General features: G+C 33.3%; 1 protein-coding gene and 3 pseudogenes across 2 annotated transcripts; 3 read left to right on the top strand and 1 right to left on the bottom strand.

The window, feature by feature from the left end:
• The first annotated feature begins 24,248 nt into the window (after nt 1-24,248).
• On the top strand, nt 24,249-43,804 carry LOC128187024 (uncharacterized; annotated as a pseudogene).
• A 10,232-nt stretch (nt 43,805-54,036) lies between these two features.
• Nucleotides 54,037-107,468, top strand: LOC128173431 (muscle M-line assembly protein unc-89-like). Of its 2 annotated transcripts, XM_052839130.1 has the most exons (18): nt 54,037-54,938; nt 71,455-71,661; nt 71,767-72,006; nt 72,151-72,267; nt 89,217-89,519; nt 93,256-93,546; nt 93,792-94,085; nt 94,194-94,544; nt 96,812-97,120; nt 97,260-97,571; nt 97,774-98,085; nt 98,327-98,638; nt 98,880-99,191; nt 99,434-99,739; nt 103,973-104,284; nt 104,488-104,796; nt 105,267-105,441; nt 106,082-107,468. In XM_052839130.1, exons 1-18 carry the CDS (start codon nt 54,851-54,853, stop codon nt 106,320-106,322), a joined length of 4,791 nt encoding a protein of 1,596 aa, XP_052695090.1. In that variant the 5' UTR covers nt 54,037-54,850; the 3' UTR covers nt 106,323-107,468. The 2 variants fall into 2 exon arrangements, with proteins under 2 accessions (XP_052695090.1, XP_052695081.1); XM_052839121.1 differs by having other exon boundaries at nt 71,455-72,006.
• A 106-nt stretch (nt 107,469-107,574) lies between these two features.
• LOC128177031 (E3 ubiquitin-protein ligase TRIM71-like) lies at nt 107,575-128,384 on the bottom strand (annotated as a pseudogene).
• A 2,397-nt stretch (nt 128,385-130,781) lies between these two features.
• On the top strand, nt 130,782-132,512 carry LOC128177023 (uncharacterized; annotated as a pseudogene).
• Nucleotides 132,513-144,179: the final 11,667 nt, after the last annotated feature.

Below are 144,179 nucleotides of genomic sequence, written 5' to 3'. Positions count from 1 at the left end.
CCCCTCACTCCCACCCCTTCTCTTAATCTGTGCACACGATGATGTTCATGTAGGCACACAGAAGCAAATCTAAAACCGGCAACCGCCACGGGGAGGGGGCATAATTTAATTTTTAATTTTGTTTGTAATAATTATGTAGACCATTATACTTTCTATGACATAAAATGTGAAGATTATTGATTCACTGAAAATTCACTGCAAACAGTTCTACCCCAAATTGCACATAAAGTGCTGCTCATGTCACGATGTGTATTATCATATGGGAAGGGATCTCATCCTTCAGTTATGAAAATTATAAATTTTAATTGTACTACCGGAGCTTGCATATAGCCTTCATTTTTAATTAAACTGGTACAAAACAGTGTTATTTAGGGGCAAACACATGGTGCGGGTATTACTGTCTAATGACAGCATCTAGTTATTATTATTTTTTTCCAAATTTTGTGCACGCGATTTCTCGAAAACTTTTCGGCCGATTTCAATCATTTTTTCACAGATGATGAGGCATGATCTGAATTTTATATGTTTTTGAAATTTTTGTTGTCGTCACTACCGGTACTGATTTATCGGCCAATTTGTAATTTTTTACGACCTTTTTTGTGCAGAGCTGATCTCAGACACTATCAGAGATATGATTATAAAATTTTCAGGATAGGTAGAGTAAAGTTTGAAGTTGTGCCCTATTAATTTGTTTTACGCCAGCGCCCCCATTTCTTGGAGCTCGCCTAGGCACGAAACTTGGGTAGAAATTTTTTTTCAAAATTTTCATACGTTTTGATCTGTATCTTTTTATCAGTTGATATTTTGTTAAAACATATATAACAAAAGTGGTAGGGAATAACAAGTTCTTTCCAACAAAATCAAGAAAAAGGGGCTGGCCCTTAAAATTAAGGGCCAAGACACTCGTAAACTCTATTCCACATATCTTAAAAACGATAAAGATTTTGTAATGAATTATAGAAGCAAAGTTGTTGATCGTAACACTATCTATCAGAAAAAATTATTGCCATGCCCATTTATTACGTAATGAGGGATTTTTAGGGGCCAAAGTACTGAAACTTTGTTGCAAAATATCTAGAGAAAAAAACATATTTTGTTAGGCAATGTAGAATAGAAAATATTTGCATTAATTATTCTTATTGATTCCACCAATCAAAACACCAATGTCTGTCCCCATTAAGGATCTAGAGGGCTGGCCCCTAAAATAATCAATCATTTGTATCTCAAAAATGAACAACAATTTCTGATAAGTACAAGAACAAAATGTGTTAGTATGCTTAAGACCTTTTCAGCAAAATCAAGAATAAGGGGCTGGCCCCTTTAATTAGGGGCCAAGACACTCGTAAACTTTTTTTTACAAATAACTTAAAAACGATAAAGATTTTGTAATGAATTATAGAAGCAAAGTTGTTGATCGTAACACTATCTATCAGAAAAAATTATTGCCATGCCCATTTATTACGTAATGAGGGATTTTTAGGGGCCAAAGTACTGAAACTTTGTTGCAAAATATCTAGAGAAAAAAACATATTTTGTTAGGCAATGTAGAATAGAAAATATTTGCATTAATTATTCTTATTGATTCCACCAATCAAAACACCAATGTCTGTCCCCATTAAGGATCTAGAGGGCTGGCCCCTAAAATAATCAATCATTTGTATCTCAAAAATGAACAACAATTTCTGATAAGTACAAGAACAAAATGTGTTAGTATGCTTAAGACCTTTTCAGCAAAATCAAGAATAAGGGGCTGGCCCCTTTAATTAGGGGCCAAGACACTCGTAAACTTTTTTTTACAAATAACTTAAAAACGATAAAGATTTTGTAATGCATTATAGAAGCAAAGTTGTTGATCGTAACAATATCGATCAGAAAAATCATTGCCACGCCCATGTATTACGTAATTAGGGATTTTTAGGGGCCAAAGTACTAAAACTTTGACGCAATATATCTAAGAAGGAAACATTTTTTGTTAGACATTGTAGAAGAGAAAATGCTTGCATTGATAATTCTAATCGATTCCACTAATCAAAAAACCAATGTCTGTCCCCAAATAAGGATCTAGAGGGCTGGCCCCTAAAAAATTCAATCATTTGTATCTCAAAAATGAACAACAATTTAAGATAGGTGTTAAAACAAAAAATGTTAGTATTCATGGGATCTTTTGTATTAAATTAAGAAAAAGGGACTGGCCCTTTAAATTAGGAGCCAATAGACTCGTAAACTATATTACACATAACTTAAAAACGATCAAGATTTTGTAATGCATTATATAAACAAAGTTGTTGATCGCAGCAATATCAGTTTGTAAAACTCATTTCCAAACCAATTGATAACGTAATTAGAGATTCTAGGGGACTAAAATCTTAAATCTTTAATTTGCTGTATGTGATAAAGCAAAACTCTTTGTTAAGCATTTTAAAGGATATTGACAATCGTGTACATTATTTAAAAGGAAGTGGTTGAGGGAGAATTCTGAAATTTAATTGATATTTTAATCGAATCGTTTAAAAAAAGTGAACGGAAGACCTACTCGTTACTCGTAACGAGATCGTATCTAGTATTAATTATTATCATACTTTAAATATCAATCAATATTTGGACTATTTTGAATGTTAAATGGTATTTACTTATAGATATGATTGTAGATGTAAACTATTGGATATTGTTATTTGTAGACTTTTCATTCATTTTTTATTTATAATATATAATATTTCGTCAAAATAATTCCTAAGCCTCTTTTTTAAAAGAAAACTATCGGGTTTGATACATGTAACCAGTGCGAGCTACAATAAATAACATTAAACTCGGAATCTCGAAAAAGCTGCTTACTCACAAGTACCAATAATAAAATCTGTTCTTCCGTTATTGGATAAATTCATACTGTTTAACGATAGAATTAGTTATGATTGTAAATATACATATTTTCCTTAAAAAATGTAAACCAATTTTGAAACAAGTTCTTGAACATTTGAGCTACGTGTAACACGCAGATTAATTATTCAAAATCGTATGAAATACATTATGAAATGCTTGCAACATAAACAAGAAGGTATAGGAACAAAAAAACGAAATGAAGAATTTGAGGAAGGTGAAGCTACATGTATTTAGATTGTTGTTCTTTTTAGATCATTGTTCTTCTAAATGTAACCTTGTCTGTGATATTAATTCTGATATTGGCTGTGATTTTATTCATTGTGATAGTAAAGAATACATGCACAACAAAAGTTTTTTTCCCATTTTCCTGTGTTTCCAACTATTTCTTAGAACTACAAAGAAGAATGCAACTTTTCTAAAAAATAATGAAATGTATGTGTTGATATTTTGATTCATTGGTTTCCGCTTTTAACAATTAGTATATTCAACAATTGCAAGTCCCACATTTAAACTACACTCATTAAAGTGCCATTAAAATGAACTATTAACTGTTTCTAAAAACTATTTAATAAAATATATCTAGGTAAGTTAATATACTCTGGTTTCATCAATATTCTTTGAATACTAATTTTCGTGGATTTCGTTGTTAAGTTAATCCATGAAATAAAATGTTCATTGAAGTGCATTTTCCATTAACATTTTGTATTGATAGGGTCTATAGCCACGAATTAACATATCCTTGAAACTGTGATTTTTAATTTATCCACGAAAATTGATACTCTTGAATATTAATGAAACCACAGCATTAGATATAAAATTAATGTAAGTGAACACTGAAAAAATTTGTTAATATTTATTTGGTGATGAATAGCACCTCTGATATTTTACACTGATCTAATTTTTTTTTCAAAGCAATCCGATGTAGACTTAATTCAAACAGCAAGACAAAAAAGTACAACGGTATCATCATACACTATATAGTGATTTTGATCGTAATGTAGGAGCTACAATGTACAAGATTCAAGGTCAAAATGCTTTCCTAAAATGCATAAGTGACTTAATCCAGGGAGGTGCAAGACTCAAGGTCAAAGTTCATTATATCAAATCATCAAACATCAAATCTTTAATCAATGACCTTGACTCCGGGAAATGCCAAGGTTAAGGGTTCAAATGTCTTTCAATGTCCAAGAAAAGCCGTTCAATACGCCATAAGAATACATCCGGGAGTGGTTTACCAAGAGCACTTTTGTTTGGGTTCTCCGCCACTACGACAGTGGATGGGGGCTTAGAGCAGCATCCGTCTTGCCGTGCCCCGCCATATGCAATTTAGGGGTAATGTGGTTGGAGGGGAGAGGCGAGAGGTCAAGCCCACCTTGAACAGTGTTAGGAAATATTTCGATTATTGCTTTAACAATTCTAAATTTTTTAATAGCGTTGAGAAATTACACCATAACCTTGCAACAATTAAATGACGCTTAACCCCTGAGACTGAGATTGGACTTACCGGGTCGGAGCAATCAACAAATTATCTTTAAAATTAATGACCAAACCATCCAAAGTTGTTTAAATTTAAGGTTTCTCATTCCTCAAATTTCTTACATCACCGATTTCATGAAATGCTTTTTTATTTATTTTAGAGCAATAACTCCATACATTGTCATAAAAAAAATATAGGTCAGTGGCCTTAATTAATTTAGAGCTCGGGCCTACAGAAGGGGGGCGTATCAACCGTCTGAAAAAAAACCCGCAATTTGTTGCTAAAAAGAAACAATTCTAAAGATAATGATAATATTTTCTTTTAAAATACATTTCAGATAATCCAGTTTACTAAAACCAAAGAATCAGATAATTTGCACTAATATTCCGTGTTTTAAACGGTATGTTTCCATGGAAACCTATAATGGCCACCTTCTAGATTTTGAGAAATAATTACAACAAATACTATAAACATATGCAAATTAAGTAAACATATCTAAATCTGAATATCAAGATTTTTCATAGCTTACAATACAGAGTAAAAACATACGTAGACCTTTGATAACTAACCAAAAATATAGGTCAGTGATCATCCAAGAGAAATAAAGTCAAAGGTCACGAAAAATGCTATTTCGCGAGTATTTCAATTAATTAAAAAAATAAAAATACCCACAACAGAGTTTTTGGGCTTGTTTCAAAAAATTAACAAAAAGGTTTTAATTATCTTGTATACATTGGAAATGATGATCTGTTGCCATGGTTACCATTCATGGCCAATGTCTTAGTTTTATAAAACGTGATATTTACTTTTTGACGTACTAGTAACTATAAGCCCGGTGAAAAATCTTTAAAATCAATATAAAAAGTTTACAAGTACTTGATTAAGGTTAGTGTTAGACCATACCCTCTCTTATAATAAAAAAGAAAAAAATAATAGTAAATCATTGATCATCTTATCAATATAAATATGGTCACAGGTTACATAAAATCAAATTTCGTTTGAATGTGAATAAAAATACATGTACATATCTTGAATAAATGTATCATGTTTAAAGACTTTATTTTATAATACCAATATGAACCACTTGTAAACATTTGCTATGTCAATTGGAACGATGCTTTGTTGTCATGGTTACCATTTATGTCCAAATTATAGAAAACATGTACATAATTAATCAAAAGGAAATAACAAAGAATGAAATTTTAAAAAAAATTATAAGTAATTTAAAATGTAACATTTTTGACACAATAACATAAGAAATTGAATTCATTTATACTTATATTCTGGAAATGCATACTCAAAATGTCATGAACAGTACTGTCAAGAAGTTGAATAACACCACAATTACAAAAGAGAGGAATATTCAAACAATACTGTATTACATCATGACATCCATAGCAAAATTCAAACACTATAAAGCTTAACAATATGAATGGCTATTCAGTGCACATTCTAATACATTATTGTATAAAAGTTAACGAACATGCCACAAACAAGATATCTGTGAACCAATGCTCACTACAGATACCCCCGCTCTGATGTGAATGTGATGTGAATATGCAAAATAAGCAAAGTCAACGTTTAACTAGAAGTTGACATCCGATTGGTACAAAAATATATCACACGATATGACACGCCTAAACAAATAGTGTGTTAAAATTTCAAGCACCTAAAATATATAAGTGCTGAGAAAAAAATGCGGCAGAAATTTTTGTTAAAGACGGACAGACACACAAGGGTAAAACAGTATATCCCCTTCTCCTTCGTATTGGGGTTGTAAATACAGAGTGGTTTAAAAGTTTAATAACATGTCACAACAAGACTGCTGTGAAGCCAATGCTCAATTGGGAGGTCATTTAACAGGACGTTGATTTATGACTGGTACAAAATTGAATCCCACCATATGGTACACCTAAACAAAGAGCGTCATGCAGTTTAAATTCAAAATTGCCAAGAAAAATATTACAAAAATGTGTTACAGACAGACTGACAAGCAAGGGTAATACAGTATATCTCACCTCCAAAGAAGCCAATCAAACAATACTGTGTTACATCATGATATTTCACGTGAATTAAAACACTAGATGTCATTACAATATGACATTGCTATATCAGTGCACATTCGAAAACAGTAGTGTCATTAACAAAGAACAATCAAACAATACTTTTTTTTCATTATAACTTTCATTTATTAGAATTGCAACACTATATATGACATTACAATATGAATAGCATGTAGCTATATATTTAATGCACAGTCTAATACAGTACTACTGTCTAACATTTAGTTAACATTAAAAGCATGCTGTGTGCACATGCATGCAATGAGAAAGCAAATTCAATGGGAAATCGAGAAAAATATAAAATAGTAATGCAGTGTAGATGAAAAAATAATAATTTAATAAAAGAATTGCTGGATTACATATCTGTTTGAAGATTACACATCTCTCTCTCTCTCTCTCACCCTCATGCAGGGAACAAAATTCTACATATGCTTACTTAAAGAAATAGTCACAAAGAGATGTAATAACTTTTTGCAAACTCGACACTTTGACCCTTCCTGATTCAGATTCAGCAAGCAATGCTGACAGTCCGTCTTCGCCGTCTCTTTTAAATAAAATCTCGTTATTATGAAACGAAAGATTACGTCAAGCAATTTTTCTGGCAATTCCTGCAGTAATTACTTTTCTGTTGATAGGCACTTGGGGACTTTCTTTGTTGTCTGAAGGCCGTTTCACACCAAGCTGCATCAACTCGGCGTTGTAAAATTCATGGAATCGCCGTAGGATCGCAAGGAAAATTCAGCAAAAAATGTACAGTTTTATCTGAAAGTTTTACAAGTGCAGATGTCACGGCGTCCTGACGGCGACCGAGGCGTTCTTACGGAGCCCCCTCCCACGGCGTGTACCTGCGTTTCCACGGAGTTCTACTGGGCGATTAACTGCGCTCTCGCTGAGTTTCTGCCGAGCGCTCATGACGTGCTAGGAGTTTTTACTGCGCGTCTACGGCGTGCTATGCGCGCTGACTGCGTGCACAAGACGTTCTTTACTTCTTGGTAGGTTAATATTAATTTGTACAATTGCATGGGAAACAAACAAGAATTAACAACTCGTAAATAAATGATTAAAAAATTGTTTTGATTTTCTGAAAAGGTGCATTGTAATTGAAACATAACTACTTCTAAACAATTTGTGAAAAACTAGGACAAAACTCTTAGTAGTCAGGTCTACAAAAAGATCCGTTATTAGTTGTTAGAAAACATAGAAATGATGCGGAAACATCAGAACTAAATGGCATGAATTCCATCCACGTCCATAGTTATTGGAATATAAGCAAATGCTAATTTTTACATAGTCATCTACATTCAGTTTGATAATTATTACATCGCTTGCTATTTTACAACAGCCATTAATTTTATCGAGTTTTCGTGGTCTTATTGACAACGCACTAGAAACGCCGTGTGAGAGCGGTATAAACGCTGAAGAAACGTCACGAGAGCGCGATGAACGAAGCAACAGCTCTTTGGGGTCGCTGTGTGAACGCAGCCAAATAAAAAACAACTTGTTAAAACGCTGTGGATGTGCAGTGAGAGCGCGATAGAGATGCAGTGAGATCCCAAAGGACTCCGTGGGGTCTCCGTGCAAGCGCAAATGACTTATCACTGCGTCTACACTTCGTTCCTTGAGCGCGCCGACGGAGCTCTCGTGGCGCTGTTGGAGACCTTACGGCGCTGTCACGGCGACCTCACAACGCTTCTACGGCGTGCTTACATGTATCATATTCCTATGTTAAAATTTGCCCCCCCCATGGTGGCCCCACCCTACCCCCGGGGGTTTTAATTATCAGAATCTACACTACCTGATGATGCTTCCACACAAGTTTCAGCTTTCCTGGCTGATTAGTTTCTGAGAAGAAGATTTTTAAAGATTTACTCTATATATTGCTATGTAAAACTTCGACCCCCCTTAGTGGCCCCACCCTACCAGCGGGGGTCATGATTTTCACAACTTTGAATCTACACTACCTGATGATGCTTCCACACAAGTGTCAGCTTTGCTGGCTGATTAGTTTCTGAGAAAACGATTTTTTAAGATTTACTCTATTTATTCCTATGTAAAATTTCGATCCCCCCAATTGTAGCCCCACCTTACCCCCGGGGGTCAAGATTTACACAACTTTGTATCTACACTACCTGAGGATGCCTTCACACAAGTTTCAGCTTTTTTAGCTGATGAGTTTCTGAGAAGAAGATTTTTAAAGATTTACTCTATATATTCATATGTTAAATTTTGACCCCCCATTATGGCCCCACCCTACCCCAAGGGGTCAAGATTTTCACAACTTTGAATCTACACTACCTGATAATGCTTCCACACAAGTGTCAGTTTTCCTGGCTGATTAGTTTCTGAGAAGAAGATTTTTAAAGATTTACTCTATATATTCCTATGTAAAAGTTAGATCCCTCATTGTGGCCCCACCTTACCCTCGGGGGTCATGATTTTCACAACTTTGAATCTACACTACCTGATGATGCTTCCACACAAGTTTTAGCTTTCCTGGCTGATTAGTTTCTTAGAAGAAGATTTTTAAAGATTTACTCTATATATTGCTATGTAAAACTTCGACCCCCCCTTAGTGGCCCCACCCTACCAGTGGGGGTCATGATTTTCACAACTTTGAATCTACACTACCTGATGATGCTTTCACAGAGGTTTTAGCTTTCCTGGCTGATTAGTTTCTGAGGAGAAGATTTTTAAAGATTTACTCTATATATTCCTATGTAGAATTTCGACCCCCCATTGTGGCCCAACCCTACCCCCGGGGGTCATGATTAACAACTTTGAATCTACACTACCTGGTGATGCTTTCACACAAGTGTCAGCTTTCCTGGCTAATTAGTTTCTGAGAAGAAGATTTTTAAAGATTTATTCTATATATTTCTATGTAAAACTTCGACCCCCCATTGTGGCCCCACCTTACTCTCGGGGGTTATGACTTTCACAACTTTGAATCTACACTACCTGAGGATGCTTCTACACAAGTGTCAGCTTTCCTGGCTAATTAGTTTCTCAGAAGAAGATTTTTTAAGATTTACTCTATGTATTCCTATGTAAAATTTCGACCCCCCCCATTGTGGCCCCACCCTACCCCAGGGGTCATGATTTTCACAACTTTGAATCTACACTACCAAAGGATGCTTTTACACAAGTGTCAGCTTTCCTGCCTGATTAGTTTCTGAGAAGAAAATTTTTAAAGATTTACTCTATATATTGCTATGTAAAACTTCGACCCCCCATTGTGGCCCCACCCTACCCGCGGGGGTCATGATTTTCACAACTTTGAATCTACACTACCTGAGGATGCTTCCACACAAGTTTCAGCTTTCCTGGTTTTATGGTTCATGAGAAGAAGAATTTTGAAAATTTCGCAAAATTTTTCATAAATTCATAATTATCTTCCTTTGCAAAAGGGCGTGGTCCTTATTTTTCACAAAAGCTTTCAGCTCAGGTGAGCTAAAAATCGGGCTCGGTTCACCAAAAATACAAAACATTTAATAGCTTTATGACAAGTGGTTTATCGTTTTTGATTCCAGTCATGTTTGTTATATCACAAGGATACAAATGTCTTCATGCATAGACAGTAAAGTTGAAATAAAATAGAATTTAAAGAATAGAAATTTGTTGGTGTACTCATGTTAGCATTATTAAGCAATTAAAAAAAGAGCGGTTGTTATTGATAGAAAATGGACGATTAAATAGATATCATCCATCATTTTCTACATTGGCACACTACTTGAGTTATGATTTTTTCTTCACGGGGGATATCAATTGAGAACTTGTTCACAGTACCTCAAGTTTCTCCTGCACGTAACAAGCTAGTTTCAGCCAAACTTGACCTGACCTTGTTTCATGTTTATGCCAAATTCCTACCTAGGGAGTTCATAAAGAAACAAGAGATGTTTGTGAAACATTTATGCCCCCCTCTCTTGGAAACATCCACAACGAAAATGAACGTAAACTGCAAATAACTGGTATTTTTCTAAGTCCAAGGGCCATAACTCTGTCAAAAAATTGCTTTATCATACCCAAAATCAAACTTGACCTAAATATTATTTAGATTAATCTGTATATCAAATTTCAAATCCATATATGCACCCTCTGCGAAGAAAATAAGCGGAAACTGCAAATGACTGGAATGTTTCTACGTCCAAGGACCATAACTCTGTCGAAAATTGCTCGATTGTACCAAATAACTAACTTGACTTAGATATTATCATGATAAACCTGTATACCTAATTTCCTTTCAATATGTTCATCCTCTGTGAAGAAAATGAGCGGAAACTGCAAAAAACTAGAATTTTTCTACGTCCAAGGACCATAACTCTGTCGAAAATTGCTCGATTGTACCCAATATCGAACTTGACCTAGATATTATCATGATAAACCTATATACCAAATTTCATTTCAATATGTTCATCCTCTGCGAAGAAAATGAACGGAAACTGTTGTTGGACCGACAGACCGACCGACAGACAGCGGCAAATCAATATGCCCTCCCTTCTTTGAAGGATGCATAATAATGAAAAAAGATGTGATGTTTTAAAGAACACCCAACATGCATTGATAAAAGATGTTTATTATAACTATATATAAGACTTAAAATGAACCTAGACATGATTTGAGCTCAATCTTTTCAAATTTAATTTTTTCTTTTTAATATACTAGATTGGTTAACATGCAAATGTATTATAATTGATTATTGGGAGTTGATTTTAATCAACTCTCCTATGCAATTACTCAGGCAAACCAAAAGTGAAACAGTGTTTGGACCTAAGCACAAATCAACACCGCTGAAAGCTTTTAGTTCTAATCAATAAATTCGATGTAATGATTTCTTAAGCATTGTTTTTCAAGGAAACTAATTTATAGATACCTTGTAAATAGTCAGATTTAAAATGGTACGAACAATTTAGATATTTTTTGAAGTCGTACATTTTATGTATTCCTACGAGTTCAATATAGTCTCGTTCAACCGGACGCTCGGCTGTCTCCGTAAATCTCCGACAAGCAGAGAATCTCTCTTGCTTGTCGGAGATTAACGGAAACAGCTGAGAGTCTGGTTGAATGAGACCGGGCTTCAATTTTGCTAGGATCCATACAATTTCTCATAACTATTTCGATTACTGATACGCAGTTTGATGGAGTAATTCTTTGAATATTAAAACATGACTGATATTTGGTGTTCACGAATTTCCTGTAGGAGAATTCATATTATAAAAAATGTGCGTAATTCAAATACTTATAGGAATTTACTTGCCATGCATGCAAAATTACATATCGTTGATTTTAAAATAAATAATAATCGATAAAATCAACTCCCGTCAGTACTTTGATTTTTAACTAGACATCATGAAGATAATGCCCATCTCAAAGAGCCTCGCTTCAATATTGAAACAAGAGGCCCATGGGCCACATCTCTCACCTGAGGAACAATAGGTATGATAAAATCAGCTTAATGGAGTCATACTACAAACTATCTGGACAATGTACAATAATACATGTAGATCCTGTATAAATAAAATCCATTTCCCCCCTGGATATTCTTATGTTTATAATCATTAGTCCCTTTTCTAACAAGATGATTTTATAGTCATATCACATGTTGAGTATTGAAGTTCTCAAGAAGACTGCTCTGAACCTTCTTGTGATGCCGAAGAATTGTCCTGGAGTCAAAGTCTTAAGAATAATAAAGAATCATCTGGCTGATTAGTTTCTGAGAAGAAGATTTTTAAAGATTTACTCTATATATTCCTATGTAAAACTTTGACCCCCCCTCCCCATTGTGCCCCCCCCCCCTACCCCCGGGGGTCATAATTTTCACAACTTTGAATCTACACTACCTGAGGATGCTTCCATACAAGTTTCAGCTTTCCTGGCTGATTAGTTTCTGAGAAGATTTTTAAAGATTTACTCTATATATTCCTATGCAAAACTTCGACTCCCATTTTGGCCCCACCCTACCCCTGGGGGTCATGATTTTCACAATTTTGAATCTACACTACCTGAGGATGCTTCCACACAAGTTTTAGCTTTCCTGGCTCTATGGTTCTTGAGAAGAAAATTTTTGAAAATTTCTCAAAAGTTTTCATTTATTTCTAATTATCTCCCCTTGAGAAAGGGTTTGGCCCTTAATTTTCACAACTTTGAATCCCCTTTGCCTAAGAATGATTTGTGCAAAGTTTAGTTAAAATTGGCCCAGTAGTTCTTGAGAAGATGTTGAAATTTGTGAAAAGTTTACGGACAGACGGACGACAGACATAATGTGATCAGATAAGCTCACTTGAGCTTTAAGCTCAGGTGAGCTAAAAAGTATGCCCAAAGATGGAACAAGGGCACAAAAACATCATCTGTAAAATAGCCAGCGGTTTGACCTTATGAGTAATTCAGAACTTTCACTTAATGATATAAATATCGACCACTATACTAGAAATCAGTTTCCGAAACGTTTGTCGGGTTTTTGCAATACTCGACCCAAGGAACGGGATGACCCTAAAAAAATTCTATCTTTATTTCTTTGAACAAGATATGTAAGATTTTTTAAGGGCATGCAGGCCGGTCCTGAAGGATATCTAGGCCAAACACCATGCAGAAATACAACAGTTTACTTCGAAAATGCTATTTTAGACAACTTTGAATATTGATAATAAAATTGCAAGAGGAATATTTCAAAAATTAGAAAATAAAAAAAATAAATTGATTTTCAAAAGTGATAAGAATCAATTTAAGGAAAATGAGCCGTATATGATTTTAGAATACTTATAGTATTCTTTTGAAAAACAGAGCTATACATCATAAAAATAGAATTATGGGATACTAGTTTAAACATTTAGATATATTTATTTTTTCACAAAAAATTACAATCCTGGCACAAAGCATCTAAAAAGAAACCTGGCCTCTTAATTACTGATAAATGTATTACAAAGTATAAGGGTGCAAAAAATACCCAACCCAAGCCCCTCTTACTGGGCCATAATGTGCTTAAAATCATTTTGGATGAAGTGAAAATTACGGTTTTCAGAGTTCGTTCAGGTTTCATTAATTCATTGCCAATGATTCTTACACACGAGTACATTTTGAGATTATATATTGCACTTCAATGAACATTTAATTTCGTGAACATACTTTACATTGAAAAAATCCACCAAACTTTGCATTTGGCATTTTAATCAAATCGTTCAATATATATCTTTACAGAAACAGCCGAAATAATATGATACTGTATAAAATAAGTATGTAGGTTATAAGTTAATTTGTAAAATGTATTGACAGGATGCTCTGGGATATCTCCAGTATGCCAACAAAAATAAAACCCTAAAAAATAAAACAAAATATTTTGCCGTTCCCACCTCACAAATCCACTTCTTTCTCCATCCCCCATCTCTTGTTTGCAATTGGTTTTTTGTGTGTATTTTGAAAATTTGATTTTATGCAATACTGGATAAAATTAATCTTTCTTTGTGTATTAAAGCCTAAAGTTCCAACGTTAAAATCAAACGTAATACATATCTTGAAAAAAAAAACTACAGGTTTCCCTTTTCAATCAGAAGAAGCGTGTGAACAAATGGAAGGTTGAAGAAAAGACGCCAATCAGATATTGAACAAAAAGCACAAGAAGTTCTTAAGAGAGGAGAAGCAAGGAAGACGTCCATGTTACATCAGAGCATTCTGGAGAGGATTTAGTTCCGTTATTATCAAAAATACAGACAAAAGAGCCTTTTCATGTTTCGAAGACATTAAATCGGTTGACACGGATGAGTTTTGTGAAATTTAGATCAACACAAAATTAAAAGGGTTCATAAACAAGATACCATTCTTAAGATTTTTTTAAAGAAATTGCACATAAAGATGATCGAATCTTCTATGTTTGTCATTTCATCAGTCATTATCCTAAGAAACTTGATATTCAAGAATCAATGTACGCCAGTGCGAAGTGCATGTTTAAAATGGCAGGGGGTCTTGGGGCCACCAGGAGGCCCCCAGTGGGTCCAGGGCGAAACCTGGTGGGGGCCCAGGGGGCGAAGGCCTCGGAAGCTCATGGATTCTGACGATTTTTAACACTAAAAATCATCGCAGAAATTGAAAGGAATGCTCACTATTTAAGCATATTTTTAAGCAGTTCCAATTGTTTTGGGTATAGTTTAGGCATAAAATAAAATCACAATACTTTTGACGTTTGTTTTTGACCCACTTAAAGGTTTTATTCCTAAGTTCATTTTCACCTAGTTTCACCTATTTTATGGTAAATTAAATAAATATCCTATTGGGCCAGTCTCCTTCTAACAACCAGGAAAGTTTTAGCGTTGTTGAAGTTTCCCAAAACCATGTTTCAGGAGGAAATAATTGTGTCAAATCATGTACGTCGATTTGTCAGAGAGCAAGACTTTTTACCTTGAAAAAATTCATGAGATTCTGCACTGGGTCTGACTTGCTGCTAAAGGACAAAATTAAAGAGTCCTTTGTGAACGTTTAAGGTCTGACGTCCCGGCCTGTTGCCCATACTTGCTCGCGTTTGCATGAAATTCCAAAATCATACGAAAATTTCCCATGTTTTAGAACGAACCTTTTATCTCGTAATAAAGACTTTAATTTATTTTAATAACATTCATGTAGAAAATACATGAAGTGAAAATTTACATTTATTTCATTGGCTGATATACTGTTCGGTGCGAGGGAGATAATTTTCTGATGATCGTTTTTACGTACAACTTAACAATTTTCATTACCGTCTTCCTTGGAAGACGGTATAAAGAGTTGAAATAATTTACAGTCTTCGGGTTATGCACTTCCTTTCCTTTGTGATTAGTAGAAAATACATGATGTGAAAATTTACATTTATTTCATTGGTTGAAATACTGTTCGGCGCAAGGGAGATAATTTTCTGATGATCTTTTTCATGTACAACTTAACAAATTTCGTAGATTTCAAATCTTAAAAAGAGAGAAAACGAAAAAGCAATACAAATTGCTATGAATGAAATTCAGCCTTTGGTTTTCAGGTCCAACTAGTGAAAGTAACATTCTATAATATCTATTGAAATTATCTGGTTTTCTTTTAGCATTGTTTATTCAAATATTTATACAAAATAAAAGAAATTAATGCGGTATGCCTAATATCGGTAAAGTTATTTGCACCTTAGATAGATAAATGCAGTGGTATAACTTTGATTTTATAAAAATAATACGAGTCTACGACCCTACCTAAGATCTCTTTTACCCTATAGTGGATCTTAACTTACAAGCTCGGGTAAGCAGTTCTCAATTTTAGACACGCAGGCTTAAACGACACATGACATAAAATGTTCCACTCACCATGCTATGTAGAGGAAGGTGACATTTATATAAAAAGAATTAAACTGTCTTTGATAACTAATTGCTGTTTAGGGTTTGTTCTAAAGACGGTAAGCTTTTTAAAAAAAGCTAAACTTGTAGATTTTAAATCTTAAAAGGTGAGAAAACGAAAGAATAATAAAAAGTGAAATCCAGGCTTTAAGTTAAGTAGTTGAAGCAATATTCTGGAACATCTCTTGAAATAATTTCTTTTCATTTTGTTTCGATGATATAAATACCAAAACAAACTGATACGGTATAGCTTATATCAGTAAACAAGTTTGTATATTTAATATGGTAAAACTAATATCAGTAAAACTGAATTATACTGAATGCAGTTGTATTACCTTTGATTTAGTATCGCTCACCCCATAATCTCCCTCTGTGACTTGACTCGCACGAGTCAAATCTCGAGAGCGAGAGTCTGCGGTAAGCGGACTTATCTCGCACGAGTCAAATCTCGAGAGCGAGAGTCTGGTGTAAGCGAGACTACCTTTAATTTATTATAGTGATACAACCCTATCAAAGATCTCTTTTTACCTACTTAAGTCGATCTCAAATCAATACCACGCTGAAAACAACTTTAAATTTTAAGCACGCACGCTTAAAAAAAGTTCATGACGCCATTGCATTAAGAAGGCGACATTTATTAAAAAAAATTATCCTTTGATATCTTATTGCTGTTAAGAGATTGCTCTAAAGACGGTAAGCTTTTTCAAAAAGCTTAACTTGTTTGTACAAAAGTTAATTCGGTATATTGCTCATATTTTTGGACAGCGAATGACCTTTAAAAGAAAATGGGGTGTCCTCTGCAGCGGCACCAAGAAGAAAATTTAACAAAAAAAAAAAAAAAAAAAACAAAAACAAAAACCGAGAAGAAAGAAAAACTGGTGGCGGTATTTTGCCGGCTGATTGTTTTGTGACACCTTAAGAGGACAAGATCCAGTCAAGGAGAAACTGCAGCATCCGGAAAAGACGGGGCATTGGCACTCTGGTTGTAGACAATGAGCAAAGTTGGTTTCATATAATTTACATTAAGATTATTAAAAAAATGAAATAATTGATCGTCAAATGAACATAATGCTATATATTTCAGAGTGCATTCATTTTAGGAATACATAATTTCATACAGACTGTAATACAGTGAATTTGATTTCATTGTAACAAACATGTATTCTATTAAATAAACAAAAGCCTTAGGATTAAACCAAAAGCAAATCGTAGGTTGAATATCTCCACATCATCTACAAAACTCAAGTGTCCTTATATATATTAACGAAGGATGTGATGATGAAATTATATATACACGTACTTTTCTGAATCTAAATTAGTATGTGGTTTAAACCAAAATGAATCTTGTTTTCAAAAAGTTGTCAAAGTATATAATTGTTCCATACAAATAAATCATGGGAGGATCACGGCCATTTAGCTACCAAATGAATAAACTTTAATTTGGCATCACAGACGGCCATAATGTTAACTTAATGATAGTTCTTCCTTTGAACAAATACATTTTCCTCAAAAGACGGGGACTTAATTCCAACATGTGTCCCGTCTATTGCGCTTATAACATTTCGAAACCCACATATTCTTTTATATGATTGAATGGAATTTCATTCTAAATGATTTCAATATTGACGTTACCAGAAGAGCCTACTATAATCAGGGATGATTATATTAAATAGATCCATTTCGTTACTGCCCATTCGTGCTCTCAAATATGATGAGAATAAATGATGAATTTCATTGGAATTTGTTTTTCTGTATATATCTCACCATGTATTTATCGGCAACTGAAAAGCAATGGGACAGATCGGGATCTCATGTGGCGTGCATGGCATTTGGAAAAACAGAAAAGAATGAACAATGCGTCAGAAAAGAACGGACGAGAAAACACACCCAAAAACAAAGACAAAAAGAGAGCAGAAAACAGTTTAAATGTCTCCAATAAGTTCTAAAAGCAAAAATGTTACAACGTTCCTCGTGTGAAATTAAGAGAGATAGCAAAATGTTACAGATATATTGCTCTTCTGTTGTTAGAATTGGAAACACAGAAACATTTAATAATAAGCGATCTGTAAAGAAAATCGAGAAAGAGGTTAATGTCACTGTCACTAAAAGAAAAAAAACTCGGTGACTTTGGAATTACTGGATTTAAAGTTCATGAATTGAAAATCAACTGACACATTTTAGGCTCTTAAAAGAAAATGCCAAGGTAGAGTTATCTGAGAATAATGAATGCAATGACCGGAGAAATTCAAAGCAGGTATATTGAAGCATCGAGGACGTTCATCTTAAACATTTCGCGCCGTGTCTAACTTCCTGATGAAAAAATGACAATAACAAACCGTGAACCATCTCAAAAATCCATTAAATGAAATACAAATTCAAAACAGAGCAACACGAACCTCCAAATAGAGGTAGGATCAGGTGCCTAAGACGAGTGAGCATCCTCTGCTGACTGGTGTCGTATAATTAAAGGTCCGCCCTGTAAAATGGTCCGGCCGGACCCTTAATGTTAACATTTAAGGTCCGGCTTTCCCCTATAAGAAAAGGGCCTACCCGTAGTCATTTATTAAAGTTAAATAAATAATTATTCTCTTTTGCTAATGTACTTGTATTTTAAAGATGTCTTTGTTTACATAATCCAGTCGGCCATTTGCGTATAGTTTATGTATGACCGTATTATTGTAATAAATTACTTTGTGGAATATCAAATATTGATAGCGGGTTAGATTTTGACCAATTGAAAAAAGAATCTGAAAAAAGAAAACCAGGAGTATTTTGTCGATAATTTGCAGAGGATGCTCACTCCTCCTAGGTACCTGATCCTGCCTCTGAGGTTTTCCAGAGGTCCGTGATTGCTCTGCTATATATTATTGATTGAATACCGAATTGTCCAAGAATTTTTCTCCGTTATTCCCGATCAAAATATATTCCCAAAATTACGATATTTTTCCCGATAATGACATTTTTACCCATATGACATTGGGCGCACGGCGGGTGTGACCGGTCAGCAGAGGATGCTCTCTCCTCCTAGGCACCTGTCCCAGGGGCCATAAAACTTAGACGAGCTCACTTTTGATCTCAGTCTCACTTTTCCACTATATATTCCTTTTGTAAAAGTGAGACTGAGATCAAAAGTGAGCTTGTCTAACTTTTATGGCCCCAGGGGCTGATCCTACCTCTATCTTTTTTGGAGGACTGTGTTGGTCTGCTTTGAATTTGTATTTCGTTTTTATGGATTTTTGAGATGGTTGACGGTTTGTTATTGTCATTTCTTCATACAGGTAAGAAATCCGCATCCAAATTACCTATTTATGAATACAAAAAGGATTTACGTGTCAAAGTCAACGATGATTCGACGGAACAAAAAGAACGAAATTGACCAAACTGGTGTTTGACCGAAAGACGGTTTGGAATATGCAGGAAAACTAAAATCAAACTGTCATTATTTGGTATTTATGCCGTCTATGAAAAAATGAGTTTACTACCGTATGAAATAGGAGTGTAGAGAAAATAACATTTGCGAGTTTGTACAATGTAATTGTATGGTTTGTATCAGGGTGAACTTAAGTTTTAAAATGCAAACATGTTTAAATTGAATAAAAATTTGGTACCGATATTTTTTTGAAACATTTAAATTATCATCAGAGCTTTAAATCCGGGGATATATAGACTAAAAAATTACTGAACTGACAGTCTTCACTAAAAATGGTTTATGGTAAGGACAATTAATGCGACTTACTCAAACCCAGTGTATAAAGGCCATTCACGATAAAGAAGACCAAAGGATAGTTGATGAATAGGTCACTGTATTACGTCTGTATGACTTTTCAGCGTTCAAATAAAATAAAAACATTTTGCGCACTTCAAGACTCCAATGACGGTTCTTGACTTTTGAAATAAAATTATTTTGTTTGAAATACTATCTATATTGCAAACGGTATTTTAAACTTAGTTGACGGGAGGCGTTAGAGCAATGGCCGCTTTTATTTTTACTATCCATTGAAAGCCATAGCAACAGTGTGACAATTCAAAGTTGATTGTCAAAATATTGATGTCTGCTTCATGTGTTAAAACTCGGTATTAAGTGGTTAGTGATGAATACTTAACTTAATGAAACTATGTTGCTAACTCTATTTTGGCAGGGTTTGAGGGAATTGCTAGAATGACCGGTCAGCTGACCGAGTGTTTACTTCTCTGATCTGCAAGTATACTATAATTGTTTCAGTGACTCTTCGCTTAAACATCGAATCACTTTTATGACTATTTGCCAGTATATGTTATAACATGAAATATTAAGAAATTCTTATTTAAGAAAATAAAATCAAACATAACAACATAATTGTTCAGCTTTAATTGTTAGTGATAATTAAACTATTAGAGTTTTAAAACCAAGAACTAGCGTGGATAATATATCTATTTATCTATAGATCGATTACATGGTCGTGGGGGAAACATTAAGATTTATTCTCACAGAAAAAATTGTATTTCCCGAGCACAAAGCCCTATTATTTTTTTATTCAAAGATAACCTTGAGACACACATTTTTTGTCCATTAAATACTAATGTGCCCTAAAGGTTTTGCATCATAAATACAATGTAAAGAACAATTATGTTATGTGTTCAAACTTAACTTATCAATACTTTGCTTATAACAGAATAACAATAAATCATATTGACGCAAACGTCAAATGGGCCGCACAAAATATAATTGTTGTATGAATCATTATTAATTTTACATAAAAACACACCACAAAGAAGAATTTAACAAGTTGGTTGTACTAATTTTAAGAGTAAATTTTAAAATATTTTTAGCAACACGTTTTGAAATTTCAAGGAACCACATAATAAAATAGAAAAGGAGTATTTTAAAGGTACATGTAAGACCATGCTCATCCAGTAAAAAAAGATAAGCCGGATAATTTTTTTTCCTCAATGGAATTATGAATTTTATCTACACTTCATCTTATGAAGATAACCATGGTCATTTATTTGCATAAGGTTCTCAAAAAAAAAAAAATCAAAAAAAAAAAAAAAATCAGGTTAGCTAAAAGTTTCAGGTCAATTCAGATTTTCAGTTCTTTCATATCTTTGCGTAAAAAATTGATATAGATGTCATTCCATGATATTTTATTACTACATTTCAAATGAAAATATAATAGATAAACACAATCATTCAATTATATCAATGATATAAAATTTCATATCATTCAGGTGTTTAGTATTTCAAGTCTTTAGTATGTCCCAGATACCGATCCCGATACATTGTTTTGATATGAATGGAAAACTCCGAAATTTTCCGAATAGTGTATAGTCTCGATAAAAACATGCCTAACACGACAGTTTATGACCTACTTTACATTTACGAGTAAAGCAAAAAATATGTAATATATTTTAAAAGGCATAAAACATCTTTCTTCATGCTAATTTACTTCTGATCATAAAAATAAGCACAATATGAATTCTATAAAAAAAGCTGTCCCGCAGAAACGCAGTTACAATTTCTAAATGTATATCAAAGAATGAACCGCCTTATGGCGGCCCGTAATAAGGTAAGGTAAGTGTAATGAGCGAAAAATAATAAACCCCCACAAAACATTAAAAAAGAACCCAGATCTACTTTCTGATAACTTACAAAGTCATCCCCATCCAAACACCTCATTCCCCATCAACTCTGTATGACTCAGCATCTTAGGGCTCTCCATAATAGAACGTTAACTCAATTTGTAGAGATGAGGTTTATTTTAACACTAGAAATAAGAAACAATATTAAAAAATATACATGTACATGATATTATCAAGGTAAAGGCACCACGTTACTTAGGGTTTCTTTTTTTAAATTAAAAAAGCAGCAGTTTTACTTCAAATTATGTAACTTTTGGCAATTCTTACACGAATTTGAAAACAAACATCATTTATAATAAAATTCGACAGTTTTGGTAATCTGGATGATTTGGTGCATTCTGAGTGACAAACTGACATACTAATTTCTAAATACAAACTACACCATATCAGTTATTAAAAAGAAAATAAATGTGTGAAAAAAGTGTTCTTTAACAAAATCCACTGTCTACTAGCAACAAAGTAAATGAAGTTCTGAGATAAAGAATACCAAATGTTGACAATTTCCTTGAAAATATGGCCATTTAAGTGAACCTTTAATTTCTAATTTACTCTCTATTACAATGCCTCATATAGTTCCCTTTAAGTTAAACATATTTACCAACCCTTTAATAGAGTATTGTTATTACTTAACGGGAAATTAATATGAAACATTATTAACCAAAGTACTGAAACACTGACAGGTATTGTGTTTATTGATGATTATTTTTTTTAAATCAACGATATGTAATTTCGCATGGCAAGTAGTGTATCTGTAGCTGTATTTAAATAAGTACGCACCTTTTTTAAAATATGAATTACGGGCTTTTCCGACAAGAATTCAGAGCTATAGACGGAAAACCCCTAATGAATCATGTGTAATATTTAAAGATAGAACTAACGCAGTCAACCTTAACATTGCTCTTATTTTGTATCGGTAATCAAAATAAATCTGAAAAATTGTATACCCAAGCAATTTTAAAGGGCGCTTTGATAATCAATGTCAGCGAACGAGTCTTATTGAACTTTAGCGCTGAAATGCGTACAACTACATACATAATTCTTCTCCCTACCATGCATTTATAGATAAATTTTCTTGATATTTATTGCTTCAAAATATTCTGGGTGACAAACTGACATACTAATTTCTAAATACAAACTAAACCAAATCAGTTATTTAAAAGAAAGTGAATGTGTGAAAAAGTGTTCTTTAACAAAATCCACTGTCTTCTAGCTACAAAGTAAATGAAGTTCTGAGATAAAGAATAACAAATGTTAACAATTTCCTTGAGTGTTCAGAAAAATATGGCCATTTAAGTGAACCTTCAATTTCTAATTTACTCTCTATTACAATGCCTCATATAGTTCCCTTTAAGTTAAACATATTTTCCAACCCTTTGATAGAGTATTGTTATTACTTTACGGAAATTAATATGAAACATTATTAACCAAAATACTGAAGCACTGACAGGAATTGATTTTACTGATTATTATTTTTTTTAAATCAACAATGTATTTATAAATAAATTTTCTTGAAATTTAGTGCTTCTGAATATATTTCATCGAATTTATCGATTATTTTCAACTTTTAAGTCTTTTCATAAGTGATAATTTTTGCGTTAGTCAAAACACCGTTTCATTTCCGTTTTGCCAGAGTAACTGAAAAGGAGAGTTGATTAAAATCAACTACCAAAAACTACAAACATCAACTTGAATGTATCATAATAAACACATCTAAATATTTACATGTGTAACCTCCATCCCAAACAGCTATTTCGTTACTTAGTTGCACAAAAGAAGATATACATGTAAACATGTTTTTATCTTATACTGTTTCATGAAATTGTTGGAATTCGAACCATTCATCACACATATATTTCAACAAAATATGTAACATTCAGACTTAGAATTTTCTTTCTTATTAATTTGTTACATTTTATAATTAACGACACTTTTAATGGCAAATATGTATTGAATGTATCCCAGATTTGTGGGAGCGTTTGACATTCCTTGACAAATCTCCTTGACAAAATAAATATCTTGCATGTCTTTCCATATATTTTATGAACATCGATAAAATGTGTTACATGTTATTCATTTTATCTTGTTAATCAAAGGAAGCATTCATTTCACTCCACAAGGTTTTTTAAAATTAGATGTTCGACATTTATTATGCATTTTAAAGAACTCGATGACACTAAGCATAACGTTTTCAACAATGAATGAACTTTGTTTTTCATAAAGGAAACACTTTAATTTTTTCACAATTAGTTGTTTAAATTTTTCTATAAAACCAGACAAGGTAAAAGATGCATGTCTTCAAATTAAAAATAAAAAGAGTGATATTATCAATTTAAGAAAGATGTAAAAGTATATGTCTTCTTATTGTAATTAAATTATCTTTGTGGTTATTGTGAAAAAAAATCAATCATGAATTTGAGCATCACACACATGCCTTCAAATATAGTACCTCAAAAGTATAAAGTACGTTTAAATACCATATATATTATCATTACCCTTATGCACAAAAATACGTCTTATGCCGTTCATCTATAAAATAAATGTCTAAAGGAACACTTTTTAATGTGAAAAGATGAATTTTTCACTTTCACGTTATACATTAAAATAATTGCCAAAAGTATATCAATATACTTATTATAAGTAGTTATTTACAATTACAGAAAATTTACTTAATAAATGGATGGCATAAGACGTGTAATTATTATGTATTAGATTGTTTTTGTACTGGTCCCATTGTGGTGATGACGTTTATTTGGTCGCCAACGAGTGATCTTTGAAAAGAAACACCCCTCTTTAAATATATTGGCCAACTTGTATTTAAATCGACAGTTCTTCGCAAAAGGTGCACATTTAGCCCGAAGGCCAAAGACCAACATAAACATGATTTCCTGCAATGATAGGCGACGAATGAAAGTATTCAATATTGTGGTAATGATTATATGGTCCAGTCTTTTGTCCTATGTAGATGGTGAGTATAGTATGTTCTCTTATTTCTTTATCATAATGATTATTAATACAATATAGTGACACTGTCGTTTATCTAATTTATGGCTAAAATATTCGTTTTCGATGCTAAAAATCAAAATTATTTCAATGATTTTTTAAAATATGAAGTAATGAAACAATCAACAAGAACCGTAATGCGAAGAGGGGATAGCCTTTTACTTACCATGATTTATAATTACATAATTCATAAGAAGGCCAGGAATCCTCTCCTATTTTTTATTCATAATTAAGCAGCTGATACATGTATTAATACCAAAATCAATGTTATTGTTAATATATTGTCCCGATGCATTGGTAACGGAGAAAAAAAAAATTAAATTCTTAAGTCAAGAAAGAAAAAAAAGAAAAGAAAATATTTGTATAAACATCCTTGTGTAATAAAAACCATTAAGTGAAGAGTTTGGCTCATGTAGACAGAAGTCCTCCGAAAGGAAGAATCACCATTACTTAAAACCTTGATTTATTTCTTAATAATAATTTTCACTTAGACTTTTTTAAAATCATCGTAAAAATCGAAGATCTTTTTTAAAAAAAAGTTTGCTGTAAAATTTATTTATGATAACCGGAAATGCAAACAGATTGATGTATAGACAAACGAAGGAACAGAACTATATAAAGTATTCTCCATTTACAGTAAAAGTGGGGGGGGGGGAATATATAACACTGAAACAAAATCCTTAATAATTTACATTAACTCTAGTCGAAAAAATATATTAAAAAAAAAAATTAAGTAAATGAAACAAACGAATAAAAATTTTGAAAGTGAAAATATAAATTATGTCCCGCAAGCACGGGTGATACTCCTAAGTTCTCGATTTCTGACATCAAGTTTCAATATTAATGTTGCTACGCTATCATATTTCGTATATTTTATTGCCTGACGTCATTACGTCAGGCATATCTAAGGTTTTAAAGTTGCATTCTTCGAAACAGTGCAGACAATGGGAGCAAGCAATATCATGATATTCACAAAAAAGATTAACTGATGCATGTTTAAGGCGCAGCATTTACATTCAGAATTGATGAAAATGATATATGGGATGTAATAAAAACAGCGAGCAAGAGTTTACAGGTAAAAAGGGATGTTCACCATACAATGCACGTATGTAATCCTGATTTAAAAATAGATCAGCATTCCACCATTTTTAACGGTGGTAAAGGGGGGGGGGGGGGTCATCGCATCAAGTTGTAACATATTGTCTATTACAATGTCAGTAAGAATTGTTGTTAAATTATCATTATTTAAGAAAGTTATCTGTTTGGATTAAAACAAATAAAAATTTATACAGCTGGAGTTTTTACTGGAGGAACTAAATCGCCAAAGCGGGGTGTGACCGGATTTTCGTTTAGTTGGGCGATTTCATAAATCCTGAAAAGGGGTCATAATTCCCGTGCCTTACTAAATGTACATTACTACATTTAACAATTACGAATCAAGTGTGTTTGTTAATTCGATAGATTATATTACTCGTATACATGAATGTAGCTGTTACTAAACAAATGTCAAAAAAAATCATCTGACCCCCTCCCCATGGATCTCTGCCAATGGATGGGTTAATTTAAACAGTTGGATCAAGATCTCAGCCGTTGCATGAATGGTAAAGCAGGGCTTCGCGCGATAATGTCTCATTCTAAGTTTTGGCGTGCCGATTAGTGGACGAGTCCGTTGGGATCATGCGAATACCCCAAAGCGCACCTTGTGTTTACATCACAGGCATGTAGCATCGGGGGTTGGGGTAAGGGGGACTGCTTCCCGCTCCCACTTATTTTGCAACAGACACTTTTCGTAACTTTATATAATAAATGAAACTGGTTGGAGATTTTTAAAAATGCCCTTCAGTTGATTTTGCATCTTAATATAACAAATACAAATTTTAAAAAAAATGACTATTTAATCTCCAGCTTTTAAGCTTACATGCACTGATATGATATGTGTACATTCCTAAAAAATTGAATTGATAAAGTAATTGATTTTTGAGTGATATATATGTACATGTTCAGCAGCGAAAATTAAAATTCATTTCTGATAAGATAGCCTAATTGATACATGCATGCATCTATTAAATAAATTTGTTTAGTCAGGCAAGGTTTTTGGAAAGCAATTGTACAAAAGTATGCTCAAATCTAAACTACATTTAATCAAGTAGGTACAAAGACAGAACACCGAGCCCGATATACACTGTACATAAAATCGTAGCATGTGCTAACTCAGTAATGCAATTCACAGGCAAGTTGGACACAGATTAACTCGTTTGCATGTTAACTCATAAAATGTCAACATGTTACAATACGTGAAATTCAAGGTTGACTCGATTATTAAATAACAGGTTATTTTTTCCTTAACCTCCTGTAGCTATAGTTTTATCCTGACGTGTCAATCTTCAACACGTTAAAAAGATTAAAAACATGAATAACGATACATTTTCTTCTCAGAAATAATACCATCACAAAATATTTTTGCACCGTTTAGTCTATACCATTAGATTTTATAAACTTTTATACTTTGAATCTGATTCAAAAACTGCATTTGTAAACTGGCGGTCATTGCTTTTAAAAAAAGCATAGGAAAATACACCTCACCTAACAGCCAGGTTAGAGAATTATTTCTTTTGATCATGGCAAGCCCTCGACTTTACATACATTTCGTTAATTGGGCTTAAGACACCCCCCCTCCAAAAAAACCCAGCAGGTAAGCTGCATAAATCTCAAGACAGTATGCGAACGAAGATGTAGTCATCATAAAAAATGACATGAGAAGTATCGGAACCATATCATGACAAATGAAATTATTTAACTTTTTTTAGGATCGTGTGCCTCAAAAGGGGACATCGTTTTTCTTCTTGATGACGAACCTAGCAGCATTGGCCAACACAATTTCGAGCGGATCAAATCTTTTGTAAGCACCATTGTCGGCCAATTCAGTGTTGGAAGCGATACAAATCAGTTTAGCGTGGTCAATTTTGAATCGTCTGCAAGAGAAATCTTTCCCTTGAACCGATATCAAACTGTGTCAAGTATTCAGTCAGCTATTGCTAGCATCAGTTTCTTCGATCAATATTTTAGTGGAACAAGCATAGGTAGTGCTCTTGACTATGCCCGAATGTACTCTTTTACAACAACTAGAGGTGCAAGATCGGATGCAGTAAAGATAGCAGTTTTAATCACAGATGGCCAAAGCCCTCTTACTGACGAGGCCGAACGTCTAAAAGCAATGGGAGTCACCATCTTCTGCGTCGGTGTTGGGACAGGTGTAGATTTCCAGGTGCTTCGCTCAGTGGCTACACACAACGACTACACATATTTGACCACATTTCACGTGCTCAATCTCATAGCGGAGGAATTATCCAATAGGACGTGTGCAGATGGTATCAATTTGTTTTTCTTAAGTTGAATTTTGAAAACCAAATTAAAAAGGAAAACAAAATATTATATACAGTAAAAAAATATATATTTTATTTACAATTTATTTTGTAGATATCAATGATTGTCTTGGGGAACCTTGTCTAAATGGGGGAACTTGTGAAGACCAGTTTGGAAAATACGTGTGTCATTGTCCAGGAGGGATTACAGACCCCATCTGTTACGTGCCAGGTAAAAAAGTTCATTAACTGATCACGTTCCCTTTTTAAAAAGGCAAAGCCAAGTGTTTTTCGTCTACTTTATGAATTCATACTTTATAATAATTACAGGTATTATTCTATTTATTGTGTTACAACGCACTTTGAACAAGATATGTTTGTGAAAAACTTATGCCCCCCTCCCTTGAAAACATCCACAAATAAAATGAACGTAAACTGCAAATCTTTGGAATTTTTTCAGTCCAAGGGGCATAACTGTCGGAGATTGCTCTATCATACCCAAAATCAAACTTGACCTAGATATTATTTAGATAAACCTGCATACCAAATTTCATATAATATGTGCACCCTCTGCGAAAAAAATGAGCAGACACTGCAAATAACTCGAATTTGCTACGTCAAAACGCCATAACTCTGTCGAAAATTGCTCGATCGAACCCAATATCAAACTTGACCAAGAACAATGTTTGAATTTATGCACACGTACCTCTGGTATATGTTCAACTGATCTGCAAAAGAACAATTTCCTATCTTGAAAACTGTAAGAGGAGTTATCCATACAATGAGGATACCCTTTTGGCAGCCGCCCCGACATTTTCACCATTTTAATAACCGTATTTTTCCGTTTGAAAACCCGGTTAATAAAATCAACTCCCGCCAGCTCTTCACTACTTTGATTAAAATTATCAGTAAAACATTTCTCGAGATACCCAACGTAATCTAAAGTATATAACATTGAGGATTTTCTTCTGGAACTCGAGTTTGGTATCTAGTCGCGAGTTTTTGAGATAAACAGCGAGAGTTTACTTTATCTAAGGAGGGTAAGGACTCTCCAACATGGCGGACACGGATGCACCAGACGACTTCAAGATTTTAAATTTACGTATCATATCGTTGAGTACGTAAGTAATTATAAAAAAAACCCACATATGTTGTACATAGTTAAAGAAAAATTGAAACAAATAATTATTTTATATTTTACTATTTGTTTGTTTTACAACGAATTCTATCTAAACGTCTTTCAAAAACAGTGTACAGATACCGAGTAAGGTATGATGTTTCTATTTTCGATTTATATAAAAGTTATTGATTCTTATAAAAATTGTAAGAACTCTTTATAACAAAATTAATTTTAATTTAAACTTATTATTTTTTTATTTTAATGATTAAAGTTAAGTTCATTACCGACACCTGATGTTCCTTTTTTAAAATGTACAAATGGGGAACACAACTTTCAAATGCTAGTGTAAACACAACAATATGAAGTATTATATAATTTTATTTGATGTTTTTAAGGAAAAATTAATGAAAAAGTACATACACATCTCATTTTTATTCGAAATTTAAATATTCAAATTTACGTTGCATAATGTTATTGACAACCTCCATTTTGGAGAGTACATAGAGTTGATTTTTCCGTTCGTCCTGATTTGTGCATGAACATCAAGAGGTGGGTATATAGAGTGAAAACTCGAGTTCCAAAAGAAAACGCTCTTAATGAACTTGTACACAACAAACAAAATGTGGTAATTATGGATGCCTGCTTAGCAGTGATCTTGTTTTGCAATGTATTGTACCCGCTTTTCAAAATTTCCAATTTTAGTAGTCAATGTGTAATGTATTTCTTCATACAACATACTAAGATATATAGATATACCCATGTTAAAAAATCAACTTTAAGACGACATATTCGAAGTCGCATATCTTTATGTAACTTCAGATGTAAGCCGTTCGTCTTCTTGATCTCCTTGAGGTTCAACTCAACTTAGGAATCACCAAGTCCAATTGTTGTTTATCAAGCAGTTACAACATCAATTAAAAGCAGTCCAAATCAAAGATCTCTTATTCAAAATCTAAATCAAAATCCCCAATTTCACATCCAAATTGATACTAAAAAAATTCTGAGCCTTTTTTAAATAATTAAGTTCTATCAAAAAATCCCAAATAGAATTATAAACCCCAAAATAAGAAATTCTATCAAACATCATTTTACAGGGGACTATATCATTTCACTTATGACAGTTCGGCCCATCTACGATGACCATAAGTGAAAATTTAGTGTTCAAATTCCAGAGTTATATTTTTTTTTCTAAATATTAAAGAAACAAAACTGTCAGAACTGTTTATCTAAGAGTATGAATGCAGGTTTTGAGTCTCTGAGTCCCGGGTCTCTGAGTCCCCCACCAGGGTATGAGACATCGCTTACGCATAATACTTTCGTTCTTACGTGGCTTTAAGTGCAAAGGTTAAATAGATGGAAAAAGCAACACATTGCTATCTTGCTTTATGGGCCTTCATTGCAGACACAGGATCGCCAATAATGACAATTTGTTGATAACTTGTATTTTTAATTTGGGTTTTACTGTGCCCGAATTGTGTACTTGATTTAATAACAACATTTAAGACTAAGATTGTTGAGATGCAGGCTTTGAGTCTCCTGAGTATGGCGCATTGCTTAAGTACAATATTAAAAGGTCATATATAAAAGTTTACATGAGTTCATGGTTCAAAAGGTTACAAAGAATATATAAAACATGCGAAACATAACTCAGTATAGAGTACAAGACCTATCTATGCAGACACAGACTCTTCAAACTTATTTATAAACTCCCAATTTGGACATTATTGTACCTGGTTGTACAACATCATTCAGGAATACTACGCAGTGCTACATAGGTCAACAATTTCATTCTGTTATTTATCCTTACCACTTTTCATTGCGCAGAATCTTACCAAATATAAGTATCATAGTGACCAATTTGTAATAACTATACCAACAAATCAAGGTCAAAGCATGGCTATCTGGTTACACAGACACAAACCAAGAGTTCAAAATCATTGTGTGGTGATTTAATATCGTTTTAACCGGGCTCTGCTGAAAGTCCTGGCCGTAGGCAGACAAATTGCCAATGTAACTATAAATAGCTTCAAAAAAGTAACTTTAAAAGTAAACATAAAACCAAACAGCGTCAAAGTAAAAGCTTCCGCAATACCAGATAGTTACACAAAGAGCCACGTTTTGTCAAAAGTGTTGGCATTTCATTCTTTTTAAAAAAAATTGACAGAATTATCCATCTTTTAAAATTTTCTTATTAATAACGTGTTTTAAAAACAAGACTATGCATTTTTGACACATACAATGCGAATGAATTTTCCACAATACTACACAATATGCATAAAGACACACCAAAAAGAGCCCGGCTTTCAATACTTTGATTCGTATCAGCTCCCCTTAGCTGAAAACTTATTTGTCTGTCTCTCTGGCCGTCTAAATTTTTCATGTTTTCTAAATTGTTTTACCAGAATTGGTAGGCCAATTTTAATTATTAAACTAGACACAAAGTAATCGTAGAAGAAGCGTATTCAATTTTTTTTTTAAATGAAAGGACATACCCTCTTTCGAGGGGAGATAATTATGAATCATTGAGGACTTGTTGGCATTTTTGAAAAGTCTTCTTCTAGAAGTGTCAAATCATTAATCTCAAAAGTAGGATTAAGTGGAATTTGACGTTGAATTTTAAAATAGAATTTTAGAGAGAATTTTAAGAAATCTTTCATTAAACGTAAATAATGAAGGGGCTTGACGTTTATATGTGTAGAAATTCGAAAAAAAATTCAAGGTTTACTGTACTACCTTTCCAATGTGTTTTTATTTAATGGCATAAAACAGAAGTGCTTACTTTTGCATATTACTGCTTAGGCGATGTGGAATTAAGGCCGCTTGTACCTCAGATGGAATTATCTAACTTAAAAGGGGACAAAACTATGTTGTACAATAAATCAAATAATCATCAACTGCTACATTGTTTATTTGTAAAGCATATTTGTTTTCCCTGGAACAATGAATAAATAAAACAAATCGATCGATTAATTTAAATTTCCGCCATTATGGGAGCTGCCATTGAAAATTAATCTATGACGTCATACCATCTATTCCGGTTTGTTTAATCAACATAGCGTCAGTATTAGCAAGTCATGATATTTGATCTAAACGGCAAACTATGGAAATTTTGAAACCGCATCAATTTGAGACCGTTCTTTTGTATTTGACATTCCTCTAAATTGCAAACCAACCTCAAACGGAGCATGAACGTTGAAATCTCAAATCGGAGATTAGTGTTCGAGGAATCTCCGTGTAGTTTTGGCAATTGTCAACGGATGCAAAGTTTCGTAACAATCAAAGAAAATGTCTCGACATAATTAGTACAGTCATTTCAAGCATATCTTTTACAACATACACCATAGCATAGTACTGAAACCTCATAGCATAGCATACAATCTCATAGATTCTTATTCGTCATATCATACCATAGCATAACATAGAACATGGTTTTAACTCGGTTTAAAATGTTTTTATTAAAAAAGAATAAATGTTCACATTGCAGATTAGTGGGTAACTTTTGCTTCTAATAGTTTTACTTTTAAATGTTTAAAACTCTTCCGTGTAAGGAGGCGTTTTTGTTGGAATGTCATACCATACCATACCATATCATTGAACCCTTCAATATAATTCCTCATAGGATAGCATACAAATCTCATTACACGGCATTGAAATCTCATAGTATATCACTTAAATCGCATACCATAGCATAGCATAATATTGTAAAAGTAGAGAATGTATTTTAAACACCCCAATTACAATTATAACCTTCTTATTTAGTTAGCGGAGAGCTTGACTAAAAATAAAAGTATTTCTCGAGATCTTTTACAACATTGAATAACAGCAGATTAATAGATGTTAATTATTTAACAAAAATGCATATATTTATGAATACATATATATTTATTCTTTAGATTGACTTGTGAGCCTAAACATTGTCAATTTTGGTTCGTCGGATATTTGAATAGCAGAAAAAGGCATAACTCGGTGTTTTTTTATTGTATATATTCAGCGGGTTTAAGTGCACTGTGTACATTGTACATGTAAACCAAACTGGAATAGATGGAGTAAAGTTAAAAAGGTTATTGTTTTAGTTTAAATACAAAAGAGTTCTACATCTTGTCAACCTCGAGTAAATGCGATTTCTCTAACTTCAGTCGTGCATTAAAGCTAAATTATGTAGTTAATCTTCAAAACAGCATTTAAACCATACATTTGTAATTTAAACCACTTCATTGTATAATTATGACCCTCTTCGAAGACGGGAGAGCATATTGCTTTGCTGTTGTCTGTCGGTCGGTCCACCAACAGTTTCCGTTCATTTTCTTCGCAAAGGATGCCTATATTGAAATGAAATTTCGTATACAGGTTTATCATAATAATATCTAGGTCAAGTTCAATTTTGGGAACGATCGCATCAGAGTTGTGCCCCTTGGACGTAGAAAAATTCCATTCCTTGCAGTTTCCGTTCATTTTCTTCGCACAGAATGCACATAATTAAAAAATGAAATTTGGTATACAGGTATATCATAATATCTTAGACAAATATAATTTTGGGTACGATTAAGAATTTTTTGACAAAGTTGTGCCCCTTGGACGTAGAAAAATTCCAATTATTTGCAGTTTCCGTTCATTTTCTTCGCAAAGAATGCACATATTGAAATGAAATTGAATATACAGGTTTATTATAATAATATCTAGGTCAGGTTCCATTTTGGATAAGATGGAGCAATTTTCAACAGAGTTGTGCCCCTTGGGCGTAGAAATATTTCAATTATTTGCTGTTTCCGTTCATTTTCTTCGCATAGGATGCACATTATGAAATGAAATTTGGTATACAGGTATATCATAATAATATCTAGGTCAAATTTAATTTTCGGTGCAATCAAACATTCTTTGACAGAGTTATTTGCCTTGGAATTTTATTTATATGTAGTTTCCGTTCATTTTTTTCGCAGATGTTTCTAAGGGAGGGGGGCATACGTGTTTTACAAACATCTCTTTTTAAAATATGTTTTTTTTTTACTTTCCTTTTCCTTTGAATCGGCATTTGCAGATCAAAAACGTATTTCAACGCTTGATAAAGACGTTATGATATTTTGTCATCGAATCAGTCTATATATAGTCTCATACATGTAACTGCAACAGTATTCATGTGCATATACATATCTCGCAAAGCGCGTTACTCAATATGTGTGTGTGTACCGCTGCAGTAATGATGCTACATACTTCGTAAAATGATGATTTAATGCTTAAATGACTTTTTTTCAGACTCTTTTTAGTATGGTTTGGAGAGTTATTTGCTGTATGTAGCTTCACATTTTAAAATCACAGATAAAGTTTTAGTTTTCTAAATTTGAAGATGGGGGAATAAGATGGCACAAATGTCCATTCGGTTTAGTAGTGAAATACAATTTTAAATTTATTTTTCCCCAATTAAATCTATTCAAATATATTATAATACAACTTTGCAGAAGCAAATTTCTAACTATAGTCAGTTTTTAATATATTTAACAAAAAATAAGAAAAACTAGATTGTTCTCGTTGCGAGCAACGAGTGGGTCTTCCGTCCGATTTTTGAGTAGAAAAGACGACTTTTAACACGAAGTTGTTAATCTATGCAAAACATTAAGAAAAAAAAATGTCGGCACTCGGGGCTTGAACCCGGGTCGCCTGAGCCATGTCCACAACTCTATGGACTGAGCTACAAATGTACTCGGGCTCTCGCTTCAGGACTTTGACGCTTAATTTCTCGAGAACGCCTAGATCGATTTTAAAACAAATTACATATTTTGAATCAGTAAGAGGGTCACTACCAACTGTTAAAATATAAAAAAGAAATATTAAAAAATAAAAAAGTCGAAAAATTAAATTTTTAAAATTTTCTTCCTATGACGAAAGGAAGTGACGGCAGACATTTTCTTGAGTGTGTCGCACCAGAAATACAGTAGGTCTATCATCTCTGAAAATTTCAGCCTTATATCTTTACTCATTTTTGAAAAACCTGTCATCAAATCTCACTTTTAAAAATCGTAAAATGACGATAACTTCCGAACGGAAGTGAATCTAAAAAGAATTCCGGCGGTACAAACTTTAGACGGCGGGGCATCTTTACTGAAAATTTAAAGGAAATCGAACGAGTAATCGCCGAGAAATCTTCTGCACGAAATGTGTAAGGAAAAAAAACCGAATAATAATAATAACTAGAGCAAAGCTCGTTGCAAAGCAACGAGTGGATCTTCCGTTAATGTCGGAAGTAAAGCTGGAAGTTCCTGTAAGAAGCAGAGCTCTTTAACCAATAACAAGAGTAACTAAGATAAAAGGATGAAAATATCGAATTATTCCTGGTACGACTTAACAAAATCCGAATGATTTTAAGTACGAATTAACAAAACCCTTTCTGATTTCAAGATCGACTTAACAAAAAGATCCGAATGCGTTCAAGGACGACTTAACATTTATTTTTGGTACGAGTTAATTTTACTTTGAACATTACACAATTTTTTAAACCAAGGACGCGGAATCAAAATTTCCGGAAAAATCAATTTTTAAACTCCGTTTGAAACGGAAGACCCTAATAATAATAGAATTGAAAAAGAAACCGAAGAATAATAGAAGGGTCTTCCGCTGAAGACGGAAGACAATATTGTCGGAAAATTTGGTGGTATCGAACCTGTAACATAAAAACCCTATATATATACGGTTAGCTTATGCCAGGTACTCTAACCACTGAGCCATTTCAGACACAATAAAGGCGGCTTTTTTAATATTATGTGTGGCTAAGGTCACGAATTACCGGACTTGTATTATTTTTCAATACGTTCAGTTGTTGGGATACAAAATGATATTTTTAATGTATAGTGGGTCATCTCTCCACGTTTTTGTTGATTGAAATCTGTTTGTTTTCCATTAGACCTTAATTGGACTATGAGAAAAATATGGAGCATAGACCCAACCTATAAAAGAAAATGCCTTGAAGTTCTAAAAAAATGACAATATTTGCAGGTTTTGATACGTATACGCCTGTTTGAGTCAACATATTCCGAGTATTGAACATACTTACAGGTTACAAATCAATGATTCGTTAAATATATATTGTTTTAAATTATTTAAAAAAAAACCCATTAGATTTGTTGATACTTTAATTTTTTGGTCGCCTGTCCGACCGTGTATGGGCATTTTACACGCCTTATCCACCCATCTTCAAATTTGTTTTCTAATGATTAATGATAAGATCATGAAATAAGTTACTATGATTTTAATACAGAATTGTAGTGTTTGATATCTCTATTGATTACGGGGTAGGTTATGAGTCATATATTCGTTTAACAAACTGCTACACTTTTGTAACTGCAGGTTTGCCCGATGTAAGGCTAGGGCCTCATAGTAGTGTTCAACATTCGCCAGGGTCTACAGCTAAACTTGATTGTCACGTCTCAAGTCCAACGAGCTACTCCATCACCTGGTTATACCAGAAAAATGGTGTCACATCAGTGGTAAACACTGGAGATACTTCGAATTACAGCGCTAGCGGTACCACCTATCTGACCATAAAGAACTTTCAAGTAACGGATGTAGGAAACTACAGATGTCAGGCGCAAAATACGGCAGGAATTGGCCAGAGTGCAACTATGATACATCTGGATCTGAGGCCAGGTTTAAAGAACAGAGATTTTTTTTAAAATGTTAACACATAGAATGTAGAAGTCTGAATAGCAACAAATAATTTCCATATAAAGATTTAGGTGCAGTTTCAGTCATATTTTGCTATATATGAAAGTGTTTTTAAAAATATCACAAAAATTGAAATGAAACATTTTTTTTCATAAGAGAACCTAGAAATAAAGAATATATAACAGATATAAGAGTTACCTAATTAGACAATGTGAAAATAAGTTAACGTCATTATCCTTTCTTTTGAAAACATGATAAAAGTGTATAACTTGGTACTATATATGCACGCATATTCAAGATGGTGTATTTCATAGAAAAAAAATGATATTTTAAACAACTTTGGAATTTATGGCTGATATTAAAAGACAATATATCTTCTTCTTTGATCGCGGCTTCACTTGGAAAGATGTTCCAATATATTATATAAATTTCTTAACTTTGTTGAACAGGTTATCCAAATTTGGTACCGATATGATCTTACACATATTCTGTAAATGCGAGCAACAACGTGACATTGCCATGCAATTTTTCGGCATCATACCCACCAGTAGTAATGGTGAAATGGTATTCATATACATATCACATCTTCATATCAACCAGTATGTCTGGGAAATATATAGGGGGGACTCCACAGAACCCCTCCCTTACTATCAAAGACGTCCAGGCAGCCGATATGGGAAGGTACCAGTGCTACGTCTCCAATTCGCACGGAACAAGGATGACAGCATCTATACATTTAGTTGTGTATTATGAAGGTATCGTTGTACAAATGTAACAACAAGGCCCAGAGCAGCTATACATTTAGTTGTGTATGCTAATGAAGGTATCGTTGTACAAATGTAAAATGTAGGGCCTCCGTGCTGAAAAATACGAAAAGTATACTTAAGGTCACACTTATTTCATTTTTTGATCGCTGGATCCGTGCGGACGTACGTAAGGGCTTTTAAAACAATAATATTAATTAAAAAAAATTCCTCACCCAGAATTTTAGTACCGTTTTCGCTTCATTTTGGTTCTCTTTTTTTTGGTCATGAGTGTGCTTTTTTATTTTGGTCATACCAATAAATTCCTGGTAGATTGTAAGCAAGGTTTACAAGTAAATAATGCCCGATGTGTGAATAAAATTGACGATCAGGAGGGTCTGATACAAGGGCGAATACAGTCACCGTTTTACATGTATACCAACGGAAAAAATGACATTTTAAAAATAAAATGTAATCGCTTGCCCTTTTTTTACGTCGCCCAAAAATTTTCAAATTTCCTTTTTTAAACTCTAAAATTAAATAATCACCCGCTCGCCCAAATATTTTTTTGGCATAGAATCCGAAGACCAAGAAATCAACTTTGTGTGGCCTAAGAGTATTAAAGTTGAAACGTAACAAAAGTTGCTTATTGTAATATATACATTTATGCATATTACCTTTTAGATCAGTAAATTGATGGGAAAAAATTAGAATTAAATATTACATATCTAAAATAGATATAATTTGGTTGTTTGGAGATATCATGTGGAGAAGTGTCAGGAAGTTGCATTTATAATTTAAACCAGCGCATCTTTGTGTGCGCCTCAATTTATTATATTTTCAATGTCATAAAACGTACCTCTAAGAACTGTCAATCGAATTTACGGTCTAGGATTTATCAAACTGAAATAATTTATTCTTTGGCATTAGATTGTGACAAGCTGAGCTGTGGAGTTCTCAGAGAATGCCTTTTAATGAACAACAAACCTACCTGTTCTGTGTCGACCTGGAAAGCGGCAGCTGTGGCGGTAGCAGGCATTGTGGGCGCCGCTGCAGGAGTTGCCGCCTTTAAATTACTGACTAGAAAGTAAGTCCCCTAAAAATTTTTTTTAAGTTTTGGTTTTCTATTTTCACTGACTTATTAGTAACTGATGCCTTGTTATTGCATGTCGGTTAAAAACCAGACTTTATTCACAACAGAAAATTTCTTGACGAAAATAAAAAAAATCTGATGAAATCCCTTGTAAAAATGTTAATTTGTAAATGTCTTATAAACCGTTTAATAATTTTGATTAAATCGATGCAGTGAAAAAACGGTTATATGCATGAAAAAAATCTTATTAGCATTTTACTATGGCCAACACATGTAAAAGGTTCTAGACTTAGATGATATTAAAAAGCTTTTTGACTCAATTTTTAAACGACTTGAAACACTTAGTTTACCTATTAGTCTTCGTCTGTCATCGTGCGTCCTCTGTCATCAGCCTCCCGTTAACAATTTTACAATGGGCGCGCTTTATTTTCCAAAAAGGTGTACAGCGTGTACACTTTTGTAAATCAAGTGCAGTGGAGTAGCGGTTTGGTTTGCACTTTTCTACATCGAGTCAGGGGCATGTGTTGTTAGGTGAAACCAATATGGCGGACAAATGTTTTGATTAGAAACTTGAGAAATGATTTAAAGTAATATTACGGATTGGAAGTTGCAATTAAGTTGTCTTTTGTATGAAAGCAATTAAATTTAAATGCCTTTATTTTATTGCATATATATGAGAAAAAAGCCTTGCATTGTCGCTGAACAACAGATTGTCTGTTAAAGCTATACACGCTATAATTTACGTCAATTTTGAATGACAGTGAAAACGCATGTGTTTGTCTACTTATAAAAGTTATCCTTAGTCTGTAAATTACAAGGGTGAATTCCATCTCGTTTCAAAGATATAGATTTTTAATTGTTAATATTCCTGCCAGGAAAATAGGCTTTTCAGGAATATTGATGAAGGAAGAGCAAACCGACCTCATTGCGCATGTCCGCGGAGAACTAGGTGGTCGTTATTGTTTGCCTAATTAAATATCCAACTTGATTTTTAATATGCTTAACAGTTGTTAATTTGAAATACATACATGTGTAATGAGTAAAATACGTTTGTCATTCACGATACCCTTACTTCTGCATTAACACCTATATAATCTATAAATAGCACATAGGGGAAAACACAGGTCTACGTCATTTTTTTAAAGGAAGTATTCGATATCTACTCACAGGCTTGTATTTTTTTCTTTTGTTTGTACTCGTATATCGGATAAATTTATGCTGTTCTAAAAAAATCCTTTCCTTTGTGAAACTATTACAATTATGAAGATGTTGACCCTTCACCAGTTTTGGTATGATAGGCTAAATTTAGCTGTCGATATCACGTGATAGATTGATATTCACGAGGAGGCATTACTTTCCTGGCAGGAAAATAAATATTTTTTATTGTTTAATATTTGATATATTTGTTACGTGATCAGATTGAGCATTATAATTAACAGAATAAAAGTAACTTTAATTAGTAATCAAACACATACATTTTCCCCTTTATTCAAAATTGACGCAAATTATAGCGTGTATAGTTTTAAAACAGCACCCCTTTCCGCCATATTTATTTATAACTTCTCTAGTACAAGTACACTACACCATTTAAGTGCACTTGATATACAAAACAAAATGTTTACACCAATGTACATCCAGTTAAGCTAAATCAAGGGCGCCCAGTGTTAACGTTTTCTTCAAACCTACAAGGTCAGTTGTGAATCCTGAAATTTATGACATTACAAAGCCTGGTTTCTCATGGGCGGGGCCTAATATGCAAAGAGGGCCAAATTTTTAAAAATATATTTCTTCTCCTTCCACCTGTGCTTTAAAAACTAATTGCATTGTTATGACGACAATGACACCTCCTACTGAAATTGTAAAAATATATGGCTCTTGGGTCAGGGGTTAAGGGTTTTGGTCCGAGCCAATTTGGCCATATAGTATCTCTACTTTCACAGGCGTTGAAGGTAACCTTAAGGTTTCTCCACCTTTGATATTTGTATGGTTAAATCTGTGAAATATTTGTTTAAATTTGACGAATAATATGTAAACATTCAAATTGAACTTAGATATTGGTATGTTGCAAATATTTTATTCATGCTGTAGGAACTAACATGCAGGTACACTATCAAGGCAGTTATGGCGACGACTGCTCTCCAATCAAACATAATTTTTTTTTACTGATTTCTATATAATAAAGCAATTTTATAAAGAAATTAATCGCAATCCTTTATTTGTGTATTTTAACATTTAAAGGCCATCTAAACTGGCCAGTTTGAAAACCATCACATTTAGAGTGAATTTTGATAAAATGTTTCAACCATGAATAAGTACAAAACGTCTCTAACTTTTAAAATTATGGTGCAAACTCACTGAAAACTGTCATCTTTTCCTATGTACGGTTTTATCTTTTTTTCATTGAATTCAGCGATTTCAACTCAAACTACCCTCTATAAATTGTTAAACATTAGTGTCATTTCACTTTTCATAGCTTAAAATGTATAAAACACATGTCAAGTTAAATTAAAAAATTTTGGCGAAATCAAGCATCACATAACACTAATATTATAACCGATAACGGTAATATATTCCGTAATGCTCCCATAGACGACAATCGAAAGATCTTAATGCGATGTTATATGTTCATCATGTCCTCTTTTAAGGTCACCTGAGTCACTCTGGTGACCTATTGTCATTGATCTTCGTCCGTCGTTGTGCATCGTCCATTAAACTCCTTTTTGAAAAGATGTCAATTGTTACCATTTTTGGTGTAAAGCATCTCTATGGTAAGAAAAATGTAAATTGTGATATTCATTTATTTACATGTACCACCCGGGGATTTTGTAAGGTGGTGCCAGATATGCAATTTTTTAAAAACTCTTCTTTACTCCTGCACAGGTAGGAGAAAAACCAAAAACCGAGATTTTACTGTACCTGAATGTGGTGTAGCATAAATAGTGCTTTCTGTGTAGCAATTAGTGTAATAATAGAAATCGACAACTGATATGGCGGTAGTCAGAGTTAAAAGAAAAACAATTGTATTAATGAATAAAATGCAGACATATGATACTCCCTGGACATGACAATCTAAGAGCTATGGTACTCGGGTGGCCGTCAAATCCTGTTGACCTCTTGTTTAGCAAATAACGATTAGGTATCTCCCCCTCCCCTGAAATTGCATGTATACTATGCAAACTCATTAGAATAAAACCATTATAATAATTTATTCTAAGCAACTGATTCAAACACAGGAATTTGACGACCTATCTATCTTCCAAGGACTGGGCTAATAAATACATTTGTACACAACTTCTGACTATTGTATCAAAATACAAGTATCCAATCTTTTATCCATCATCGATTTATTTTGAAATAGATTCTGGCCGACGTTAGTCTGCTAAATTTTTGACACCATTTATTCTTAATTTTAAAGTGCATGACATGATTTATAAAAGTTTTATCCGCAAAAAGTTGTCTTATAAAACTTTAAAGCACTCTTTGCTTCTTATTTATAAACAACAGTATTTGTGTTGGTAGGGCAAGTAACACACAAAGTGTAAATGTGTGTAAAATATTAAAACGACCGACTGGGTGATTAAAGTCGAATTCTCTAACTAGAATTTGATAATTTGTATTGCCACTAAACCTGTTGTTTATGTATGAGGAACACGATCAGAAAACAACATCATCTTTGTTAGTTCCATTTTTGATAGTTATCTACAGGGATGTATACGAGTACTCGACCAATCATTCGATCAAGAGAATCTTCGACTATAATTTTCTACATCGATTTTCCATTATATTTATGCTATGAATGATATTTGAAATATTTGAAAAAATCTTATTATGACTATGAAAATATTTGAAAACGCTTTTTCTCTCTCGGTCTTTTGGCTCCTACGATGAAGTTTAATCCATTGCGTTTTTTGGCAGCAGATATAAATTATTTGTGTCCAAGATCTCTTAATTTTTCAATCAAATTATTGCTTTGAATAATAGTACTTGAGCATATTTGTACTTAGGGAAATTGGCACCTATCGATCATGTAAATCATACGAAAACTACCGTACTTAGATAATAAGGTGGGGACTAAAATGTTTTTTTTTTGTATTATTTAAGACCCATGTCATTTGAAGTATAAGGTGCCAAACAGAAATAATAACTTTTCAGAAATTATTGTTAAAATTTGAGATGGAAATTCTACAAGCCCCATATGGATCCGAAACCATGACCTAGAGATATGTTGTTTACACTCTAACCCTAGAAGTTCAATGTCATTGGAATAAAAAGTACATAATTGGTTTATATCTTCCTTAAGTAAGAAACCTTGGAAGTTCCTTATAAAGGATATTACACTATTTTTTCTTCGTTAAAGATTGATTATAATTATAATGGCCTTAGGGCGTGTCACGACCCACGGTCATTTCTTGAAACTTAAGGTCATGGTTAAAAATGTATTATCTTCTTGCCGTTTTTTGTAATAGAAAATGAATAGAAAAACTGCCTAATTCCTTCTAGTAAAATTGACATATTTGCTATGAAATTGTTTATACCAATCTCTTTTCTACATGACAGGGCAATACAGCCACAAAATGGCACCGGTAATTCCCAAGGATCCGATTCAAACTCAAATAACAGAAACAATGATAACAACGATCATAACAGTGACGTCAACAACAGTGATGACGCCAGAGAGAGTAACCATGACGACGACATGCCGGACCCTAACTACATCGGGGGATACCAGGGGTTCATTAACTCCATGCCTCCTCCCAGCATGTAGTTTAGTCGTGTCTGATTCGGCCAAGGTCTAACTGGTCTTAAAACTCAAATAGCCCACTTTTTACACTTGTACTTTATTAGGTGCGTGATTTAGATATCATTTATCTATTATTAATTATTATTATACTTTATATATCAATCAATATTTGGACTATTTTGAATGTTAAATGGTATTTACTTATAGATATGATTGTAGATGTAAACTATTGGATATTGTTATTTGTAGACTTTTCATTCACTTTTCATGTACAATATATGATATTTCGTCAAAATAATTCGTAAGCCTCTTTTTTAAAAGATGTACAATTAATAACATTTAACTCGGAATCTCGAAAAAGCTGCTTACTCACAAGTACCAATAATAAAATCTGTTCTTCCGTTATTGGATAAATTCATACTGTTTAACGTTAGAATTAGTTATGATTGTAAATATACATATTTTCCTTAAAAAATGTAAACCAATTTTGAAACAAGTTCTTGAACATTTGAGCTACGTGTAACAAGCAGATTAATTATTCAAAATCGTATGAAATACATTATGAAATGCTTGCAACATAAACAAGAAGGTATAGGAACTATAAAACGAAATGAAGAAATTGAGGAAGGTGAAGCTACATGTATTTAGATCGTTGTTCTCTTTAGATCATTGTTCTTCTAAATGTAACCTTGTCTGTGATATTAATTCTGATATTGGCTGTGATTTTATTCATTGTGATAGTAAAGAATACATGCACAACAAAAGTTTTTTTTCCATTTTCATGTGTTTCCAACTATTTCTTAGGACTACAAAGAAGAATGCAACTTTTCTAAAAAATAATGAAATGTATGTGTTGATATTTTGATTCATTGGTTTCCGCTTATAACAATTAGTATATTCAACAATTGCAAGTCCTACACTCATTAAAGTGCCATTAAAATGAACTATTAACTGTTTCTTAAAACTATTTAATAAAAAAATATTTAGGTAAGTTAATATACTCTGGTTTCATCAATATTCTTTGAATACAAATTTTCGTGGATTTCGTTGTTAAGTTAATCCATCAAATAAAATGTTCATTGAAGTGCATTTTCCATTAACATTTTGTATTGATAGGGTCTATAGCCACGAATTTACATATCCTTGAAACTGTGATTTTTAATTTATCCACGAAAATTGATACTCTTGAATATTAATGAAACCACAATATTAGATATAAAATTAATGTAAGTGAACACTGAAAAAATTTGTTAATATTTATTTGGTGATGAATAGCACCTCTGGTATTTTACACTGATCTTATTTTTTTTCAAAGCAATCCGATGTAGACTTAATTCAAACAGCAAGACAAAAAAGTACAACTGTATCATCATCCACTCTATAGTGATTTTGGTCGTAATGTAGGAGCTACAATGTACAAGATTCAAGGTCAAAATGCTTTCCTAAAATGCATAAGTGACTTAATCCAGGGAGGTGCAAGACTCAAGGTCAAAGTTCATTATATCAAATCATCAAACACATCAAATCTTTAATCAATGACCTTGACTCCGGGAAATGCCAAGGTTAAGGGTTCAAATGTCTTTCAATGTCCCAGAAAAGCCGTTCAATACGCCATAAGACTACATCCGGGAGTGGTTTACTAAGATCTAGAGCACTTTTGTTTGGGTTCTCCGCCACCACGACAGTGGATGGGGGCTTAGAGCAGCATCCGTCTTGCCGTGCCCCGCCATATGCAATTTAGGGGTAATGTGGTTGGAGGGGAGATGCGAGAGGTCAAGCCCACCTTGAACAGTGATAGGAAATATTTCGATTATTGCTTTAACAATTCTAAATTTTTTAATAGCGTTGAGAAATTACACCATAACTTTGCAATAATTAAATGACGCTTAACCCCTGAGACTGAGATTGGACTCATCGGAGCAATCAACAAATTATCTTAATAATTAATGACAAACCATCCAAAGTTGTTTATATTTAAGGTTTCTTATTCCTCAAATTTCTTTCATCCCCGATTTCATGAAATGCTTTTTTATTTATTTTAGAGCACTGACTTCATACATTGTCATAAAAAAAATATAGGTCAGTGCCCTAAATTTAGACCTCGGGCGTACAGAAAGGGGCGTATCAACCGTCTGAAAAAACGCAATTTGTTGCTAAAAAGAAACAATTCTAAAGATAATGATAATATTTTCTTTTAAAATACATTTCAGATAAACCAGTTAACTAAAACCAAAGAATCAGATAATTTGCACTAATATTCCGTGTTTTAAACGGTATGTTGCTATGGAAACCAATAATGGCCACCTTCTAGATTTTGAGAATTTTTACAACAAATACTATGACAACAGGTGCAAATTAAGTAAACATATCTAAATCTGAATATCAAGATATTTCATAGCTTACCAAACAGAATAAGAACAAACCTAGACCTTTTGATAACAAACAAAAAAATATAGGTCAGTGATCATCCAAGATAAATAAATAAGGTCAAAGGTCACGAAAAATGCTATTTTGCGAGTATTTCAATTAATTAAAAAAAAAAATACCCACAACAGAGTTTTTGGGCTTGTTTCAACAAATTAACAAAAAAAGTTTTAATTATCTTGTATTCATTGAAAATAATGATCTGTTGCCATGGTTACCATTCATGGCCAATGTCTTCGTTTTATAAAAACGTGATATTTATTTTTTGATGTACTGCAACTGTAAGTCCGGTGAAAAATCTTTAAAATCAATATAAAAAGTTTAAAAGTACCTAACTAAGGTTAGTGTTTGACCATTCCCCCTATTATAATAAAAAAGAAAGAAAAAAACTAAATCATTGATCATCTTATTAATATATATAAATAGGGTCACAGGTTACATAAAATTCCTATTTCGTTTGAATGTGAATAAAATTACATGTACATATCTTGAATAAATGTATCATGTTTAAAGACTTTATTTTATAGTACTAATATGAACCACTTGTAAACATTTGCTATGTCAATTGGAACGATGCTTTGTTGTCATGGTTACCATTTATGTCCAAATTAAGGAAAACATGTACATAATTAATTAAAGGGAAAAAAAGAATGAAATTAAAAAAATATATAAGTAATTTAAAATGTAACATTTTTGACACAATAACATAAGAAATTGAATTCATTAATACTTATATTCCGGAAATGCATACTCAAAAATTCATGAACAGTACTGTCAAGAAGTTGAATAGCACCACAATTTCAAAAGAAAGGAATATTCAAACAATACTGTATTACATCAAGACATCCATAGCAGAATTCAAACACTTTATACATATGTAGCATAACAATATGAAATGGCTATTCAGTGCTCATTCTAATACATTATTGTATAAAAGTTAACAAACATGCCACAAACAAGATATCTGTGAGCCAATGCTCACTACTGATACCCCCGCTCTGATGTGAATGTGACGTGAACATGCAAAATAAGCAAAGTCAACGTTTAACAGGAAGTTGACATCCGATTGGTACAAAAATATATCACACGATATGACACGCCTAAACAAAAAGTGTGTTAAAATTTCAAGCACCTGAAATAAATAAGTGCTGAGAAAAAATGCGACAGAAATTTTTGTTACAGACGGACAGACACACAAGGGTAAATCAGTATACCCCCTTTTCCTTCGTATTGGGGTTGTAAATACAGAGTGGTTTAAAAGTTTAATAACATGTCACAACAAGATTGCTGTGAGCCAATGCTCAATAGTGAAGTCATTTAACATGACGTTGATTAATGATTGGTACAAAATTGAATCCCACCATATGGTATACCTAAACAAAGAGCGTCATGCAGTTTAAATTCAAAATTGCCAAGAAAATATTACAAAAATTTGTTACAGACAGACTGACAAACAAGGGTAATACAGTATATCTCAGCTCCAAAGAAGCCAGAGCTCTGAACAGACCAATCAAACAATACTGTGTTACATCATGATCTTTTTTTGCTGAATTAAAATACTACATGTCATTACAATATGACATTGCTCTATTCAGTGCACATTCGAAAACAGTATTGTCACTAACAAAGAACAATCAAACAATACTGTTTTCATTATAACTTTCATTTATTAGAATTGCAACACTATTTATGACATTACAATATGAATAGCATGTAGCTATATATTTAATGCACAGTCTAATACAGTACTACTTTCTAAAATTTAGTTAACATTAAAAGCATGCTGTGTGCACATGCATGCAATGAGAAAGCAACTACAATGGGAAATCGAGAAAATATTTAGCATTAAAATATAAAATAGTAATGCAGTGTACATGAAAAAATTTAATAATTTAATAAAAGAATTGCTGGATTACATATCTGTTTGAAGATTACACAAATTTCTTTTAGGTTAAATGTAAAAACATAATTGTTGTCTGCTGGGTTCGAGCCTGCGATGTTTTAGTTGTTGAGCCATTGTATGTTCCACACGGCCACTCACGCTGTATAATTCTGGGTATTTAAATGTTTCAGTCGTGTGTGTTATATTATAAGTACTATATCGTGTATCGTAGCGATTTATGGGTACTGAGTGCTCGGCGGAGACTCAGCGAGAGCGCAGATAATCGCCAAGTAGAACTCCGTGGAAACGCAGGTACACGCCGTGGGAGGAGGCTCCGTAAGAACGCCTCGGTCGCCGTCAGGACGCCGTGACATCTCCACTTGTAAAACTTTCAAATAAAACTGTACACTTTTTTTCTGAATTTACTATATATCAATTAATCTATTGGTCACCCAAAATGTATAATTTATATAGATTTTGCTTACAATGTATTGTTCAAAATCTAAATTCAGTTGAATTAACTAAAGAGTCAATGAACGAGAAGGCAAATTCAGACTTGTTTTTATTTTCTATGTACAAATTGTTTTTAGAGATGCACAGCAGTCATAACGCGTGTTAATGTCAACATATTTATCTTGCATGTCAACATAACTAAATTGCATGTTGACATAAATAAGTTGCATGTCGACATAAAGAAGTTGCATGTTAACATAAATAAGTAGCATGTTGACATCAATAGGTAGCGTATCTAGCATCTTGGATGTCACATGTTGGCGATATTTGAGATTTTTTATAACTCTTATTTGATTGCAGTTTTCTTGCATGTCAACATAGTCATGTTGCATGTTGACATAACTATCTTGCATGTCACCATATTTATCTTGCATGTCAACATAATTAAGAGAAAAATAACATGCACACAGGGGGCAGAGATATGCCACCATATACTTGGAATAATCTTATTGTAAAAATGAAATATTTCTAACGTTAGATGCCTGTGCTTGTTATCGGTATACAAATGTTAACTTTGTTCGGTAATTCAACAGTTTGAGAGTTTTCGGAGTTTCCATTAACATTGTATAACAGATACCGTCCGACTTATAGATTTTCCTTTTGATCACAAAATAAATAAATATAACGATTTAACTTATATTCCTAAATATAGTTGTTTTGATTTTCCCGGTTAGTTTTTTTTTTTTAATTTCTCTTGGGGTCTTATTTTACATAATATACCGTTGTGTCAATTTTCTACAATTATGAAGAACAGTCCCGGTCGGGATTTAGCAAAATTATGACAAAGTATCAGGCAATTGCAAAAAGCCGAACTTTAGCATACTACATGTAGATTGAAACAACTAATTCAAACTCATAATTTTTGGAACATAATGGAGGAAAACGTGAACAATTACAAATTCAAACTTGCAAGACCCCGCCTTTCAGTACTCTCAGTACTTTGATTTACCCAGAGAGACTGTCGCCGATCACGGTCTTTTTATTGTACTGCCTTTCATGTGATTTGGAATAAGAGTTTAACAACACAGTCAGTTGAATAGTTTCATTTTTATGGCCACGAATGCTAGTACACACTTATCCTAGTTTATCCTTATAAAGTCATAGATGGATCTGCTCTCGTGATAATATTGCCTGTACTAGCTGTCGTGGTCAATAAAGCTGACTTTAATCTGCGTTGGAAATTCTTATACCAAAATTAAAACATAAAGAAGGCAGTGCGTTCCTTTACTTATACATGTTTACATAAAATTCCTCTCATGTTAAGGTTTTTTAATGTTAAGATTTCCTGAACGGGTGTTAAGTTCAGTTATAAAAGTTCAGAATCAACTCTAAAATACCATGTTTTACAACATACATGTATAATACAAGGCACAAAGTAATATAAAATTCATTCTAGATTCTAACAACAAAGTCTTCTATTCATTCAACTAAACCAGTTTTTCAAAATACTAAGCTCTGCAATTGATATTTAATGTCAAGTTTCAGAAATAATTAATAAAACTAATAAATTAGATTGTATCCATAACTGCCTAAAAAGCTCCCATTAAAACATGCGCGCGCATCAGGAAGCCAGGTTTTATCTGGCGGCCGCCAAATAATTATGTGGCGGCCGCCAGATAATTATATGGCGGCCGCCAGAAAATTATGTGGCGGCCGCCAAATAATTATCTGGCGGCCGCCAGATAAAATATTTTTCCTACGTGGCACCAACGGGCTTCCGTATCTTCTGAATGAAATCCATTAAAAAATATTGTGTGGATATTCAAATAAAAAGTTGAAAAAAAAATACTTTAAAATTTGAGTACCAGGAAGTTTTCTTAATTTCACAAATTATAAGAGTTTTCCTAGCGCGATTGTTTGACTTTGAAAGAATGGATATAAATTATTGATTTAGTTTTAATCCCGATGCATACTAGAATTTGACAAATCATTGTTTTTATGAATAGATCAACAGCAATATATAAACATTCATCTGCATTACAAAACAGGTATATTATTTCTATCTTCAATAATCTCGATCACTTGATTATACATTTTATTTCCGCTGTCAGAGATAATCGTAGTGCCGAATTTAGAATGTGTTCATTGAACTCAACGAAACAACGGTCACTCTGGACAACAAATTTTAGGGTCGATTTTATGAATTAATCCATATCAATATGCCAAATATCAGGTCTCTGAACATTACATTCGCGTCTTTTTCAGACAACCTCTTTGTCGCTCCCTCACACACTTACCTTCAACACGATCCAAGTTCGATCTTTCTTAGTCTGCATCTTTGTATGTGAACATCTTTTGTCTCTTAATATGACTTTCAGAGCAAAAAGGAAATTCAAACTTTTAATGCGAAGGTCAAGTTCATAATCGGTGCATTCTGAGAATTTTAAGATGTAAAAAAAATATCATTTTTTTTTATTTACAAATTCGTCACCGCCTTGTTATAATCAGTAGCCTAAATATAAACTTATGAGTAATGGAATGTCACAAAAAGATAACTTCAGAACTTTAAAAGTAAAATTAATATACTTTTAAGATGCCCCACTACACCTTGAAATATTCTCTCAAATCAGCAGAAAATTACTCGATTATGATAGATAGCATGATGGATAAGAAGTATAAGTGTCATATAGGCGAGAAAAGTGTAATTCTAAATAAAAAAAGCTATTTTCAAAATTTTCATTGAGTAAACAATAACAAAAGCCCCAAGCGGATTCGAACTCATGACCTGCGGTTCACAAGCCTGAAACTTTAACCACTGAGTTATTACGATATACATCTGAATCGATTGATACAAACAGTTAAACAAAACATTTAAATCGCCATATTGTGACTCAGTGTCTTAAAAAGTATAAGTCTCAGTGTAGTGAAGTAGCTTAATTTCTAAAAGAATATTTCCAAAAAATCATAATAAAGTAAGTATTTATATCTCGAATAGAAAACTTGGTATGACTAGATATAGAGTATTATGTTCTACGTTCATTAAGCAAGCGAGATAAATAATTTTTTCAGCTTTTAAAAAGTTGCAATATTCACGCCCTTAAAACTCCTATAAGAAGTCAAAAAGTGGCCCCACGGACCATAGTTTACTCAAAACTAAAAACTTAAAAGATTTAAAACATCGGATGAAAAATAATAAAGATACAGCTAAAGGACTGTTTAAACCTTGGACCCCTCTAGATCCCTTATCTTTTAAAATTTTAATCCTAATTTTTTATTCCGGTCTGTTATAGGTTCCTCATTATAAATATTAGATATGAAAATATTTACTTGAAAACTGTTTGAGAAAACGTGCCACGCGTGAATTCAGTTTAACATTTAAACACCAATAAACAATTTTTTATTAAATTATAATCAGGAATAAATAAAGTATCAAAGTCATGATGTATAGAAAAAAAATTACGGAAAAATTGCATAATATTTTGTAAGATTTAAATTACACTAATTTATTCTCAATAACCGTATTTATCTATAAGGGATAAATTTGATTACCCACCATCGTTATGTACTTTTCACCATATAACAAAGGCTGGTGACCATTTAACAAACGGCCCTTAATTCAATGATTCTCACCATGTATTACGGTAGAATGTAAGTAATAATTGATGTTAGAAAATCGTTATTAACAAACAATCATCGGTTACAATCAAAATATATATTCATTTACTTGAAGATTGATTCGCCGAAGCGGGGCGTGCCCCGATTTTTCGATCACTATATATGCGATTCTATTTATCTTGAAAAGTGTGTTGTTAGGTCGAGGTGGTATTTTTTTATACATAATTTTCGTTTCTTTTGCATCTTAATATAACAAATACAATTTAAAATGTGACTGTTTTATCTTCCGCTTTCAATTATTTGATAGATGCATGATGAAATAATTTAAATGCAAGCGATGTATGTGCACTGGAGAAGAAATTAAAATTATATTTAAATTGCTTCTTTAATCTGTACGTTCCGTTTATGAATTTAAAACACCAGCAAAAAAAATATTATTCTAACACGTATAAGATAGTCTTATTGATACAGCTTCCTATGGAATAATTTTATTTTATGCTGTTGTAAGCTTTTTGGAAAGTTATTATTTGTTGCCTTCATAGACTGGTGGTCTGTCTCTAATTAATCTATATATTTCTCACGCGCATTTTACAGCGGTAGCGTTTGGAATTAAGGACAGATCTATCTAATCTATAGAAAAAACCAGTACTAGCGTAAGACTAAACTTATTATTTGTTTGTTTAAAAATTGTTCGGATTCCACCTCCAATATCGATTACTGTTTTATAACGTTGAGTTTGATGACATTAATTCTATTTTTAAATATTACACATGATTCGTATTGGGTTTTCCGTCTTTAGCTCGGAATTCGTTTAGAACATAAAAGTGGCCAAACCTAGTGTACATGTAAAAAGAATACCAAGGCATAGTTGATGAATAGGTCACTGTATTACCTTAGTACGACTTTATAGCGTTCAAATAAATAATCATAATCTGCACATTTAAATACGCCAATGATAAATTGATTTTTAAAAAAATCATTTCTTTTGATGTTGTTAAATTACTATCGATAGTTCAAACGGTTTTTCATACTAAGGTGAGGAGATGCGTTAGAACTGTAGGTTAATCAAAAGTCCCGCTTTGGACGCGTTGAACTCGGTATTAAGTGGTTATTAATGAATGTTTAAATATGTTGCGAACTCTGTTTTGTTAGGATATGAGTTGAACGGCCAGCTGACCAAATGTTCGTTTTTTGATATACATGTCCTATTGTTAACAGTGATTCCTCGCTGAGATATTGTGTCATTAATACGACGCTTTGTCAATAATTGTTATAGCATGAAAAATGAATGAAAAAAAATATTCAACGGGGTTAAAACGGGAATATTATGTACGACTTGACGAAAGACATTTCCGGTAACTTTATGTTCGCCTTGAAGTAAATCGCCACAGTATGCAGTTCAAATCAACAACTTGACATTTTTTGGGGGATTTAAATCTGGTAAAAGTTAAAAAAAAAACCAAAAACAAACAATGTGTTGTATTGGAGGTTTAGATGTTTGCCCATAGTTAAAAGTTCAAGCGGGCACGAGATTAAAGTCATCCGATTTCATTCTGGTTGTTTCTATAGAGCTATTAAGAACTATAAGTTTCCGTAAGAAATTAAGGAAATAATACTTGATAAATGTAAATATATTAAAATGAATGTCACTAAATGAATCTAAATATTAAACTTTAAAGCATATGTATTGAGTTACTGCTAGGAATAGAAAAACTGTACAACCACGTAAATGTACCCCCTCCCCCCAATTTACACACCACAACGCTTGGGAATTTGGATAAAAATTAAAATATATAGATATTATGAATTCAAAGTGGATACTACAAGAAATACTTGTGTCATATTTATTTTGATCTAATAAATTTACATGTTTTTTTCCCTAAATAATGCATTTCTCCCTACAATAAGTCATGTCGTGAGGAAATGCTTCGCTTAGCAGTGCCCTTGTTGGTTAGTTTTTTCGTTTTTATATAAAAACTAGTATATACATGTATAAAATACCTGTCGAAAAAGACTTTTAAAACAGATTTGAATGGACGTCTGCAAAATACCAGGCTGATCGCCATTTCCAGTGGGAATGCAAAACTGTCCTCAAGGCATAAGCAGTTATATCTGAATCAATTATTCATACTTACACAATATTCTGCCCTTGCAGTTGATAATTTAGACAAAATAAAAAGTGTCGTTCTTTTAGCTGTCGGACATTGTTTTTAATTACAGGTTTTAGAGATCAAGTTTGCAATTGCGTCAAAGTAAATGATACATTATGGTCCCCTTAGCATAACTTTCAGTGGTGAATTCAATTTGGCGTGTCGTTGATACCTAATATAAAGTTAGACCGATTGTGAATGATTTTAATTGAAAAAAAAGAAACTCCTTTTTTTATCAATTGACTTCAATGTCTTCGGTATTGAAAGATCCGAAATGCAAAATTTAAATATATGCTGAGTAAGAGATAACATAGACATAGTTACTTATACGTTGACTTTGAAAACAAACACTCCTGCTTTCATTGCGTGGACCCTGAGGTCCACGCAGAAAATATATAAGCGAGGTTAAACCGGATGCTATGGGGAAAATTCAGCCTGCGCATGAGCTAGCCTGGTTCCTGTGCGTTATGGGTAGCTCAGGGAACCAGGGTAACACACGTTTATCTGAATCGGGATCGGGACACATATGCACACATAAGTTCAAAGGCGTTGTAAAGTTGTCGGTAAACAGTACAGAAACAAAGTATTCCTTTTAAAGAAATGATTGGCATGTGATATGAACTATCAGAATTACGAATAAGCCGAAACTACAACATGCATCAAATAGCATAATTAGCAATGTTTTGTTGTTTTTCCGAATACAGAAGGCGAAGCTAGGGTACTTCCCGATTAAATTTTTTTAAGCATTAAAGTATGATTGAATAATTATGTCCCTGTATAAATGTTAAATTCTCAAGAAAAATGCATCAAAATATGAAATTTTTGATTTACAAAAAGCTGTCTCTGCATAGTTAACAAAGTAGTGCGAATCATAATGTGTGCGCAAATACTAAAATTCACCGAATGCCTGATACTATACATGCAAACTTCATTCATAGATAGATCATAATTATTTTTAGTAGTATGAACACTTTAAATTCTGAGATAAAAAGTCAGGGCTATAAATATATGTATACGTAATACAACGTACAAATTTAGTGATTAAAAGCAGAGGGCTAGAGTCGGTGGAATCTCTGATAGTCTTAAGGCTTTTACGTTTTCGTTGGAAACACATGCAAATGGTCCACGTATTGTAGTCCTTTTTTAAAGGACAGCAACTTGTATGTATTCATCAACTTGTATTTAAATCGACAATCGCCCGCAAAAGGTGGGCCAAGAGCAAGACCAAGGACCAACATTAAATATGATTTCCTGCAATGATAGGCGACGAATGAAAGTATTCAATATTGTAGTAATGATTATATGGTCAGGTCTGATGTCCTATGTAGATGGTGAGTATAGTATGTTATCTTATTTCTTTATCAAAATTATTACTGGATAGTGATAATGTAGTTATTTAAGTATATTGATCGCCAAAATACTTCGATATCCATGTTAAAATGATTTTTTTAAAAATATATCTTTTATTAAAATTTAAAATAATGAAGTAAAGGAAAACAATCAAAAGCAAGGAACACAATGGGTAAATTGTATTCCATATATTGTTGTTGTAAACACAGAAATATAAGTTTGCAGGATCATTCTTCCCTATAAAAAATGTAAAACAAACGACATTATTTTTAACAGTAATATTCAGCACTCTAAACAAGTAACAACTGGGCTGACACAGAAAGAATAGAAAAAAGAATGCATGGTTACTTTATGATAACAGTCAGATAATAACCTATAATGGTTCGTAACACGAATTGTTAATAACAAACTAAGAAGGCCAAGAATCATCAGCTTTTTTTTATTCATAATTTAGAAGTTGATATATCTAAATAAAAATGTTATTGTTGTTATATGTTATTATATGGTCCTGATAGCTTGGTAACAGAGAACAAATTTATTTTCAAAGTTGAGAAAGTGACTGTTACTTTTTGGTAAAAACGCGATAAATGGTATATGTGTTATGTACATGTAAAAGAGTCAAAATATAAGAGATGTTCAAATTAAAAGGACTTGAGTATTAAAGTATAATAATCTGAAAGCTAGCTACATCATGCTATTGATTCAAATAGATATTTCTTTTTAGTTAAATCCAATTTTTTTAAATCACGAATAATTCAATAAATTGTGATTTTTTTGACTGTACGATCTTGAACAAAATTTTTAAAAAACCCCTCAAACAATAGCTATGGTAAAATGTTAGAATACAATGAAAGTTTTGATAATTTGAGCTATTTTGGAAAACTAACGTTTTAATAATAAGGACGATAAATCATGTCCATGAACTTTTTCATGTTAATATATGTTCATATATTGTATTTTGTGAATATTTGTTCTACCTTTGTTAACCAATCTTTACAAACAAAAGAAAAAAAATCATATAGCTAGCGAGGGTTCTCGCGATTTTGTGCGTGTATTAATAAGGTTCTAGGCGCCGAAGTGTTTAATTACTGTAACAACATTTTTATACGGCGTTAAAGTAGAAAAAAATGTGGGGTTTTTTTGCATTTAGGTCAAACGAACAGATACATTAAGTAAGCAATTTATAGAGTGCAATGCTTTTTATAATGATATGTTTTAGTATTAATACAAGAATAATTCGTGGCTATAATTCAAAATTTGGCTTTTGCAAAGAAAAAATGTTTTTAAATATTCAGATCATTACTAAATTGCTTTCTCAAACCACTTGTTGATAACATGTAGTATTTATTACTGACTACTCGAAGGTGGTCAATTATTTGAGATTTATGACGCAAGTATGACCAGTGTTCAGCAAGACATTTTGTATTCAAAACACAGTTTTGCTCAGAAAGAGAGAGCCTGTATTGTTTACAGACGAGACCAATAATAAAGAAAGTTGTTTTAAATAATAATAGAAATGTAAAAGTTTTAGTGAATAATTATTTCAAAAAGAAAATGATTTAACTAAAGGGGAGTGTCATTTTGTTTGCCTTACGTCATTTTTTCTATCATGAATTCTCGGCCTTTTCGTACACGATTTCTGAGCTATAGACGGAAAACCCAGTATGAATCGTGTAATATTTAAAAATAGAATAAACGCGATCAGACTCAACGTAGCATTATGAAACAGTAATCGATATTTGTGTAAAGTTGTATCCAAGCAATTTTTAACAAACAAAAAATAAATCTAGTCTTCGGCCAGTACTGGTTCTACCTTAAGATGATATAGTCTGCCCTAAATTCCAAACACTGCTGCTGTAAAATGCGCGAGCGATATGTAGACTAATTATTAATAGACAGAGGACCAGTCGTTAAAGGTAACTCAAACATGAAATGTCGGATTAACAGATCAATATAGATATACAATTATTTTCGGGCGTTCTTTTGATGCTTGTGTCAGTTTTTATTAATAATCAAATGAATTAGATAAAAACCCCGATCTTTAAGTACTTCGGTAATAACATACAATGCAGTGACAGATAAATAAAATAACCGTTTTTTAAAAGATTAATGATTGGTTGCTTCTAGATATTTTACTTAGCTACAGCGATAGACATTGTTTTTTTTAAAATATATTTTAATGAACGGTTAGGCAACCTGTTGCCTTTAAAGCCGAGGAATCCAAAATTTATATTGATTTTTCTCTGTGTTTAAACAATTAAAATCTTTACTTTTTATGGAATTAAAGTAAAAGTTAAAATAAAGTGGAAACTGTAGAAAGTAATGTTTTCAAGTGTGTAGTGTATCACTATGCAAGCTCAAACTGGTCGTACTAACCTTGCATTACGGCCTCCGTGCATTTATGATGGTACAAGGTAGCATATAAATTGAATTCAGAATTGTTGATTCTTGCGAACATTGGCCCCACATAAAAAGGTTCCACGGTGTACTCTTTGTTTATTTTTGGTTATTTGTAAACTATTTCACCGACATACAAGTAGATACAATTTTTTTAATGAGACTTATTAATTATGTGTATTTTAAGGCCTTCAAAATATCGAAAATTTACTTGGACTGTATACGCAGTTGTGTCTGAAATGTTTTTGTCTTGATGAATATTTTTGTTTTACTGATCTTGATTCTAATATCTAAAAGAATTTCAGAATTTAACGAACGATATGCATTAAAATAAAAGTGGTTTTTCATGGGAAGCCCGTCAATATATTGCACATCACCCATACTGATGTCATGTATTTGATTTTCACCACTGCTTGTGCCAAATTTCCCGGTAGCATATCGGTAAAACGACTGATTGATTTCTTCCACATCGGACAGCATCGTCTTTCGGAACTGAAATTGAAAATAAGTTAAAACTGAATTTTATGTTTCATCAAACCATTCCATGATTTAAGGTAGTGAATGTTCACATGTTTACCACCTTTCTGGACAGAAACCATCTACTCAATTATTCTTCTCACGCGATTTTAGTTTTTTTTTTAACCATGCAATTCGCCTTAAATGGTAACAAACATTATTATAATAGCTTATGTTGATCCTCAAGAGTTTCAGCATCAAAATCTGCACTACAGTTTGCGTAACAGTTTGCGTAAACTGTTAAAAAAAGCTTTGTCCTTTTGTTGATGGTTTGTTGTCCAGTCAATCAGCTAAAAGGATTGAGCAATGATATTGCAGCAACAAGTCTCTTGGTATAATTTGATCTATCAACATATCCTATTGATTACATAAAATATCGACATATTGCACAAAACCGCTAAAAATTGGAAAATATCTTATATTATTATAAAAAGAATTGAAATTAGATGTACGATAACTGTCGTTTGGATTTATTATAAAAGAGACAATATGAATAAAAACCTTTTCTTCGACAAACTTGATAAAAACAGAAATAGTCTGATCAATATTGGTGGTAAAAATCAAAGCGAATCGATCTTTAATACTCTTTAATACAGTACTACATCGTAATGTGATTATAAAATTAACTTTTGTGTCATTTGGGGTTAAATATTTACTTTTTAATGAAAAATTGAGGAAAACTGTCATATTTTTAAGCGGCTAGTTTATACGCTAAATGCATTATATCATGTTACCAAAACCCGGAGGCTTCGCAATGGCGCTACTTCTTATGAATCAAAGGACCGAGAGTGCTAATTGCTGGACTAGTTTGATATGGGCCTCTCTTATAACTACAATGAAACACTTTCTCTATTTTAAACAAATTTAGTGATGATACTGTTAAATGAAGCAAGCTTTTTAATTATGTTTTGAGTTGAGTAATGAAGCGACACATTAAATATCAACAATTAAATCGTATAAAATTATAATAAAAATCTTGAAGGGGACGGAAAGCCAAAATCATGTTTTATTTATATTTATAGAGTGCTATAAATTATCGCATGTGGTCATGCTGTATTGAAAATAAATTATATAATTAAGCTTTAATGGGCGTTTGAAGTTAGAAAAATCGTATTTATTGGAGGCTGACATGTTGTAGAACTCTTTAGTAATAAAAAATGATTATTTTGACGTCACGCCATCTATTCCGGTTTGGTTCACAACTTCACATATACAATGTACACAGTGCTTTAAAAAACGCTGGTTTTTGCCTTCCTGTTACTCAAGTAATCGACTGAACAAAATTGATGTTTAGTTTCAAACGTCAATTTAAACAATACATACATGTATGCATAAATATGTGCATTTTTATTAAAAAGTTGAGAGTTGGTAATCTGAGATCATTCAAAGTCAAAAAAAGCAGAGTAAATTATTATTCGAAGTCAAGTTCTTCGCTAACTAAATAAGAATGTTATAAATTGTAATCGGGTAGTTTGAAATACATTCTTTAAATTTGAATTACCATGTTGAAATAAAGACGGCACACAATTTCTACGATTATTGACAATTTCACAACTATATTTTTACGCGGAGATTTCTCTGACTGACCGACACTATCCTCCGCTTTGAGATTTAAACGAACATACTCCGTTTGACGATGGTTTCAATCAATGAAAGGTCAAAGGTGAAAGAACGCTCTCAAATCGCTATTGTTTAAAAAATTTTTTAGAACCTAGAGCGATATCATGATTTACTAACTGATGCTATGTTGATAAAAAAAACTGGAAAAGATGGTGTGACGTCATAGATTAAAATTCAATTGCAGCTCCCATAGCGGCGGGAATTTAAATTAAGCGATCGATTTTCTTAATTTTTTCATTGTTCCGGGATTTTTAATGAAAATTAATACGATTTACAATTATAGTAGACAATCATTAATTGATTTCGTGCATAACATATTTTAAGTTTCCTTCCACTTTAAAAAGAATTCCAAAATCCCTCATAACGTCTTTCATTACTAAAACACTTTATTCCTACAACGCCCCGCTTCGATTTTTCAGAATCAAAAGGAACCACCATCTCAACATCTCATGTACATGTAAACAAAACAAGCACATTCCGATGCCGAGTGTTGTAAATGACAAAACCAAATGAGAAAAAAAGATTTCTGAAATACTAGTTTTTTTTTAAATTGTGATTTTTCTCATTTCCTTCTATATATTCTATTGTACTACAAATCACCATCGTGATAACAATATGGCCGCTATGCAAATTAGTTAAATACACACCATTTCTCCATATGCTATACCCTAGTGTAAGCAAGCTTTTTACGAAGACAAGAATCATTTATTTTGTGTAACTCGAGACAGGTGCCACGTATAAAAAAATCATGCCGAGAAAAAATTTATAGAAAATAATAAAATGTGGGAGGAGAACTGCAAAGTAGATGCAGTTCGTTCTTTTCAAAGAAGTGACATTTTTAGCCAAAACTGCAGAAGGAAAGTTTAGAAAAAAATGGGTGTGTGTCAGATTTTCCCGTCCCTTTACCATTCCGGCATCAGATACGTCCCTTTATACAAAGAATGCACATTAAATGGTGATAATGCCCGAACAGCTCCTAAAAATTTTTTCACATTTACAAACATCACTTTTCCTGTTATTCCTGTTGGAAAAACTAACACGACGTGCATATTTTTTTGCAAAGATCAAAATGTTTGTGACTTTTGAAATTGTGTCAGGCGAGACTTTAGATAATACATGTAAATGTATGTCTTTGGTTGTCAATAAACGCATAATATAAAGAACACCTATCGTATCATAGAATGTAAACCGAAAACAAATTTTAAAAACAAAAAAACCGTTTATAAATCATTCTGCTCTGACAACGACTGTGAAACTTTTTTTCAATCACTTTATACATTATAAGAACTAAAACATAAGAGTTTACTGTGCGTAGCCTAAAATTAAAAAAAAAAAACCACTTTGTCTCTTAAACAATAATTGCTCAGGAAAGGTTGGGTAACGGAAGTTCTAACATGGAGCAATGATATATAAACACAGTATTGACAAGGACAGTGTTCATTCTAAATTGAAAGAATACTGCGGAATCATTTTTATCTGTTGGGGTCAATGTTCGTGGGTAGCCAAAATTTTTCTAGTTCGTGGAGACGAAATTTCGTTGGTAGCATACTCGGGATAATTTTAATAAATATAAAACATATGATTTCATACAAGTTTGTAAAGATGTAAATTCATGGGCAAGGGTTACCTACGAAAGCCACGAACATTGCCCCCCACGAACAATGATGATTATACAGTAATCAATGTGACTTGCTCATACCTAGTATACGTGCAAAAAGGTCATTCGCTATAAAGAAGACCAAGGCACAGTTGACGAATGGGTCACTTTATTACCTTAGTACGACTTTATAGCGTTAATATAAAATAAACATACTCTGGGCATTTAAACACGTCAATGACGATTATAAGTAATTTTTAAAATGATTTTTTTATTTTGAAGATGTTAAATTACTATCGATAATTCAAACAGTATAATTTCATATTAAGTTGAAATGAGGCGTTAGAGCTGCAGGCTAATCAAAAACCCCAATTTATTTTCAAGATACGATAGGAAGCCATAGAAACAGTTGGATAATCATGACTTACATGTAATTGTCAAAATATTAATGTCTTCTGGACGCGTTGAAACTCGGTATTAAGTGGTTATTTATAAATACTTACTATGTTGCGAACTCTAATTTGTCAGGATTTAAAAAAATAAAAATACTAGAGTTGGCCGTCCAGCTGACCAAATGTTCGTTTCTTTGATATACATGTACTATTGTTAACAGTGGTTCCTCGATAAAATATCGAGTCATTAATACGAAGTTTTGTCAATATTTGTTATTGCATGAAAAATGAATGAAAAAAAAATTATTAAACAAAATAAAACAAATATTATATAGAAGAGTTTTAGCAGATTAACACAGCTTTAATTAGGGCCCCGCAAGGATTTGCGGGTGCCCTATAGTAATCACTCTGTCCGTCCGTCCTTCTGTCCGTCCGTCCGTCTGTCACTCTTCCGTCCACAAATTTCCTGTTTTTTTCTAATAACTTTTTTTATGGTTGCCCAATCAAGTTCAAATTTGGTATGGTAGTTCAGTAGGCAGAAATACATATTTTGATGCTAAGTTTGGTTCTCTATGTCTTCTGGTTTGGAGCTGGGGTGGTGGGGTAGATTCCTAACTATGCATAAGAAGAATGGGCAAAGAGAGATAACTGCTGAGAATGAATGGGCAAAGAGAGATAACTGCTGAGAATGTTACCATTGTATACATGGAAGGCTGTGCAATATTTGTCCTTTGGGATTAATTAACCTTCCACAGGAAGAAAATCCTAAGCTTTATCTTTATCTGTCACATTGAGATTAATAACTGCACTGCCTGTGTCTGCAAATGAACTTTGTTTTGAAGTTAAGGTCAATTTTGAATGATGTGTAGTATTGTGTACATTCTTTGAAATATGGATTTGAAATATAATATTCATATTTTTTTTGGTTAAAATACCGTACACAATGATTTATGATAGTTTTATTGAATAGAGGCAAAGCCTAGGTATCATTGCATTGGTATCAATTCTTTGTTTTTTTAACAAATTTTATTTCATCCCATGTTAACCCACTTTATCCCGTGGATATGACTCATTGGATATTTTTTTGATATTCCACAGTTGTGACTTTCCAATGGGATTTGCCTAGGCATAATGAAGTAAAAATAATGTAGAGTTTTATAAACAGTGTAAACATTGATTGCGGTGTATAAAATATGGGATAAATAGAATCTCATGATTTGTAGTATAATATGATTTTTATCCAACTTGTGTGTTTTATCCCCTCACTAAGGCTCAAGAAAAAAAACACTTTAATTGTTGGATGAAAATCATATCCAACTACAAATCACGAGATCCTATATATTCCAGTTCTTTACATCTTCTGCCGGGCATTTATTTTTCATCATTGTTAATATAAAGAGGATGGAATTCAAAGTTTTTTTCACTTCTCTATATTAATTGTCATAACGGGGCCCTTCCTGACTGGTCAGTTTTCTAGTTATTGGTGGTGATCAAACCTTTGGAGTTTTTAGCGAATATTAAGAACTGTTGTGCGCAATCTCTGACTATTAAGACTGCATGGGAATGTTTCTATGAACTTAGTTTGATTTACAATTTACAAAATGTAAGGGTGATGATCGATTTGTCTGCATAGATTGATGTGCTATAGGGGCGACCTCATCCAGAAATAAGAAGTCAATGCTTAATGCCAAGATCTAGCCCAAGGATCATGAAGCAATCTTAGACTTAAGTCAAAAGTTGTAAATGGTCCTAATGTGTCTTGATAGGAAATACTGAGAAAAGTAAAATACTATTGAAAGTGTCGTAATGTAATGTTGTTATTCACAAATTTCAATCGTCATATTATGGTAAACAAACATTTAATAACTGACTGAAATTTTGACTTGAGTTTGAAATTGCTTCCTGATCCTGAGGCCTGGTAAATAATTATAAAGGGTCTTTTAGGTGTTAGAACCAGTATGACGTCATAATTGATTCAATAATTTTTCCCCCGTACTTTACGACCTATAGAAATTATGTAGAAAATAAAACAGTTTCTTTACACTCTTTATTAAATCATAGGAAAAGTAATCTCGATACCTATATTCAATTTTTCAATTTGACATTATTTCAAAGAGGAGGCAAAGAGATTGTTTGATGTCGTTTTGGAGAGATTGTAGGCATTCTAAATATATTTCATTAGTCAAACATGGACAAACTCAAAGACTTTTTTTACTCATTTTTTTCATATCTGATTGAGAATGACAATTGAAAACATGATTTTTTTCATTCTTTTTACCTAACTTTAAAGCACAGGTACACCTTAATAAACAAAGCTGTTGTTATGAAGCATCACTAATAGAATTTATAACTCAAATTTCATAAACCTAAATGCACCTTTCTTTACTAGATCCTGACTTTAATTCAGATTTGCTATTTACCGTTAGACTCAGACTTTTCTGCTTTATAGTTGACCTAAGAGGGTTGAAAAGTGGCTGTAGAACACCTGAAGAAGCTTCACGTATGATATGTTAATAAAGGGATTACCCACAGTTTTCCTTTGTTGCTTTCGTTTGTTTCTTAAAACGAAAGTTAGTGTTTAGAACCCCAACAACAGATTATTGAAGTTGAGGAAAACCGAAACAGTGCCTGCCTAATAAAGGTTTCATTTTTAAGACGTGTTTGGCGGGCCTCAGTAGCCCGTTAAGTGAATATTAATGAAAGATGATTAGGTGTGAATTTAAACATTGATGTATGAATAGATTAAGCTCAATCGCAATCCCGGACCTTTCCAGCAGAGCTTTGAAGCTCGAGAGAAAGGCCCGAGAAGTAGCGATTGACCTAAGATTGCACGGGCACCTGTCGATATTGATGTAGATAAAAGTAAAAGTTTCGGTTAAGAATATCTCAATTTTATAATATTGCGCATTACTTACAGAATTCTTCTTAACCCATTGCGCTACGCTGTTTAGTAACAATTTTGCGAAAAAAAATATAATTATACTTGATTTTATTGTTTTATTAGATACATGTACGAAATGCATGTACATGTACGTCACAATATGCAGGTATCCCACACCACCTTAAACTTCAATAAATACATCTATAATTCGTACACAGATTATTCGCATAGCCGACGTCGCAAACCTTAGGCAGACTGTACATCTTTTTGTCTGTAATTAAAGCTGCTTGGTCCGATTTTTTTGTTATTACAGTATCACATTTTTTCCCATACTAACAACTTATCTTGGAAAGTTATGGACTTTCTCCTATTTACACGAGCAGAATCAGAATCCTTTCAAAGTTAGAAATATTCAAAGTAAATAAAAATAATTTCTTTTTGGGCAAAGGAAAAAACCAACCAAAGTGCATTACGGGAATATTTAGAAAAGGGAACCGTTTAGTTTCGTCCCCCGAATGATTGGGGTTATTCAACCCGCATGCTATGCATCGATTGTAAAGTAAGCAAACTTCAGAAATATTAGCAAACAAAACGTACACTTGTTTATTTGAAATTTTTCTGATCATTTCGACCTTTATTTAATGCGATTATCGGATGTTCATGTCGTAATACAACCATCGTCGTCAGGGGTGAAATTTAACATAAGGCGAAATAACGCAATACCCTTTTATGTCGTTTGTTTGTAAGCAAATTTTGTACGTATTTTCCTTCATTGAAAAGCTAAATTGACTAGAAAAAACTGCTGCAATGTCTATTATGGTACATGTACTAAGCATAACCATCGTTTAAAAGCGTGCATAAAATTTCATATAAAATCGGACCAAGCAGCTTTATGAAACGATTTTTAACACTATGATTTTCTTTCATAAATACAAAGCTTTGTATAAGCGAATGTTAAAATACAGGTAGTAAGATTTTTCTGCCTTTGCATTACTGAGAAATAACCGTGAAAACTCAGCACCTGTAAAAAATTGTTCCCCGCTTATCGTTCTTGATTTTGTGGATTTATGACGTCACACAGATTCTCCGATGTAAACGATGCATTAGAACTAGTGTAATTTTACAGTAGTTTATCGATTTAATTTTAGCTATGTTTGCATACATGTATATATGAGCGTGTGTTTCTTTTCAGATGAGATCATCTGATTTCGTAGTACAGATGGTTTTGTTTTAATTGGTCGTTAATAAATAAAACTATCAGATTTTCAATATCATGATGAATATCCCGTACTGCAGCAAAAAATTAACAAAAGAAAATGCTCCACCATTGATAAATTGTCCTAAAAATTTTAAAACAGAAACACACTTTTCTTCTTTGATACATATAATAAATAATACTTAAAGAGAATTAAAGCATTTTACATGTTATTTATTTCGTCACAAAGAAAGTATAAAGCAGGCAAATGAAATTGTTTGAGCCAGAGGCGTTGTGTATTGTTTTTATTTAAAAGCGACTGTAAAATACCGCTATGATATTCTTAATTTTTATTTGAAAATTAGATCTATTTATAAATTCTAATTTATCTAGCCTTTAAATTTCAGACATACAGATATGTAGCAATATCTTTAGACAATACTTTGTGTACACGTGTTTTAACGTTTTATAAAATCAGATCGCGGAAATATGGCATAAGGGTTAGAAATATACCGGTAGAATAAATCGGTTGCTTGATTGAAATAAATGAATTTGAATGAACGTGCAAATGGGTAAAAACGATGGGTTTATCCTTGAATGTGACAATTTCGTTAAAACTAAATGAAACAAACACAGGCACTTGTTTCTGAGAAAAAAATTTACCCTAAAGTATAATAATAACACAAGGTATCTAACTCCGAATGAGGTAAACCATCCCCTCCCGTGTGTTGCAGCCGTTTTCGCTTTTATACGAAATGCAATGCAAAAGTGTTTAGTACCATTTTCTTCTACAATAAATTATCTAAACAACCATACATAGCATGCTTACTTTTGTTGTATTCTAATGTGCATAATCTGCGTCAAAACATGATAGACTCCAATTGAACCGTAGGCACTGACATGATAATATCGCAGAGAATAGTAATTCGGATTCTGATTGGCTAGGAGTCTGTTTCCAAAATTACACAGGAAAACTGAACGAGTTATTTATAACCTCGAAGGAAAAACATGGATGCCAAACATGCACTCGGATTAAAAAAAAAACCATCCTTGGTATTATACAGAATTATAAGCATTGTATGCTGTAGGTTTTTTTTTTTTAGTAAAATCAGAACCGAGTGACTGTGATTTTTAAATTGCAAAATACACACAGCCCATTGTAAACTATGTAACGTTAACTATATTGAAAAAAATGTTTTTGTATTTTTCTTTATATGTGTAAGCTGTCTATTATATAGTTATTCATTTAATTCATAGTTAAATGTTGTTTTTAATTCATACCATGAACAAAATCCTTCTTTATGCCCCATTGCAAAATTCACTGTGTTTTCAAATTCTACCGCCTGAAATGTTTTCAAAATCCACTATCCGGTGATTATCTTCTTCTTTCTTTTAACGCAATGAAAATTCCCGAGGTATACCGAAACCTTGGAATTCGTCAGTAGCTAAAAAAAGCAGCTAGCAGTGGCTGATCATCAATTCACGTTTAATTTACGAAACGTTTATTTTGCAATATTTTATTTTATTTAAACATCATTAGTTTTTTGCAAATTTTAGACACTGAAAATGTTTTTTAAATCACGTTATTTTATTTTTTTATTCTCTGCGATATTATCATGTCAGTGCCTACGGTTCAATTGGAGTCTATCATGTTTTGACGCAGATTATGCACATTAGAATACAACAAAAGTAAGCATGCTATATATGGTTGTTTAGATAATTTATTGTAGAAGAAAATGGTACTAAACACTTTTGCATTGCATTTCGTATAAAAGCGAAAACGACTGCAACACACGGGAGGGGGTGGTTTACCTCATTTGGAGTTAGATACCTTGTGTTATTTTTATACTATAGGGTAAATTTTTTTCTCAGAAAGAAGTGCCTGTGGAAACAAAGCATACATAGATGCATTAAACTTGTATTTGCATGTAGGTCCATAACGAAAATCACTTAATCTTGAGTCTCCGAACTGAATAAGCACACACTCGCCCGTCAAATAAAAAAAACTGCATACGATTTAATTTCTTGAGAGAAAATATACTGCCGTTGTTGATTACTGTATGCTTATATTAGTTTTAATATAAAATAATACATTTTTTCTTCTAATCTACCGCAAAATGATATGGACATTTGTATTCACTACAGAGCTCTATAAGGCAATTGGGTCTTATTGACGTCATAAGTACGGGAGGGAAGCCGCATAGGTCGATGATCCTTTTCCCGATTGAGAAATTTTGATCGACCGTGGCGCTAATATTTTGCATAAAATATCCAAAAACATTGTCAGTCTTATTTTAAAATTAAGTTATGAACTCATTCCCGTGTATAAATCAATATGGTCAGAATATCGTGACCTTTAAAGCTAACATATATATTTTTAGAGAATTTGGTCGTCATAGTAATTTTGATCATGCTACAAGGGTATACGAGGGTTGTAATGTAATGTGTAATAGTATCCCAAAAGCATTCAACTCAAAAAGTGAAATGAACAAAGTTATTCTCCGCGGTTTTCCATTGGGACTTGATTTAGAGGGTATGGTGGCTCCGGCAAGACAGTAACATTCTCCGACTTCGAAAATTACTTCACAAGCTCAGCTGTATCTGATGGAGCATTATCATGAAGTAGGCGATCATGCCTAAAACATGACACATGGCGCGTGTCGTTTAAGATAAAATATTTTTTTAGGTTTTTTTTTTAGTTGAATAACACCTCGGTAATACCGACATGTACCACCCTAGCCCTTTTGCGCAGGAATTTGTACGAGTATACCACCACGTGAGAAGAATATGGAAGAAAGAACCGTCTTTAAACCTATGGTCTTTTGGCAACCACAGCCTTCCACCGGGTTTAGTTAGCATTTTTTATTTCCATTGTCCTTACTAGTTCGAAATAGTGAGCCCATTTTTCGTCACCAGTTACAGTAATTGAATAAAGGTGGAATTACACATCGTCACAAAATGGCTGACCTCTGATCGAAGCGATATTTTGTTTCATTAAAAAAAATTTGATGGCAAATTGTAACTTTCTCCATAGTCGAGTGGATATAAGGTCTTGGTCTTGCGATCCGTACATACCGAGTTCGAATCACGCAAGGGCTTTTTGTTGTTACTTACTGAATCATTTTTTTTTTAAATAATCATTTTTTATCCCCAAACTGCAAAGTTTTCGCTTATTTGACATATGTATAGTTTATTTATCATTATATCTTTCATAATAAAAAAAATTACTGTAATTTTGAGTGATTTTTCTAGCTGTGTTATTCCACCTTAAATTTGAATCGAATTTATGAATTTTTTTTTTTGCAATTGCTTAAAGCTTACATGAATTCATATATACGCAATATTTCCCTTTTATCTCCGACTACCGCCATATTAGTTGTCGATTTCTATTGTTCTGCTCATCGCTACACACCCCCTGTATGCCCTGTATAAGGCCGAGAACACTATTCATGCTTCACCGCATTCAGGTATTTCATACACCTAAACACGTTACCTGGGACGAAAAGACGTGTAGAAATGCGTTTTAAACAAAAATAATATGACAACTTCTGCACTGGCAAGGAATATCCAATTAATGACGAAACAAGACAAACTGAAATCCAGGCACATATAATTAAAAAATTCCTCGATAATTGTAGACAGATTTCCTGTGTTTGTTATAACATCACACAAGCGCAAACCACACATTGTGGCAGATCGAGCAATGTCAATTATCGCATGGATTTTAGAAACGTAGCGTTTTTGTTAGAACAGAGGGCCAAGTTAGAGCTTACCATTAGGCCCATAGCATCAGAGAGGGTACAGCCTCCCCCCCCCCCCCCCCCACTTTTTCTCGCAGCAAACATAATTTTTCCAAACTTTACCTTAAAAGAAACGTCAAGAGAGCGCGGTAATTGCAGCAACAGCTCTTTAAATTGGGGTCGCTGTATAAAACGCAGAAAAAAACAACAACACGTTCAAACGCTGTGGATGTACAGTGAGAGTGCGATAGACACGCAGTGACATCACAAAGGACTTCGAGAAGTCTCTGTGCAAGCGCAATCGACTTATTACTGCGTCTATACTGCGATTATATGCGTTACTTGAGCCCGCCAACGGAGCTCTCGTGGCGCTGTTGGAGACCTTACGTCTCTACTGCGTGTTTATCAGAACTCAGATCCACGCCGCATACTTTGAGCATGTACGCGCCGTCGCACGGCGTTCTACAAGGCGATCCCACTGCGACAAATGTAGATACCATTGCGTTGTTAATGCGCTGTAGGATACTCTACAGTAACTGCGTGTACCTTAGCGTGTTACATTATTCAAGGTCGCAGAGAGATCGCCTCGAGGAGGCAGCCATAGTGTGATGAGGGTTTAAGCGATTTATATTCGTACCCGTTTTTGGTCATATTAATATAGCAGGCGGCATCCATCTGGTAGAAATCTTTCGCACTCTCAAATTGTAATGCAACCATGATAGAGATTTTGCTGAATCTTTGACGGATTCCTTCTCCGCCTACGAACTGCCTCAGAAGAAAATCTATACAAGTCTAAAGCTGCCGGTCTGACAAATAATTCGAATGAACGACTTTGAAGCCATATAATTTCGCAAGTTTCAATTTATGGCGCCCAAAAGATTGCGCTAGTTTAAGGACAATATACCCTATCTTCACTCTAATTCTGTTAAAACAATTCTTTAGACAATTCATTACCTATATCGCCACTTTACTCGCCTCTATCATTCTAATAGCATCACCAGCCCTGTAAAGTTAAGTAGATTAGTTTGTTTACATGAAAAATATGGCAACGCTGATCTTGAACTGCACGTGAATTAACATACTTCATTTTCCAAGTTCAAGTAATATGTTTAGAGAACGTCTGAGGCAAGTAATGCGTCGATTAGAATTACAAAAACATTGCCTAATATAGATCTCGTTACCATAACGCAATTGTAGATACGTTTTTGAAATCGGTCTTTAATGAAACTTGATAGGCGTTGACAAGTAAAATCCTCTCTCCTAACTGTATTCCTTATCTCGCAAGCTATATAACCAGTTGCAGATTGCACGGAACGGGCCATCCACCTTAGATGTATAATGAATAATATATGAATGGTAAAATTGGCCATGTAGCTGTATTCTTCTAAAAATATATTAGAAGACCAGGTTGGTTGGATTTGAACTTAATCAAGCATGGGGTTGATCCTTTTACTCCTTACTATTACACTAAATCATTTGCCACACGGTTGGCCGCGCAAATCTAAAGACAGAATGCTAACAAATTTGTAGTCATCATTAATCAAAGTACTGAAAGTACTGAAAAGGGCTTACCTAGCCTGGTTCTAAGAAAATTACTGTGTGCAAGCGTAGGCGGAAATGAGCCTTATTGAAATTTTGGTTTATGTTTAATGAATATCAATTTAAAGTATCGAAGGCCAGATTTCTTTAAATATATGTTCCTTTCTGTAGATGATGTGAATTAAAGCTGAACACGACTTGTATATGTACTGAAAAAAAAAAAAAGATATGTTAAAATCACAAATTATACCTTTTGAACAGTAATTTATCACAGATTTTGACATTTTCTTGCAAAGAATCGATTTTATTTTTCTATATTTTAGCTTCTGAATACGCACTATATTTTTTCATCACTGCGTAGCATCCCGTGCTGATGTACGTAAGCCCCGCAAACCAATCGTATCTACTCGGCCATTTCCGTCACCCAGATAACTGGTTCCCTATACCTCTTACCAGTTTAAATGATTATATTTCTGCTCATAGAGGGCAGTTATTCCTTGCACCGGAAATAGAAGTCTAACGACAATAAAGCGCTGAGCTATGCTTAGCGCTTTAAAAATGGCATGAGATGTAAATGCACCATATCATGATAAATGCAATGATTTAGCTTTATTTTGTAGGATCCTGTGACTCAAAAGGGGACATCGTTTTTCTTCTTGACAATTCTGAGAACATTGGCTATAGCAATTTCGAGAGAGTCAAATCTTTTGTAAGCACCATTGTCGGCCACTTCAGTGTTGCAAACGATACAAATCAGTTTAGTGTCGTCAATTTTGACTCATCTGCAAGAGAAATTTTTCCCTTGAACCAATACCAAACTGTGTCAAGTATTCAGTCAGCTATATCTAACATGAGCATTTCAAACGAATTTAGAAAAAGCATCGAGAATGCCCTTTACTTTGCCGGGATGTTTTCTTTTACAAACACTACAGGTGCACGAACTAATGCGGCAAAGATAGTAGTTCTAATCACAGATGGTGAAAGTTCTCGTTCTCACCCGTCCGAATATCTTAAAGCAATGGGGGTCACCATCTTCTGTGTCGGTGTTGGTCCAATCGTGCAATGGGTCGATTTTCGCTCAGTGGCTTCACACAACGACTACACATATCTGACCACGTATGACCTGCTCCATCTCTTAGCAGAGGAATTATCCAATAGAACGTGTGCAGATGGTATCAAAATTGAATTTTTTAACGTTGATTTCTTAATGCATAAATATTTGAATACCAAATTTTAAAGAACAGCGTATTGTGAACAATAGAAAAAATATATTTTTCCAACAATTTTTCTATATATAATGAAAACTTATTTCGCAGATATTAATGATTGTCTTGGGGAACCTTGCCTAAATGGGGGAACTTGTGAAGACCAGTTTGGAAAATACGTGTGTCATTGTCAAGGAGGGAATACAGATCCCAACTGTTACGTGCCAGGTATAAACGTTTTATTTGCTTATCATGATACACACTTGTTTTTCATAACAAGGCAAAGAGATGTGTTTACTAATACTTTATTCACACTTCATTGTTCATAATAAATAGCAGTATTAAGTTAATTTTTTATAGGCATATGCATAGGACATTTTTTCTTCGTGCAACGCATTGCGGAGGAGATATAGGATCTCCATATGTTTGTGGGAGTTATAAAGTTATCATCTTGTGGGCAAGATTGAAAGAAAAGATTGATACTTTCACTAATTCAAATGCATGATACTTCAGAAGAATTGCACGCAAGAAGTCAAGTTCTATGCAATTTTTAAAAATAATTGATGAACTATTCCTCGAGATACCCATCACGAGAGTATATAACTAAAATTTTATGTACTAGTAATCAGTAGTACACAATAAACACACCATCTCCGTTTTTGAGATTAAGTATGTATTAGAAACTGATTCAGAGAATGTATGTAGTCTTTAAGTCTGTAGACATCATTTTTCTATAATCCAAGTGTCTCTATTTTGGTAACACCTCTCATCAAACTATAAATGGATTTCATTCCAGTCGTCGAGGTGTTATATTCAGCCCTCGAGTGCACTGCAGCCTCTCAGGTTCCTATATAATGTGGCTCTACTGAAGGAGTAAAATCCTGACTTATAGTCTAGTCAAACTATCAAAAGTTTGACCAAACCCCAAGAACATTGCTACAAAGCTTATTTCCATTGATAACAAAGATACTTATATGTGCAAGTTTTATGTTAAAAATATACATTTCTTAAATTTGCGGAAAATAGTTTTTTGGGGTGTTTTTGGGACGTCTTCAGCTAATTATATTTTTGTATATTTTTAATATGTTGTTAAGACTGTGTTGTACATGTATTATAACTTAAAGAAATAAAACCTTTTGTTCAATTTTCTTTAGGTCATTTTGTATATTGACTAGACTTTTAAGGCAGTAATTTTGATAGCACTAAATAATTCTTGCATGGATCATTTTCCGAACTTCTTTCGGCAACTTCACCTTTTCATTGCTTGAAATCTAAAGCACCGTTTGACCAAATCATACAATACTTAATTGTACTGAATTGAATATAAAGTCAGTAAAATGTGCAATGTTTGGTTTAGTTAATTTCATGCGATAGATCTTCGGTGCATTGATAATATTTCCTTGTCCAATAACCATGACATGTTTTGGGCAGTTTCTATCCTTGTTACTCTTGGCATCATTTTATAAAGCTCAGTGTTGGTGAAGTTATTGACTACCAATAACAATATTTATATTTGATTATATGTCCAAATATCTTCTGCATAGTTGTAAGCATCTACAATGCACTTTGTTGCACAATCAGTTTCTACAACGGCAGCCTAAAACCGTATGGCATTCAAAAGGACATTTTCATGTCTTGGTGCAATAATGCTGAACATAAGAAATATCATTTCTCTTGCTTCTTAGCTCACCTAAGCTGAAAGCTCAACTGAGCTATTCTGATCAACTTTTGTCCGTCGTACGTCTGTCCGTCTGTAAACTTTTTACATTTTAAACTTCTTCTCTAAAACTGTTTGCCCAATTTCAACCAAATTTGGCACAAAGCATTCTTATGGGAAGGCAAATATAAATTGCAGAAATAAAAGACTGATATTTATTCAAAGCGGAGAAAACCTCGAAACTCTAGGAAAAAAAGGGTGTATTTCTTAAAATCTTCTTCTCAAGAACTACTGAGTCAAATTCAACGTTATTTAGCATAAATCATCCTTATGGGGAGGAAAATATAAATTGCAAAAATTAAGGGCTAACTCTGTTTCAAATTTGAGTAATTTTCGAAAATAATAAGACAAAGAGAATTGGGCTCAATCAGTTTAACTTCGGGCTCGATATTTCATATATCGAAAACCAGTTTAGAGGACCAGTCTATGTTAGAAGCAGCCATCTTGAACATGTTGAACGGAGATGAATTTGCTTGTCGTTCAACAGTTTACGTGCGAACATTCAAAATATATTTGTGCCGTTTATGTGAAGTAAATTGAGGTTAAATATTTCAATGCGTTGACATTTTAATTTGTGACGGTGGTTTTAGCTTGTTTTGATTTTGGTTTATAGCACGCTTCGTTTCTTTTTATTTTAACTTGAGAGGAATCATCGTCTTTATTTTAGAATTTAAATTTTTTATGTGTAGACTGGTAAAATTAACAGCTGATTGTTTACATGTACCTGCGCAAAATCTGATGCATTAACAACATATAATAAAATACTATAATTCATTATGTTGGTACATGTAATTCGGTACAATCCGTACGTAATGGTTGATTTATGCAACATGTTTTATTAAGATGCTCAGCAATTTCAATCTAAACGGAGATTATTCTCGCTGCTGGAAATGTATAAGTATATATGTGATGAAAAATAAATAGTGTTTTTTTTCCTTTTTAGTGCATTTTTCTCTTGTTTTAATTGTTTACAAATTTCTATTCACTAACCTTAAAGTCAAACTCTGAGTTATATGCAAGATACAGAGCTTTGCGTCCAATGCTACTGTATGTTTGTACACAAAGCTGAGGTCTTGCTTTAGTTCGTTTAATTTTTAAATGCAGCTATGTGATATAAGAAATACCAAGTTTAAAAATCTTAAGTTGATCGAATAAACTCGTGAACAAAAACATGATTCAAACCAAGCTATGAATCTTGCTTATAATTCTACGATTGGCTCTGAAATTTTGGTTGATCAATAAAATGTCTTGCTAAAAGGTCAAAGGATGATATGCTGTAACTACTTTCTGGTGCCCCGTTCTTAAACGATGAATTGCATACAATCTACAGAAATATTTGATAGTGTTTCGAACATAAAACGACGTCTTTTAAACAATTTCCATAGTCCTGACACATTATTATTATCAGGATGAAAGCATTATCGTTGTTCTTAAAACATTATTGCAACGGAAAATCATCTTTTTTGGTAGACATTTGTTGTTTTTAATATAGATGAAAATAATGGATGGGCCTTCGTACAATAGAGCGACATGCCTGCCAATACATTGATTTGAATTATAGCTTTTTAACATATGTGACAACATATTTCAGTTAAGTTTATCCATCAGTCAAGTGGGTAAGGATATGAAACGTCATACAAAATGAGCCCATGCCTGGTAAACGACAATCGTTCATAATGGAGAAGGCCAATTAATTTTTTCAGTGTTTTTAATTTGAGGAATTGAGTGCATTCATTCTTGTGCATTGAGGTACACCTCTTCTTTCACGTATAAGAGCGGAGCGGGGACATAGAAATGCCGGGCGTCCGTCCGTGTGTCCGTGCGTCCGTGTGTCAGTGCGTCCGTCCGTCACACTTTTTTGTAAGCGCTCTTATGCTTACAAATTTTGACGAATTTTCATAAAATTTATACCCAATGTTTATACCACTATTACCTTGGTCAAGTTCGAAAATCAGCTTTGGTCGGTACTTTTTGTTGGAGTTATGGGACTTTGACCATAATAATGACTCCGTTTTATCCAAAAATTGACCTTGTAAGCGCTCTCATGCCTACAAATTTTGACGGATGTTCATTAAATTTATACCAAATGTTTATACCACTAATACCTTGGTCAAGTTCGAAAATCAGCATTGGTCGATACATTTTGTTGGAGTTATTGGACTTTGACCACAATAATGACTCCGTTTTATCCAAAAATTGACCTTGTAAGCGCTCTCATGCCTACAAATTTTGACGGATTTTCATTAAATTTATACCAAATGTTTATACCACTAATACTACGGTCAAGTTCTTAAATCAGTCTTGGTCTTTAGACTCGATACTAGTATACTGCTTGACCGGCTGGGGACGCAGGAATTCTATTCTTGTCTAAAATACAATAACTACTAAGTAGTGGAGGGATAAAATGTACCTTTATGCTTTCATGAATTTAATCGTTTTATAAAGTGATGGGGGGGGGGGGGGGGGGGGGGCTAAAACAAAGGGATCTGGAAGTTAACCGTGAACTCCAACTGAAAACTTTCCTATTTTTATTGCATAATTATGATCTTATTTTCAGTAAAAATGGTATCATAAAGGTAAATATGTCAAAGATTAAGTATATGCAAAAATAAGTGTAAAAATCGGATATTGATTTTTGATTGATCTACCGAGGGGTCATTTGGCACAATATCCTTTGAACGTCCATATAAAGCGAGTGTTGCTCAGGTGAGCGATGTGGTCCATTGGGCCTCTTGTTTCCTGTAATAGGACTTTAAAATTTTCCCAATACTTTACCATGGGTGATATATCTAATGTTTTAGTTGACCACATCGCTCTCCTGAGCAACGAAAGTCTTAACCAAATCAGAGTTATATACAAATTATCTGGACAATGTAGATTCTGCATAAAATATTTTCAAATAGTTCTGACATTTTTAGGTCACCTGAGTAATATCAGGTGACCTATTGCTCTCTGTTTTCTTCCGTTCTCGTGCTACATGCGTTAACAAATTTACATTTTTAACTTGTTCTTAAAAACAACAAGGCCAATTGTTTTCATTTTTGATGTGAATTTTAATCCTTTTCACACAGTTATGCTATTTGCCAAGTTATGTTTTCAATGTATATTTGTCCACTGGTTCTGGAGATGTGAAAAGTGTAAAAAGTTTACGGACAGACAGCGGAAATAAAGGTGATCAGGAAAGGTCACTTGTGCTAAAAAGACAAAATACAACAATTTACACATAAAAAACCACTTCCACTTCACTTCCTGGTCTAGAATGACCACTGGTAGCTAGCACATTGATTGCACAATCGCAACGTTTCATACCATTATTTTGTTTATACTTATAATAAAAAAAAAACTTCCTAAAAATAAAAATATTTAGGTCTCTATCCTTTGTTTTATAAAAGAGGGGAAATTTTAGCTTTTCTGGTTAATGTTTTTATTCAAATATTGATTAAACAGATCTACATGTATTCACATATACATGTATACATTGTTTTAAATGTTTTTATGATACAAGATTCATATTTATTTACAAAGCCCGTACAAAGCGTATCTGACAGAATAGACAGCTGTCATCTTATAACCATTACAGACTGATAACGAGGTCCTTTTTTGAAATCTTTTTGTTTCGATTTAATAACGTTTTTCTTACCTCAAGTGACTTGTTTGGTTTCTATTTGCTCTGCCTCATCCTGACTGTCAGTCTATCGGTCGGCAGGTAAGCTTTTCACAATTTGAATATTTCTCCGGAATCACTGGGCAAATTCCAATGACATTTAAGGTTCAGTTTTTAAAGAGGCCGTGTACGGTTCGAGTTTGCACGCTTTCGTGTAGCGTTTCGTTCCCCCCACCCCCGCTCCGCGGGCGCACTGTAGTGATCAGTATGTCAGTCCATCCGTCTTTCCATCTGTCCGTACATCTTTCCGTCAGAAATCGCTTGTCCGGAGCTTATCTTCTCTCCCCTATGCATAATATGCTTCATTTAAGTAAAGGGATACAGTAACCTTGAACCATATTTCTAGTTTGCAGGTTAGGTTCATAGCAGTATTATATATAAAAATCCTTGTCCGGGACATTCTCCCCTTTGTCCAATTTGGCTCATACTCACAGAGTGTCGATGGTCAAAGGATGTGCAGTGACCTTAAATGAAGTTTGTAGGTCAAGGTTATATCGGATCACGCAATTTTTTTTCCAGAGCACATATACTTTCCACTTGGCCCTATTTGGCTCCTACTTCACATAAACATAGCTTTTCAGTAAAGGGTGTGTTGTGACCTTTAACCAATTTTCAAGGTCAACTGTGAACTGTGAAGGCCATAGAAGTATATGAAAATCCTTGTCCGGAGCATATCTTCTCTCTCTTTGTTCCAAACTTGCTAAAACTTCACCAACATGGTGCCTATGATCAAAAGGTATGCATTGATCTTGCAATTGAATGATTTTTGTAGTTTAAGTTGCAATGTCATATCTGATCAAATAAAAATCTTTTTTAACAGCTGATACATATTTTAAAGATATACTCTAAATATTCCTATGTAAAATTTCGACCCCATTGTGGCCCCACCATACCCCCAATGGTCATGATTTTCACAACTTTGAATCTTCACTACCAAAGAATGCTTTCATATAAGGTTTAGCTTTCCTGGCCACATGATTCTTTAGAAAAATATTTTTAAAGATTTACTCAGTATACTCGTATGTTAAAAGTCGACCCTCATCGTGGCCCCACCCTACCATCGGGGGTCATGCTTTTCCCAACTTCGAATCTACACTACCTGACGATGCTTCCACATAATTTTAAGTTTTTCTGGCTTAACAGTTTCTGAGAAGAAGATTTTTAAAGATTTACTCTATATATAACTATGTTAAAACTCAACCCCCCCATTGTGGCCCCACCCAAACCCCAGCGGTCATGATTTTACAACCTTGAATCTACAATACCTGAGGATGCTTCCATACAAGTTTCAGCTATCCTGGCCAAATGGTTTCTGAGAGGAAGATTTTTAAGGCTGTACTCTATATATTCCTATGTAAAAATTTGACCCACGTTTTGGCCCCACCCTACCCCCGGGGGTAATGACTTTCACAGCTTTAAATCTACACTATCTTAAACTGCTTCCATATAAGTTTAAGCTTTCCTGGCCAAATGGTTCTTGAGAAGAAGATTTTTAAATATTTATTCTATATATGTCTATGTAAAATTCGGCCCCCATTGTGGCCTACCCTATCATCGGGGGGTCATGATTTTTACAACATTGAATGTACACAACCTGAGGATGCTTCCACATACGTTTCAGCTTTTCTGGCCTAACAGTTTCTGAGAGAAGATGTTTAAAGCTATACTCTATGTATTTCTATGTATAAATTCGACCCTCCTATTGTGGACCTATCCTACCCCCGGGGAACATGATTTGGATTTACACTACCAGAGAATGCTTCCACATAAGTTTTAGCTTTCCTTGCTGCATTGTTCTTAAGAAGGTTTTTGAAAAATTATCGAAAATTTTCAATAATTCCTAATTATCTCCCCTTCTTGTAAAAGGGCGTGGTCCTAAATTTTCACAACTTTGAATCCCCTCAGCGTAAGGATGCTTTATGCAGGTTTGGTTGAAATTGGCCCAGTGGTTCTTGAGAAGATGTTGAAAATGTTAAAAAGTTTACAGACGGACGGACAGACAGACAAACGGACGACAGACGAAATGTGATCAAATTGCTCACTTGAGCTTTCAGCTCAGCCGAGCTTAAAAGGGGGTGCATTTTTAAAAATCTTCTTTTTAGAGTCAAATTCAAAGTAATTTAGCATGAATAATCCTTATTGCATGAAAAACTTCATTCTCAAATATGATTTATTACAAAAATAATGAAAAAATAAGGAAAAGCGTGTTTCAATCAGTTCATAACTTCGGGTTCAGTATATATTCCATACTTCTAAAATGAGGTTCTTTGTTTAAAGCAGCCATGCTAAACGTATGATAAACGGATGAATTTTTTGGCTGTGCAACAGTTCGCGTGCGAAGGGAATCTTTTAACCATGCAAGATACACTGGTGCCGATTTTTAAAAGTAAATTGAGGTTTAAATGTTTCAAAGCGTTGAAGTTTTTTTTTCATTTGACGGTGGTGCTACAGTTTATGCTTTGTAACATTGGCAGCTACCGCCTGTATTTTGTAAACTTTACGTATCAAATCAAACATAGACTTCAGTAAATCAAACAGTCGACTGTTTACCTGCGCAAAATAATCTGATGTTTTAACAAAGTACTAAAATACAATTCATTCTATTGGTAGTTCGGTATGATCTTTTGCGTAATGGTTGATTCTTGCAATGTGTTTTTGGTAAGAAGCTAAGCATTTTCTCGAGTTTTTTCAGCTTTAACAGAGTTTAATATCGATGAGGAAATATATAGGTATATATTTGATTCATTTTGAAAAAAAAATCGTTTCTTTATTTGTTTTAGTGCGTGTTTCTTTTGTATTTACTAACCATATTTGAGTGCTAAGCTTCGAATTATAAGCACGATACAGAGCTTTGCTCACAATTGTTTGTACACAGATCTGAGGTCATTCTTTTTAGACGGTGTCACGTGACTTCGTCTATTGGTTTACTGTCAGCCAAAGTCTCAAACCGGAAGGCACGCGTAGAACACATGAATTGAGTCTACGCGTAAGAAAATAGTGCAGAAAGTGTTTATGCGTTTTAGTAAATATGTATTATAAAAACGCGCATTAAATCTTTTTAAGGTGTAATATCCCTCTGCTATTAATTTTGCCATAAATTTTTTAAAAATTTCATATTGATTTTCATCAAAGTCAATATCAATCGATAATAATATATAGTTATACACATTTTCAATTCATATTACAAAACATATTGAAGCGCTGAATTTCAGTTCAGAATAGCACTTTGAGGTTTGCAACAAAAATTGCTTCAATCAGCAAGAGTTATCTTTCTTTATCATAGACTATTGAAGGTTTTACATCCATGTTTTACATACAGTGCAAGAAAAATTGCGACAGTTTCTTAAATTTCAGAAAAGGTTTTCTTTTTTAAAGATAATAGTACCGGTAAATGGATATATATATTAAAGAAATCCTAAAAATGTAAACCAGAGCATTTTATTATGTAACACAAAAAGGGAATCAAGTGAATAATCTTCCAGTAATTGGTATGATATCGAATACAGGGATTTACTGTCTTAAATCAAATCAGCTGATATAATAGGGTTTTTTTCAGTTTGTTTTCCCATATCTGCTCCCTCAGAATAGAAAAGCCTTATTCAATTTTAAACATTTGAAATGTTATAAGTTTTAAACGATTATAGCTAAGTCTAGAATTTGTAATTGTCTTGATCACATTTTCCCCAATTATAATTCCTTCAGCTCTGTGAACGAGCTATAGATAGAGAAAAAAAATATTCCATCCAAATATTCTCTGGCCTAAAACATCAAACATGTACCGTACATGTACTGAACAAGTACATAAAATTTAGTTATATTTGAAATAAGAATAAATCCATCGGGAGAGGAGAGAGGGGAAGGAATAGCCATGTAGATATTGCCTCATAAATACATCATATGATACATTTCTTGTTATATCTTGTTAAAGTTTTCTTTACTTTTTTGCCCGCCTGCTTCAAAAGAGCCATGGGGTTCAGTTCTAATTTTCTTTTTCTATCTTTGAATTCAAATAAGTGTATCGCCTTCCAACATAAATTGGGACCATGCACCACCTTCCTTGTTGTTACATGCCTCAATAATTGTGAGTTAAAAGAAACAAAGTGATATTATTTTCTACTGAAGTTATCTCTCTTATCAGAGGGACATTCCACCTTAAGTCCTCTGTGTATAAACAAAATTCTATTTAGAAAATAAACAAATAGTTTTATTGATCAAAATATTCTTGCTCGGATTCAAATATGTTATGAGGTACGTAACTGAATGCACAGCGCCGTTGACGATTCAGCTGGTATACTAGCTCATTAATCAATAGAAGAGGTTGACGGTAGAATCGAAATTAAAGTTCCCAAACGCAATGTGACACTTTTGAAAAGTTGTGAATTTTATTTTGACAATCTTTCACCTTAATACTACCAAATTTCATGTGCAACCCGAAGTTAAAATCAGGACGGGTAATACACAGATGTTTTACAGATTAAATAGGTTTTCATTGGCTTCCAGTCTACTTGCGGTATGACTGCTGTTCGTCTCTAAAGGAATTTTGTACAAAGAAAATAAAAACAAGTCTGAATTTGCCTTCTCGTTCGTTGGCTCTTCAGTGGATTAAACTGAATTTAGATTTTAAACAATGCATTGTAAGCAAAATCTATAATAGATTATACATTTTGGAAGACGTATACATCATATAATATATACAATCTTATCGATTGAAAAACCAAGTTAAATGTTAATGTTCATGTTTATGTCAGACTGGGGGGGGGGGGGGGGAATAACATTGTAAAATAATGCATTACATTACCATTACTTCATGAATTAGGACATTAAATTACCATTACCATTACTTAATTTTCTTGAAGTAATGCATTACATTACCATTTCATGACTAAAGTAATGCATTACCATTACTTTGTGAAAAGTCAATAAGTTTTAAAAACGTAATTTAAAAACTAAATAAAGAGTTTTTGTAAATATTTCATAAATAAAACATGCTTAAAATAGTTACAGGTTCATGTTCATGTTTACTATCAGGTTCAAATTAAATGACTTATACAATATTGCTGTTGCACTTGTAGTTCTCAAAGTAAGGTTGATCCCGAAACATTTACACGCTAATGGCGGAGTTGACAATCTCTGTTATTTGTGTCTCTGATTTTCGGAGTATGATTTTTAATGAAAGGAACGGTTGTATCGTAATTCGTATAAGTGATGCACGAGTTTACACAAAAAAGTAGCAAGTGGCGAACGAATTTATTTTTACCTATTAATTTTGCACGAATCGCAACTGAAGAAAATCGTGTCAGATAAGTCGGTCTTAAAAATCAAAATGGCGACCGTGACAAATCTTTTTATTGTCAAAGTTCTTAAAATCTTATTGTAAAAAAATATTTCTAACGTCAGGTGCATGTGTTTGTTATCAGTAAACAAATGTTTACTTTGTTTGTTAATTCAACAGTTTTAGACTTTTTCGGGGTTTTCATAAAAATTTTATTATAGAAACCGTCCGACTTGTGGATTTTCCCTTCGATCACAATATTTAATAAATCTAATGATTAAAATTTTGTACTTTGATTTTTGTTTGATTTTCCCGGTTAGTAGTAATTTTTAAAAAATTTCCTTGGTTTCTTATTTTACATAATATACCGTTGTATCAATTTTCTACAATTATGAAGACCGGGATAGGGTAAAACTTAGATAAAGTATCAGACAATTGCAAAAAAGCCGAATTAACATAGATTGTAACAAATAATTCAAACTCATAAATGTTGGAAGCATATTCGAGGAAATCCAGGACAATTACAAATTCAAACTTTTAAGACCCCGTCTTTCAGTAATCTCAGTACTTTGATTTGTTTTTATGTTTTTGTTTACATTTTAAATGCTGAATAGGAAATACCAAATTAAAAATCTTAAGCTTAATGTTATAAACTCATATGAACAAATTGAATTGAAATTGAATAGCGCGCGTTACCGCGTTATGATAATTTGTCTACTCACCTGACGGCAGTTATTGAAACGACGACGTAAAAAATAAATCATTTAATGCTTATATTTACATTCCCTTACTGAAGAAATCAATTGTTTACGATATAAAGTGCAGATCACGGAGGGAGTGAATACGTAACAGCAAGAACGGCTGTTTTGTAAAACCGGTTTTCACATAGACTGTTGAGATGAGATCGACGAGCATGAAAATATAATCCATGATAAATAACTCTTGAAATGTTGCTTTTAACAATAACGTCAAATTTTTTGTTGAATAATTATAAAACATGGTGTTTTGACAACATTCATGAAATGCATTTTTTAACCGATAACATAGTAATCACTGTTTGAGAACTACTTGAGAACTACTTATGTAAATTACCCGTAAATTCATACGCAGTGAATAAGTGTTGCATTCAGAGGCATTTAAACATTACTGAATTTAATGGAAAAACACAGTAGAATGTAAATATAGTAGTTTATAAAGGGGAAAACCGATTAAATTTTTGAATGCTTTTAATTTTAGGAATTGAGCCATTAAGGTACTATTTTATTCTATCTATCGGAATTTTTTTTAAATAAAATACAATAACTATTATAACGAATTTTTTGAAAACACAATAACGAGGAAGTAGTTGAAGAAAATGTACCTATATGCTCTCAAATGTTTTGACCGTTTTATAAAGTGGGGGGAGGGGGATGAAAATATAGGGAATTAAAAGTTTACAGTGTACTCCTACTAAATGTTTAGTTTTATATCTTGCGAAGGATTTTTTGTATTTTATGTAAAAACTGTATTCCATGTGAAAGATTAAGTGTATGCAAACATAATTGTAAAATTCAATACTTTACAATTTTTTTTTTAATTTTTCCGAGGCGCCATATGACACAATATCTTTTGAACGCCCATATAAAGTCATTGTGGCTCATGTGAGCAATGTGGTCTCATGGGCCTCTTGTTTCTTAATGCGTTTGAGGAATAATATGAAACTTGAACAGCTTCAAAATGTCAAACTTTAGATCAAGTTTACACTTTTGTAGCGTTTGGTTGACATGTTTTCGAGAAAATTAAGTTTTTATATTACAATTTTTTAATGTTTGGGTTCGTTATCGGGTTCGGTGTGTATTCAGTAAACGAGGTCAGTACATGTATGTAGTCAGTGTAATACAGTGCGTTTCTTGTACCATTCCTTTTATCATTTGTATTTCGTTTTATGGATTTTTGAGATGATTGACAGTTTGTTATGTCATTTTTCATTCTAACAAACAAATAACTTCTTTAGATTAGTGTCAAGCATTGTGTTGTTAATTTAGTTGGTAGGTTTTTTGTATTAAAACAATGGGGCTCTTTATCAGGTTGGGCTGTTTAACTGTTTGTTTGATTCGGGGTACAGGAGATGGTAAGAAATGATATTGTCCATAACAGTGCATTGTTTCACTAATTTCCACCAGCGATTACTGAATGGACTTTGCGAAATTACAGAAGATAAAATAAAGTGTATTATTTTACCCACCTTGTATTGAATTTCTATATCAACTATATAGTTTGAATTTCCTCTGTTCTTTTATCTCTGATTCAAGCATAACATCTCAGTTATAATAGTTTTGAAATAGCTGTGTGCTTCGAAGCTTTCATGGAATAATACAAACCGGTAGGGGACATGTATTGCTTATGCAGTACTCTAAGAATGCTTGCTTGATGTGATCTTTTGATACTCATAATAATAACCTTTATATGTAAAACAGAAAAAAAACCTTAGGGCAGAAGTTTATAGAAAAGAAAAAAAAATTATAAAAAAAAGAAAAAAAAGAGAGATACATTTCAGGCCAAATCATATAATCATGTTCAAATTGACAATCTTTGAGATGACATCCTTAAAAACGATGTGGTTAATGTCTGATTTGTTTGTTTTAGAATAAGAATTATATCAGTAGAAATTCTTGTAAAAAATTATTCAAAAATCTAGAGCAGAACAAATTAGACACGGCCTCGTTAGGATTTACATAGAACTTTTAAAAATCTTTCTTTTAACAAAACAATTAAGAAACTTGATGTTTATATGTTAATATGTTTACTTGATTTCATGTTTTTGAATGTCTTTCAAAGGGCCTCTACTTCAGAAGGGATTATCTAACTTTATATCGGCAATTGCTGTTCAAAAACGTAAAAAAAACTCATTTAAACACTTGAAAATCAATTATTATTTTATTAACAAATCTAGTAGAACATTTGTCTGTATCGCTATATTTTCCGTCTGAATGTCAGTGTACCAATCATATTAAATTGTAATTTCATAACTCTAAGTTTAGTCAGCCCGACTGATATCATAATATGGTAGTATCAGCACACCATACAATAGCACAGAGTATATTTAAACAATTAAATGCTTTCTTCGTTGATTCCTGCGGGATTTGCAGGTGGTGACATTGCAGAAAAAACACAAACCGCTTTATATTTGCATCTTTCTTTTAACTTACTTATAAATTGATTGTAAAAAGAAAGTAAAATTAACTAAATAGCTGTTAATGGACATCAGTACGTTAGTTAAAAAAATCAGCCGAATCGTCTCCTTTGTGAATATGAGTCTGAATCATCGTGATCATTTCGTGGAGTCCGTGATTTTTCTTAGGTCGCTGATGTTTTCGACCAATTGATAAACGGGGCGTGTGGATTTCAGTCTGGCTGTTTTTACAAAGCTATGAATTAACACCTTTTCGTAAGAAATAGACGGAATCATACACGCTAAATGTAAATATATTAACATTAAATGCTTAACGTTTAAAGTATCACACTACTTAACATTATAAACCTTAAGCTTTAATGATAGACCAACACCGCAATACTATACGACAGACTACATGAAAAATCGCGTTTTTATATCCCTATATAAAGCACAGGGGCCAAGCCCGTTTTAACATTAATTTCAATGTAACCATAAATAAAGAAAGGGGTCGAACTCTGACCCAAATAAAAATCTACCAGCTCGCTTCAAAAGCCTAATAAATCAATTAATTTTTAAAACACTCGCAAGGCATGATAACCTCGATACCGATTGATCTGAATGTCGACAATTGTAAATATAAATTTAAGTTGTTTTGAGCTTTATTGAGCTTAAAAATTAAGTTAACTTAGTTTATTTTTCTTCGTATTATGTGTTGTTTGCATGTCGAGCTATCAATTTTCCTTTTTTCGACTTCTAAAGCATTTTTGATATACTAAATAACACAAGCAATTGAGGGTTAATGTCTCACAGTTTGATGTAAGTTTTGTAAAAACGAGTGAAAGGCACTCTTCAACAGGGAAATAATTAGGGAAAATTATGTTTGGTGAAAAACGTTTAAAAATGTATTTCACAATAACCAACAAGCTAATAATATTAGATGTATATTTCTTCAAGTTAATAATATTAGATATATACTTCCTGAGAACAAGGGTGGCTAAAATTTGTGAAAAAGTACAGTAGCAAAATGATGCTTAAATGTGTTTTATCCTAAATAAAACTATAAGTTGACAATGATGCAAGGTACAGTATGTGTAATTCTTGCTGCGCTCGCCAGAACGGTAGCACCGTAAAACATATTAATGTATACGACACTCTCAATAAAAAACCATCGAGTGACGTCACAAAGGTTTACACATTGATCCGATAGATTTTTTCGAAATTCGATTTTTTCGGCGTCAGTAAATTTTGACCCACAATTCATAGTACCAATGGTTTCCAACCTCACGTTCTCACGAGAATCACAGTAATTAAAACTATAAAGAAGCATATAAAATGTGTAATTTTAAGAACATTATGATTTTTATGTAAATAAAGACAGTATAATACTTCGCGTACTTTTATTTCTTAGGGGAGTTTTGAAGAGTCAGGTGACACTTAACCAACGTCAGCTTTGACGTCACAATAAGCACTGATAAGGGGAAATTACTCTAATTGAAGTTATTGTAAATCTGCTGAAATGACCAAAATACTCTCAAAATCTTGGGCTAAAGAACAGCTGAAGAATAAGGAGATTTCTTCAAATACAGGAAACAGTTGTAAATTGCAATCATTTGGATGAATGCTAACATTTATTTTATTCACTATAATTACGGTAAATTCCTGGAACATACACGTAGCATTGCCTTTTTTTAAAAGGGAGAGGGTGGGTGGTTGGTTGGATGGGTGGATGGCAGCCTCATCCAAAAAATCTTTGCAAGAAAAAAAAAATCATTGAAAATTCTAATCCTTCGGCTCTTTAGCAGTTCAATGGTTTCCTTATTTTCACTTCCATTTATTACCTGCGGGGGGGGGGGGTGTTTTTTTTAATATGATAAGCAAATATTTTTAAGCGTAATTTTTTTTTAAAAAGTGGAGGGGGCAAATCCATGATAAGTCGATTTTCTATGTGTAAATAGAAAAAAAATGAAATATTTTTTTCTAACATGGGGGAGGGGGGGGGGGGGGGCGGGGGCTCTATGATGAGTCAAGTTTTATATGTAGGTTTAAGAAAAAATGTCTACTGCAAAAAAAGGGGGATGAACTGACGTTACAATCACTTTAAAAGAGGAGATACAGTGCAATGAATATTTATATATTAAAATCTTAATTATTCAACAACATTGTATCTGAGATTAAACTACCGTTCTACTTATAAATAAATAAATTATAACAATTCTTATAAACTATGAATAATGAAAATTTACTGAAAAGTAAGTATGTCTATTTTTTTGCATTCAAATTTTACGTTGTTAATTTTATTTTCATTGATTTATTATAATTCATTGTTTGATCACATGCTGTGCTCCCCCCAACGGTCTCACCGTAAAACATATTAATATTAAAAATAACCTTGCATTTTAAGACTTAAGCTACTGTTACTTTTTGACATTTACAATCAGACACAAAACTTCATGTGAAGATGATAAAACGAAATTCAAATGGTACAGTTTATCTTAGTAGTACGAAATTCCCAGAATCCCCTTCTATGGAGTCGAGCATGCGTATTCCAGTGAAAAAGACTAACGTAGTTGCTAGCGCTCGAGAGCGCTAGCAATAATAAGTGTGTAGTTCTATCATTTAGAAGTCCACGCAACCTGAATGCATAGCTCGGAAAGCAACCGACCGCAAATTTCTTGACCGGTATATATACCCCTGTTGCAGCTGTGAAACGATCGAAACTATATGGCGACCAAGTGTTTTTCCGAATTCATGTCTGCTTTAAATCACCAAACTGATGTTTAATTTTGACCTTGTAAAACAAGTATATGAACATGTAACAGAAAATAACTTTTGTAATATGAACTTAGCAAATGAATCTCAACTATATACTTATTTCACAAAAATACAAAATAGTTTTTACTTACGCGTTGTAGGAGAAAAGGTTAGCTACATGTCATTTAAAAAATATCGTAGTCGTTATCTGCCAGCTCAGCAACAGGGCAGTTTGAATATTGTATAACAACAATTGACAACAGAAATGACCTATACCCAAAATACTATTCAGAGAGCTTTAATACAGTAGGAAGATTACAAAACGCTGGCTTAACATATATTTAGAGGCTCCCAATAGGAAATATTAACCTATTGATAATTAATCATTAAATATAATAATTTATTATATAACCACAAAAAAGTGACAAAATCCATGGACAAAGTTTGTAATGAATTATGAACATATCATAAATAAATCAATTTTAATAATTTTAATTTTAGCGCGGGATGCTAGTTTTAATATATGTATCAATGAAAATTCAATATGTCTCTCCATGAAGGAACGGTATAAACTTGTTTATATTTGTAGTTACTAACTCGTATTCTTTTGTATCTACAGGTTTGCCCAATGTAACAATAGGATCTAGTGTTTTGGTATCATTAGGGTCAAGAACAACACTCTTTTGTTACGTCACAAGTACAACACCGGTCTCCTCCATCACGTGGTTATACCAGAAAAATGGGGTCACTTCAGTAGTAAACACTGTGGATACCTTAAAATATACCGGTGGAACTGTTGGAACACCCTCTCTGTCCATAATTAACGTTCAGTTAACGGATGTAGGAAACTACAGATGCCAGGCTCAAAATACGGCAGGAATTGGCCATAGTGAATCAATGATAAGTTTGGAGCTGAACCAAGGTTTCAATCTTTGAGTTTTAGCTCATTTGAGCTGAAAGCTCGAGTGAGCTATTCCGATCACATTTTGTCTGTCGTCCGTCTGTCTGTCCGTCTGTAGACTTTTCACAAATTTCAACATCTTCTCAAGAACTACTGGGCCAATTTCAACCAAGCTTGTCAAAAAGCATATCCTTAGGCTAAGGAAATTCAAAGTTGTAAAAATTAAGGATCATGCTCTTTAACAAGGGGAGATAATTAGAGTTAATCTTAAATCATTTTCTTAAGCTTTTCAGACACCATTAGGCCAGGGAAGCTGAAAATTATGTGGAGGCATCCTTATGTTGTGTAGATTATAAGTTGTGAACATCATGACCTTCGGGGGTAGCGTGTGGCCACAATGAGGGATCGAATTTTAACATAGAAATATATTGAGTAAATCTTTAAAATTCTTCTTCTCAAGAACCATTTGGCCAGGAAAGCCGAAACTTGTGTGGTATCACCTCATGTAGTGTAGATTCAAAGTTGTAAAATTATGACCCTTGGGGGTTGGGTGGGGCCACAATATTGGGGTCGAATTTTTACATAGGAATATATTGAGTAAATCTTAAAAAATGATGATCCCCGAGGGTATGATGGGGTCACAACGGGGGGAGGGGTGTCACATTTTTTCATAGGAATATATAAATATCTTTAAATGTTTTTATAAAAAACATTTGCCTAGAAAAGCTGTTACTTTAGTGAAAGCAACTTAAGATAATGTAGATTCAAAATTGTTCAATAAAATCTTTAGGATAGGGTTGGGCCACATTGGGATATCCAGATGTACAAAGGAAATCATTTTAATTATTCATAAAAACTGATTTTTTTATATACCCCTTTTCTTATATGCATACATTTTTACATATTGCCGATTCTTTAAAATTGTTTAAACTTTGGCCCCTGGACGATTATTGGGCCTCACAAGGTGCTCGGAGTTTGATGCAGGTTTATATCCTGTATATAAACAATTGTTTAGGGTCTTTTTGAGAACTGCAATGCTCAATGTGATATGACTACAAAAGCATCCTGTTAGAAAAAGGGACCTGATTATAAAGAACTATAATTGGTATGGTTTATTTTCCGCCCCCAATTTTAACCAATTTTTAGATAGTGTCATATAAAAATCAGATCTCCATAAATCAGCGTACAGAGGATGACTATCACTTTATCTTGATTTTAGTATTCATTACTCATTCGTTGTTTATCTATGACGTCACATAAATGACCCAATTCCCGCAATTTTGCAAAAACATGAAAATATTGTAATTTTTTCTATATATTTTGCATGCGGAAGTAGAGAGCGCAGGTCTGCACAAATACGATTTTCACGTATGTTTTTCTTCCTGTAAATATACACTTCATACTAAAAAATGGTACTTGAGCAAGCCTGCGCTCGATGTTTCCCTTTCGAAAAACAATCGGAAAACACCCATATTTTGCTACAACATCTGATTTTATCAAAATAATACAATTATCCTGACGTCATTTCTACATTATGACGTCACTGTGGTGATAACTTTTTACCCACTTTTTTTCAATATGATTTCAAGTATCTGCCACCTTTTTTTAAGCTCTTCAATAAAAAGTATATTTGGGAGGCAAAAATGCATATTACCGCACATAGTCTTTTAAGAATATCCAGGGGGAAACGGATTTTTTACATACAGGACCTACATGTATTTTATCCACATTGTCCAGGTATTTTGTATTATGACTTCAAGTGGCTGATTTTATCATGCATATTGTTACTCAGGTGAGCGAATTGGCCCATGAGGCTCTTATTTATGAAATGCTTTTATATAGAGTAACAGAGTAATATCGCCCAAATTTATAAATTTTTTCAATTTGACATTTATAACATTTTTTGTGACGTCACCGTCTGTTAAACTTAGTCCACAAAATCTCTTTTTGCCCTGCACCCTTCCAATAAGTTACTTTTAACTGTCCAATACGTTTTTACTCATTTTACGGCTACTGGGCTGCCGCAGATAATTTTGATAAACACAAACTCACAGAAACACAATACAAGAAAATCACAACTACTTGATTCTCCATGTAAATGGGAGTTAAACAGCATTCAAGAGAAAACTGAGTTAAATATCCATGATAATGACTAATGTGCGGAGGGTTCAAACTATGCTCACCTTTGCGCCTGTGTTTTTTTCATGATGCAATGTAGACTAATATGGCCAGGTCAAAAACTGTTTATAAAGCAATTTACATCGTCTTCACAAGTGTTCTTTTATTGAATATTTAGTTTATTCACATACTCAAACGAAAAAAAATCTATATGGCCTTAATCAAATTGTTTGCTAATTGGATAGTGCCAGATAAATGAAGTGAAGCGAAACCATCGTAAAAACTGTTCATAATCAATGAAAAGACATAATGTTGAAAAAAAAGTTAAAAGCCTTAAACTGTCCATTCTGTCAAATATTTTACTTTTCTCGGTGCTAAAGTGCCTCGCACTGTTCATATCATGCAGAATGGTCAGTTTTTGTCTAATTACTATTACTGATTAGGATTTTTTGGCAAGATGTTCGAATATGAATACCGCATCACCTTATTGGCGATTAACTTCAGTTTTTAGCTCACCTGAGCTGAAAGCTTAAGTGAGCTTTTCTGATCACATTTTGTCTGTCGTCCGTCTGTCCGTCAACTTTTCACATTTTCAACATCTTCTCAAGAACTACTTGGCCAATTACAACCAAACTTATTACAAATCATCCTTAGGCAAAGAGTATTCAAAAATGTGAAAAATAAAGGTCACACCCTTTTTCAAGGAGAGATATTAAAAATTTAAGGAAAGTGTTGAGATATTTTCAAAAATCTTCTCAAGAATCTTTAAGCCAGGAAAGCTGACACTTGTATGGAAGTATCCTCAGGTAGTGTAGATTCAAAGTTGTGAAAATAATGACAACCCTGGAGTAGGGTTGGGCCAAAATAGAGTAGGGGAAGTCAAGTTTTACATAGGAATATGTACAGTAAATCTTTAAAAATCCTCCTCTCAGAAACTAATCAGCCAGGAAAGCTGAAACTTGAGTGGAAGCATCATCAGGTAATGTGGATTCAAAGTTTTGAAAATTATGATCCCTGGGGGTAGGGTGGGGCCGCATTGAGGGTTGTTAAAGTTTTACATAGAATATATAGAGTAATTACTTTAAAATCTTTTTCTCAAAAACTAATCAGCCAGGAAAGCTGAAACTTGTTTTTGGAAGCATCCTCAGATAGTGTAGATTCAAAGTTGTGAAAATCATGACCCCGGGGGTAGGGTGGAGTCACATTGAGGGGGGTTGTTTCACATAGGAATATGTTAAATTAATCTTCAGAAATCTTCTTAGACACTAATCAGCCCGTTGATTCTTTATAATTGTTAAGACTTTTGCCCCAGGACAATTCTTCGGCCTCACAAGAAAGTTCAGAGTTTGATGTAGGTTTATTCCCATATATTAACAATTGTTAAGGATACTTTTGATAACTGCAATAGTCAACATGTGATATGACTTTAAAATAAACTTGTTAGAAAAGGGACTAATGATTATAAACATAAGAATATCGTAGGGGGGAAATGGAATTTATTTATACAGGATCTACATGTATTTTTGTACATTGACCAGATAGTTTGTATTATGACTCCATTAAGCTGATTTAATCATACCTATTGTTCCTCAGGTGAGCGATGTGGCCCATGGGCCTCTTGTCTAATCTTGTTGGCTAGAACTTCCATATGTGGTAACCGGCGGATCCTATTTTGTAAATGCAAGCAGCAACGTGACATTGACGTGCAATTTTACATCATCATACCCACCAGTGCAGATGATTCAATGGTATAAATATGACAGCGCTATAACAACTGGTCTGACGGGGAAATATATAGGGGGAACTCTACAGAACCCCTCCCTAACCATCACAGACTTCCAGCTTGACGATCAAGGAGTTTACAATTGCTTAGCATTCAATTCATACGGGAAAAACAGCAGTTTTGATTTTGTAGCATATCTTGATGGAGGTAATGGTGTTTTCAAATATATTAAAAGTATATTTGCTTTGAAACACAAGTCAAGTAAAATGTATAACAAATTAACTTAACAAACATACTATCAAATTGTGAAATGTTTTTTATTCAATTGTTTTTTTCTTTCTTCAAAATTCAGTTAAGCTTGCTGAAATAGCTTAATGCAATATAGTTATGAATGAAGTTATTTAAATTTACTTAGATTATAGAGGATATGCAACAATGTTTGCTTGTTTCAGATGCTCCAGTTGCCTTCACAGGACCAAATATGACTGGCATGCCGGGTGAAACATTGATAATTCCCTGTTCCGTTGGCGGGTCAATAAGTAGAGTTTTCTGGACATTTCAGTCCATTGACCTAGACCTAAACGAAGCGGAAGTAATAAACACTTCTTCAAAATTTTATTGGTCTTCCTATTCACCCTCTTTACGAATTTATAGTTTGAGCAGTTCTGATTTAGGATTCTACAGATGTTGTGCTAACAGTTCAAGTGGCCTTGGACGTAGTACACCTGTATATGTTACTTTCAGAGGTGAGATATCTAAGGCTCCATTTATGAGTTTTATATAATTGTTCTTGTTAATATGAAATTCATATCAAAATTAATTTTACTAATTATTTTAATTGTTTACTTTTAAAGGAATGCGAATTAATGTGGATAGGACTACATACTCAGTAAACACCGGTGATGACGTCACGCTCTCTGTGTCTATATCCTCCGAACCAAAAGCATACTGGATCAACTGGATATATAGCAAAACATTAATCCATTCATATTATTACCACTATACCATGCTGTCGATGTCAGTCACTTCATTCTCCGTTAATAACACGGTTTATTCAGACGTTAGATACGACGGTGGGACCGACTTGTCACCTTCTCTGGACATACGTAACGTCACAGTTTCGGATGCTGGACGTTATCACCTAGCACTGACCAACGTCGACGGCATGATAACCTCGATACCGATTGATCTGAATGTCGACAATTGTAAATATAAATTTAAGTTGTTTTGAGCTTTATTGAGCTTAAAAATTAAGTTAACTTAGTTTATTTTTCTTCGTATTATGTGTTGTTTGCATGTCGAGCTATCAATTTTCCTTTTTTCGACTTCTAAAGCATTTTTGATATACTAAATAACACAAGCAATTGAGGGATAATGTCTCACAGTTTGATGTAAGTTTTGTAAAAACGAGTGAAAGGCACCCTTCAACAGGGAAATAATTAGGGAAAATTATGTTTGGTGAAAAACGTTTAAAAATGTATTTCACAATAACCAACAAGCTAATAATATTAGATATATATTTCTTCAAGTTAATAATATTAGATATATACTTCCTGAGAACAAGGGTGGCTAAAATTTGTGAAAAAGTACAGTAGCAAAATGATGCTTAAATGTGTTTTATCTTGAACTTAGGAAGGTCAAAGAAGGTATTGAGGAAGAAAAGTGGTCCAATCTAAGAAAATGTACATACAGATAAAGGAGACTAGAACGTTTTTGATATGAAACAAATTTAGCTATCTTCAAGAAATATCAAGTTTTATGTACTTTAAAATTTAGGCGAAAAAGATAGGTCATACTTTCGGGGAAGGGAGGGAAAAATTTGACAAAACAAAATCAAATGAGCATGAATGCAATACAGTTTAAAATTAATATTGAAACAGATTAATATATATATATATATATATATATATATATATATATATATATATATATATATATATATATATATATATATATATATATATTCTTCAAACCATGATTTGGTTAGGAGTGGGCCACAACTAGGTTTCAACATTTACTGGATATTAGCAGTTTTTTTTAATTCGATGAATATGGAAAAAAGAGTGAAAATAAACAAACTTTTACATTGAGATGTATTGCAGTGATCGTTCCGACCGCCCGACCGTCCGTCCGTCCGTCCGTTCGTTCGTTCGTTATCCCGTCCATCATAACTTGAAATATTTTCTCTTTTGTTTTAGCCTAAATTGGTTCATATACAACTTGTTGGTCAAGATTATAAAGTTACCGTAAACTAACTTTTGCGGTTTAAAGTTATGTTCAAAGCAGGCATGTGTTAAATCCTTCTCTTGACAAGATTTTCTCTCCTTTCGGCCGATTCTCTTCCATACGATACCTGAACAGAGCCTTTGGATAAAGGATATTCATTAACTTCAAACCATTTCAAATTGATATTGGTCACGTTTATATTTAAGAACTCTTTGGAAGATCCTTGTTAGGACCAAATCTTTTTTTCCGTTTATTCTGTTTGCCTTCATCGACATTTTACATAAATAGTGATTTTGGGTACTAGGTGTGCATGAAACAAATATTTTTTTAGGTCAATGGCTAAAGTCACACGATATATCTTCGAGATGTAGTTTCAGTCCTTTGACAAAATCTTGCTCAGACTTTCTAATAATTCTACCTGTGATTAATAAGTGTGGAGTGACTTTAAATCAAGTTTTAATGTGGAAAGTTCAAGGTCATAGCAAAGCCAAGGTCTTTGTTAAGTAAACCGTCTAGAACCTTAGTCTTAAGACGTGAACGAAATTGGTCGGAAAATAGTTTTTGAACAAGTTGGCGAGGATTTGAATTAGCTTATTCCTGAATGTGACTATTCTTGAAATATGCATTGCGTTTATAAATTAGCTATGTACTTGAGTTCCTGGAAGCTGCATTCTGCCAAAAACGCAAAATAGAATACACAGCCAAATGTAATACGTTTACTGTATTTTCTTTGTTTTATCCGCTCTACTGAGATTAGTAAAGAAGTACTCTAAACTCTTTTCATCTTCATGTCTTTTGATAATATCTTTGATATTATGTCTAGTTTGTTTGTAATACCTTATGATTTGATATCGTACCCCCAAATCCCTAACCCCTTCTCTGAGTAAAGATAAAGTGTTATAATTTTTCAGAAGAAAAATCTTTGGAAGAATGGCAATCAGTATGACAAATTTTTATCACAGTACTAGTATGTTGGGGTCAGAAAGCTGTGGGTTGATGTTGATAATCAAATTTTATTGAGATGCATAAATAAAGAACATAATTATCTTTAAAAAAAACAACTGCGCATAATTAATGAGAGTGAAATGAACAGATAATTTTCCGAGAAGCGAGTCAGTTTCTTTCGTCAGTAAAACATTATTGTTGATAAGCAATGTCGCCCACGGGACTCTTCCTTGGCTTTGAGTGTAATAAGAATGTGCATATGATTGTAAAGAATTTGAGTATCTTTATTTATTTTATATAGATTTTCCAATTATCGCGGTTAAACAGCAAAACTTCAGTGACGTTTACACAGAAACAACCGTCCGTTTTGAATTAAATGTAACATCTCAAACACCCGTGCAATCAGTAAGATGGGAGAAAAGCAATACTTCAGATATCTTAACCCGAAGTACAGTTAACATTACTGACGACAGAATACTTGGAGGAACCATTGGCGACCCTTCTATAACCATTAGTAACGTATCCGTGGCCGACACCGGCTACTATCTCTTTACTGCCACCAATGTTTACGGGCCTAGCTACATGGGATTCTTATTAAATGTAACCCTTCGTAAGTGGATCGGTTTATTATTCTTTGAAGCAATTGTATCTATGCGATTTTTTTTCATTGATATATTACAGTTGTTAAAGAAAAAAACAAAATACCATATTTCCTTTCACTTGATTTATCTAAAATTGTTTTATTTTAGATCAACCAATCATTAATCTTCCGAAGACATCCTACACAGCATATTTAGGAAGTAGTGTGACCTTGGAAGTAAACATCACATTTGCGTCAAGTCTAACCGACCTTTTCTGGGAAAGAAGAAATGCATCGACATTATCTTATAGTCCTATTGCCATGTCCGATAACCGGTTCCAAGGCGGTAATGTTTCATTCCCATCACTGACCATCCTTGATGTAAATGTGAGTGATGAACAATATTATAGAATGCAGGCAACAAACCAGGATGGGACGATTGTCAGCTCATTAATATATTTGTCAGTAAACGTAACAACAAGTACGTATTGAAGAACATTCGCTGAGAAAGGTCATTGATCGCAGTATTTCCCCATTCTTAAAACAAACATTAGGTGAACTTCATATGTTCGTAGACATAATTTATTTGCCTCTCGGTCCGTTCCAAGTTTGTGTTTGGCATTGAATTAGAATATATTAACATAACTATTTCACACACTTCTTCTCACATTCATTTCTTTTAGATTCACCCACCATTTATTTGCCGAAGACATACTACACAGCATATTTAGGAAGTAGTGTCACCTTGGAAGTAAACATCACATTTGCTTCAAGTCTAACCGACCTTTTCTGGGAAAGAAGAAATGCATCGACATTATCTTATAGTCCTATTGACATGTCAGATAACCGGTTCCAAGGCGGTAATGTTTCACTGCCATCACTGACCATCCTTGATGTAAATGTGACAGATGAACAATATTATAGAATGCAGGCAACAAACCAGGATGGGACGACTGTCAGTTCGTTAATATATTTGTCAGTAAACGTAACAACAAGTACGTATCGTAAGAACATTCACTGACAAAGGTCATTGATCGCAGCGTTTCCCCATTTTTTAAACAAACGTTAGGTGCACTTTAAGTTTATGTTTGAATGAGCTTGTCCGTTCGACCGTTCATATGTACGTAGACAAGATTTACTTGCCTCTCAGTCCGTTGCAAGTTTGTGTTTGTCATTGAATTAGAATATATTAACATACTTATTTCAAACACTTCTTCTCACATTCATTTCTTTTAGATACACCAATCATTTATCTGCCGAAGATATCCTACACAGCATATTTAGGAAGTAGTGTGACCTTGGAAGTAAACATCACATTTGCGTCAAGTCTAACCGACCTTTTCTGGGAAAGAAGAAATGCATCGACATTATCTTATAGTCCTATTGACATGTCCGATAACCGGTTCCAAGGCGGTAATGTTTCATTCCCATCACTGACCATCCTTGATGTAAATGTGAGTGATGAACAATATTATAGAATGCAGGCAACAAACCAGAATGGGACGACTGTCAGCTCGTTAATATATTTACTAGTAAACGTAACAACAAGTACGTATCGTAAGAACATTCGCTGACGAAGCTCATTTATCGCAGTGTTTCCCCATTTTTTAAACAAACATTAGGTGTACTTTAAGTTTATGTTTGAATCAGCTTGTCCGTTCTACCGTTCATATGTACGTAGACAAGATTTATTTGCCTCTTGGTCTGTTCCAATTTTGTGTTTGTCCTTGAATTAGAATATATTAACATAACTATTTCACACACTTCTTCTCACATTCATTTCTTTTAGATTCACCATTCATTTATATTCCGACGACATCCTACACAGCATATTTAGGAAGTAGTGTGACCTTGGAAGTAAACATCACATTTGCGTCAAGTCTAACCGACCTTTTCTGGGAAAGAAGAAATGCATCGACATTATCTTATAGTCCTATTGACATGTCAGATAACCGGTTCCAAGGCGGTAATATTTCATTCCCATCACTGACCATCCTTGATGTAAATGTGAGTGATGAACAATATTATAGAATGCAGGCAACAAACCAGGATGGGACGACTGTCAGCTCATTAATATATTTGTCAGTAAACGTAACAACAAGTACGTATCGTAAGAACATTCGCTGACGAAGCTCATTTATCGCAGCGTTTCCCCATTTTTAAAACAAACATTAGGTGAACTTTAAGTTAATGTTTTGAATCAGCTTGTCCGTTCGACCGTTCATATGTTCGTAGACAAGATTTATTTGCCTCTTGGTCCGTTCCAAGTTTGTGTTTGTCATTGAATTAGAATATATTAACATAACTACTTCACACACTTCTTCTCACATTCATTTCTTTTAGATACACCAATCATTTATCTTCCGAAGACATCCTACACAGCATATTTAGGAAGTAGTGTGACCTTGGAAGTAAACATCACATTTGCGTCAAGTCTAACCGACCTTTTCTGGGAAAGAAGAAATGCATCGACATTATCTTATAGTCCTATTGACATGTCCGATAACCGGTTCCAAGGCGGTAATGTTTCATTCCCATCACTGACCATCCTTGATGTAAATATAAGTGATGAACAATATTATAGAATGCAGGCAACAAACCAGGATGGGACGACTGTCAGCTCGACAATATATGTAAATGTAACAACAAGTGCGTATAATAAGAACTCTCTCTGAAGACGCTCAATTTTTACAGCATTTCCCATTTTTTAAAAACAGAATTTAGGTGTACGTGGAGAAAATGTTTGAATCAGCTGTATGTCCAACCGTTCATATGTTCGTTAACAAGATTTATTTACCTCCCGGCACAGGGGCATCGTATCCGCTCTACACTCTATGACATATATATAATAATACACAAGGGAAGAATCGAAAGTAGGACACGATTTGTAAACAATGTCAAAAAACAACTTACTTCACAAAAGTTACGCAAGTCCTCGCACATAATGTTGCAAATGTTGTCAAAAAACACGTTCACACTCAAATATTCCTAATAAACTCGATAAAAAGCGTTTTTATCCCATTAAAACCGCTGTCTGCTGCAGAAACCCAATCTCTTCGCCCAAGAAAAGATAACTCTGTACTTTCTCTCTCTATATGTTCAGTAATGATAGTAGAAATTTCGGCGGTAAACTGTAAAATGTCTGGAGAAATTTTCGTCATATCATTATGTTACTACCGTTAGCATAATAAGTTAACATTCGTTCCGATATATTTGGCATGTACTTTAATTAGCGTAATTTAATATGCAATTGTTTAAAAACAAATTAAATATATTTCCTATCATTTAATCTTTTGTAGAAACGTAAATATACTAGGCTATTTTTTTTTAAAGTAGGGGTTGATATTGACAATTAAAACGATGCTGAAATTCTGCTGCAACGACAATTAATTTTGAAGGTTTAATGGGTTGCAAAGACAAAAAATGAATTAAGAGTATTTTAATTATTGAATAAAAAAATAATATAATTTTTTTTTTATTGGAACACCAACGTAGTTTTCCATTAACATTTTAGAGAAGAAAAAAATATTTAAAATTTCCCTAGACATTTTAAAGTTTACCGCCGAAATTTCTACTATCATTACTGAACATATATATAGAGAGAAAGTACAGAGTTATCTTTTCTTGGGCGAAGAGATTGGGTTTCTGCAGCAGACAGCGGTTTTAATGGGATAAAAACGATTTTTACCGAGTTTATTAGGAATATTTGAGTGTGAACGTGTTTTTTGACAACATTTGCAACATTGTGTGCGAGGACTTGCGTAACTTTTGTGAAGTAAGTTGTTTTTTGACATTGTTTACAAATCGTGTCCTACTTTCGATTCTTCCCTTGTGTATTATTATATATATGTCATAGAGTGTAGAGCGGATACGATGCCCCTGTGCTCCCGGTCCGTCCAATTTAGTGATTGTCATAACAATTTAACACACGAGTAGTTTTTTTTAGCACACAAATTGTATATGAATTGATGATGCCACTACCCTAGGGTCATTTAACAAATATCAGGGATGAATTATTATAGACATGGAACTATTACTGAACACAGATGCAAATATCCATTGATAATGTGTAATGTTTTTAAAGCTTTCATTAGGTAAACTCCATATAGTTCTGAAACAGCAAAAAATCATATACACTTGCATAGAAATAACTGTACGGTTTGAATTAATTGTCTAAATTACTCCTATTGAGGATAATCTTGAAGAAATGAGTTCCCTCATGTCTCGTACATATACACGTAGCTTAGCTTCTAAGATTTTTATAAATCTTGTTCGTTCGTTTTGTTAACGAGAATCATTGAACATGTCTTGTCTTTTTGAACCACACTCTTTGAGTCTTTTAATGTCGTTTTAGATGTTCCATAATTCATACATGTCTATACTGTTCAGTACTTCTATTTAGCCACTTTCTTCCCAGAAATAAAATTATTGTTTATTTTTCAAATAAAATACTTTCACCGTATTCGATTTCAAAATATGTGTCACAATAGTTGATCTTCTTTTAGTTTAGCATATACATTGCAATTGATATGCATGTGTATAAGATCGATGTATAAACGAACCTTGTTTTTTTTTAGTTAAAAAGAGCTAAACTTTTGGCAAGTCCCTCCTGTCACGTAAAGTGTTTGGTCCTTAGTTCATCTGCAATCTTATATGAGTATTCATACATATTCTAACTGATTAAGATACGACTTCATAATCAAAGTTCTAACTTTATTTTAACCTATCATGCATGAACAGCTGCAGATTTTAGTAAATATATGTAGGCCTTTGGTCAAAGTTCTTACTTCGGGCTTCAGCGAAGAAAGAATATCTTAGTTTTCCTGGTTTTATTTATCAAAAGTATAAAGGTCCAGTTTTGGAGTGCTTTTCACAGGATGAATGACCATCTTTATGTTCTTCTTAAAGATAGCTTAAAGGTGCTTAAAGGTAGCTTAAAGACGATCTTTAAGCAACATGTAAGCTCTATGTGTTGCTTAAATGTGGCTTAAAGCGTAAAGATGGCTTAAAGGTAGCTTAAAGACTATCCCTAAGCCACGTTTTAGGACAACTCATAGGTCCTTAATGTCCAAACTTCTTTAAGCCACCTTTAAGCCACCTTTAAGCCATTAAAACATCTTGTAATAAAATGTATTTTATGACAGAAAAGGTATTAAAACGGTTTTTCTTCTAGAAAAAAAAAAATGAAACAAAAATTCGCACAAGAGGAGGATTGAACCCGGGGCCCTACGTTTAGTAGCATTCCTCTACGCCATGGCAACTTATATCTTTCGGGTGGTTTTTATATCCTTTAAATTAGTGACTATTTAATCAATGACTTTCATTCAGTTTGCAACAATCAATTATATCTAATTTATAACCTACATTCATGCATATATTTAGAATTAAATACGGAACTTGATCTTCAATGAAAAAAATATTTTATACATAAATGGAAACCGTTAGGTTTATAAGTACTTAGTTCAGTTATAAATTTAAACCGAGTGGACAGGGCGAAAAACAATTTTTAAGCAAGGCCTTAAAGGTGGCTTAAAGGTGGCGTAAAGGTGGCTTAAAAAATATACAATCTTTAAGCCACCTTTAAGTCACCTTTAAGCTGAGCTTATAGGTCCTTAATGTCCAAACTTCTTTAAGTCTTCTCTAAGCCATCTTCAAGCCACCTTTAAGTATCTTTAAGTGGCATTTACGCTCCTTTTAAGTTGTCTTTAAGCCATCTTTAAGTTCCCTTTCAGTCAAGTTTGATCAAGCTGAACCATTAAAACATATATTAAATGCAAAAGCTCTTTTATAGGGATGGGAGGGGGTGATCTGAATGATAATTTCCAAAAACGGGAGGGGGGGGGGGGGGTGTTGGGGGGGTGGGGGGGTGTTCCAGGCAGTTTTAATTGTCTCTCCATTAAACACAGATCGCTATCATTAACAGCACTCCGATGAACATAGATTGCCGTTTTAAAATTCTTTATATTTTTTTTTTGGTTTCAAAATTATTGTAGGTGTGAGCGCATGTGCATGAAACTAGATAAAGTATGTTTGTTTCCTATTATAAATCAATCAGTGAAATCTCTCTCTCTCTCTCTCTCTCTCTCTCTCTCTCTCTCTCAGTTCATCCGGTTATTGAACAAAATAAAGATTATGAACCCAAAATGCATGATTAAATTTAATAATCGGTTTAAGGTTTGAATTTTTTTTTTTCAATTTCAATTATTTTTAGGTCTAATTCTAGATATGCTAGATACATGTTAAAGATGAAAAGACTGTCAACTGCCTTTGTTATATATGGCAGGATATTACTGCTTTGTTTGTCTAGACATAGTTTTGTTCGTTTGTGTATATCTAATTAGAGTCTATTGTTTGTCCAACTTAAGAAAACCTCTGGAACTAACACAGATTATACAAGATAAACACAACAATTGTGTCGCGTGCTTAGGTGCACTTTTGTGTATATCTAATTAAAGTCTATTGTTTGTCCAACTTAAGAAAACCCCTGGAACTAACACAGATTTATATACAAGATATACAAAACAGTTGCGTCGTGTGCCGAGGTGCATGTTAGGGTTTCTAAAGGCCTTGAAATCTTAGTATGTACGTGCATACGATAAGTCTAGTGAATAAAAGTTTATTATACCCGCACTTTCTAAAGAAAGTTCGGGTATATTGTTGTTACTCTGTTCCGTCCGTCCGTCCGTCCGTCCATGTGTACGGTGAGATGTGTGTATTACTAAGATTTTGATTTTTGATAATTCAGGACAAAATACGAGCTGTTGAACTAAGTAATTTTCTAGCAGAATATTGCATAAAGCGAAGTCCTATTGTACGGATAACTCTTAGTCTTCTTACAGTTTTCAAGATAAGGAAAATTATTAATCTCTGTTATGTTAATAGGACCCCCTGTAGTATCGGTGGGAATGGCCTTGCACACAGTTGCAACACGGGCTTCCTTTTCTCTCCAAGTAAACTACACTTCTGGTCCAGAAATGAAATCAATTTCATGGGAAAAAGGAACCAGCTATTATTTCCATCTCTACGTCTCGGTGAATATAACAGCACACAGTCGCTTCACCGGGGGTACGCTTGACAGCCCCTCACTGGAAATAAATGATGCGAAGCCAGAGGATAGTGGATATTACCGATGTCGTGTTACCAATAATGACGGGACTACCACGACGCCTGTGTTCACCGTTCTCGTGCAGAAACGTATGTTTTAGTTTTAATGATAGGATAAAAGTTTTTTTTCATGAAATACTGTAGTTTGCTTTTATATTAAAGTGTTATAGGAATTTATTTTGGCAATTTTTCGAACAAAGAAGGGGTGAGGTATCCTTTCGGATAAATATGCATTGTTAACTCTAAAACAGTGTTTGTGACAAAGCTTTAATAAGAATTACTTTTATTTCCAGAACTAGCAAATATTAATATGGTAGATACGACATATTCGCCATTGTCCGGAGACAATGTGACAATATATGTGACCATCACCGATTTGGAAAGTAATTCTACGATCACATGGGAACGACAAGGTGAAAACGAGGCTAGTTTCAATGTAATCAACACGCAGACAAACGTCAAGTATGGAGGGGGTACATTATTGTCTCCCTCTCTTACCATTTACAACATCACAGGCACTGATGTTGGGTATTATCGCTGTAAAGTTACAAATATAGATGGCACAACGACCAGCTCATTGATCTATATCGGTCTAAAGAGCGGTATGTAGTATGTTAATTTTTCCCAACGTTCCTATTGCAAATCACGTGTCGTTGTTTATTTGAAATTTTGTACTTGGGGTACTTTGTTTAAATTAACAGTTGTAATAAACTGTCTGTCCCTTTTAAAATAAATGCATTAAAAATATTTCAAATTATGTTAACCCATAGAAAGTCGCACATTTTTGTCTTCACATGATGCCAGCTCAGTTAACATACGCAAATACATTTTTTGTAGAGAAATTTCGAACGAGTTTATTTAGGAGTGCTTTGAAGAATTTTTACATTTGAATGTTTTATGAAAATTAAATTTACAAGTTTAAAACTAGCGCACGTTTTCATACGCCGACATTTGAAATGTACATGTTTTTCAATTAGAGGGACAGCTTTACTGCCTGTAAATCAAATCTTCAGATCTGCAGCTTGGTTTTATTTAACTCTGTTACTCACATATTCTGATCTGTGGGTATTAGATTCCAGTTGTGACAAGCTGAGCTGTGGAGGTCTTAGAGAATGTGTTTTAATGAACAACAAACCTACCTGTTCTTTGTCGACCTGGAAAGCGGCAGCTGTGGTGGTAGCAGGTACTGTGGGCGCCGCCGCCTCTGTGGCTGCAGGGGTCGCTGCCTTTAAGTTACTGTCTAACAAGTAAGTCGCTTAATAAAATTGTTGTCAATTTTGGTCATATTCTGAATAAATTATGCATATTTTAAATAAATTATACTCATTTTGGTGTAATGTTTCCTTTGATATTCTAATATGACTGAAATTATTTGGTCAAAATCAAACTTAATTTATTTACAACAGATACATTTCAAGTGATATTTTCTTTGCTAGATCCTGTTTGATAAGATCCCCTCTCCATCTTTTTAATGTTAGTTTTTATTTAAACAAATCAAAAGTATGACAGAACAGTTATGTGCAAATTCGTGTTAACATTTTGTGATAGACTACACATGTATAAATTAAATTTTTCTTATCATATATATGGCATTAATAAAAATTAATGATACTTAACCGCTTGATGTTTTAACATTAGATATGACGGGCTCTGATGCTATGGAGAGTATCTGTAAAGTGTAAGTGCGGGTAATAAATGTAGAACGGCAGAATTTGGGATCGAACCCAGAACCTCTGATATAAATCAATATTTTTACCGGTCTGCCATTAAGCCAGTTGTTTGTATATGTAATATAGAAACACTATCAGAAAACAATACAATCCTGAGTTTTTTCCTGAATAATGTAAGTGCGATTACTTTAAATCTATTTGTTTTTCTACACAACAGGGCAATAAAGCCATTAAATGGGAATGGGAATTCCCAGGGATCCAACTCAAACTCGAATAAGAGGAACAACAGAAACAACAATGATAACAACGATCATAACAGTGACAACAATAGCAATGACAACAACAGCGATGACGACAACAGCGACAGAAAGAGTAACCATGACGACGACCTGCCGGACTCTGTCTACGTTGGGGGGTTCCAGGGGGTCATCAACTCCATGCCTCCTCCCAGTATGTAGTTCAGTCGTGTCTTTTAATAAAATGAAAAACAATGTGCAAAATTGATACATTTCAAGCAAAATCCCAACTTCGAAATGACCTCTTAAACAAACGATGTGGTAAACGTCTGATTCTTTTATAATCATTATAAAAGAAGAAAATGTGTACATTTTCATAAAAAAATCTAGGGCAGAACAAATTAGACCTTTCCTCGTTAAATTTGATTAAATTAATAATTAAATTAATATTATACTGTATATATTAATCAATGTTTGAGTTCTTTTTAAATTCTTAAGAAAAAAGTATTGATCAATTTATTAATAGCTGTACAGACATGAAAACTATTGGATAATGACATAGACTTTTCATTCCCTTTTCATATGTAATATAATATTTCGTCAAGTAATTTCGATAGGCTTGGGGTTATTTTTTTTAAGGAAATTATTAGGTTCCATAACCTAAGGATCTACAAGTAAATCCTGGTTCTACATGAACTCGAGAGCTCTGACTAGCATTTACCTACGAGTACTTATAGTGAAACACGATTCTTCCATTATTTGTTTAACGTTAGAAAATTTAATGCATGCTGGCGGACGTATTCCATACTAATTGTAGACCATAATTAATCACCTTATTGTCTACGGACTTTTCTTTTTTCCCCGATTACGACTAAGAACACACGGCGGGTGTGACCGGTCAGCAGAGGATGCTCACTCCTCCTAGGCACCTGATCCTATACCTCTATCTTTTTAGAGCTCCGTGTTGCTCTGCTTTGAATTTGTATTTCGTTTTATGGAGATTTGAGATGGTTGAGTTTGTTATTGCCATTTTTCATACTAGCATTGTGGATATTTTAAAATATTGAAATATAAAAAATACTATTATTGACTTTAATTGAAGGATTTACCCTTGTTGAAAAGCAGATTTGTCTCTAAAAAAAAACAACCGACCGATCAAATCAAAACATACCTTTACATTCAAGCATGAAAAAGAAGTGTATAGGAACGATAAACAGAATTGAGAATGCAAGGGAAATACAACTATCTAGATCATTGTCTTTCATATATTATTGTTTTTTATATATACATGTACTTTTTGACTGTGATATTGATTGTTATATTGATCATGTTGAAGTTTTAGTAAAGAATACATGCATGTTTCCAGTAGTTCAGCAATATATTTATTAGATTCTTTACTTTCGTACAGTATATTATAATTATCCAGCACACAATATTTATATACCGTGTATTACAAAAAATGAATATTGAAACACTATATGGAGATTGCATAGAATTGCGCAGAATTGAGCGTTCGGAAATCCTCTTGTATATACCGGAAGACTGTCAGCTCGTGACGTTTCCCTGTGTGGTACTGCGTCACAACTAATATATCACAATTATGTTCCCATCACCATCTAGGCACAGTCTTCGCAGATTTAAAAAAAATTTTCATTGGTAAGTTTAAATTCGTTCTGTAAAATCATTTGTAAATGCTTACCGTCGAAGTGGAATAGTTTAATGCTACTGTTTCCAGAGTCGGTCACAATGATTTGCTTGCTTTGATCGACTGCTACAAAATACGGGTGATCATGCTGCTTGATCCCTGACCCGAATTCTTAGAATTAATAAAGGGAACTTCCTTCAGGGTCGAGTGTTATGACAGAGTGTTTACATATATCTGAAATATGAAATATCCGTCGTATGATACTGCTACTCCATAAAAAAATAAAAATCTCCCCCGCACATTTGTACTAGTTGGCCGTCAATGGTGAACACCTTAACACAGGCATTGACACTGTCCGTCACCACCAGTCGATTCTCAGTTGTGACTGTCCAGAAGGTAGTTGAGTTGGTACACTTTGCATCCTTTGGGTCCGAACTGTGATTTGAAGCTACTTTTTTCTTGAGGATTTCAATTTGATGGCTTCCTGTATCGACAACAGCAATATCGCATGCAATAACAAAATTATGCCATAATGATATTAGTTCAATATTCAAACTAAGATCTTTTCATTTAAACAGTTTAGATGATATTGCTACGTACAGTGCAGTTGTCAACGAGAACGTAATCATTCTAAGAAATGCAAGTCGTTTTATTGGTTTTACTTTATTGAGATGATTAAAGTAATGTACATGTAAAAGCATATTTCTACATGTGTCTAAAGTCACTATGTAAAACGCGATTGATGTACATTTATGTTAATGCCTTTGTCTGATAAAGTTGCATGATTTCCCTTCATCCAACATAGCTGGTGTATGTGGTACCAAGAAAACAAAATGTTTTCTTGTAAAGTAATATACATGGTCCACAAAAAGTACTTACGTTTACTTGTATACATGTAGTTTGATGCAAATGACTGAGAATTTTGATTTCGAAATCCGTAGATGATCGGCAAATCGGCTTTAAAACAGAAGACCAGTGTAGTAAGTAAAACTATTATAGGAGTCGAACATCCTAATCATTAAAAAACTGTACTAATTAAAATGTAGGCTAATTAGAATAAAGAGATATGTTTGATGGCTAAGTTCACATAGAAGTTTGCATATATGCTTAAAGATTGAACCAATGTTTTATCAATTTTATCACCTTCAAAACATTAATTACTCATTCGTTGTTATCCCTAAAAATTCTTTACCCTTGAGAGGAAAAGGGTTATTGCATTGTTTCCCTTTATATTCTCAAAGGGCTGATTAAAACAGACTCAATGCATTTTAATGCCGATCACGATTGTCTCTTTTGAGGAAATCATACTCTGCCTTCTTGTTTATTGATTAAGCAAAACTTGAGTTTGGTAGTGTGATTTCCTAGATTACATACATGTATCACGAGTTAACCGAACGCACAAATTAATCAAATGTTGATTTTTGGACTTCCTGTTTGGCGGTTAGTGGTAGTTGAAATATATAATTAATTTCTAGGAACTGACAACATGCATGATACTGGCAAAATTTTAAATTTAAAAGATTTCCTTAACTATCTTAAAAGTATTTTGCCCATCAAATGATTTGAAAATTACCAAATGAAAAGGTCATTCGGTCACTCAGATTCAAGGAAACTGAAATATTTATACGTGTAGATTTTTTTTATCATGAAACCAATTAAAAAAAAATATTAACAACCCCCTCTCATGAGAAAGGACAAATTCCTAAACAATAAAGCAATTCTTTTAGTGCAAGTTATTCTTCAAAAAGTACAGATAAAATGAATTATATTTTAGTACTTGACAATTTTTTTTGATAGTTGTTGATCACTAAATTTTAGAGGATTTTGCAATTCGGTTGATTCACGAGTTATAGTGCTTATCAAAATTTCGTCATCAACACCCTCTTATTCCGGTTTGGTGTTACTGACACTTCACTAACCCGCAAATGCCTTTACAAATCAATAGAAAAGGCAGATGAGTACAAAGATATTTTTATATTAAAAAAATTAATGTCATTGTTATTGCACACTCTGGGTAGAATAATTATTATAATATAAATCTGAGAAGTATGAAAGGCTCGCAACTTACAAGTAAGCTAAAAACTGCACCACAGATTTTAAGGGTTTTATTTATGACGATGTAAGTCCGTATAGCGTACACATTTTTTAATATGGGTGGATGCCAGTCTGGTATGCCTAATCTGTGTTTTCAGAGAGTGTTGCATCGAGTAGTTTGAAGTAAGCCTTTTCGGGATTTTAAACTCCATGCATGAAAATCTAAATTTAGAGCGGTTGTGTTGGTTCCGGTTACAAAAATCGTGCAACAGTAACTGAAATGTAGACCTTCAATTTGTAAGTTAAAATTAATTAGCCAATTAATCATTGAATAATATGTTTTACGGTGTAACCGTTTGGAGGGCGAAGCCAATATAGATGGGGCTAGATCAGTAGATGCCCTTTTAATCATCTCTGGCATCATAAATTGTTTTGTTTGGACTCTAATCTTATTGCTTATTAAATTTGTTCAAGTCCGACCCTGATATGCTATAGACTATAGTTTGCCCCAGGTTACTGTTTCCATCACATTTTGACAATGTTATAGAAACGTACACAACTAAAATAAATACAATTGAAATCCTTCATTAAAACATCTTTTGTTTTTTTACTCATAGATTTTCACAGGAAAGAAAAATTTATCATTTGCAATACAAACCACCATAGATTTTTATTTAACAGCCGCTTTTTCATCCGAACAAGTCAGAGAGAGAGAGAGAGAGAGAGAGAGAGAGAGAGAGAGAGAGAGAGAGAGAGAGAGAGAGGAAATTCAAATACAAAAACCTGTAAACAAATTTTCATTCTAATATGTAAATAAATATTGTTTGAGCCCTGAAATATTTCTTCTTTGTAAGCCAAGGGTTTTTGAGATCACAAACCCTTGGCTAGCAAAGGTAGGGATATTTATGAATAACTAATAATGAAGCAAAAATTTTTGGGACAGTTAAAAATTATTGTGATTCTATCAATATACATGTGTATTATTTCGATGTCTTATTGTCTAGTCTGAAGTAATTTATACATATATTGGATAATACCTGGGTGCAGCTAAATGTAGTATCTACATTGCAGATCTCTGGATAATTTCTCAGCATGAAGTATTTTAACTTTTTACTCCCTTATTTCAAATGTATGCATAAAACATGAATTAAAGAGTAATGGCGTATATTTTTTTAAAATAAGAAAATGAATTTATCTTGAGAATATTTCACTTGTATGGACAGATATTAAGATTATTTTTGGTCCCTAAATTCACTAAAATTTGTCATCCAAACACTGAATTATTAAACATTCAATGATTGATTTGTGCATTAAAACTAGAGATTTAAGACAGTACCCTAGCTAATTCACATCATAAGGTGCAAATGATGTATATTGTACATACCGGGGTGTATAATTTAATCTGAGTTTGCCTGACAAATGTCTTACATTTAGTTTACAATGCATATTTGTGTGATCGGGAATGCAGATCAGTACTTCCTATTATAAATATTTTTTTAAGTATCTATAATGCATATTGCTCCAAAATATCTCCCTATTTGCTTTTATTTTTATGGAAGATCAAAAGTAATTTGAACATTTATTGTATTTTTTAATCATAAACGAATGGTTTACACAGTTTTTTTTTTTTGGGGGGGGGGGGGTGAATTAGAATGGGGAAATATTTTACAATCTGTCTGTCAATCTACAAAATCTACTAGGATATCTACAAAATTAAGTTTTGATTATCTTTTGTTTTATATTGAATTAGTTATTGGTTGTAACTTAATTTTTTTTTTTTTGATAATTAATTTGAATTCTGGGTACGAAATGACCTGGGTATGAGTATGTTAGGATACGATTTGAGATGAAACCTAAAAACGAAATTTCAAATTGAAAGTTGGAGAAAAATCGTTTTTGGTGTTTTCAAATAGTATTTAATTCAAATACATGATGTTATATTTAATAACAATGAATTAAAACTGCTTCACTGTTGAAACACGTTTTTTTGTCCAATCAGATGCCATGGAATGCATTTGATCGGATCTAATGCAACTGTTGAAAGTTGTAGGAAACGAAAATTTGATTTCTTAATTAGAAATTAATTTTTCAAGAACACATTAGGTAAGTTTGAATGTATTTATCACTCATTAAACAAAGCTGATAAATTATCACCAAACGTGAAGTTATTACGAGATTCAGATTCAACATGGAAGCCAGTGATGTCACTGCGCGTGAAGTTTTTCCTTTTTCCTCCATCTTGGAAAAGTTTTTGAACTTCATAGGTATAGAGTGCAATTTCTATTTTTAGACATATGTACACGTGTTGTCTATAGGGAGAGCTTCGCTCTCACGGGCCCATCGGGCCCGTGAGAGGGCTTCGCCCTCTATAATCGCAATACATGTATTTATAATAGTATTACTTATTTTAAATTCCTGTGAACTTCAACTATGTTTACATTTGTAAAAGGCTGAAATGAATAAATATGATTAATACATTGCTGTCTATTTGAGTCCAATATAGTCTATCTATTTCATGCTGCAAATGAGTAAGGAGCTGGGTACCGGCGATGGTTCGGTCTTTGTGTAAGATGCAGCCTGCCTAAAATGTTGCCACTGTTTATGACAAGAGACTGAATCACCAGTTGTATTTTGTTTTGTAGGTACATGCATGTGACCTGCCGTAAAACAAATATTAATTAACAGATAATTGATTATGAAAGAACGTAGCAAAATCATTAATGAGTTTTGGGGGTTTGCTTGTTGAGAATGGTAACAAGTGCTTAGTTATCAATGTGAAACAAAACTTTTCTGTTTGCTATCTAAGAGCCCCAAGGACATAGCAAAATAACGGGGGAACTCTAAAGTTGTCTTGTGAAAAAGGGTAGTTGCCTTATCTAAACCTGCAGGCGAAAGAAAATATCACAATACGCCTTAAAAATGCCCAACAACCAAGATCAGAAGCCCCTGCACTACAGTGTCTGTATACAGAGTTAACTTAAGGCTAAGTTAGAAGACCTCTCAGCTTAAGATAAATACAATTTGCCATTAAACTCGTTTTAAATAAACATACACATATCTGTGAAAGAAATGCAGTTGAAATCTACATACGAAAGTAAAAAAATATGAAAAATATCTTCATTGCCACATTATCATATTTTACTCGGGAAAACAACCTAACAGGAACGAAAACATATTTCTTAAGGAGATTTGTAATGGGAAAATTTCCTAGAGAAATATTCAAATGTTTACATCTTTTCACCATACAAAGGACATTCAAACTACCTCGCACAGTTTTTCAACGTTATTATCCATTTTTCTTTTGCAATGTATAATCCCCGTAGACTTTTTTAAGCTGTGTATTAAAACCTGGCAAGCACAGAAGGGCGTTTCAAAGGGGAAATCTTGGAATTTTTTCTTACTGTTCAATAAACATCGTTTGAACCCTGAAGTATTTATACGTATCGAATTATTAAAACGAAACATGCAGCGTAAATATTTAATGGAGTCTGATGAAAGGTTGAACGAGAACAAAACAATATACATTGCATGGAGACAACATAGCGACCCACAAAACCGTGATTTAGTTTCAGATGACCATTTATGTTCATCTATACTAGTCCAGTGGCGAAAAAAGAACACTGTGCCTTGTGCAAGGAATATAACTATGGCAACGATAATCGTTGCTAAATTGAAAACTTAGATTTTCCAAGGGAAGAAAATTGGCTGAATAATAGAAGAAATCTCACTGTTTTAGTGGTTATACTTAAAAGGGGTATGTAATGAGTGTTCATGAATTAAATGAATCTACTCCCAGCAAAGGACAAGGACTCCCTCGATACAAATGTTCATTATCGTTTTCCTACATTAATAGAACATAGATGCATAATTATATTCTGTCCCGAGTTTTGCTTCCACCAGTTTTTGCTTGATTTTTTGATAATCATAAATAGCTATGTGCTAAAATGTCCAGACTATCTGTTTTTAAACGCCCCTTTTACTCTTCAGGTTTCAATACACAACCCAAAATAGAAAGTCTGCGGGGATTTCGTACTGCATCAGCCTTGAAATAGCCCGGATTATAACGTTGAAAAAATTGTGCAAGGTATTCCGAGTGAGTTCCGAATAATGAAAAGGTTTAAACACTCCCCATAAAAAATCTTGATAAGAAACTTGTTTTCGTTCCTGTGAAGGCGGGATAATCGAAGCCGGCATCCAAAGACCCCTAGTCCTAAATGAGGTTTATTAATTCTGGCACAGTAAAATCCAAACTGAAAATATATAAACAATTTATCAACAAATTGTCATGTTTGGCATTCTGTGTCCGCAATGAAGACCCTGTTATTGCAGGTAAGTCATGTAATGCTATTCAACATTTGTAACCTTTAAGCCATGTATGTATGAATGTATTATGCGTTAGCAATGCATCATACCCAGGTGAGGGACTCAGAGACTCGGACTCGGAGACTCAAAACCTGCATTACAAAATTATTTCTGACAGCTCTGACATGCTTTATTTAGAAATGAAATATAACTCTGGAATTTGAACACCAAATGTTCCCTCATGATCATTGTCGATGGGCCGAACTGGTCAGAACTGTAAATCATAAGTAAAATGTTATATATACCCATGTAAAATGATGTGAAGACAGAATTTTAGAATTTTTATTTAGAATTGTATTTTGGATTTAATGATTCCGCTTATAGAGATTCTTTAAAGTAGGCAGCATTTAATTGATGTAATTTTGACTATACAATCACGCTTTTATAAAAATAATTGTGAAAGAACTACTGGACTTGGTGATTACTAAGTTTGAGCTGACCCTCAAGAGGATCCATAAGACGGAAGGGTTACAAAGATCATCATAGAAATATGACTCCCGCCGTAACCCCCATATCCAAGATATTCGTCTTTAAAATAACTTGAATTTTCACTCTCGCTGTATGTAAGAGTTCCGTCTTTTCTCTAGTCGTCAAATGGCAGGTAAATGACGCTAGCTTTAGAATACGCTGAACCTTACATGTTACTTTACTTCTATGATACTTATCAACATTTTATATAGCTTTATTATTTGAAAACGATATTTGATTTACAATATTTACGCTGTTTAATTATTATTATTTTGCCGCGACTTTGTATTTGCATATGCAACAAATAGCCCAGGTTTACAAAAATCTGCGCAGGTGTTTCATAACCATTCCGTCATTAAGAAAAGAAAAACACATTCATTCTCAATGAATATCTAACATGCTTTCTCAAAAGAGATTGTGTGATAATTAACAACAATAATGATGATAGTAATTTAATTGTAATAATAATGTAAGCAATATTCATTGATAAAAAATAATTTTGTCAATCGAAGAATGACAAAGACTGAGGAAGCATCTAGCGCAGAAATATGACATCAATATTTTTTAGCTCACCTGAGCTGAAAGCTCAAGTGAGCTATTCTGATCACATTTTGTCTGTCGTCCGTCTGTCTGTAAATTTTCACATTTTCAACATCTTCTCAAGAACCACTGGGCCAATTTCAACCAAACTTGGCACAAAGCATCCTTAGCCTAAGGGGATTCAAAGTTGTGAAAATTAAGGTCCACGCCCTTTTGCAAAGGGAGTTAATTAGAAATTTATGAAAAATTTCGAGAAATTTTCAAAAATCTTCTTCTCATGAACCATAAGACCAGGAAAGCTGAAACTTGTGTGGAGGCATCCTTAGGTAGTGTAGATACAAAGTTGTGAAAATCATGACCCCCAGGGGTAGGGTGGGGCCACAATGGGGGGTCGAATTTTAACATATGAATATATAGAGTAAATCTTTAAAAATCTTCTTCTCAGAAACTAATCAGCCAGGAAAGCTGACACTTGTGTGGAAGCATCCTCAGGAATAGTAGATTCAAAGTTGTGAAAATCTTGACCCCCGGGGGTAGGGTGGGACCACAATGGGGGATCGAAGTTTTACATAGGAATATATAGAGTAAATCTTTAAAAATCTTCTTCTCAGAAACTAATCAGCCAGGAAAGCTGAAACTTGTGTGGAAGCATCCTCAGGTAATGTAGATTCAAAGTTGTGAAAATCATAACCTCTTGGGGTAGGGTGGGGCCACAATGGGGAGTCGAAGTTTTACATAGGTATATATAGAGTAAATCTTTAAAAATCTTCTTCTCAGAAACTAAATAGCCAGGAAAGCTGAAACTTGTGTGGAAGCATCCTCAGGTAGTGTAGATTCAAAGTTGTGAAAATCATAACCCCTGGGGGTAGGGTGGGGCCACAATGGGGGGTCGAATTTTAACATAGGAATATATAGAGTAAATCTTTTAAAATCTTCTTCTCAGAAACTAATCAGCCAGGAAAGCTGAAACTTGTGTGGAAGCATCCTCAGGTAGTGTAGATTCAAAGTTGTGAAAATCATGATCCCCAGGGGAAGGTTTGGGCCACAATGGGGGGGGGGGGTCAAAGTTTAACAAGGAATATGTAGGGTAAATCTTTTAAAATCTTCTTCTCAGAAACTAATAAGCCAGATGATTCTTTATAATTGTTAAGACTTTTGCCCCAGGACAATTCTTTTGCCTCACAAGAAGGTTCAAATTTGATGAAGGTTTATATCCCATATATAAACTATTGTTAAGGATCTTTTTGAGAACTGCAGTACTCAACATATGATATGACTATAACATCATCCTGTTAGAAAAGGGACTAATGATTATAAACATAAGAATATCCAGGGGAAAAATGGACTTTATTTATACAGGATCTACATGTACATAGAATACCATGACTATACTTAATTTGAGGTTTCAATATTATTTGGTTTTAAGCCCAAATTATAGAGATATTATTTTCAACATTATATGGTTTATTGTTGACATAACACAAATTTTGACCGTGCGCCGTGACCTCATTTTTGCAGGATTAGATTATAAATAATTCATAGAAATAAAAGAATTTATTAACTTTTTTTCTTGCAAATTGTTTGAAACTACCGCTTAATTATGTCTACCAAATTTAGTAATGATATGACGTTAAGTAACATAGCTATGACAAAAGTCTTCGTATTTTTTGATTGACCCTCATATTATTGTACATTGTCCAGATAGTTTGTATTATGACTCCATTAAGCTGATTTAATCATACCTATTGTTCCTCAGGTGAGCGATGTGGCCCATGGGCCTCTTGTTTATTTACACTTCTGGGTAAAAGTGATTTTTAAAAATTTGTTTATGTTTTGTTAATTTTGTTCCACGCATAATATATACATTGATATTCTAAATGTGATGTTTATTTGCTGATCAAGCATAGAACTTACACATTTCTCAGAGGAATTTTGAGAGTACCTGCAATAGTAATATATCTTGAATAGAAATAGATAGTAAGCACGGATCGATTGTATTTAAAACAGATTATGTCTGAAAGTGTTGATGTGGTAAATAAAAAACATTTACATGTAGTTCACATTATCGATTGTATTCTTAAGATATACAGATTATCATTTGCAATTTTATGTTAAAGTTAATAGAACACAGATATCTTCAAGAGGGTGGGTAACAAATTAGCCGTCAGATCTACCTTAAACTTTATCGTAGGATCTTTTATCCACAAACCACATTTAGTGAAGAAAAAATCAAAACTTTTATCTATAAAAATTATCAGTTTCCAATATCTTGAATAAATACAGAGCTCTTTATCCTAGGGGATTTAAAATGTCTAATATTGGCGCTCTTAATATTGGATGGACACGCCAATATTTTATTTCATGGATCGATAAAGAACTATTTTTTAAAATATTCATTTATAAAACAGAGACTGATATCGATTTTGAATTTTTTTAAGTGACTTTTTACATGTAGAAACTTTAACTCTTAACAGGCAGAACTTGGAACCCTGTGAAATACCATATACATGTACCTAATGATTTTGACCAAACACCACTTCAGCGTCTGACTCGGAGATATCAGATGTCTTTCAGTTGTTGACTTTTTTACTTTTTTGATTTTGTCGGCCATCGATTTTTTTTCAAACACGGATATTTTTCCATTGCTTTTAAGGAAAATCTTTATCGTGTCCGTGCCAAAACCTATTATTTTTTTTAAATCTTAGAGAAGCTTGTGTGTGTATGATTGCTTGTAAACTTCTGAACATTGATACCCTGTTAGATACACTAACTAACTACAAAATTGACAGATAAACGTTTTACCATCAATTAAAGGAAGAGGTGGTAAGGTTGCAATGGCATAACCCCTGGTCGACAAAGAGTCAATTTTAGGCTTTAACAGTGGCAATTTAAACTCAGAGACCCACAGACCACCATTGCTTAGATGAAACTGTCCTCTACTATGAAAATGGTCCCGCATTGGAGGACACATTTCTTCACAGAGACTCCAAAGATAAGTTTTGTAAGACAACATACTGTATGCAGGGCAATTTCGCCTCGTTTAATTTTTGCCCTTTTCACCTGTAAATAGTTTCGCCCCGTCTTCAATTCGGAGGTATTGTGTGTAGAGTACCTGACAATAGTAATATATCTTGAATAGAAATAGATAGTAAGCACGGATCGATTGTATTTAAAAAAGATTATATCTAAAAGTGTTGATGTGGTAAATAAAAAAAAAATTATATGTAGTTCACATTATCGATTTAATTCTTAAGGTATACAAATTTTCAATTGCAATTTTATCAATGTGTGGGAACGGAAGTGTCAGTTTTGGGTAGCACTGTTCGTCGAAGCGAGAGATCAAGTAGCGCTGCGTACAGTAGTTTCATCGTAGATTGAAAATACGTAAATAATCAATATAAGGACGGACAGTGTCTCGATTTTTTTTACGGTAGTAAACTAGAATAAGTTTATACTTGTCATTTCCATCATAAAATCATAACATTTCCTAATGGAAAAAAAAACTTATTGGATGAAAAAAGTACAAAAATTCAATAAGAAATTGAATCACAATATCTAGAGAAGTGTTTCTCATCTTCTTTGACAAAAAATAATGTTTCTTGTAAAAATATTTTCCTAATATGTTAACTTTGAGACAAAAAAGTTACATGTATGACGAAAGCAAATATATTCTTCGAAACTGAAGTTTTTCTTACAATACCTCGAGATTGTTTACTGTACGCGTAGCTCTTACTTGTCTGTATGGTTAGCTCTGATTCGCAATTCAAAAACTGTACGCGTAGCGCCGAACATTACAATGAGCTATTCTACATGTAGGTTCCCACTGTCGTGCGATAACTAACACTACGATTGACAAATCGAAACTAATCGTGGAATTTCTGTTTAATTTAGACTTAGGTTCGAGGTAATGCGAGTCGATACGTCCTTATGCGATTTATTGAGCTTTGATACAGTAAGGTCCAAAACATGTAGATTTATTTCAGGTGATGCAATCTGACACGATCTCTTTGCCCATTTAGATACGATAAAATCCGTTTCGATAAAATTGCCCACATATAATTTCCGATGTGACCTCGATCTGATCCAAACATCACAACGAGTCCCCGATGTTTGTACATGCATATACATGTAAGTTCGTGTAAGAACCGATGTCCTCTGTTGCGATGGGACATGATATTGATAGCGATTCTTTTCACGATCAAGATGAAAGAGTTACGATTGGACCCCGACGGCCATATCTACATGTATATAGCACGAATGACCATATTGACAAATATCAATAGTTCCGATCTTCACGACAGACCTCAAGATCCTTTGAGATTTGATACGACTAGTACAATTACTCTACGAATAAGACAACGATTGTAATGATGAATGAAGTTTGCATTTTGATTTTTATATGCCACAGGCGCATGATGCAGATTGAAGGATGAATTTTATTAATGACAGTTGTAATGCGCCGTATAGGTTGAATCGATTGTAATCTTAGATGTTTATGGACTGATCAGCAGACGGAGAGGATCGCAAAATAATTTTACCGATGAGATTCAAGTGAAACTTCCAGCTGATGCGACAGATTTAAAAAAATAAAAGATGGCGGCGATGTGTACCTTGTGCATTATTTAGTAGACGGTTTTTTTTTATTGTGACAAAAAAATATAACGTCAGGTGCGTGTGCTATATGCCTAGAATATTTTACATGAAGCACAATACTGTTCATTTCAGCAGTTTTTCTGCAATAAACACTTGTTTGCGTGGATATCACAGAGTATACATTTTGTTGTGTTGCAAAAAAAATTGAAAGAAAAGTTCGCTAACATTACACACATAAAAGATTCAGTATGTGAAAATTCTTTCTTTCTTATATTTATCTTTGTAATAATATTAAAAATATGCCTTTGGAACTCTACTTGCAATTCCTGTCTGCCCCCCCCCCCCCATCTTTGAAAACAATGCAACGTATCTGTGACAAAAAACTAGTTTTACTTCTTTACTTGATTTCATGAAGAATCCCTCCCTTTTTCAAAGAATTATTGCAAAATGAATATCATTCCATTACTAACTCGCTTTTCGTAACATTGAAAATACATGTAAATTATATTTCTTTATTATCCATTATCTGAGATACTGTATAACAATAATCAACAACGTAAACTCCCATGCTCGGAATATATTATTTCCAACAGTATCTTAACATGCAAGGCGTAATGTGTCAAACATAATTTCCCTAAAGATTCACACCAATACATACACACGTAGCTAAGGAAAATAATTTCCGAATTCACTCTTGAAATGTACAGCACGCTAAATTCACAAAAATGAGCTAATCATTGTTTCTCGGTCGAAAAACTAGGTTTAACGGTTGTAAACTATAGTTACTATATTTTACATCTGTAAACCATACTTAACGCGATCGTCTATGTTTCAGGAAATGTGAAACTATATATAATTAACACCAAACAACCATTTGCGATTGCAAAACATAGTTTTTCTGATAAATATAGTATCACGATTGTTAAACTATGATTAACAACTCTAAACTATAGTTAACGAATGTCAATTATCATTTACAGATGTGAATCTATATTTATCAGCAAAATCTATCGTTAACGTTATTTGGAGACAGATAAACTAAGATTATCATTTGTTAACTATAGTTTACAACCGTTTAATATTCTCCTAACTCCAAAAACACTTAATTTTTGTCAATTTTTTTGTGGTGATTACATGTATTGGGTTATTTTACTTATTGGGGGGGGGGGGGTGGGTTGCGTTGCAACAACAATATTTGTTTTTCATCATTGAAAAATTATTTAGAAATAGTCCATTCAACCCATTGTCATTCTGTTTAATTAACTTACCATCCGAAACCATACTTCTTTAAAACAAACTTTACAATGCTTTTAACAGAGCTACCCATACAGTAAAATTCAAAGGCTTTTGCGCTACGCGTGCAGTATTAAATAATCACGGCTCGTGATGTTCTGGTGATTTTTTTTAACTTTTATCTGCAATGGCATTAGAAGCAAGGTCAGGTTTTTCTCTTGAGATATATATCTACCTTTACATGTTCCAAATGCAGTGGTAATGATCATATTTTGTACATAATAATGATTGCAATCTTGAAGTGTGACCCTCGATGTTGATTACCAAAATGTTCACTTTAAAATCGTATTGCATAAAGAATATATAAACTTTTATACTTTCGCCAGTTTATAACCGTAACGTATTGAATTGTCCCATAAGCTTTTTAAATACATTGATCAATTCATTTGATTAAAATTACACAAAAACTGTCTTCGACTGTACGCAGAGGTACGTGTTCAATTTGTTTACTCGCTTCGACGAACAGCACTACCCAAAACTGTACACTTCCGTTCCTACACTGTGTTTATGTAAAAGTAAATATAACACATATGTCTTAAACGTTAACAAAGGATATTTTTATCCACAAACCACATTTAGTGATGAAAAAATCAAACCTTTTAGCTATAAAAATTATCAGTTTCCAATATGTTAAATAAGTACAGAGCTCTTTATCCTAGGAGATATAAATAGTATAAAATTGGCGTTCTTAATATTGGATGGACACGCCAATATTTTATTTCATGGATCGATTAAGAACTATTTTTTAAAATATTTATTTATAAAACAGAGACCAATGTCGGTTTTGAATTATTTTAAGTGACTTTTTAATTGTAGCAACTTTAACACTTAACAGGCTTTACCTAATGATATTGACCAAACACCACTTCAGCGTCTGACTCGGAGATATCAGATGTCTTTCAGTTGTTGACTTTTTTGATTTTGTCGGGCATCGATTTTTTTCACGGATATTATTCCATTGCTTTCAAGGAAAATCTTTATCGTGTCCGTGCAAGAACCTATTATTTTTTTTAAATCATAGAGAAGCTTGTGTGTGTATGATTGCTTGTAAACTTCTAAACATTAATACCCTGTTAGATACACTAACTAACTACAAAATTGACAGGTAAACCTTTTACCATCCATTAAAGGAAGAGGTGGTAAGGTTGCATTGGCATATCCCCTGGTCGACAATGAGCCCATATATTAGGCTTTAACAGTGGCAATTTAAACTCAGAGACCCACAGACCACCATTGCTTAGATGAAACTGTCCTCTACTAGGATAATGGTCCCGCATTGGAGGACACATTTCTTCACAAAGACTCCAAAGATGAGTTTTGAAAGAAAAAATACTGTATGCAGGGCAATTTCGCCTTGTTTACGTTTTGCCCTTTTCACCTGTAAATAGTTCGCCCCGTCTTCAATTCGCCCGCCTACAAGTTGTGTTGTATTAAGAGAGATAGTTTGAGACAAAAAAAATCGCCTAGTCTTAAATTCACTCTGAGACAACGAGGGCTAAAAATAAAACGGGGTCAAATATTTTTCTGTGTACAGTAAAGCACAAACCGTTTCTGAATAATTTTGAAAGAAAGGAATAATGCATAATGTTTTATAAGCCCCATTCTATTTACTAGTAGATGGACCTGAGGCAGGAGAACAAGATAGTAGTGATTCAGTCTTCAGCTACAATCGCTGTGTGCTATAAAAAGGACTCCATTATAAGATCCACACTAACATGCTGAAAGAAGTTGTAACAAGAACCATATGATTGCAGACTATATGCTTTATATGGTTGAATTCTTGAATCTGGAATAGCACTGTTAATTTGTTGGATAAGCCATGACACAGTATTGCTCTGGATCTTGTTAAACACTTTTTAAATGATGATTATTATTAGAGTAAGCATTTTAAACCAATCATTTATTTGGTGTTCATTGGAAAACTATAAATTCCCAATATTTTATTAATTGTGTTTTATAAAACAGCATATTCTCTATTTAGCAAACCTTAGTTTAGGGTGTTGTAAGGAAGATCATATGATATTCCCGCAATAGACCGAAAGACCCTAGAAGTGGTTGACCAATTTTTCTTAAAGTGACATTGAAATATTATAAATGACCAAAGCGCAATATCAGGACATATTTACAGGTCACAAGTAATCTTTGTGTGATAGTTTAGATTCAAATTATTTTCATTTCAAGAAAATTACATCACTGAAATTCCTCACTGAGAATAAATAAGGTTAGATTGTAAGGATAATGTTTGTGACTTACTCAAACCCAGTGTATAAAGACCATTTTTTCCATTACAAGATATGGCTTAACAAGGACATGTATTTGTTTTAACCATTACCTTAAACTTGCTTTACAGGCCCTGGATCAAGTTTATAACACACCCTCGGGTCATAAGCAATCTTTAAATGAAGAAAGGAACTTCTACAACCACTCGATAAGAAATGAATAGCGCAGACACAAATTATGAACTTTTCTTCCATTGATCTTGAACTTGCCAAAATTACTGGATCAAATTCTGATGTGAGGAGCAATCTTTATGTGAAAAAAGAACTTCCATTGTTCTCGGAAACAAAGACATATACTTAAAACTTATTTTGCAGTCTCCCTTCAGGTGACCTTGATGTTAATAACTCGACGTAACAGCAGGAATGCAAATTACTACAATGATATGTTTGACATGACTGATTAACTGTGAAGACTATTCTGGAAAATTCAAAGCAAACTGCAGCTAATCAATGGTATATACTTGTAAAACTTTCACTACCTGGTATCAATATGTGCCATAAAAAATAAACCCAATGCCATAAATTCAAGTAAATTAGTAAATTACATTTTCATGTTCGTAATTGTATGATGTTTATTAGCCCGATCTTGTGTTGTACTGCTGAAACATGTTTACACCTGAAAATGAATATATATTTCTGAAATATCTCAAGTTTACAAAATTACATCACTGACATTCCTCACTGAGATTCAAAATTGGTTAGATTGTAAGGATAATGTTTGTGACCTACTCAAACCCGGTGTATTTAGACCATTCATGATAAAGAAGACCAAAGCATAGTTGAAGAATGGGTTACTGTATTACCTAAACAATTACATAATTTTAAATTTCCAGCGTTTGAATAATATGAAAACAGTTTGCGGATTTAAAGACGTCATTAATGATATTAAGTTACAAATGCGAAAGAAACAGACTTCTAATTAAACTGTCAAGCTTTAATTTGAAAATTACAATAAGTCGCATTGGGAACATCGGGATAAACAAGACGAACTCGTCAACATTTTTATGTCTGACTGATTGGTTGAAAATAGGTTATAGTTGGATACTATAAAATGTTTGAATATTTTGCAAGAAGATATGGTCAAGATAGTTTTAGGGGAAAAAGAACTGACCGAGTGATTGCTTCTTGATAAAAGAATAGTTAGACAAGTATGAAAAAACATTTGTTACAATCTCCTGGAAAATTATAAACTCGTGCCAAACACTTGATTTCTTTAATGTTTTGATATCGATCAACAACTAGTTACTAACTTGTTTGACAAACAAAATGAACTGATATAAGGTGATGTTCTGTGATTTTATCAATAACATAAAGAAAACAAGTCAATTAAATGAAAAGTGTACAAATACCGGATTTGTGTGTTGAGAAATACAGGAGATAGGAAGAAGACTTTATTATTGAAAACCTAAAAAAAAATAAAAGTTGCAATTTTAGACTTTACATGATAATAAATACCTTTTTTAAATTTCAAAATAATTGATTCACTAGCATGGCCATATTCGGTAATCATTATTAAGAATCAATAGAACATTTATTGATTGACTGTTTCAATGTCAAAGATATATGGTACATCAATGTGCTTGGAAAAGACGCAAGTTTAATTTTTCATGACGTTTAGTTTACCAAGTATGCTATTGGTAAATTCAGCAATGGAAAAAAAATTAGTTTACAAACCTTTTTTATATACTGATATTAAAACAATTAATTTTTGCCAGTAAATATAAGAATACCCTAAAACTTAATACACCCTTTGTTGAAGGGACTTGGACACGATTTTAGATCAAAAATTTTAATTTTATTTTTTATGTATAAAATGGTTTAATGGTGCATTTCAAATGATTGACCAAAATATTGAATGTTAAAGTCAAGGTACAAGCGAGATACAGAGGTAAGAATTGGTTGTTATGTAAACAAAGTCCGAGTTTTATTGTTGTTTACAAAATATGTAACGTAGAGATTTACCATTTCTTAGACAAAATGACATGTAAAAAACAATTTAAACTAACTCGATATCTTCATAAATACTATTATCAACAAAAGATGTTGTTTAAAACACTTATACGCCCCTCTCTTGGAAACATCCACAAAGAAAATAAACGTAAACTGCAAATAACTGGAATTTTTCTAAGTCCAAGGGATATTACTCTGTCGAAAATTGCTCTAATATCATAACCAAAATCAAACTTGACCTAAATATTATTTAGATAAACCTGTAAACCAAATTCCGTTTTAATATGTTCATCCTCTGCGAAAAAAATGAACGTAAACTGCAAATAATTGGAATTTTTCTAAGTCCAAGGGTCATAACTCTATCGAAAATTGCTCGATCGTACCCAATATCGAACTTGACCTAGATATTATCATGATAAACATTTATACTAAATTTTATTACAATATGTTCATCCTCGGCTAAGAAAATGAACGGAAACTGTTGGTGGACCGACCGACAACCCGACCGACCGACCGACCGGCAGATAGCAGCAAAGCAATATGCCCTTCCTTCTTCGATGTGGGGCATAACAAAAGAAAAATACATTTGATTGAAATTTACACCAATACAAAACATAAGTAAAAAATGACAATATTTGAGCTTTGTTTACAAAACAAAGAATTATGAATCTGTATCTTGCTTATTACTTGATAATTGACTTTCAAATTTTGACATATCATTAAAAACTTCTATATCTATCAGTTTAAACATTGAAAATGAAAAAAGAAAAATTGAAAATTTTATGTCAAATCGTGTCCAAAAAAAAAGTCCCTTTAAAAAGGGCACTCATTGATAATTATACTATTTAAGAGAATGTTATTACTTAAGACTACTTACTGTTAATTTGCTAAGTACGAAAAGCATTGGCAAACTGAATGTGTCCATAAAAGCATTCATAGAAATTATAAGCAAAGCTTATCATTAATGACCCTTTATTAACTAGTTTTCTATTGTCTTTCACCCCCCCCCCCCAAAAAAAAAGTAGTAGGGAAAGAATAAATTAAGAAAATATTTGACCGTTTTGTGCATATTAATGTTTTTTGTCGGTGTATATATCTGTCTGTACATGTGCATGTTAATGCAAGGTATGTGACAGTGTGTATATCAACATATTACATAAAAGTATGCAGTGAAGCAAATAATTATATATATATATATATATATATATATATATATATATATATATATATATATATATATATATATATATACATGTATGTGTGTGTGTGTGTGTGTGTGTGTGTGTGTGTGTGTGTGTGTGTGTGTGTGTGTGTGTGTGTGTGTGTGTGTGTGTTATGTGTATTGTCTAAAAATATGTAAATTAATAGAATGTAAATGAATTTTGGATTAAAATTCATAAAAAAGGTATCACTGCGTTTTTGCACAGCTATTACAAAAGTCTAGATCAAGCAGATGTTTTGTCTACGCAACGCAGCTTTGCGCAGAAAGAACGTATGATTGATAAAGATCAGTTATTATTAAAATAATTATGATATGTAAAAAATTAAATAAAACTGATAAATGTTACTTTTTCCTCGCATTTAATTTTTTTTATACCCCCCGAAGTTTGGGGGGTATATAGGAATCACCTTGTCCGTCTGTCCGTCTGTCTGTCCGTCCGTCTGTCTGTGCAATAGTGTCCGGTCCATATCTTTATTATGGAGAAACATTGGAAGTTCTTACTTCACACAAAGATTGCTTATGACCTAAAGGTGTGTCATGACCTTGACCCAAGGTCATTCGGGCAAGGTCAAGGTCACTGGCAGAAAAAATACAAAATTCGTGTCCGGTCCATATCTTTCTTATGGAGAAACATTGGAAGTTCTTACTTTATACAAAGATTGCTTATGACATAAGGTATGTCATGAATTTGACCCAAGGTCATTCGGGCAAGGTCAAGGTCACTGGCAGAAAACATACAAAAATTCGTGTCCGGTCCATATCTTTCTAATGGAGAAACATTGGAAGTTCTTACTTCATACAAAGATTGCTTATGACCTAAGGGCGTGTAATGACCTTGACCCAAGGTCATTAGGGCAAGGTCAAGGTCACTGGCAGAAAACATACAAAAATTCGTGTCCGGTCCATTTCTTTCTAATGGAGAAACATTGGAAGTTTTTACTTCATACAAAGATTGCTTATGACCTAAGGGTGTGTCATGACCTTGACCCAAGGTCATTTGGGCAAGGTCAAGGTTACTGTCAGAAAAAGTGCAAAATTTGTGTCCGGCTAATATCTTTCTAATTGAGAAACATTGGAAGTTCTTAACTCACACAAAGATTGCTTATGACCTAAGGGTGTGTCATGACCTTGATCCAAGGTCATTTTGGCAAGGTCAAGGTCGTTGGGAAAAAAGTGCAAAATTCTTGTCCGGTCATTATCTTTCTTATGGAGAAGCATTGAATGTTCTAACTTCACACAAATATTGCTTAGGACCAAAGGGTGTGTCATGACCTTGACCCAAGGTCATTTGGGCAAGGTCAAGGTCACTGGCAGAAAAAGTGCAAAACTTGTGTCCGGTCATTATCTTTCTTATGGAGAAGCATTGAATGTTCTTACTTCACACAAATATTGCTTATGACCAACAGTTTTAAAAAAAAATAGAGCAGTTGTTATTTAAAGAAAAAAGACGGTGAAATAGATTCATCAAATATTTTCTATAATTGGAAAAATACACGCATTATGATTTTTATCTTAGCGGGGGGTATCAATTGTGAGCTTGCTCACAGTACCTCTAGTTTAAAACTAAAAGAATAAATTTTAAATTTTATGACATTTGAGCCAGTGTATGAGAAAAGGGGTATTATGACATAACGTCACAAACCGTGGAAAACGTCATAAACGTCAGGCACGTTGCGCAACGTCTGCAACTCCAATGTCGCTCCATTTTCATGAAGCATGGTTGAGACGAAAATCTAATGAATCTCAACCTAGCGTTTTTGTTCATGGTCGCCACTGTGCATATTGTCAGTTCTGAATTTCAGGTACGTCAATATATAGTTATTTGTGCGTTGAAAATTTTCGTATTATTGATAGCATGTAATCTTTGAATAACTGTACTTACATTCGTTGACTGTCATACTGTAATCTTTGCACTGTGTCGTTAATAAAATTTGACATGTAAATATACATCAACAAATATCGTCAGCGCAAAAACTCGGTGAATTGCTATTCATCCACAAATATTTAATTCCACATTCATCTACTAATTAATATGTTGTTATTTTATAAGTGTTTTTAAAAAACAAGAGATGTTTGTAAAACATTTATGCCCCCTCCCTTGGAAACATCCACAAAGAAAATGAACGTAAACTGCAAATAACTGGTATTTTTCTAAGAGCCATAACTCTGTCGAAAATTGCTCTATCATACCCACAATCAAACTTGACCTAGATATTATTAAGATAAATCTGTATATCAAATTTCATATCCATATGTACACCCTCTGCGAAGAAAATGAGCAGAAACTGCATATAATTGGAATTTTTCTATGTCCAGGAGGCATAACTTTGTCGAAAATTGCTCGATCGCACCCAATTTCGAACTTGACCTAGCTATTATAATGAGAAACCTGTATACCAAATTTAATTTCAATATGTTTATCCCCTGCGAAGAAAATGAGCGGAAACTGCAAATAACTGGAATTTTTCTACGTCCAAGGGCCATAACTCTGTCGAAAAATGCTCGATTGTACCCAATATAAAAATTGACCTAGATATTATCATGATAAACCTGTATACCAACTTTAATTTCAATATGTTCATCCTCTGCGAAGAAAATGAGCGGAAACTGCAAAAAACTAGAATTTTTCTACGTCCAAGGGCCATAACTCTGTCGAAAACTGCTCGATTGTACCCGTTATCGAATTTTACTTAGATATTATCATGATAAACCTGTATACTAAATTTCATTTCAATACGTTCATCCTCTGCGAAGAAAATGAGCGGAAACTGCAAAAAACTGGAATGTTTCAAATTCCAAGGGCCATAACTCTGTCGAAAATTGCTTGATCGTACGCAATGTCAAACTTGACCTAGATATTTTCATGATAATCCTATATACCAAATTTCAATATGTTCATCCTCTGCAAAGAAAATGAACGGAAACTGTTGGTGGACCGACCGACAGACCGACCGACCGACAGACAGACAGCAGCAAAGCAATATGCCCTGCCTTCTTCAAAGGGGGGCATAAAAATTACATTTAAGCTCTAACATTGTTATTTGCACCGATAAATTATTAGCGAATATGTGCGTACATAACAATTTATATTGCAGCCATGAATGTAAGGATAAGTGTAGAGATCGAAAGATCAAGTTTTCAAATGATTTGGATGTTATTATAAATAATTATATAAAGAAGTTTCAAAAAAGTTTTTGTTTTTATTAGGTAAGTTTAGTTTAACATTCTAAAAAGCAGATATAGAAGCGATCAGCTCAGTCGGTCGGTACACACAAAGTGAAGTCGGACCAGGATATAGTGGCAATATTGTATACATTAGATGTACTGCCCATATATGCATTTTAAGTCAGCACACATTCAAAATTTGCATATTTTTCTGCATATATATGATACACAGAATACATCCAACTTCTCAACCAATCTACCATATTCTCCGCTGTTTACAAATAGCTTAGGAACATAGTGAACATAACACTAAAACCATGGACGGTCAGCTTTATCAGAGACGGTTTTGAAATAAATAAAGTTACGTATACAAGTATGAAAAAGACGTGAAAAATGATAAAATTCGTTGTCATCAAGAATAATCACTTTCGGAAAAAAGAATATTCAATCAGAAATGTAGGAAGTTTAAGAGTGGATTTAAAAAAAAGTATTTTCAATTTTTATTTGGCAATTCGGAATTACAATAAAAATCTTGTTAGCAAAGCAAAAGAATTGTAATAAATTTAAATCACAATGTGTGAAATAATATGTTGATTAATTCATATTTAATTCATAGGAAACAGAAATAAAAACATAACCAAGAGTTAAATAGTAGACGATATACTTCACGCACATTTTGGATTAGAACTAGCATCTGATTCACATCATAGAGAATTAGAAGATTATGTAACAATTAACAAGGAGGAAATTGAATAGAACAGATCAGGCAGATTACGTGATTTTTTAATTTCTTAAAAAGAAAATACAGCTTAATTTGTCCGACACTGAACGAAAGTCTAAATGAAAATGACACTTCTTCAGAATTGGGTGGCATTAAACAAAACTGTAAATGCGGACAGCGATATTTTTTTCAAAGTTTGAGGCTTCAGTAATTCTTGATCATATATTCAATGCAAGAGAAATGGAAAAAAGATGTGAAAGATGCATGTATTATGGTTCCTATTAATACTGTCTTGTCCCCTTTCACCCGAGAAGGTTAAAAATCTCGAAATTCGTACCAAAATGAATATAGTTTTAAACATGAGAAAATTTGTAGATCAGCTTTCCAAAGATTGTTTAATGTCGGGGAAATGTCTCTTTCCAATATTTTGAAACACTATTCCAAGGGTCCTGCTCTTAGACAACATGGAAATCAAAGAAGGAAACCCAAACACGCGGTCAATTTTGATGATGTACAGCGAGTTGTAAATTTTATTTCAGGCTACGCCGAGGAACATGGTCTACCCCAGCCTGCGGCTCCCAGAGGTAGGGATGGCGAGCCTCCAATTTTCCTCCCTTATGACCACTCAAAGAAAGGAATTCACAGTTCATACAAGTCAGCATGCGAAACAGATGATGTTAGGAAGTGGAGTACCACACATTCACTAACATTTGGACCTCCAGCTGTTCCCAAATTAAGATATGTGGTCCACGCTTTGACTGCTGAGGAAACAGGTGCTTGACGCATGCACTGGGGAAGAGAAATTCGCGGCTCTAAATGAATTTCAAACTCATATTGATGTAGCGCAAGAAGAAAGAGATATCTACAAGAAAATTGTAAAAGAATCACTAGAAGAATTACAAAGTGCAGATAGACAGGGACACCACATACCGCCCTTATCCTCTGAATTTACCAAAGTTCACTACACATTTGATTTTAGCCAAAATGTTGCTTTACCTCATCATGTTCGGCAAATGGGACCGCTTGATTTTCTCAGTTTAAAGAAAGTGCACATATTCGGTTTTCGTGTTAACGATATACCTACTCAATATAACTACTTGATGGGGGAAAATGAGACGCTTGGATAAGATGGTACAGGATCCCATGGGCCAAACACAGTTATCTCCTTGGTCCATCACGGCTTTAGCACTTATGGCTATGGAGAAAAGAATGCTTGCTTCATGCTGATAATTGTGCAGGTATTCTCCCTTTAACTCTCTCCGCTCTCCACTCTCTCTCTCTCTCTCGATCAGGATTTTTGGAGAGTATATATCTTATTTTTCACCTTTTATCTAATGTTAAATATTAATGTAATAATTTCTTTTTCAGGTCAAAGCAAGAACAAATTTGTTATCGATTATCACTGGACACACAAGTGATCACTGGACTACACCATCAAATTACGTATTTGATGCAGGTATTTGGTCATGCACGGTTTTTGATTGATGCAGGTTTTGCAAGTGCAAAAAAGCTGTTTTGTCGATCGGATTGTGACAGTATGAGAGAACTTCCGCAAGTCTTTGAGCATTCGTCATCAACAAATAAAGGGATTCTATATGAAAGTCGAGGAGACACTTTTACGTGGAAGTACTATAACATTTTTTTACTTCATTGCCTGGTTTGAATTTTGTGCTGACCACGCAGGATTTATTTTCGTTAAGGAAAATAGTGATGCAATAGAAAAAAAAAGAATTAAGATAATTAAATCTTCTGGACTTCAGAAGATTCCTGGGAAATTTCCCACAGAGCTTACACCTACTGGGTTGTCCAGGAAAAGAACTCAGTATCTTTTCAAAAAAGTCAGACCGTTTGTACGACGAAGATGTCAAGATCAATTATGTACACCCACCCAGACTGATGAGTAAATTGACCTGTCATTTTTCAACAACTATTATACTAAATCAATAATAAATTAAATAATTACGCTTTATTCATGTTTTTGTATCTTATCTAATGTATTCTATAAGTATATGGCTTTTATAAGTAATATATGAATCAACTCTAATAAACACTCTCCAAAATGTGATCATTTGTACGATATGATTAGTAAAAGTCAAAGACATTTTTAGACGGGGTCACATGACCCCGTCTATTAGTTAACTGTCAGCCGAAGTCTCAAACCGGAAGGCACGCGTAGAACACATAAATTGAGTCTACGCGTAAGAAGATAGTGCAGAAAATTTTCATGCATTTCAATAAATATATATTATCAAACTCTCCTTAAGTCTTTTTAAGTTCTCTATGTATAAACCAATTTCTATAAAGAAAATAAACAAGTAATTTTATTGATCAAATTATTCTTGCTCGGATTCAAAAGTTGTAGCGACAGTAAAGTTCCCAAACGCAATTTACCATTTTTGAAAAGTTGTTTATTTTATTTTAACAATCTATTACCTAAATACCACCGAACTTCATGCGCGAGCCGAAGTTAAAATCTGGACGTGTTATACATAGCTGTTTTACATATTGAATAGATGTTTCATTGGCTTACAGTCTATTTGCAATATGACTGGCTGCTGTTCATTTCTAAAGGAATTAAACCAGTCTAGATACAGGGCTTACAATTCTTCGTCATGTAAACAAGGCTCGTGCCCTGTTTTTGTTTACATAGGTTCAATATACCATTCATTTTTTTTAAAGCTGGTTTGTCTATCTAATTATCATTTTAAGGATAGATAAACAGTTTCTAACGATTAACACATTCATTTTAGGTCTAAAACTGGAATTTTCACTTAACATTTAAAATGTAAACAAACGTTTTGTTTACAAAGCGAAGAATTGTAAGCTCTGTAACTCGCTTATAACTCATCATAACTCATCAAATGATACTCAAATTTTTGTTGCCTATTAAAAATGCCTTACTGAAGCATTGTAAACATTGTTTAAAATATGAAATTAATATTCTTCACTGAAATGATTGAATATTAGAATGTCTATCAGCTTATACTACTAATTTGGAATAAATTTTGATTTTGAAAGTAAAATTGATATTGCTTAGCCTGCATTTCCTCTAATTTTCTTAAATTTTGATGATACTTTGATTATATATTTCATGCTTCCAATATTAAAATATTTCTGATTTTTAAGTATTATGAAGAATTTATATATAGATTTTAATTGACAGAAAAGCTAATATATTGACCATTTATTAAGAGAGAAAAACTGATTTTAGTAACTTTTTCACACAAATCAATGTTATAATGGGCACTTCAAAATTCTTATAAAAATGTAATTTGGCTGTCAAGTCATATTTTAAAACCATATCTGAAACCCAAGTATAATATTATTAGTTCACATTAGTTAAAACATTTATGTAATTGTTTAAAAAATCCTAAAACAAACTCATTAATCTACAGCATTTATGAATTGCGAAACAGGTGATATTTTCCTACGCCACTATTCCACCAAACATATAGTCCTTGTTAAATTCTAAAAACTAATTTCTATTTCTATGCCAAGTTGTATTACAGTGAAAAGTGCATGTATTATTGTATATCATGTATTTGTCAGAGATTGCAGTTCTATATTATATATGTAAATGTACTGATGCACAGTTTCAAAATAAAGACTTTTTTATATGTTCATATGCCATTTCAAAATTCTGGGTACATTGCGGGGGATTTGACAGGCCTTGAACGCTCTTGTCCTTTGCGGTTAATGGACGACATTGTATTGAAAAGACACATATCCCTGAATGGCAATTTCCTACAATATTTGTTAATTTTGCTGTTAAAAGCGTTAACTTTGATTAAATTAGAAACTTTAAGATCAAATAATTCTGAATTGATATCTAAAATTAACAATTTAAAATTATCATACAATAAACATTGTTTTATCAATTGTCAGTAAAACATATACCGCCTTGTGAATATTTTTTTGACATGAAACCTTCTCTCTTTCATTAGCACTAAGTGACTGATCTGGACATTATACTTATTTTTTTTCTATTCAGTCTTTTAATTGACTAATCTTTGTACAGTATCAGTTAATGTCTTTAACATTCTGTTGCTTTATTTGTAACGACAAATATCCAATCAGGAAAGGTCTACCTCAAAGTATGACGTGATTTATTCACTTTCGGTCTCCATTTTTTTGTTTTATCGATATGAAAAGCAGTAGAATGAATTTTTCGGAGTATGATTTGTTAATGAAAGGAACGGTTGTATCGTAATTAGTGTAAATAATGCACTAGTTTACACTAAAAAGTAGTAAGTGGCGAACGGATTTATTTTTTCCTATAAATTTGAATCATGAATCGCTGCAAGAAAATCGTGTTAGACAAGTCGGTCTAAAAAATCAAAATGGCGACCATGACAAACCTTGTTATTGATATTGTTCTTAGAATAATCTTATTGTAAAAAGAAACATTTTTATCGTCAGGTGCATGTGTTTTTTAACGGTATACATGTTAACTTTTTTGGTAACTTAGCAGTTTGGGAGTTTTTGTACTTTTCATAAACCTTGTATTAATAACGGATACTGAGTTGAGGATTTTCTCTGAAAACACAAAACTATATAAATTTAATGGTTTAAATAATTTACCTAGATATAGTTGTTTTGATTTTCCTGGTTAGTTTGAATTTCTTAAGTTTTTTTCCCAGGGGTCTTAATCTACCTAAAATACCGTTGTGTCAATTTTTTTTAAAATTATGAAGGTCAGTCCCGGCCGGGATTTAATAAAATATGGACAAAGTATCAGGCAATTGCAAAAAGCTGAATTTTAACAAAGGTTAAAACACCTAATCCAAAATCATAATTACTGTAAGCATATTCTAGGAAAACGTAGACAATAACAAACTTTTAAGACCCGTTGTTCAGTACTCTCAGTACTTTGATTTATTTAGCAATTCCGTTTATCTTAACAATATTGACGTCAAAATACACAGTACGCAATGTCGACGTCCTGGTAAAATAAAAGGCTTATATTCAACCTTAATTGAAGTTATAGTTTTTAAGATAAAAAAATAATTCTAACAATTTTCCCATGTTTTCATCAATCAAACACAATTTTGTGATGTTTATGCATAAGACCCCTTTTCTCAACAACTGGCTCATTTTTATTATACCTGCACTTTCTAAATAAAGTTCGGGTATATTGTTGTTACCCTGTTCCGTCCGTCCGTCCATCTGTCACGTTTTTCTTTCTCAAACTGCTCTTACATCTTATAAACCAGCAAACTGAACTCTTGGAGTTTGATTTTGGGTATCATGTTCTTTTGTAAAAAGGTTTCAAAAATTCTCTGTTAGTCCTGGGGGTCAAATAATTGGTAAAAAATGACGTTTTTTCACAAAAAACCTTCTTCCTCGAACTCCTCTTACATTTTCAACAGTAAACAAATCATCTTTTGGAATATGTTTTAGGGTATCCTATAGATGCGCAATAAGGTTTTGGAATTTTCAATTTTGTCCTGGGGGTCATTTAATAGCTGAAAAATGACATTTTTTCTTTTACCAAAAAAACTGGTTTCAAACACGTCATTTTTTTGGGCAGTTGGCTCCCTTAAATTTCATCCAGGGAGTCAAATAGTAGCAGAAAATTGACGTTTATCACTCAAAAAAAAAACATAAATCCTAGAACTCCTTTTATGATTTAATGGATAGACACATCATATCTTGAGATATGATAGGAACTGTTCCATAGATGTGCATTACGGTTTTGAAAAATTAAATTTAACCCTAAGACCCATTACCTACATACCTTTTGATGCCCTTTAAGGATCAAAAATATATATGGTTAAGGGGTGGGGATCTCATCCGTTTTCGAAATATTCGTGCACTTCCTGTTCGAGGGGGGTCATGACCACCCCCGGGGCCCATGACCTACATACCGTTTGATGCCCCTTGACACAAGGAACAAAAATATATATGGTTTAAGGGTGGGGATCTCAACTGTTTTGAAGATATTAAGGGACTTGCTGTTTGAGGGGGTCAGGACAACCCACAGGGCCCTTGACCGACATAACAGTTGATGCCCCTTGACATCAGAAACATGAATATATATGGTTAAGGGGTCATGATTATAACAGTTTCTGAGATATATGGTAATTTCAAATTCCTGGGGGGTGGGGATGACCCCAGGGGTCAGATCTAATAAACCCTATATATTGCTATTAACAGTCAATATATGATTAAGAAAACCCTATATCATTATCTTTGTCCGTTTTCAAGTTATCATTTACAATAGAGTCTACGATTCTTTCTACAAGGTTCAATGTTAGACCCCACACCCATTTGACACCCCCCCCCCCCGAAAAGTGGTTGTCTAACCCAAAATGAGAAAAATCAAGCCATTGTGCAAAACTAGATTTACAGGCCTATCATATCCTAATGTTTTGTACAATTCTGTTCAGCCATCTCTGAGAAACAAGTTCAGAGCGGGAAAGAAGAAAAAGAAGACGAAGAATAATAATACATGTATTAAGAACCGTACAGAAACAATAAGTCCCCAAATTTCATTCGGGAGACTTCATAATAAAGATTAAATAGAGATAGGATCATCAAACATCAATAATTTAAAGATAATTAAGGTTGGGAGCGGAAAACCTTACTATTATTCTGAAAATTTTTCAAATTTCTTATTATTTTTTTTTTCTTCTAGACGCCAACTTTGATCCTTAATATCTCGCTCGTTTGTTCACCGATTGTTTTGAAATTGTTAGGACTGATAACATGCCGCGTGATTTAACGACTTCTTTTGTCCAGGGGGGTTAGCTTTAACGATGACTGGCAGAGTCTTAAAGATAGGCTGGTTTGGAAGCTAATACATTGGATTTGTGCGAGATATATTTTATTTATTATTTAAACGCAAATAAAAGGGGTGGTATAGATGTTGAAATAAAGGTAAGAAAAAAAATCAAAAAAATTCGCGTATTTTCCGTGTTAGTTTTCTACCTGATAAAAAATTGTTATAATATGTATTTTAAAAGTTCTTGGTCTTACTCAGACCTTTCATTCGGTATGCCGAAAAAAGGGCTGGCCCTTATAGTTAGGGAGTTAGAGGCGTCCAAAGTTTCTTGTCAATAACTTTAAAAAGAATAAAAATTTCTAATGCATTATTGAAGCAAAGTTGTAAAGAAATTAATTTTGAATCCTTCTATAGTATTCAATTTAATGTTTTCGTAATTTATAGTCAGTATTTGCAGAAACAATTGTTGTCAGTTTGGTCCATTTTTGTGGGGGTGCGCACGTTTATGAGGTTATGAAAGGGCTTCTTGTAATGCACTTACTGATACATGTAGTGCGCAAAAATAATTCCACATAAAATTTCCAAATATTTTTATTCATATGTACAATTTCATTTCATATAGATGAACCTCTTTGACCTTATTTTTGTTGTTTGTTTCATAACTGTGCCCCTGTCTATATTTAGATGCATTACGAGACTCAGGTAACCGATCGATAGGATAGTCGCTAGCTGTATTCAGGCCGTCGCCTGGACGATAGTGCATGTGCTTGTAGAGCTGGACGTATACGTTTAACGCCCCACTGTGTTACTGTAACAGAGACATTTTGAATTGTTTCATTACTGGGAGATGTGTTAATAAAATAGTTCCAATGCATGGTAATTAAACTCAACTTTTCTACAATACGTATACACGGCCGTCTTATAAAGCACAATGTGTATTACTGACATGACAAATGCTGGCAATTTAAACGAACGCGGGATTGCTCCCGATAGAACAATTCTTTTAAAGCAAAAAAATACTGATTTGCGATGGATATAATATAATATTTAAAAAGTGAACTTAATATTCATATACGATAATATTTGAATCCAAAGCCGCTAGTTGTAAGTTACGGTTATTAGGGATATTAATTATGACTTGCCCCGCGTTTCAGGTTTTTTACTTGCAAAACATCTACAAACGAAAATACCAAACAACCTTCAGCAGCAACTTATAAATTATTTATTCCATACACAATTGTAAAGAGGTAATTCAATGAATTTTATAAATGCTTTATACTTGTATACATTCGCTATCTTCCATGGAAAAAAGTGGCATGGAAAAAATGTTGTTCTATGTTCATCAAATACGCTGTAGCCTTAGCAATCGAAAATAATTAACAAACTGTATATTGATAGATTGACATATCAACAAACATTCAGACCCACAATGGTTTTTTTTACAAGTTCTATAAAATGTAGACTCAATGACTGAATTCTTTATTGTTTTCCGTGTTGTTTATTTTGAATCACGTGTGTACGTTATGTGTAGCCATATAGATGAACACTTTAAGTGTTTAATATTTAAAAGAAATTGTGTACATGCAGAGCAATGCAATGCTAGGACAATTAAATTCCAACAATGTATATGGTGAGGCCGGTCAGACTGATACTGGTTCTGCTTGTTCTACAAATAGCGAATGTAAGACGAAGTATTTGGGTGTTATATTTTAAACAAATATAAGTATTGCTTTCTTAAAAGCTTGCATTACTCAACAAAGTATTTTATTGGAATCATTCTTAGTTATCTTAACTGCATATATGTACCGCTCGGTCTGTATCCCGGAAAAAAACTACCATCCGAAATTTTTCATACAAGGTCTACAGACTTGCAGCTAACATTACCTTTAAAAATACATTTTAGAATTTGCCGCTGTTTATAAATTCATTCAAAAGACGCACAGAATCAAGTGGTAATATGTAGTTTGATATGGGATTTATGACGTCTATTTATATCGTTTTCATTAAAATTATTTCATTATTTCAAGCTTGTGGGTGGAATGAAATAAGTTTCAAATGTTATATGACATAAATATGTCCTCTCCCCACTTTTTCTCGCAGCAACTTTTTTTTTTAAAATTTACATAAAAAATTGAATTATCATGGAGTTGCCCCCCCCCCCCTCCCCCAGTTTTGTAGCATGTAAAAAAATGGTATGAAAATCATGAAATTATGAGTGAAATTTTGAAAATTTTGGAAAATTCTAAAAAAAGAAATTTCTTTTTTTGCTTGTCAAGTTTGTTGGATGAGTTTGCCCCCCCCCCCCTTTCAAAAACGATGCTACGTGCTTGAAAATTACTCATTTCTTTATTCCCCTCTTTAATAAACAAAACAAACTAACAAACATAACCGATCCAGATAAATATAATTACATGTATCAAAAATAAACTTCAAAAACAAAGTACACATTCATCCTTCACCCACAATATTGCTTTTCGATATTTGTCATCGTTGTAGACCCGTTTAACAATCTGTTACATTATATATGTAAGTAGGTGCTTGCACGACAAAGAACCCCTTGCTGATCTATATTTTCATTAACGCATACAAAGAAAAAATATATTTTGATTTATTTTTGAATTTCTTTTGATGTAAAAAAAAAAAGAGAGAAGAAATTGATTCTCAGTCTCTCTTTATGCCTGTTTGTTAGCGGTAAAATCAAGTTTATTTTGAATATCCTTTTGTAATTTAAAAAATGCGATGTAAATTTTTTTTCATGCAATATTTCGGATAAAGCAATGAAGAGTTGTTTCTTGAAATTTTATTAGACCATAAAATTGTAAAATGCTAACATTGAAAATTGTGCCCGATTTCTTTCTTTTTTTTTAAGGTAAAACTTTATTGATTTAAAAATGATTCTTTGAGACAAACAAATTGACATAATCAATAAGAGTTTGACAATCTCTTACTGCAGGTCTGTAGCTTTTAGTCAGAAAAAGAATCGGATGGACGACCTAGGACTCAGATCGTCCATCCGAATTTCTTGAAAATTGCCATTATTTTCGTACGCGGACGCAATACTCACCGAGACTAAATGGTTCGTATCTTAAGTTTTAACTGCTTTGAAAGGTAATATTGGTTTTCTGATAATTATGAACATGAATAATTAAATAAAAATGGTAAAAATTATAGTAAAATTACCGGCATCGGTCTTCTCCGTGCGCGGATCTAGAAGGGGAAGGGTTCCAGAACCCCCCCCCCCCCCCCCTAGCGAAATTTCTTTCAATAACGTGTACATTATAAACTTACCAAATATGCCTCGGACATCCCTTGGCAAACTTAAATAACCGTTTGACTATTCAACCCCCTCCCCGGAAAAATTTTCAGATCCGCGCATGTTTCCCTTCCTCGAAATACAAAATTATTCTTCAAAACCCCTTGTAAAAGGACTAAGTGCGGATTTTATGCAATTTTTGCCCCCCAAAATCAAAGTTTTAGAAAGAGCATTAAAATAAGATGAAAGATAGTTAAAATCATATTGGAAATAAAGGTGTAAAAGGTTATCACCACAGTGACGTCATAACGTAGAAATGACGTCATGAATATTGCATTATTTTGATAAATTGGTGTTTTGTAGCAAAATATGGGTGTTTTCCGATGGTTTTTCGACTGGTAAAAAACATCGAGCGCAGGCTTGCTTAAGTACCATTTTTTAGTATAATATGTATAACTATCTAAAGAAAAACATATGTTAAAATTGCACTTGAGCAGACCTGCGCTCTATACTTCCGAATGCAAAATATAGAGCAAAAATGAGAATATCTTCATTTGTTTGCATATTTGCGGGAATTAGGTCATTTAGGTGACGTCATAGATAAATAGTGAGTGAGCAATGATGACTAAAATCAAGATTAAAGTTATAGGCATCCTCCATACAATAATTTGTGAAGATTTCATTTTTATACGATACTATTTAAAAAATGGTAGAAATCGGGGGCAGATATTTGACCATATCGCACATAGTCCTTTCCAGGATCTCCGGATATATACTAAGAGATTCATTGGCGCTTGCGTTCGATAAAAATGCGTGTAAAACGTTTGCCAATGGTCTTTTTACCTTCGTAGCGGACATAACCACAGTCCCACTCTGTGAATAACATGCGGCGAATCAAACTAGAGACAACGTGTTAAGATCTGCATTTGCTTATAAACATGTAGTATCATCGTGCAAAATGCACTGTTCAATTATAATTTTTTTTTTGACTTTACTTGTAAAATTCGTAACTTTTTCTCACAGTTTATTTCTTACAAAGTTACTTTTTTATTTAGTGATTGACACTTTTAATTTAATCAAGACTTTATATGTGATTTCCAAGAGACAGAGTGTCATGTCTCAAGGACTGTTAATTTCTTAAAACAACATTGTGCAATTATCAAATTTTCATTTCTTGGACATCAAAGACTCATTGAGTTTATTTAATTAGTTTATATCTGTGAACCTTTCACTCAGCTTACTTATATCATTACCTGTCAATTTATACTCATTGTTAAGATTCTTATAAATAGTTATGTACAATTGTCAATGCGCAGTCTGGAATACGGTGGCCAGCCCCGGCCACGTCCGACTCTCCCAGAGTCTTGAGTCCGGAGGCCACTACTGGCCATATCCGAATTGTTTGTAACATGTCTGTCTGTTAAATTGTTATAATGTTGCCATCGTTGAGTCTCGTCCAATAATGTGGAATCCTGCATCAATTGCCTGTTTATTTCTCTGGAACTGTATACTGGTGGACCTTCGGGAATACGGCAAACCTACCCTTCGTTTTAGCTTACGGCCCACAGCGCGCCACAACCTTACACCTTATACACTTTACGCCAACATTCCCTCACCCGGTTCGTACTGCACACGACCGATGAAGATCCAGACGAATTCTCTATCACCGTAAAATCTACGCGGTCACAGAAATATAATACTATGTTTCTCAGTGTTTACACATCTAATATTGTACTATGGTCAGCTATCAATTTTTTGTAATACGTCACAAGTATGACGCAGCTACGACAGAAAACCTAATTGTTGCTTGCAACGAGCTCGTCTCTAGTTGACAATTTCTTATTCTAAGGGGGGTCAGGATGACCCCTTGGCAGGATAACCCCTTAGGGTAGTGACTTACATGACATAATGATCTGATGCGCCATGACCTAAGGAGGAATAATATCTTTGGATTAAGGTGGGGATCTCAATGGTTTTTATGATATTTGATAATATCAGGAAGAGCACTTGGGATCATGACTTACATACCATCTGAAATGCCTGGAACAAAAAAACAATAATATAATATGTACATGATATATAATTCAATTTAAGAACCCAGATATAGATCAATCATCCATGTTTCGTAATACTTCCTATGCATATATTAACATGTATTAGTTTGTGTTTTGTTCTATACTATTCATGTTCATGACTGTAGTATGGCTTAGTCTTAATTCTAATTACATTAAAAAATTGTCAAATATATGACTTGGAACCCCCACCCCCAAACAAACTCAAATATAAACTGTTCTCTCCCCCCCCCCTCCCCCTTAATTGTCGAATGATCTATCAAAATCAAAATATAATTTGGATGTCTTAAAACTTTTATAAACTGGTAAAAAATGTTATTCTTGAAAAAAATTCATTACACCTTGCATATTTGACAAATGATCTATTGAGATATGATCAAAGGTCATATTTTACCTTGGGATCAATAACTAGCATTCATTGACAAGTTAAAATTAATAACAATAAATGATTCAAATTATAAATGTTTATACTCCACATTCACCCCCCCCCCCCAATCTAACCTGGTTCTAAAGATTCAGTCTTCTTAATACATTCTTACATGTGTACAGCAGCAAATTTTAAATCATTTCTTGATTGCCTTTTCTCTCCTGATGCACATTAACATTTTGGAAAATGCTTAATTCAATTTTTCCAGGGGTCAGAACATTCCCATAAGGTCATGACCTACATTGTATTTGATGCATTATAATACATTAAGAAAGAAATACTCCATCCTTCCTATTATAACTCATATAAAAAAGATAAGTGTCTACACTTACTTACATATAATACACAAATTGAATAAGAAATTGTTTATACAGGCCGGGTCAATATGGGGTCAACTCAATAGTGCAAGTCTGACAAATGAAAAAAAAAAAACTTTTGCAACTAAAATGACAGAAACTTTACAAATGGGATAGGATAGGTAATGATGATAAGGTTATTTAAATATTAAGAGATGATGAAGCAGTATGCTGTCAAAGGGAGATCACATTTAGAAAGTGAAAGTAAAACCTACGTGTGCTGGCATCTCATGATATTGTGCTACTGCTACTAAATGTATTTTGCTTACCTATATTGGTCAACATCATAATGATAATCCAATTAAAACACAATAATGAATTCCTTTAGCTGATCTTAACTAATCCTTCTCTACATATGGAAAACACAGACATGTATGTATACACGTGAACCCATCTATCGAAGAGCTGGGTAAAACTATTTCCCGCTATAGCTAATGAGACCTGCAGACCAGTTTTGTGTACGTTACTTCAGACAAAGATCAGTTATTTGTAACATGCATATATTTTTAAGAACTAAACTTCAAATCCACTTGCACTATTAGGTAAATTACAGCTTTAAGGTGGTGCAGGACAGTAACGACCGGCATATTGTGATGTATACTTCCTATTGAGATAAACAATAAAGTATATTAAATATAAATTAAATATTTACCCACAAATAATGTCACCTAACATTGAAGCGCAATGGGTTAGAGCGTTTACATGTCTGTAAGAGAGGTTCAAGGTGTATTTTTGGTAATTTTACAATTGATATAAATGAATTTTTGTGGGGGGGTGGGGGGGTGGGTCTCGACCCCTCACTCCCACCCCTTCTCTAAATCTGTGCACACGATTATGTACATGTAGGCAGAAGAAAATCTAAAACCGGCAACCGCCACGGGTAGGGGCATAATTTAATTTTTAATTTTGTTTGTAATAATTATATAGACCATTATATTTTCTATGACATGAAATGTTAAGATTATTGATTAACTG

Source organism: Crassostrea angulata, chromosome 1 (genome assembly GCF_025612915.1).
Source record: "Crassostrea angulata isolate pt1a10 chromosome 1, ASM2561291v2, whole genome shotgun sequence".
NCBI classification, from domain to species: Eukaryota; Metazoa; Mollusca; class Bivalvia; order Ostreida; family Ostreidae; genus Magallana; species Magallana angulata.
This window is presented reverse-complemented; position numbering and strand designations above follow the sequence as displayed.

Excerpts from the sequence above, each read along its gene's own strand:
- LOC128173431 (XM_052839121.1), top strand. The coding sequence starts at position 54,851 with ATGATTTCCTGCAATGATAGGCGACGAATGAAAGTATTCAATATTGTA. Across the intron at positions 99,192-99,433 it reads GTCAGTAAACGTAACAACAA|ATACACCAATCATTTATCTT; the intron begins GTACGTATCGTA and ends CATTTCTTTTAG. Across the intron at positions 104,797-105,266 it reads CTATATCGGTCTAAAGAGCG|ATTCCAGTTGTGACAAGCTG; the intron begins GTATGTAGTATG and ends TGTGGGTATTAG.